Genomic DNA, 127280 nt, shown 5'->3' with positions numbered 1-127280 from the left:
CCCAGTGCTGAAACCACACGTGCAGTTTGGCTTGTGCAGCCACTGCCCTCCTGGGCGTCGCGTTCTCGTCCGTGCCAGGTAGAGGTCCATGCGAGTAGCTCGTGGGGAGAACCCCTGGCGCCTGTCTGATGAGCTGCTCTGGCTGCAACACGCCACACTTGTCACCGCTAGGTGCTGGAACTAAGTGCGTCCCGTGTCCGTGGGGGACGGCTCCAAAGCCAGGCCTGTGCCCCGGCTCCAGCTCTGGCACCTTTTCCCTGTGCTGCCTGTCGGTGTGTTCTTGTGCTGTAGTGACTCCCAGCCATGGGTAAGACAGTGTGATGGCCCCTTGAGTCCCAGCGAGTCCCAGAACCTGGGGAGGTCTTGGGCAGTCACACATTTAGTTCTATTTATGTTTCAAACCTACAGTACATGGTAATCACTTTTGCTTTATACCCACCGTGTTCCATGTGGCCGGTGCTATTCACTTGCTTCTGTTTAAGTTGAAATAATTATAAAAATTTTAAATTCAGTTTCTCAGTCACATTACCCAAATTTCCAGTGCTTAACAGCCAAATGTGGCCAGTGTCTAGCATATTGGGCTGCACAGATGGAGAATATTTCTGTTGCTCCAGGAAGTTCTGGTGGACAGCAGTGTTTTAGAATCCTGTGGCTTCTAAAGAGATTAAAATTGAGAAAAACATTTGTGTTTTCCCACACATTACCATTTCCAGTCCTGTTCAAGCCTTTGTGTAGATCCAAATTTGTGTGTAGTACATACCATTTTTCTTCTGAACTTTAACCCTCTTTGTGCTGCAGGCCACCTGGTCATGATCCCCTCAGGGTTTTTTCCCCCCTAAAAGTATTTCATCTTGACTTTAAAAACCCTTTTGAGATTATTGTGCATTAACACATGGTTGTTAGAATAATACCAAGAAGTCCCGTATTTCTTCACCCAGTACAATGTTACAGCCAGGAAACTAACAGGTAGGAGCTACGTCCTTGTGCACTCACTGGTGTGTGACTCCGGTTCTGTGCTGTGTTTTCACGTGTATGGATTTGTGTGACCACCATGGTCAAGGTACAGGACAGATGTTCCCACCATAGGGTTCCTTCATGCTGCCCCCCTGCAGCCACAGTGTCCCCTTGGCCTCTCTCCTCCCCCCAACCCCTGGCACCACCATATCCTCTGTCTCTGTCATTTTCTCATTTCAGAAAGTGACCTACGTGGGACCAGACAGTATGTAAGCTTTTGAAGCTGGCTTTTTTTACCAGCACAGTCCTCTGATCTGTGCAAGTTGTTATCGAGAGTTTGTCCTTTTCAGGGCAGACTAGTGTTCCACCCCCACGGCCGCTCTGCAGTTTGTTTCCCTGGCGCCTGTGGTGTGTGCATCTGAGTTGTTTCCAGGTTTTGGCTGTAATCTGTAAAGCTGCAGTAAATATCTGGGTATAGGTTTCTTTTAAACATAAATTTTCATTTCACAGGGATAAAGCCCCAAAAGTGCAACTGAGGGCTTGTAGAAAGCACATGTGTACTTTTATTTTATTTTTATGTAAGTTCCAGAATTTATTTAATTGATCTATTGTTGGACATATGGGTTGTTTTCAACTTCTTTTGCATTATAAATAGCACTTGGAAAGGTGAGTCTTGGGACTAAGTCTCATCATATATCCCAAATTATTTCTTTAGACTTCCTTTTTTTATTTTATTTTATTTTATTTATTTTTTATTTTGGTATCATTAATCTACAATTACAGAAAGAACATTATGTTTACTAGGTTCCCCCCTTCATCAAGTCCCCCCCACATACCTCTTCACAGTCACTGTCCATCTGCATAGTAAGATGCTGTAAAGTCACTACTTGTCTTCTCTGTGTTGCACAGCCCTCCCTGTGCCCCCCACGCACTATACATGCTAATCATAACGCCCTCTTTGTTTTACCCCGCCCTTATCCCTCCCTTCCCACCCGTCCTCCCCAGTCCCTTTCCCTTTGGTAACTATTAGTCTATTCTTGGGTTCTGTGTTTCTGCTGCTGTTTTGTTCCTTCAGTTTTCCTTTGTTCTTATACTCCACATATGAGTGAAATCATTTGATACTTGTCCTTTTCCGCCTGGCTTATTTCACTGAGCATAATACCCTCTAGCTCCATCCATGTTGTTGCGAATGGTAGGATCTGTTTTTTTTCTTATGGCTGTGTAATATTCCATTGTGTATATGTACCACATCTTCTTTATCCATTCATCTACTGATGGACATTTAGGTTGCTTCCATATCTTGGCTAATGTAAATAGTGCAGCAATAAACATAGGGGTGCATCTGTCTTTTTCAAACTGGGCTGCTGCATTCTTAGGGTAAATTCCTAGAAGTGGAATTCCTGGGTCAAATGGTATTTCTATTTTGAGCATTCTGAGGAACCTCCATACTGCTTTCCACAATGGTTGAACTAGTTTACATTCCCACCAGCAGTGTAGGAGGGTTCCCCTTTCTCCACAACCTCGCCAACATTTGTTGTTTGTCTTTTTGATGATGGCGATCCTTACTGGTGTGAGGTGATATCTCATTGTGGTTTTAAGTTGCATTTCTCTGATGATTAGCGATGTGGAGCATCTTTTCATGTGCCTGTTCGCCATCTGAATTTCTTCTTTAGAGAACTGTCTATTCAGCTCCTCTGCCCATTTTCTAATTGGATTATTTGCTTTTTGTTTGTTGAGGTGTGTGAGCTCAGCACATGTGTAGTTTTCTAAGAAAGGGCCACATTTTCACCAAGTGGCCGCACTGCTTGTGTTCCCTCTAGCAATATATGGTTGACCCACATTCTCGGCATCCTCACCAGCATTTGGTGTTGTCACTGTTGATTAATTTCAGCTGTCTGCTGGGTGTGTGGTGTTACCTCGTTGTGGTTTTGACTTTCACTTCCCTGGTGGCTGGTGATGTTGAGCATCTTGCCGTGTGCTCGTTGGTCACCTGTACGTACGTCCCCTCCACTCAAGTGTCTGTTCGCATCTTTGGTCGTTTCTAATTGGACTGTTTTTCCTGTTGAATTTTGAGAGTTCTTTATCTGGGTTCTTTGCCATGTGCATGGACTGCAGAATTTCTGCCCATATGTGATTCGTCTCTCACCCTCTAATACAGGGTCTTCTGCAAAGCAAATGTTTTTAATGGCAGCAGGATCCATTTGTCAGCTTTTCCTTTGAATGGCACTTTTGGTGTCACGTCTAAGAGCTCTTCGCTTAGCTTTAGATCCTAAAGATTTTCTTCTCTGATTTTTCTAAACGTCTCACAGTGTAACATGGAAGTCCATGATCCATTATGAGCTAGTCTTTTATAAGGTGTGAGGATCTGTCCTTTTTGTCTGTGGACACCCACCTGGCCTAGCCCCACTCATTGGAAAGGCTTTTTCTCCTCCATTGAACTGCTTTTGTGGCCTTTATTGTTGAAAGATATTTTCACTAGATATGGTTCTTGGGTGACAGAAAAATTTCATTTCTTTAGAGGCGTTCTTGCTTTGTCTCCTGGCCTGTGTAGCTTTGCCAACAGTCTGTCCTCTGTGCTGGCTCCCAACGTGTCTCTGTGTCAATCTTTGTCGGGCTTCACGACCCTGAAGTAGGACCCTCCATACATCTCTCCTTTGCCGACTGACACGGTGTCAAGCTTGGTTAGCAGAAAGAGCCAGGGAGCCAGCAGGGGGGTGGGGCTGCTGTTCTGGGTCCCAGAGTGTTCTCTGTCCAGGCTCCTGTGGTGCGTGGCTGCCACAGAGCCCCCGCCAGTGGGTGGGATGCTGAGCACAGGTGAAGCAGAGGACGGGGGCAGCCAGCAGGTGGCTGCCAGGAATCCTGTGGTCCGCGGCAGGAGGCTCTCTGCTCGCCAGCCCAGGCCCCCCGGGAGCCCGGTGAGCATCACAGCGTGCATGTCACAGGTGCACACCTTTAAACGAGGTCCAGGCCCCAGCCCCGCTGGGATCTGTGGTTCTCGCCGAGGCCCAGAGAGCCAGCGCCCCTCCAGGTCTGCTGCTCTGGGACCCTCTGCCCCGGTCCTGGAGAGGGCGGCTGCCCCTGACCTCACCTTTCCTCTGCTCTGGAGTCTTTTTACACCTTGGTGACAGTCCTCTGTTGCTCTTTAATAATTCTTTGTGTTAGACATTTTTCTCTTCAGACTGTCTGTGTGGTTTCTATCTCTTGACTGATACACATTCTTTTATTTCTGCTGAAAAAGAAAATGCGTTTTATTTTCCTGGCTGCTTTTTTTCCCCTTCATCATTGGTTTTCTGTAATTTGATTATGATATTCTTTGAGGGTGTGTGTATGTATCCCCCTTAGGGCTTGTTGGCCCTCTTAGATCAAGTTTGGAAATTTCCAGCTATTACTTCTTCAAACAGTTTTTCTTTCCCCCTCCCTCCCTGCCTTTGGCTGCGCCACGTTCTTCTGCTCGAGGCCGTTTGATGTGGACGCTCTGCTCCTCTTCTTGAGGCTTTTTTCTGTTTGTGCTTCATTTTAGATAGATTCTGTTTCTGTATCTTCGAGTCCCTCATCTTTGCTTCTGTGGTGTCTAAGCTGCTGCTGATGCAACGCTGGGTACTTCCCACATCAGATACTGAAATTTTCACCTATATCAGTTCAGTTTTGCTTTGAGAAAGTGTCTTCCCATTCTCTTCTAATCATACTCATTAAAAAATATCTTTGAACAAATGGAACATATTTGAAAAAGTTGTTTCCTTTTTGCTAATTCCATCATCTTTGTCACTTCTGGGTCTGTTTCTGTGGACTAATTTATCATCTGTGTAGCCACACGCCCAAGGTGCAGCCCTCCTTACGGGCGTCCTGGGCAGCAGCCATGTATTCAGCCAAGTCTCTGTGCTGGCTGGAGGGGGCGTGAGTGGTTCCTGGTCTGGAGGTGCCGCGGTCTGGCGTGGGGTTTCACCCACACGTGGAGGTTGATGCTCCGCCTGAGACTCCGGGACCCTCCCGTCTCCCGGTCCTTGCCTGAAGCTCGCTCAGTCTTCTCTCAGCTCAGGAGCTGGCCACGCCCACCTGTGCTGCAGTCGGGGTCACGGCTAGGCAAGTCCTTGAGGATGTGTGTCCCTTTTCGGGGATGCTGACCTGTGCTGCCAGCTTTCCCTTGTGGTGGGAGGGCTGCTCCAGGCTGAGCCGCCCTCTGTGTCGGAGGCAGAGGTCTTTGCTGAGCTGGCATTCACACAGCCTGGGAGCGGGGAGGAAGGGCATCTGAACTGACTGTGAGTAATCTTTGCCCGGTCACCCATCTGTTTCGGGGGGAAGCAGAGGCTGATCTTTCTAGCCTGTCATCTGTTATGAATTGCAGATTTTTTTTCCAGTTTTACTTTGGGCTTTTTGAATGTTGCTTTCTTTTCAGTATGGATTTTTTTGTAGTCAGATCTATCCATCTTTTTGTTTATGATCTCTGGGCATCAGAAAGGTCTTCTCCACTCTGTGTACCTTTAACTCGTCTGTTTGGGTGGGGCTGAGGACGCACAGGCACCCCTGCCTCGGTGTGGTGACGGGAGGTGGAAGCTAAGTGCACACAGGGAAAGCCCAAGATCCGTGTCAGCAGCTCCCAGTGGCCTTCCCTCCTGGACCCCGGCCTTTAGCCTGTGGACTGGAAACACAGTGGTGCTGCGGGATTGACTGTGGGATTTGCCAGTTTGTGAAGCAGAAAATCGCAGGCCCTACATCTGGTATTGTTTGCTGTTTCCAATTCCGTGACAAAGAATCGAAAGAACTGAAGTAATAAAGCTGTTTTCATGGCTCTTTGGTTTTTTTTGCTGGCTTGATGGCAGAGGGAAGGTGCCTGGAGGCAGAAGAGCCTGTGAGTGGCCCCTGTGCGTGAGGGTGGGCAGGAGCGTCATCCACGTGTCCTTGCGTGGCCAGCAAGAGTAGGGATGACGACGGGATGAGAGCCCGTGAGCCAGCGGCGCCAGGGGCCTGGCACCGAGTCAGTGTTTTTGAGGTTGTGGTGCACAGACCACCAGCTGGAGATGTCAGAGGGATGTGACACGTCTGTCGTGAACAGCCAGCTCAGAGCACCTGTTCTTTTACAAAATAGTCTAATGAAAGGAAATGAAGTGGTTTTAGGACCATTGCAAATGTGCTGCGTCATACTTTTTGGCACAAGCGGCTTTTTTAGAAAACAAAGCAGGCACTGTTCTTGATGTACGATCAAGTGGTTTTTTGCCTCAGTTCCCCAGCTTTCTGAACCCAACACCGGGAGCAGAGATCCCAGGGTCCCTGCGTGCTGGCCCTGTGCCCAGTTAGACTTGCCGGGCCTGGTCTGGCTCCAAGGCCCTGTGCGGCCACGGTCCCTGTGATTATGCAGGGAGCCCTGGCTGTGAAACTAGCTTTGAACCTTAACAAAATTAAGTATTCAAAAGATTCATAAAGCCACTACCACAGAGGAGAGGAAGCAAGAGACTGTTCGTCAGGCGCCGGCTGAAAGCTGTTCACTGTGTGTGGTAAACGGAGATAACCAGGTGTTAAGAGTAGGGACACATACCCGATAGGGAATGTTCCTAAGGAACCACCCCAGAAAAATCCCACACCCAGAAGTGCACAGGGGTTTTCTACCAAACTTCAAAGGCCAGGAGGTCCTAGTGCATGTAAGGAAAGGGTGCTTGCTGATTCCTTCTGTGAGGTGAGTACACAGGTGGATAATTGAGCCAGAACAAGGCAGCATAAAGGAAAAAACTGTACTCCAATATCACTCATGAGTATCAGTGCAAAATTACTGTTACAGCAGCTGGAATCCAGCGCCACATTGTGAAAACAATATACCATGACTGGATGGGACTTATTCTAAGGATGTAAGGTGGGTTCAGTATTACAAAATCTCTTAGCATAATAGCACATCTGAGGAGAAATTCATAGTTATCTACATAGATACCTATCTTTTACAGAATTCAATATCCATGATAAAAACACTCAAAGAAGTAGGAGTTGAGGGATATTTTTAAAAATCTGTGGTAAAGTACACATACAACCTGCCATTTGAGCCATTGTAAGTGTACAGTTCAGTGGGGTTTACATTCACATTGTTGTGCCACACCTGAGGGATCTAGTCTTACACGAACGCATGCTGCAGACCTAAAGCCGGGCTCACGTTCTGAGATGCTAGAGGGATTTCTGCTAAGATCCAAACCAAGGCAAGACTGGCCACTGCCGCCTCTGCTCTCTCACCCCACGCTGGAGGTTTCAGCGGCAGCAGCTGCTCAGGAGGACCAGGAGGTGTGTCAGTGGTGAACTCTTGTTAGACAACTTCTTGGTGGAGTGTTTGGAAAACCCAAGGAGCATCAGAGATCACATGCTGTACATGAAAGTAGCCGGATGCAAAGTTAACATTAAATAAGTCAGCAGCCTTCGTACATAAACAATAAAAGAAAGAAGAATTCCCTTTACGATAACAACAAAGAAGCTTGCTTGGGAATAAAATTAAGGGATGTGCAGACCTTTATAATGAAAATTTTAGAACAGTCTTGAATGACACAAAGGCAAACTTGAACAAGTGGCAACCCACCTCTGCTCTTGGGTGGGTGACTCAACTTTATAAATATGTCAGTTCTCCCTGACTACATAAATCTAAAGTAATCCCGATAAAAATACTAGCTACTTTATGGAGTTAGGCAAGTTGACACTAAAGTTCATATGGAAAATCAAACATACAAAAATAGCCAGGACAACAGAAACACTACAAGGGGGGCTAACCCTACTAGTGTCAACACACGGTGCTGAGCCCCTAGAACCGACACTATGGCAGAGGCCCGTAGCGTACAGGCCAGGGGAACTGAAGAGGCAGTCCAGGGTCCCCACCAGTACAGGCGGAAGCCTCGTGTATGACTAGGTGGAGTCTCAAAGCCCTGGGTAGAGAGAGGAATTAAAAAAAAAAAAAAAGGTGTGGAGACAACTAGGTTGCCATTTGGAAAGAAATAAAATTAGATCCACATTTCACTCTACATAAGAATGAAATCCAAATAGATTAGAAGGTAAAAAGTAAAACCACACAAGTACCAGAAGAATGTGCCTGTGGGTTCCTTGCTGACTTGTTAGGGAAAGTCTTCCTGACTATGACTCAAATCCAGAGGCAATAAAAGGATTGATAAATTTGACTACATACAAACAAAAATTGTTTGCATGACAGAAAGGCCATAAACAGTAAAAACTGACAAACTGGAAGAAAATATTAGCATCTCCCACAAAGAGCTGTCTCTTCATCAGTCGCTTTGTGATAGCCAGGACTTAAAATGCTCTTAAGGAAATGAGAGACAGAGAACCAAAATTCGGGTGGAAAAGCAGGGAAAAGATGTGAACAAATAATTCACACAAAAAAACAAAAGAGACTTTCAAGCATGAAAAAATGTTCAAACCAGAGAAACGCAAATTAAAATGTCAAATGCTATTTCTCACTTACCAGCTTGACAAAAACTTAAACTCCGCTGTTGAGCGTCAGGGGAAACGCCCTCTCATCTGTTGCTGGTGGGAATGTACATGGACAGCTTTTCTGGAGGGAAATTTGGCAATACCTAACAAACTGTTGCATCCCACCCTTCCTGCCTCTTGGGATCTACCCTGAAGATGTGTGTCTGTCATTAGGAAAACACACAGCCATGAAGTTATTTATGAGCATGGTTTGTCATTGCAAATGGTGGGAAGCAATGCGAGTGCCCACCTGTGGGAGAGTGGTGGGTAGACTGGTGGGCCCACACCACGGAGCGCTGTGCCGCTGTAACGGTGAGTGGAGAACTCTGTGACCCGATACGGAGTGCTTGCCAGGGCGCGCTGCTAAGCGTAAGGGTGGCACCCACAAGCACGTCTATAGGAGGTTTGTGTCACGTAACAAGATGGAGGCAGAAGATAACACACAGCGTCTGCTAACTTGTGCCAAAGAGAGGAAGGTTAAAGCAGAAAGTAGCGGGGAGCTGCTAGCAGGGGTGGGTGGGAATGGGGTGGGGTAGAAATGGAGTAGTGAGATGAGAGGGAGCAACATTATTCCAGGTTTACTTTCCTGTTGGAATCATACTAATGTACCCCCCAAAATAAAACCAGGATGTGGGGGAAAAGGACTGCCAGCCGTAACCAACTAACTTAACTCCTTTGCAGAGAGTAACTGAGCCCCTCTGGGGTAAGGGGAGGAAAGAATCAACTTCAGTTGCCTTGAAACACAGTATTTTGAGTGGGCACTAAGTCTAGGGACAAAAAGAACTGGACAAAGTACTGTACTTTAGATAGTAGGTTTGTTTCACACAGGAGTGTGGGCTAGCAATACTGAAATCAATGTGCACATGAGGATTGAATAAACAAACAGTGGTAAGGACACCGGGTTTCTCTCTACAAGGAGTCAGTGGTACAGGATCTGAAGCTGAGGGATCAGTGTGGGTTTAGTGTGCTTGCAGGCAGATAGATACAGAAATAAATACAGAAATAATACAGACGCGTGCATATGCTTGGTTAGTCTATTTACTACATCTTTGTGCTAGTTCTTGTTGCTCAAAGACAACATCCCAGTCACAATGAGCTCACCTCGCACCCAAATTGTGGTGTTTACACAGCATTCTCCAATACAAGGAACCAGGGATCCTTGGAGAACTGGTTGGTTCCAGGACAGCGGCAGAGAAAACAAGCTGAGCCTGGAGCATCTTGTGGGAACAGGGAATAAGTGCTTGGACAAGATGGGGGGCCTGCTGAAAGCTACGGGAGCCACTGCAGGGGCACCCCACATTGCCGTCCCACCCACATGGGGACCCCAGGAAATGATGCCAGACAAACCTGTAGGAGACACGTGTCACCACCACCAAGCAAGGGCAGGCTCAGTGTGGAGGAGACAGGGCACCTGGTGTCTTGGGGCAGTGGGGGTGTCTAGCACAGGTCCTGGGGCAAAGAGAGGATGTCAGTGGGAGCACTTTCAGTGCGGGAGATAGTGGCCCCTTTGTGTGTTTGCGGGAATGAACGGGCAGTGGAGGGGTGCGGCTGACAGGCTAGGAGAGGGCAGAGCAGGAGGGGACCCACGGCTGCTTGTCTGCCCTCGTGTGGGCATTCTGGGGGGATGGGTTTGTGCACAGGTGCTGTTGTGCACAGGGCACTGACGGACCATCATCCAGCACCAGAGAGGGGTGCTTGGGTGCTCGCCCCGGCTCCCACGGGCTCTCTGTGCTCAGTGCCACGCACCACGCTGAACTGGGCTGCAGGATCTCATGCCTTCCAGGTGGACCAGTTTAGGGAGTACACCCTCTGCGGGGGCCGGCTGCACACTTTGAATGCCTTCCTCAGAATTTCCTAAGTCCCACTGGTGCCTGGGAATGGCTGCCCCATCTTTCCCTTCCAGGGCACTCTCTGATCCTCTGTACCTCTCTCTCGTAGTGTCTCTTTCATAACGTGTGTGCACCTAGCTTCTGCTCGCCCTTCCATGCTTTAACTGCTGTTCCATTCCTCAAGGAAAGCACCCAGAGGACGTGGGGTGACGGCAGGCGTCCTTTGTCCTGAGTGCCCATGGCTGTCCCCAAGATGGTCACCCCTCCCCTTGCAGGGTCCGCGCTGCTTGTCAGGGGCCGGGGAGGGGCTGCATGGATCTCTACTAAGGGCTTTGAGACCCTTGATACACACCAAGGACCTCTGCGGTTTCTCGCCTCTGATCAAGGTGGTGTGGTCTGCTCCCACTGTGGGAATGGGCCCCTCCCAGGCCCCTCCCGCCCCTCCCTCCCTGCCCCTGGCCGGGCTGCACAGAGCTCTGGGAAGGCAGGGGTCGCAGTGAGGAGCCCAAGAGGGGACAGGGCTAGAAGACGACTCCAGGACATTCTCAGCAGTAAGTCTGCAGGACCAACAAATGGGTTGTTGCTCACATTAACATTTCCAGGCCCCATCAACCAGGGGTCGGTTGCCTGGAAGCCAGCATTCACAGCATCCTGATGGGTGCATAGCACCTGAGTGGTGATGGGGCAACATGTAGTAAGGGGCCTTGTGGACCCAGAGGTGCAAAGATCTAGATTGTTCCCATGCAAATGGGAACCACCACACCGTGAGCCATCACAGCACTGCCAGCTGTCTTGAGGTGGGAGGAGGGAAATCAGCAGGGTCAGCACATTTGACAGCGAGGAGGAGAGAGGACGAGAGGTCTTCACCTCCAGGAACCACTATGCCCATGAATTTTGTAATATATTTTCAAACCAAATTGTATTTATATGACAAGGGGACACTACATAAAAAAATTTGCCTGCCCTCCGTCCTGGGGCCCCTGGCGGCAACCCTTAGGTTTCTATTACTGTGGGGTAGTTCGTGTCTTCTGGAACTTCGTGTGGGCTGAATCAGGCGTTGGCTGTCTCCTGTGTCTGGCTTCTTTGGCTCTGCACGTGACACCGCGTTCGAGGTGCATCCACACTTAGCCGTGCACAGCTCCTGGGGCATGTTCATTGCTGTGTGTGACTATGCCAGTATTTTTCATGGACATTTGGTTCGTCTTCAGTTTTTGGCTATTATGAAAAACTGCTGTGGGCATTTCTGTACAGGACTTTTTGTGGATACACGCTTTCGTGTGTTTTGGGTAAGTGCCGAGGGGTAGGATTGCTGGGCCATCAGTGTATCTGCAATTTTATTAGAAACTGCCTGTTTCCCAGCGGGGTGCCACTACAATGCATGACGGTCCCATTCACTGCACATCCTTGCTAACAGGGTGTTCTCTCTGCACTCTTTAAATGGCTATTTTGAAGTGAGACTTGATTAGAAATGCATATTCATTGTGGGAAAATGAGAAAATATAGAGGTGTGGGAAGGTGTCTCAGTCTGTTTCGACAGCAGACTGGGGGCTTATAAACACCATTCATTTCTCTCAGTTCTGGAGACAGCCAACGCCTGATTCAGCCCACACGAAGATCCAGGTGCCAGCAGATTCCAGGCTCCCTTCGCTGGGGCACAGATGGTGCCTCCTGCTGTGGGTCCTCATGTGGGGCGGGAGGAGGGGGTCTCTGAGGTCTGGTTCATAAGGTCCCAGTGTGAGACTCCCCACTCACAACATAACCTCGTCCCCTCCCAAAGGCCCTGTCTCCTAACACCGTCACCTCAGGGTTAGGCCTCAGCATGGGACTTTGGGGGAGCCACCTTCATTCCAGAACAAAGGCTAGATGACTTAGTGTGACCATGAGCAAGTCCACAGCTCGCCTCTGCCCCGTCTCATCTGTATGTGAGGACATTAGCAGGCCACTTCCTAGCACTGTGAAAATGACACAGAATCGACACGTATTCATCTGTGTCTTGCTTAGAGCTGTGCTTGGCACATACTAAGCCCTTAATAAATGCTTGCTTATTAGTTACAGAATAAATACATACACTGTGGTTCTTGCTCTATGTAGGATTATTACATAGACCACTATATTACATCACTGAGGAAATAATACCGGGCTCTGAGGATATGGGCTGATCAGGAAAACAAACTTTATGGTCACTACATTTCTTCTAAGCCAGCTCTTAATCTCCTATGAGAGAATGGAAGGACGATGATAGCAAATGGTCAGAGGTGCCCTGGACACCAGTGGCTGACCCCTTTTGGACACCATCCTCCATCCACCCCCTGCCTTGTCCTCTGACCTTTTGCTGAGCATGCAGGCTGGGGAGCAGGGTGGGCGGGGGTGCCCAGGTGACCCCTGGTAACCTTCACAGCGGTAAGGGAGGGCAGTGATCCAGAGCTCAGAGTGCCATTTACTTTAGCTCAGCAGCTGCCTGAAATGGGGGAGTGTGTTCCTCGAAGCCCGGCTGGCACCTGCTGCCTGTGTGACTTGCAGCCCGAGCCTTTGGTACTTCCTGCACAGGCATGGGCTGACTGCAGGCCCCCTCCAGCTGCAGAGCCAGCTGGCACCTTCAGACGCCCCAGGCCCTGCTGAGGCTGTGGGCACCGGGCTTGCTCTCGACGCCTCAGCAGGTGTCTGTCGGGAAGTGCTGAGCTCAGGCGCTGTTGCCCAGCAGAGCTCCTGGCTTCTCATTCAGAACAGCCTGTGTCGGTCAGATCCTGCTCATCTGCTCTTCCTGTTTTGATTCTTTAACCTGAAATGTAAGTTTCCCAGTCTGTTGGGGAGACCTATCCGTGTGCACAGGTTGCAAGCGTGCAGCACATGCCGTTTGTGTGGGTGCCCCACAGTGCCCTGACTGCTGCCGTGGTGTGCTCCCAAACCGGCAGTGGAACCCCAGCGGTGCATAGAAGCCCCTCTCCCAGGAGGCTTCTGGTGCTTGCTCTCCCCTCTCCTGGGAACCATAACCCTGATTTCTGACACCATATATTGTTTTTGCCTGCTTTTGAACCCAATCTACATGGAATCACGTAGAATATTCTTTTTTGGGTCTGGCTTTTCCTCTTGCATCATGGCGAGGCTCAGCCACAGTCTTGCAAACAGGCCTTGCCTCGCAGTCTACGTGGTTTCCAGTTTTGGGTCACCGCCTGCGTCCTGCTGCGACTCTTCTTGTGCGGCACGCTCGAAGGTGCTATGCATGTCTCTCTGAGTGTAAGTGTTCTGGCTTAATGTGAGGGAATGAGTGAATGAATGAATGAGAGATCTGGAGTTAGAGTTTCAGGTTTTGGAACTCCTGTTTAGCTCATCAGGCTTGCTTCATGCCAGGCAGATTGGCTTGTCCCTCTGCCAGGTGCGGGGCACCCCTGTTCTTCCACAGCCTGGTTCTCACCACGGGAACCTCCCAGTTGTGAGCGTAACTCTTTGGATTTAGAAATGGCTTTCCCTCTAAGGTTGTCAGATTTGGGAGAGGACTTTGAAGGCTGTTTCCATGGAGATGGAAAGAAAAGTGCTATTTCCTGAGCGTTGCTGGCCTGCTGGTTGTGGCAGGTGTTTTCAGGCCATCTTGCTGACTTCCCACAAGAGCCCTTGTCACCACACCACCTGGGCAGGGCCCTGAGGCTCAGTGGCCTGCCCATGGTGACAGCAGGTACAGAGATGGGGCTTGGACTGCTGTGCCCGCCTCCAAAGTTCTGCCTTTCCTGTGTGCCAGATTGCTGCCGCCTTGAGATAAGATCCTGTTTTCTTTGTCTGATGTCTGACCACTGTGCAGTCGCCCTCATGTGAGAGATGCTCAGGATTATGTGGGAGGCTTCTGGGGGGACGGTACGGGAGGAAGTGCTGGGACTGTGTCTCCCCGCTGGGACACCACGGGCACTGGCCGGCTCTCCCTGGAATCACCATGCGGGAGCTCTGGAGCCTACCGGAGGCTTGCAACTTCCCAGGGAGGCCAGGAGGGTGAGCTGTGGTTAATTCTGGTCACTTCCTGCTTTTTGCACAGCAGCACTTATCCGACCCCCACCCCAGCCACCTGGCGGGCTGCTGGGCGCCTGTTCCTGGGGCAGCTTGAGCCAGGGTGGGCACAATGAACTGTGTCCTCCAAATACTGGGAACCTGTTCTCTGAATGCTGACCAGTTTTATCAGGTGTGGAGGGGAGACGGCAGCCTTTGTTGCCCCCCCACCTTTGCTGCAGCCCCTCCTCCAGTTGCAGTGGCTCCAGGGGATTTAAAGGGCCTGAACCCTTGCTTCTCCCCTCTATCTTTTCTGATTTTTTTCCCATTTCAGGAGCCAGACATTCAAGACTAGGACATTCAGAAACAGCTACATATATGGGGAAAAGTAGTAAGTGACCTTGTATGTTCAAGGAAAGGCTAGAAAAGACATAAGATATTAAGTTTGTGCCTTAGGCTGATCCTCAGCGCATAGACAGCCCACGGTGATCAAAAGCTCAAGACCAGTAAAGAAATCAACAAACCCAGCAAAGCCCGGGAAAGGTGGGAGAATCTGATTTTCAGTTATGACATTGTTAGATTCAAACGTCCGGTATTCATCCAAAAGACCATGAGGCATACAAAGAAACAGAAACTGTGGCCCAAAGGAAAAAATGAATCAACAGAAACCATTCCTGAAAAGAGATCTGATGGCAGATCTATTAGACAAAGACTTTAAAACAACCATATTAAAGATGCTCAAAGAAATACAGGGAGATGTGGAGAAAATACAAAAAAGTGATGTGTGAACAACATGGAAATATCAATAAAGAGACAGAGATACAAACCCAAAAGAAATTCTGGAGCTTAAAATTGCAACTGAAACGGCAAATTCACTAGATGGATACAAAAGCAGGTATGAGTCAGAAGAAGAAAGAATCGGCATGCTCACAATGTATAAGAAGTGACTATGACATCAATGATAGTGACAGCTGAAGATGAGCAGAGTTGTGGTATGTTCTTGAAGTTAAGCTGGTATAAATTCAAATTAGAGTGTTATGACTTTAAGCTGTTAAATGTAATCCCCATGGCAACCCCAAAGAAAATAGCTTAGAATATACACAAAAGAAAATGAGAAGGGCATTTAAACATTTCATGACAAAAAATCAGCCAAACACAAAAATACAATTATAAGCATTTACACACTTAATGACACACCATTAAAATATGTGAAGCAAAAACTGACAGAACTGAAAGGGAGAAAGAGATACCTCTACAATACCTGGAGACTTTAGTACCCGCCTTTGCATCATGGATAGAACAACCAGACAGTGGATAAGTAAGGAAAGATGTCAACAACACAACAATCCAACAAACTAGAGCCAATTGACGGATACAGTGCTTCCACCCGAGATACACAGCACACACCTTCTCAAGTGCACACAGGACCTTTTTCCCTGATAGACCATATCTTAGGCCACAGATTAAATCTTGATAGATATAAAAATGTAGATATCCTCCAAGGAGTCTTCTCTGACTACAATGGGATAAAATTAGAACTTAACAACACAAGGAAAACTGGAAAATTCATAAAACTGTAAATATTCAACAATACACTCTTAAAGAATCAATGGCTCAAGGAGGAATACAAGGAAAATTAGAAAATAACTAGAGATGAATGAAAACAAAAACAGGATGAAGTGAAAGCAGTGCTAGGGGGGAATTTATAGCTATAAATGCTTACATTGAAAAACAAGAAAGATCTCAAATCAACAATCTAACTCTCCAACTTAGGAACTAGAAAAAGGAGAATGAGCTAAACACAAAGCTACACGAGGAAGAAAATAATAAAGATGAGAGCAGATGTAAATGAAATAGAGACTAGGAAAAAAACAGTGGAGAAAATTAACACCACAAGTTGATTCTTAAAAAAAGATCAGCAAAATTGGTAAACATTTAGCTGGGTGGACCAAGAAGAAGAGAGAAGACTCAAATTACTAAAATCAGAAATGAAAGTGGGGACTTTACTACTGACTCTGTAGAAGTAAACAGGATTTATAAGATACTACTGTGGACAATTATACACCAACAAATTGGATAGCTTAGATGAAATGGTCAAATTCCAGAAACACAAAACCTACTAAGACTAAATCATAGAGATGTAGAAAATCTGAATAGACCTATAACTAGTAAGGAGACTGAATAAGTAACTAAAAGTCTCCCAACAAAGAAAAGCCCTGGATCTGACGGCTTTCCTGGTCAAGTTTACCAAACATTTAAAAAGTACTAATATCGTTCATAAAGAAGAACTAATGTTAATCCTTCTCAAGCTTTTCCAAACAATTGAAGAGGAAGGAACACTTCCTAACTAATAATGTGAGGTCAGCATTACCCTCATACAAAAGCCAGACAGAGACAGTACAAGAAAACTACAGACCAATATCCCTTATGGAAACAGATGTAAAAATTCTCAACTGAATACTAGCACACTGAATTCAGCAGCATATACTAAACTAAAAGGACTATACAATGTGACCAAGTAGGATTTATTTCTGGAATGGGAGATGGTTCAAAGTATGAAAATTGATCACTGTAATCTATCATATTAACAGAATGAAGGAAAAAACTCTGTATGATTAGCTCAATTAATGAAGAAAAAGCATTTGACAAAATTCAACATACTTTCATGTTCAAACACTCAATGAGCTTGTTATAGAAGGAAACTATTTCAACCTAATAAAAAATACATATGAAAACCCCACTGTGACTCATTCTATGAAGCCGGCATCACTCTAATACCAAAACCAGGCAAAGACACCACAAAAAAAGAAAACTTCAGACCAATATCCCTGATGAACATAGATGAAAAAATACTCAACAAAATATTAGCAAACCATCCGTGGATGTTTTGTTGCCCTTGTCTAGCTTGGATTAACACTTAGTCTACAGGCACACACCTGATCATCTACATTTGCTCTCTTACAACACTAAACTATGTTTTCTACCTTTATCTTGCATCTACCTACCACTTCAGCATTTTATTTAAAAAAAAAAAAATAATAATAATAATAAGGGAGAAATGTGGGATTCACATATAAATCAAGTATAAAAATCAAACAAATATTCATATTTGACCTGATGGTTTATAGTTCATAATGTGTGATCAAAACTGAAAGTTTCTGTGATGACTGCCCTTGTACTGTTCACCATGTAAGAACTTATTCACTATGTAAGAACTTGTTCACCATGTAAGAACTTGTTCGTCATGCTTCAGAAGATTGGAGACTGACGAGAATTAGGCTTGGGGTGGATTAATGAGTGCATTGAGCATTGAGTCCCCTATATAGAATTTTATTGTTGTTAACAACCATTTGATCAATAAATATGAGAGATGCCCTCTCAAAAAAAAAAATATTAGCAAACCAAATTCAAAAACACATCAAGAGGATCATACACCATGATCAAGTGGGATTCATCTCAGGGATGCAAGGATGGTACAACATTTGAAAATCCATCAACATCATCCACCACATCAACAAAATAAGGACAAAAACCACATGATCATCTCCATAGATGCTGAAAAAGCATTTGACAAAATTCAGTATACATTCATGATTAAAAACCCTCAACAAAATGGGTACACAGGGCAAGTACCTCAACGTAATAAAGGCCATATATGACAAACCCACAGCCAACATCATACTTAACAGCGAGAAGCTGAAAGCTTTTCCTCTAAGATCAGGAACAAGACAAGGATGCCCACTCTACCTGCTTTTATTCAACACAGTACTGGAGGTCCTAGCCACGGCAATTAGACAAAACAAAGAAATAAAAGACATCCAGATTGGTAAGGAAGAAGTCAAACTGTCACTATTTGCAGATGACATGATATTGTACATAAAAAAACCCTAAAGACTCCACTCCAAAACTACTAGAACTAATACCAGAATTCAGCAAAGTTGCAGGATACAAAATTAACACACAGAAATCTGTTGCATTCCTATACACTAATGATGAACTAGCAGAAAGAGATCAGGAAAACAATTCCATTCACAATTGCATCAAAAAGAATAAAATACCTAGGAATAAACCTAACCAAGGAAGTGAAAGACCTGTACCCTGAAAATTACAAGACACTCTTAAGAGAAATTAAAGAGGACACTAATAAATGGAAATTCATCCCATGCTCTTGGGTAGGAAGAATTAATATTGTCAAAATGGCCATCCTGCCTAAAGCAATCCAAAGATTCAATGCAATCCCTATCAAAATACTGATAGCATTCTTCAACGAACTAGAACAAATAGTTCAAAAATTCATATGGAAACACAGAAGACCCTGAATAGCCAAAGAAATCCTGAGAAGGAAGAATAAAGCAGGGGGAATTATGCTCCCTGACTTCAAGCTCTACTACAAAGTCGCAGTAAACAAGACAATTTGGTACTGGCACAAGAACAGACCCACAGACCAGTGGGACAGATTAGAGACTCCAGATATTAACCCAAGCATATATGGTCAATTAATATACAATAAAGGAGCCATGGACATACAATGGGGAAAGGACAGCCTCTTCAACAGCTGGTGTTGGCAAAACTGGACAGCTACATGTAAGAGAATGAAACTGGATCACTGTCTAACCCCATACACAAAAGTAAATTCAAAATGGATCAAAGACCTGAATGTAAGTCATGAAACCATAAAACTCTTAGAAGAAAATATAGGCAAAACTCTCTTGAATATAAACATGAACAACTTCTTCATGGCTATATCTCCACAGGCAAGGGAAACAAAAGCAAACATGAACAAGTGGGACTATATCAAGCTGAAAAGCTTCTGTACAGCAAAGGACACCACCAATAGAACAAAAAGGCATCCTACAGTATGGGAGAATATATTCATAAATGACATATCCAATAGAGGGTTGACATCCAAAATATACAAAGAGTTCACACAACTCAACAAACAAAAAGCTAATAATCCAATTAAAAAATGGGCAGAGGATCTGAACAGACACTTCTCCAAAGAAGAAATTCAGATGGCCAACAGGCACATGAAAAGATGCTCCACATCGCTAATCATTAGAGAAATGCAAATTAAAACCACATTGAGATATCACCTCACACCAGTTAGGATGGCCACCATCCAAAAGCCAAACAGCAACAAATGTTGACGAGGATGTGGAGAAAGGTGAACCCTCCTACACTGCTGGTGGGAATGTAAACTAGTTCAACCATTGTGGAAAACAGTATGGAGGGTCCTCAAAAAGCTCAAAATAGAAATACCATTTGACCCAGGAATTCCACTTCTAGGAATTTACCCTAAGAATGCAGGAGCCCAGTTAGAAAAAGACACATGCACCCCTATGTTTATAGCAGCACTATTTACAATAGCCGAGATATGGAAACAACCTAAGTGTCCATCAGTAGATGAATGGATAAAGGATGTGGTACATATATACAATGGAATATTATTCAGCCATAAGAAGAAAATAAATCCTACCATTTGCAAGCACATGGATGGAGCTAGAGGGTATTATGCTCAGTGAAATGAGCCAGGCGGAGAAAGACAAGTACCAAATGATTTCACTCATCTGTGGAGTATAAGAACAAAGCAAAAACTGAAGGAACAAAACAGCAGCAGAATCACAGAACCCAAGAATGGACTAACAGCTACCAAAGGGAAAGGGTCTGGGGAGGATGTGTGGGAAGGGAGGGATATAGGTGAAAAAGGGGCATTACGATTAGCACACATAATATAGTGGGAGGTGACATGGGAAAGGCAGTACAACACAGAGAAGACAAGTAGTGACTCTATAGCATCTTACTATGCTGATGGACAGTGACTGTAATGGGGCATATGGGGGGGACTTGACAATGGGGGGAATCTAGTAACCTAAATGTTGCTCATGTAATTGTACATTTATGACACCAAAATAAATGAATGAATGAATGAATAAGTAAATAAATAAACAAACAAACAAATAAATAAAAGGAAACCCTACTGTGAACATCATACTCAGTGGTGAAAGACTGAAAGGTTTTCCTCTAAGACCAGGACAGCAAGTATGCCAGCTTTTGCCACGTTTACTCATCCAGTACTAGAAGTTCTTGACAGCAATCAGGCAAGAAAAAGAAATGAAACATATTCAAATTGGAAAGGAAGAAATAAAATTATCTGTTTGCAGATGTATGGTCTTATATGTAGATAACTCTAGAGTGTCCACACAGAAGACCAAAAATAAAGAACTACTTGAACTAATAAATGAACTTGGCAAAGTAACATGATACAAAGTCAGCACACATAAATCAGTTGTATTTCTTCACACTAACAAATGAACTATCTGAAGAGGAAATTACAAGGCCACTCTACGATAACATCAAAAATAATAGAACACCTGAAAATTAACCTAACACAGAAGGTGAGAGACTTACATAACAAAAACTACAAAACATTTCTGAAAGAAATTTAAAAAGACATAAATAAATGGAGACACATCGCATGCTCAAGGGTTGGAACACTTAATATTGTTAAAATGTCCATACTACCCAAAGTGATCTATAGAGTCAATGCATTAACTTAAAATTCCAGTGTTTTTTTTTTCAAAAATAGAAAAACTCATTGTAAAATTCATATGGAATCTCAGGGGACCTGAATAGCCAAAACAGTTTTGAAAAGAGAGAGCCAGAGGATTTATACTCCCTGGATTCAGAGCTTATTGTAAACCTACAGTAATCAAGATATCATGGTCCTGTCATAGAGATGGATACATAGACCAATGGAACATAATAATGAGCTCAAAATAAACCCTTGAATATATGATTGAATGTTTTTTTGGCAAGGGTGCCAAGACCGTTTAATGGAGAAAGGACGGTCTTTTCAGCAAATGGTCCTGGGGAAAACAATGCCCATGTGCCAAAGAATGAATCTGCATCCTCACCTGACACCACATACAAACCTTAACTCAATGAAGATCAAAGACCTAGATATAAGGCCTGAAACAATAAAGTCTTAGGAGAACACACAGGACAAAACCTTCATCCCCTGGATCTCTGGCTCATCCTCTTCTCTGCGGCTTTCCCACTTCTCCCATTTACTAACTGGGAGACAAGAATAAGATCTTAAAAGCATGCAGAGAGAAAAGCTAAATGTCCTACATGGCAATTATGGACTGACAGCTGACATCTCAATAGCAATTTAGGCAGCTGGAACGTAGTGGAATAATCATAGTGCTGAGGGAAACCGCCCCCCTTCACCCCAGGATTGGTGAATTTGACTAAATCATCTTACATAAACTAGGATGAAATAAAGGCATTCGAACAAGCAAAACCCAAGGGAGTTTACCAGAGGGGGGTCCACACCGTCAGAAGAAGGAAGCTGAGGCGGAAAGGAGGGTGAGCAAAGGTGGAAAATATAGGTAAATATAAATGAGTGTTGGCTGTGCCAAATGAAAATCATGGTAAGAACGTCTAATCTGGGCTGTTTAAACCCTAAGGCAGACCCCAAAACACTAGGCAACAATAACACAGACCGAAGGAAACAACTGGGGCGAAAGACCTAAGACGCCTGCATCTGGCCGGGGGTGGAGTTGGTGACCTCTGGCTTCGTTAACCTGAGTGTACACTTAGAAATGTAAGTGGAGTGAGGATCACAGCGCTGGCCATCGCTGCTAACACGCCTGATCTCACAGTGAGCTGGGTGTGTTTCCAGCTCTCCTGTAAAGCAGGGCAGCTGAGGCCCGAAGGCAGCAAGGAGTAGAGCCTGGGATTAGACCCAGCTGTTTGGCTTCAGAGGCCCAGCCTGGGGCCCCTGCTTGTCTAGGGGAAATCACTGCCTGGGGCTGGCCCAGGACATGGGGAAAGCCTATGGCTGGGCGGTGGGAGCCCATCTTCCCTGCCTCCCACCCCACTGCCCCCGCCAGTAGCCCTGCAAGGCTCCTTCTCCCGAGTCAGCAGTTTCCTGATGAAATCACTTCAAAGGCATTGAAGAAATGCATTTCCCAGCCCTTCCCAGCATGCTCGATTGGATCACTGCCTCCTGAATCGAGGCCCTTTCTTGTCAGCTGCAGTTGGACGTGATCAGAGGACTAATTCCCATTAAATTGTCAATGATGCATCAACTCATCATTTCTTTTTTTAGCCATTACAGAGTTCCCGAACCAATGATTTCCTATTCTTCCTTCTAAACTATTCCTGCCTCCAGTGTGCACTGAAAGCAGGCCTCTCCGTCCCCAGGGGATCAGACCTGCCCCCGAGTTTAATTTGTAGATTGGCAGCCACCACTCCAGGTGTCTTCCTTCCTCCCATTTTGCATTTTAATAATTGACACTTTCTCAAGGGAAGGCAAGGAATTTCTGATAGACGAATTAAAAAAAAAATTTTCTTCAAGGATCGTGGTGGCAGGAGGACTGTGCGTGTGCTCCTCAGGGCAGGTGGGGAGCAGCTCCGCACCTGGCGCGGGCGGCAGGGTAGGCTGTGTAGTTGGGGCTGTGGGGCAAAAGCGAGTGCTGAGCAAATCCTACAGAACAGAGGTGGAAAAGCACCTTGTAATCTTAGCAGCAGAGAAAATGGAAAACCCCAGGGAGGGGAAGGCAGTGGAGTGTGTGTGTGTGTGTGTGTGTGTGTGTGGCACCCTTCCTCCCTTGCAGAGTGTGTGTGTGTGTGTGTGTGTGTGTGTGTGTGGCACCCTTCCCCCCCTTGCAGAGCCCCCGGCCCCCAGAGAGCTGCTGGAAAGGCTTTGCAGCCCCTGCTGGTGCCTCTTTCCTCTGTTTGCTCAGCCAAGCTCCTCCTGCTTCCCAGGCTGCCTAGGAGTCCCGTCCTGAAAGCACCCTTGGGCTCACATGTGCAAAGGACCCATTTCTTTGAATTTTTTCAGAACTTAGTCTCTCTCCCGAACTCTGATCTTTCAGCATGTGTTTCATATCTGAGTTTCCGGAGGTAGTAAACGATACACTTCAAAGGGAGTGCACTCTGTGCCGTGGGGTCAGCGCCCCAGCCCTCCGGACCTCCTCTGAGCATGGGGGGGCACCGGCAGCCCTGCGCGGAGGCCCCTCAGGCCCTGAGCAGACGCCCCCACCCCAGCCCGCTTTTGCCTGAATTCGCCCCTTGCTCTCCGGTCATTGCTGAAAGCCGGTTCTCTGAAGAGCCAATTTGCCAAGTGACCAATTCCTTGAATTTATTGTTTCTTTAAACTAATTTGTTTTAGCTGAGCAGTTTCCAATTTGCGTTCATATCAGTATATTCACATTACTTTTGTCTCTGCCTCAGCGCCCTGGCGATGGAGGGGCGTAGAGAGGGGGCGTTGGAAAGGCGCTGGAGGGCACATTTTATACATATAACCTTGACTAAGATGAATTCTGATCAACCAGTTCTTTCTTAAAATAATTGTCATAAGACAAGTATTTTACATTGCACAAATTCAAGATGTTAGTCAGTGATATATTTCCAGAAACATGTTTTTAAAAATAGATTTATTCTTCCATCTTTTCAATCTGAAGGTGTGGAAGAGACTGCTGGTTGCCTGTCCAGTATTCATTCTCTCTTTCCCTTTTAACAGAAGGCCTCCTTTGTGGGGGGAGGGAGGCATCATTGTGCCCAGTAAGCAAATCACATTTCCCTGCCTTCCTGAAGGTGGGGAGGGCTGGAGAGATATAAGCAAATACATGTGGGTGGAGCCTCATTTAAAAAGTCCTATAAAGGGACTCACCCTCCAGCCATGCTCTTTATCCTTCTGTAGCTCTTCTTTTTGCCTGGAATGTGGTCACAATGGCTGGATCTGCACGGGCCATGTTGAGACCATGAGGTGACCTTGTTGATGAATGCTGAGAGACTGAATTTATAAACAGACAATTGCCAGAACATATATAAAAAAATAGAGCTCTGACCCATATGCTGCAGCAACCAGAAAGCCAACCCATTATTTAGAGTAGCCGGCCCAGGAAGCTAACTTGGTATGAGTCAGACGTATAGAAATTCAGACTGCAATGTCTAGTAAGCAGCCCAGGAAGCCAAATGATAAAGCTTGTAACAGTTGGCTCAAAATGTCCAGGCCTTGATTAAAAAAAAAAATTTATTAAAGTATCGTTGACATACAATCTTATGATAGTTTCATATAAACAACACAGTGATTTCAGCATTTACCCATATTATCAAGTCTTCACCGCCCCCCCCCCATTGCAGTCATTATCAGTGTAATAAGATGCTGTGGGGCCATTACTTGTCTTCTCCATGAAGTACTCTATTGTGGGCATTAATTATAATGCCCCTCAATTCTCTTCTCCCTCCCTCCTCACCCACTCTCCCCAACCCTTCCCCTTCGGTAACCACTAGTCCCTTCTTAGAGTCTGTGAGTCTGCTACTGTTTTGTTCCTTCAGTTTTGCTTTTATTTTTATACTCCAAAAATAAGTGAAATCATTTGGTACTTGTCTTTCTCTGCCTGGCTTATTTCACTGAGCATAATACCCTCCAGCTCCATCCATGTGGTTGCAAATGGGAGGATTTATTTTCTTCTTTTGGCTGAATAATATTCTGTTGTATATGTGTACCACTTCTTCTTTATCCATTTATCTACTGATGGACACTTAGGTTGCTTCCATATTTTGGCTATTTTAAATAATTCAGTGATAAACATAAGGGTGCATCTGTCTTTTCAAATCATGGATCTTGTTTTCTTTGGGTAAATTCCTAGGAGTGGAATTCCTGGGTCAAATGGTATTCCTATTTTTCGTTTTTTGAGGAATCTCCATATTGCTTTCCACAGAGGTTGTACCAATTTAAATTCCCACCAACAGTATAGGAGGGTTCCCCTTTCTCCACATCCTCACCAGCATTTGTTGTTTCTTGTCTTTTGGATGTTGGACATCCTAACTGGTGTGAGGTGATATCTCATTGTGGTTTTAATTTGCATTTCCCTGATAATTACTGATGTGGAGCATCTTTTCATGTGCCTCTTGGCCATCCATATTTCTTCTTTGGAGAAGTGTCTGTTCAGATCCTCTGCCCATTTTTTAATTGGGTTATTTGTTTTTTGGGTGTTGAGGCATGTGAGTTCTTTATGTATTTTGGATGTTAGCCACTTATTGGATAAATCATTTACGAATATATATTCTCCTGTACTGTAGGGTGCCTTTTTGTTCTGCTGCAGGCCTTGATTAGTAATGACAGTTTCTCTAATTTTTGTCCCTGCTTCCAACTTAGGACCAGAGAAAGCCAAATATGCACCCCTAAAGAATCACATAGGATGCCCTGCCATCTGTGTGACATCTTTATTAGCTGGCTTCGGCTTCCCCAGGCCAACAGCCTCCAATCAGCATATGCCTGGAGCCTTCCTTTGTTTACACCCTAAAGCTTCCCCACTCCTCTCCCAGCCTATTAGTCTCCCCCAAAGGCAAGTGGTGGTGGATGATCCCCTTGCTACAGGGGGTGATTAACTTTGTTTTTCTCATTTGGGTGGGTTTCACTTATTTCCATGTTGCCATGTGTTAAGGATGGTGAAGCAGAAACACAAAAGGACCTGGAACTCTGATAGAAGGGAGAGCTGCCCTGCTAGCAGGACTGTGGTGGGGAACTAGAATTAACAACAAAATCTCCTCCCATCAGAAAACTCTCCCACAGAGGTAGAAGAGAAAGCAAGCAAATTCACCACTGAACAAGCATTTAGCTAGAATGTGATGTGTATCACAGGCAATCTGCTAACGAGACTGCAACGATGGAAAGGGGTCGTACTCTTGTATATAGCTAGGTAGATACACCCTTTGTAGTCATGGGTCCCAGAGGAAACTGCTGAGTTTCTCGCATCTTTTTGACTGGACTTAGGGTCTGCATTTGGAGTCAGGTGGCAGCTGAAGTCAGGTCATCTCCCTCCTCCCCTCAGGAAACTGGGAGATGGGGTGTCATCTTCTTCAACAATTAAATTTCATAAAGAATGCACCCTGGGCCTTGAGGAGCTGTGAGCTTGGCAGGAGGCTTACTTAGCATTTAACCTGTAACTGCCTTTCGCCAGTCATCTTAACATAAAAGAAAATAAGCTTCCAACATGTTTAAGCTACTCTTATTTTGACTTTTTAAAAAAAAATGTTTATTAAGGTATGATTGATATACACTCTAATGAAGGTTTCACATGAAAAAACAATGTGGTTACTACATTTACCCATATTATCAAGTCCCCCCCATACCCCAATGCAGTCACTGTCCATCTATCTTGACTTTTTATAACTCGCAGCCAAATGCAATATCCAACAAAAGCAGTTTGGTGGGGTCCTTTTCCCCCAAGTCTGGAAACTTCTTTTTCTTTCAGTGTTGCCTCTTCCTTACTCTAGTCTCTCTTTCTAGAAAACTCAGGTTTGAGCTTCTCATTCTACTTTGTCTAAAGTTTTCTTAATAATTTCAACCTTATCTGCCAGTGCTACAGACCCGTCTTCCAGTTCTCTTGATTGATTCTCTCTTCAGCTGTATCTGGTCTACTGTCTGATCCTTATGTTATACTTTTTATTTCAATGAATCATAATGGATATGTCTAAAACTTTTGTTTGCTTTTTTTCTTTAATTTTATTTTGGTATCATTCTTTTGTTTGCTATTTATTTATTTATTTATTTTTGATGTTAGTATTTTAATTTTAAGTATATATGGGGGAGAAAACAAGGAAGCAGATAAGCCTGAGAGCTTATATGCCATTTTTTTTTTTTGAGAGGGCATCTCTCATATTTATTGATCAAATGGTTGTTAACAACAATAAAATTCTGTATAGGGGACTCAATGCACAATCATTAATCAACCCCAAGCCTAATTCTCAACAGTCTCCAATCTTCTGAAGCATAATGAACAAGTTCTTACATGGTGAACAAGTTCTTACATAGTGAATAAGTTCTTACATGGTGAACAGTGCAAGGGCAGTCATCACAGAAACTTCCGGTTTTGATCACGCATTATGAACTATAAACAATCAGGTCAAATGTGAATATTCATTTGATTTTTATACTTGATTTATATGTGAATCCCACATTTCTCCCTTATTATTATTATTATTATTTTTTAAATAAAATGCTGAAGTGGTAGGTAGATGCAAGATAAAGGTAGAAAACATAGTTTAGTGCTGTAAGAGGGGAAATGTAGATGATCAGATGTGTGCCTGTAGACTAGGTATTAATCCAAGCTAGACAAGGGCATTTTGTTTGCTTTTTAAAAAATGATATCCTGTTTCATGTGTTATGAATGCTATTCTTTATATGCTGTTTAAAAGAAACCACTTCAAATATAAAGACATAGATAAATCAAAGATAAAAGAATGGAAAAAGATACACTGTGCAGACACAAATGAAAAGAACATCTGGAGTGATGATATTAGTAATCAGATGAAGCTGATTTCAGTACAAGGATAAAGGGGGCTTTGCATAAAGATGCAGGGGTCAAGCCGTCAAGAAGACATCACAGCTGTAGATATGCATGTAAAATACATGAACACAAAGTACATGAAGAAAAACCTGAAAGAACTGGACACTGAAATAAACAAATCCACAGTTGCAGCTGTGCTTTCTCAGTGATTGCTGAAACAAGTAGACAGAGCTCCCTGGGCCTGGAAATCAGCGTCCCTCATCTCCTGAAGGCCACAGGATGGGGGATTGGACCATCAGTCAGGGGCCTGGCTGGCTTGGGTCTGTGTTGACGTGGACATCTCGGCTCCGCAGACTTCGGTGCCTCCAGCCACGGGCTTGTGGTTAGTGTGGGGGCTGCAGTGCTGGAGGTTCCTGGGGTCCCTGGGCCCCCTCATCTTTTAGCTGTCCCTGTAGTTCTGCCCCACAGAGGGGTCCCTCTCTAAGCTCTTATACTTCCCAAGAACCACAGGATCTTTGCTTATGTCCTGGGACATGAGGGTTATACCTCTCCCTCTGCAGCTGACGTTTTTGCTTGTAAAAGTCCAGGAAGCACATGGGCCTTGTCCCTGCCCCAGGAGCCACCGACCACTGCATGCACACCTGTGTCACCCAGAGGGCTGTCCTTGGTCTCTGCCCTGTCCCCAGTCTCCCTCTGCAGCTGCTGGCTGGTGGCCCACGGCAGGGAACTTGCAAATGAGTGCAAACTCCTCTTACGTATGGGACCCAAGCTCTTGTCAACTGTTGCACTAATCAGCCTTTAGGAATTTATTAAAACTTAGCTGGGTCTTTCTTGTCCATCTATATTGCACTATGTCTTTCTACTGTGTCACATTAAAGACGAAACACTTGTGCACTTTCACTCTCTGTCCTTGAAGGTTTACTTTGTTCCCTTGTGACTCATCTCTTTCATGGTTTTGAGGATTATTCTGACTTTTATCATGGTTCCTGTGGGCGTGAAGTTCTTTGCAGCTTCCTGCATTCTAAGTGGAAATGGAAGTCTCTGCTATGCATTTTATTGCACCCAAGCCTAGCTAATTTACTCTGTGAGTTCATTTTGGTGGGAATTTCTACTGTAGGAGTCCTGGGTAATAGCAGGAGCCCTCTAGGTTGTATATTATATGATGAGGCCACAGCAGGAAACGGATGGCACAGAAAACTGGGTTGCTGAGGAAAGTCACCCTGCTGGGGGCAAGTTTGCAGAACCCCGTATTCCAGGACTCAACAAGTCAGAACTTGGTGGCATCCCCTAGGCCCAGAAGGGCAAGGGGTCCAGAGAGGGTGGCCATGTGGAGAGCACTGGCGGGCACTGTGGCCCTCAGGGAAAGATCTCAGCCAATTTGTGGCTATAGGTAAAACTTGCAAGGATATAGAAGAACTCAGTACCACCACCAAATGCTTATGTTGGAAGAGAGTAAAAATCTCAGTAATCTGGGTTCCAGCTTCAACAAAAAGAAGGGAAAATAAGTCCAAAATAAACAAGAGGAAAAAAATAATAAAGAGAAGAGATCAATGAAATTGGAAGCAGAAAGTAAAGAAGATTAATGAAAAAGAGTTGTGTCTTTGAGAAGATCAACAAACGTCTAACAAGACTGACAAGGACACAGACAGAGAAGACAAATCACCCAGATTCGGAGTGAGTGGGGGATTGTGACTCCAGACCCTGCAGACATCAAAAGGATAAAGAAGGAACACTTCAAACAACTCTACACACATACATTGTACAACTTAGTTGAAATGGACCAATTCCTTGAAAAGCACGAATTAGCAAACTTATACATTATGAAATACATAATTTGAATAGCTCTAACTATTAGGGAAATGGAATCAGTAATCAAAATACTCCCCTAAAAGAAAAATTCCTAGACTCAGATGTTTTCACTGGAGAATTCGTGCAGGCTTTTAAAGAATTAACACCAATTCTACACAATCTGTTATAGAAAATAGAAGAGAAGGGAGCATTTCCCAATTCATTTTATTAAGTTAGTATTACCCTGATAACCCAAACCGGACAAAGGCAGTACAAAAAACATAAAACCACAGACTGTTATTCCTTCTGAATATAGATGCAAACATCTTTTACAAAGTGGTAGTAAATCGAATTCACTGATACATGAGAGGAAGTAAGCACTATGACCAAGTGGAGTTTATTTTAAAGGATGCAAGGCTGGTTCATTATTCAAAAATGAATCAGTGTAATCTACCACTTTAACAGGCTAACAAAGGAAAAGTTGTATCTTGTCAATTGATGCACAAAAAGCATTTGACAATATGTTACAGCCACTCAGGATAAAAGCACTCAGAAATAGGAATACAGCAGGACTTCCTCAAGCTGATAAGGAGCACCTGCAAGAACCATACTTAGTGTTGAGAGACTGAGTGCCGTCCCAAAGAGCAGGAAGGCAAGGTGTCTGCTCCCACCACTCTTCGTCAGAACAGTTCTGGGCATTCTAGACAGTGCAATAAGGCAAGAAAAGGAAATAAAATACCCTTGCCTCTGATTGGCACATTGTGGGCTCCCAGGGTGGTGTCACTGTTACTGAGAGTGACAGCTGCAGTGCCAGCCTCTCCCAGGACACAGACGGGACAGAATAGCATGGTGTCCTCTGACAGTGCCTCTTCCTCCTGCGAGGAGCTGGCCATGGCCACAGCACACCAAGCTTGAGAGCATATAGAGCGTCCCCTCTGACAGCTCTGACCAGGTGACCATGGCATGGTGTCTGCAAGCACACCCCTGGGCCTGGGCCTGCTCTCTCCTACTCCCCCAACCCCTTCCCTCACTGGGCCAAGAGTGACTACTGCCACCTGCTCCCATGGGCCAGGTTGGAGGCCTTTTGAAAGGCAAATGTGTGTGAGCCTTGTCCCTGAGTCCCTCCCGAGAGGACTCCATCTGGGACCTGGCTTGAAACTACCACACCCAGCTCACCTGGGCCCTGCCTGGGCCCGGCCACCAAGCCCTTGGGCCTCCTGAACCCAGAGGCCCTGCTGCTGCCTCCACAGCCACCCTACCTCAGAGGACTCTGGCCACGCCAGCCCCCCACCTCTGGTCCCACTCCTGCTGAGGCCCCTGTGGCCTGTGCTTCCCTCCTGGCCCCCAGCACTGAAATTCCAAGGGCTGGTGGCCCACACATCAAAATGGGGGGCTCCCGGGACTCACTTCCTGAGATGAGCATGTTGGGGTTAGGGAGTTCTTGGAAGTAGGGGACCAGGGCCTACACGAAATCCTACCCCACGGTGCAGGGGAGGAGCAGCGCCATGCTTGACGGGTCCGCACCTCCACCCCTCACACACCATGTCGGCTCTTTTCCTGTGTCAGGACTTATGATGGTTCAACTTACAGTTTTTCGACTTCATGATGATGCAAAAGTAATATGAGTTCAGTAGAAACTGTACTTGGAATTTTGAATCTGGATCTTGACCCAGGCTAGTGATGTACAGTGCGACCCTGTCTCATGGGGCAGGGCAAGGGCAGCGGGTCACGGCTCTCACTCAGCCACATGGCCACAAGTCAGCAGTGATACACCGACAACCCCCCCAGGCTCATATGGTCAGTGTTTCATTTCAGCGCAGTATTCAACAAAGTACGTGAGATAAATCAACACTTTATTATCAAATAGGCCTTGGGTCAGATCACTTTGCCTAGCTGTAGGCTAATGTCAGTGTTTAAACTTCCAATATCTTCAACTTATGATGGGTTTATTGGGATGTAACCCCATCATGTACTGAGAAGATCTCTATTTGTATTAAACTCACAGGCAAAAGCCAACCAGCAATGAAAAGAAAACCCCCCAATGCATGAACTTTTGTGCAAATGAAACTGTTTTCTTCTCCATGAAGCCAGAGCACAAAAGTTTGACAATGCAAGTGTGGATAAAATGAGAGTTCCTGTGGCCAGAATTTTCACCTGGCCCTGGGTGACTAGCTCACTGCACACCTGTGGGCAATTTGACTCTATATAAAGAGCTCCGCCCAGTGCTCTGGGCAACACGGTGGCACAGCTGCAAGGCTGCAGGAGAGCAGAGCAGAGGCTGAAGTGGTGGCAGCGCTGAGGACAGAGGCCCAGAGGATGGCTGTGCGGGACGGCTGTGTGGACAGAGGGGCCTGGAGGCAGAGACCAGCTTGTTGCATGCAGACTCGCTCTGAGTGAACGGGATTTTAGTGACTGACCTGCCACCTGGAAATAAAGTTGGGTATAACCCTTTCACCTCAAGAACGTTTTGCTGTCAATTTCTTTGGTCACAATTTCCTCAGCTGCTGGCTTGTCTGAGGAGGCCTGACCAGGAGAGAGCGCAGAGCAGGTGGGGAGCACCGGTGGTGGCCCAGTGCCATGACGCTTCAGCCCACAGAGATGGAGATGGAGGCAGGCTCCTCGGGGGACCTGCTGGTGAGGGCCAGGCATGGTGCAGAACACCGGCACACACTATTTTATTTAATCCTCACAGCAACCTGGAGAGGCAGAAACTGATGGCTGGGGAAGCCAAGGCCCCTGAGGATGGAGCAGGTGGCTTGTGTCTCCCCGAAGAGACCGTAGTGACCGGGCCTTCTTTGGAAATAAGTTCTTTGCAGATATAATAAGTTAAGATGAGGTCCTGGGTTAGGCTGGTAACTGGTGTCCTCATGAGGAGGAAGTCTGGACACAGACACACAGGGAGACACCACATGACAGTGGAGGTAGAGACCAGGATGAACCACCCAGCAGCCGGGGAGCAAAACGGATCACCAGTAACACTGGAATCGGGCTGTATGAGGAAGGACTCACCCCAGCGCCCTCAGAGGAGCAGGGCCACACCTGGATCCTGGACCCTCCACCTCCCAAAATGTGAGGGAGTAAGTTCCTGTTGTTTTAAGCCACTGAGCTTGTGGTACTTTGTTATTGTGGCCCCAGGACACTTGTACTGAAGATGGGTGGTCCACATACTCGGTGAGTAGAGAAATCCAGAAAGGTCCAAACCCAGTCCTGCCAGACTCTTGCAGAATGGGTGGCCTCTGGATGGCCCTCCGTCCTGGTGGCAGGAGGGAAGGAGCAGCCTGTCCGCATGCCCTTGGAGAGGCTGCCGCTGGCGGAGGCCAGCATGTCCTCTGGAAGTCTCCCAGGGTTTCTGTTCAGGACAGATGGGCCTGTCTGAGGTGGGCAGACAGCATATAAACAGAGGGAACATTTCTGTAGGTTCCTTTCCAGTTGGTAAACTGTGGTTGGCACACTGCATACATCAAGCTGGAGGCAGCTCCGGCCCATGGACGTTTCCGCAGCACTGGGAGCTGTGCCCACACTGCCAGCAGCTTCCTCAGCGTCACTTAGCACCCGAGGAACACCCATCATCTATTTAACAGGCGTCTCTGGGCTTCTGGCAGGTGGATCGGTCAGCCAGCCACAACTGCTTAGCATTTCCTTCTGTCACATTCCAGCGGGTACGTCCAACGCATTTTGAGTTTTTGGTAAAATTATTTTCAGGACAATGGCAGAAATTAGCCCTGAATGCTCACTGCCATGAATGACGGCTGCTGCGGGGGCTCTGACGCCATGTCTCCCGGCTTTGAGAGGGGCCTGCCATCTGCGTCTGCTGCCTCTCCCTCACGCCTGTCCCCGTGCTGCTCAGTGAAGCCCAAGTGTACCTGGTTTCACCCTGTTCCCTGCCAATTGTGGAAACCTGGCCGGGCCGAATGCTTGCCACTAAGCTTGCTTTCTCCCAGCTGGGAGTGAGGCTAGGCACCCATGAGGGGCAGTACACGCATAAATGTGCACACTAACACACTCACTGTCACAGTACATACACGCTTACAATACACTCACATCCTCTCACTCAAATACACATTCACACACCCACACGCACCTGCTCAAACACATGCAAACACATTCCACACACACGCACACCCCCCCACACACTCTAACACCCCCCCACACACCAGCTGGACACCCCTGCCCCAGCCCCACCCCACTCGGCAGTGACACTTGTCTCTTACGTGGTTCTTTGTCACCAGCCACAAACTCGAATTCATCCATCCATTCAGTACATGTCTGAGCTCCGATCCACATACCCATCACCAGGGCTGTTCCCGAGGTGCATGCGGTCCTGGGACATCAGCCTCTGGGCTGCTGGACCTTCCCTGGAGCAGTGGGGCTGCAGGGCAGGCCCAGGAACCAGGCCCCCTCCCGTGGGCTTGGCCGCGGAGGCTGCGGCCAGCAGGGCCTGGTTCCCCTGTGAGGTGCTTGGTGAGTGCAGACGACATCTCTCCCTGGTTCTTGCAACCTGCCGCCAAGTCCGGCCAGACCTATGGCCTCAGTGGTCCCCAGACCCCACCTCCACCTCTCCCTGGATGAGCTGGATGTCCCCTCCCTGGCCTCAGTCCTCCACAAGGGCTGGGGCCCGGCCATCGTGCACAGCCGAGCTCCAGAGCACCTGCAGCCCTGCGTTTTCAAAGGAAAGAGCAGGTACATCACCTGGGAAAGGATTTTTTCCTTCTTACGAGAAAGGGTCCCTCAGCTCTGGAAACTGACAGAGGTGGCCGGGCCAGGATCAGGGTTGCTGAAGGTCATGGGGATGCTGGGCACTGGGCTTTGGTGCGGAAATGCCCTGCGGAGGGCATGGCCTTGGCTGCCTGGCGCTTCCGAAGGGCCGCCTTCCTCCCCTTGTGTCTGCTCGCGAGGAATGGAGCCTTCCCCTGAGGCCTTGAACCTTGAGGAATCCTCCAGAACCTCCACCTCTCCTCGGGCTTCTCTCCAGGCTGGCAGGGCCCAGCAGCCCTGGAGAGGACCCGGGACAGACTGTGTATGTTGTGCAGGCGGTGCTCCGCCCAGGGAGCACCGGGATGGGGGAGGGCTGCAGGGTCTGGAGGGGCCCGTCTTCCCCAGACACGCGGTGTCCCAGAGCAGGGAGGGCAGCTGCTGGCTTGCAGGGCCATCCAGCGCCGGCCAGGCGGCCCAGCTTCAAGCCCAGTCTGTCTTGGGCACTCTGCATACTGGAGCCATGTCAGCAGCCAGGGACAGAGATGAGGGTGGCGCCGGTGTCCTGGGGTGACTGTAGCAAAGCGCCACAGACTGGGTGTCTCACATAACAGACATCATTTCCCTCAGTCCTGGAGGCCCATTGGGGGTGCAGGTGAGGGCAGGGCTGGTCCCCTCGGCACCGCCCCTCCCTGCTGAGGCCTCTCCTGAGTGTAGATGCTATCTTCCCATGTCCTCCTGGGGCCGTCCCTCTGTGTGTATGTGTCCTCTCTGGTAAGGACACAGTCAGGTTGGATCAGGGCCCCCAGTGACCTCCTTTCAACCTAACCACCTCTGTGAAGACCCGTCTCCAAATGCAGTCCCATCCTGAGGTGCTGCGGGGAGGCCTTCAACCTTCGGGGCCAGCATTCAGCCCCCAGCAAGGGGACCGAGTGTGCACAGGGCTGGCGCTCCCTGCAGCGAATCCCTGCGGGCTTCTTGGCAAGCTGCTCTGTGAGCCGTAAGGCGGACTCCACCATGCACAGCTCCCGGGGTCCCGAGGCAGGTTGGAAGCCCTGCGGTGAGGCCAGGAGCTCACTTGAGGACACAGGGTGACACTGGATCCCAAGCCTCTCTCAGCTACTGATAGGGAACAGCCCCTCCAAATTCCGAACAGTGGTTTTATCTGCCTCTTAGGTAACAGTTAAATTCTTTTGATTTAAAATTTTCAAGCTCTCCTGGCAATGCTGGAAGAGCAGACGACAGAGTGAGGCCTTCTCCTCTCGCGCATCTGCCCAACCCACCGGCGCCAGCTGTTTCCTGGGTGCGGGTGTGGCCCCTGCGCCTAGCTGCCTGTGAAGCGAGAATGGAGTGTGGCATTTCCTGCCGGGACAGACGCGGGGGCACCTGGCCACTCGGAGCAGAAGTGTTCTGCACCACAGGCGACCAGAGCCAGCAGCTCCCACTGATGGGGTTTTACCTGGGAATAAGTATTTTGTGTGTTCAGCATTCATTCACCCTCATGGTGAATCGATTTTCCTCTGGAATTTGGTTAAAGATGCCAACAAAGACTGTCCTGCTGGCTTCTGATGTGCAAATAAAGGAAGCAGTGGAGGGTGTCTGTGGTCTGAGATAGAACAGGGGTCTACGAGGGGCGGGGTGGGGGCGATGGTCAGGGGACATCATCCTGGTGGGAGTAACAGACGTTTCTTTCTTTTGCCCTTACCACGAGGCCAGGCAGCGTCGCAGAGCTTTCTGCCTTTCTGTTGGCAGGGGGAGACGGGTGGGCTGAGCTCCCAGAGTGATATTTAGGAGGGAGATTGGAGATCCAGTTGTGACACAAGCATCATTCCTTGAGTGGCTAGATATCTGGGGAGAAAAACCATGGGAAACAGCGTTCTCTTGTTCCCTGTGTGAACACACCGTGAGGGAGGTGTGTGCAGCGGCTGTCCCTGGCGTGTGGCCCTGCTCTCGATGGTTCACCCTTCCTGCTGCCTTAACTCCAATGCCTGTGCAGTGGCTGCATCCTCTTCCCCAGCCTCGTCGCCTGCGAGGTTGCTGGCTCAGCCGACGTGTGTGGTGTGTCCAGGGGCAGCAGAGACCCAGGCTCTGGGCGAGCAGGCTGCCAACGGTGCGCGGGGCCACAGTCCTTGGGCTCGGGGTTGGTCTGTGGCAGGAGGCTGACTGGTGGCAAAGGGGGGGGCGTGCCCTGTATGGAGCTCAGGCTGGGGCTGCACCACCCCCACGGGCTCAGCTAGTGGGGAGGAACCACCCACACCATGTGGACATATGTGGAACAGACGGAGGGAGAATTTGTGGGGAGCCTGATGCTCTGGCACTATTTCTAAGGCCCCCACCAATGGCAGCCAGGGTGGCTACAAGGACAGGACTGTCACAGGCTGCCTGGTGTCCTTTCCCTACAGATACCTCTTCTTAGCTGACTCCTCTGTCACAGGACTTGGTATGACCCAAACCCAGTGAGGGACACAGTGTTAGCATGTAGGAGTGTGTGTATGTGTGTGATTGCATATATGTAAGCACGTACATGTTTGTAACACCTGTGCACTCGTGATTGTGCCTATATGCATGCATATGCACGTACATGGACACACATGTATATGTGATTATGCAGTACACACTTAAGTATGTATGTGGACACGTCTATCACATGGCATGTACGTGGGCATGTGTATGTGATGTGTACACATGCATATGTGTGGCTGTGTATGTGTATGTATGCCTGCGCAGACATGTGTGGCCCTATGTATGGCCATGTATATGTGTATGTAAGTGTGCATGTATCTGCATGAGTATAAAATTCAGTAATTGTATGAAGTTTGATAAGGGAGGCAGAGTTTGGTGAAGTAGGCATTCGGCATACGCTAGAAAGTATTGTTCTGGGAATCTTTCCCCAGTGGGGAGAGCAGGTAACAATCTTTTGTGTGGGTGACGTGTAGGCTGAACTGCACTGATAGCTGAACTCCTGCTAAGGTTTGATCGTGTTTTAGTCAAAGCCACCCTGTGTATTGTCTTTAGCAGGATTAAAATGGAAAACAAAGACAAAAACAAAAGAACCTAAGAGGTAGAGAAGCCTGGGCCCTGTTCACAGTGCACTGGATTCAAGAAGAGATGGAAAATTTTACAGGTCGAAAATGAATTATTCAAAGGCCAGGAGGAATGTTCTGGAATTCACCAATGGGGTATAAAGGCTCAGACTGAAGAAATGCAATGTCACCGAGCTCAGATTGCAGACGGCCTTTAAAGGTCAGTTCTTTAGTGTGGAGCCTCTTTTATCCCTAGAGGGGGGCAGAGAGGGAGCCCACGGTCCTGGGGAGCAGTGAGGGGTCTAAGCACATGTGGGGGGCTGAGAGCTCAGGCAAGGGCCACCTGTCCAAGCTTGACCACCAAGCTGGGGGTTGGCCCTCCCTTTGTGGGCACAGTGCCGCCCAGAACTTCCCCAGTGCTTGTACCTAAAACCTAGGCAGGAAGACAGGATGGCTCTCCCTGCACCCGAGGCAGACCCCCTCCAGGGCACACATACACTAGCTCCTTTTCTTATCTGCCAATTTAATGTTAAATTCCCACCCGCCTGTAAGAGGACGCCAGCCCTGTGGCATGTTCATGCCCATGGACTTCCCCAGCGCTGCCTCAGTCTGAGTGTGTGGCCTTGGCACCGCGACCCCCCGCCCACAAACAGAATACGTGCACATCCTTGCACTCTGGGCACCGGGCTGACATTTAATTTTGAATGTATACAGGGTGCGCACACGGCACCGCACCGGGCAATCATTCTGATCCATCTGATCAAAGCTCGGGGTCCTTCATCTCCACACGAGGACAGGGGAGGTGTCCGTGGTTTGCAGCAGCCCCGGCACAGATGCCCCTACCAAAGAAAAGTGCAGTACCCATTTCTGTATAAGAATATATTATTTAAAAGATAGTTTAAAAATAAAAATTCTGTACAGCATCAAGAAATTCCCTTTTCCTTTTTTTTTTTTTTTTTTAATATCCATGAACAAAACAGTTCTTAGAAAGTGTGGTCTGGCGGTGCAGCTGCTGAAAACGCGCTCGCCTCTGAGTGGCGGAGTCCCATGGAGCTCAGCCGCCTGATCCAGGCCGCAGCCCATCTGCTGCTGTCTGCAGGCTCGGTCTGCTGGGAGGAGAAGGACTACTGGGCTCGTTTCTGTTGGGATGAAAAATGCTCAGGAGACATCACACACACGTCACAGGATCACACACAGACAACGCCTAAAAAACAAAGGCATTGGACATACTCTTGACCATGTTTAGGCAAAATCAAACAATTTTGATCCCTCTGCCTAGCCATTAAAAGATATGATCTGACTGGAAAAGGAAAAGCCACCAATTACTAAGCACTTTGGACATGCCAGCGTCCTGCCCGTTTCACTGCTAACACACCGGCAGAAATGCTGTTGCTCCGTCCAGCTGGAGCCTGGGCACTGAGGCTCAGACATGTGAGACACTCGTGCCCGCCCCTCAGCTTGTAACTGGCAGAGCGCGGTGTGTTGAGGGCTGGAACCTGCCATCGCTCCTCTTGCAAAACCGAATCCAGTTCTCTTGCCCTGAGCCTGAGCGCTCTACACCTGGGAATCTCGGATGATCCTTTAGACACCAGAGGGCTGTGACCTTACCACGCGGGGGCCAGATGGGCTGGTTTGCCTTTTGCAAAGGCTGAACGAACGGCTGGTAGTAACAGGTGCACGGGAGCACGCTTACAAAAGCAAATACTTGCTTTTTATTTTTGAAAAGCTTTTAAAGAGTGTTTTCCCTTATAAGAGGTGCCAATGGCTAATTATCGACCTTTTCTATTAGCTAATGCATGTCTCCCTTTCAGGGCCTAATTGTAGTAATTATATGCAAGAAATGCAAGTTTCACATCCTTAAAAATATGAAGACTTTCTCTGCCCCCTCTTCTCCCTCTTCCCACAGATTTTCAGTACGATCCCCGCTTGAGTCTGAATTATCGTACCCACTGAGATGCCGACTCAGACAACATTATCTTCGCTGTTTTTCACATCCCTGCTTTTCTCTCTTGACCTGTCGGCGCCTCCAGATGTCAGGCTCTCAGTCCTCTGTAACCAGGACAGAGCACACACAAGGCACAGATCAGGCTCCAGGAGGCAGCAAGCACGCGTCTGCATGTCTGCCTAAGAGCTTCCTATCGGTGCAAGATGCCTGAACCATGTAACGGGGTCGGACGTCTACAACCTTGGTGTGCCAGAGCACACAGGGCATGAGCTGTTTACACGCATCTGTGTGCACGAGCTGCCCGCCCTGCTGTTGGGGCCTCACCGCTCATGGCCACTGTCTGGTGCTTGGACAAGGAGCTCGCCACTGGCCACAGCATTCAGCCCCAGAGGCCTGGTGGCAGGAAGTGAGGACCCAAGGCCCTTCTGCCTTTTCTGGGGTCTGTTCTTTCTGGGGGTGGGAAGGCACCTTGGAGGGTCCTAGGGGCCCCCACTGGGCAGCCAGGCCTGGGCTGTCTAGACCCAAGGCCTTCATGGAGATGCTCGTGGATGCCCTGGGGACCAGCCAGGGGGAGACCTGCTCTGGCATCTATTCTCTGAATCACTTGCTCTTAGGTGTTCGGAGTCTCAGGACTTCTCTGTGACCTGGTAGAAGACTTCATCTAGAGAAACCGGTTGCCAGTGGACTCGTAAGCATTTATTGAGCACCAACAGTATGCCCAGTATTGTGTATCACAAAGCAGTTTGAGGGAGAGAGAGCTACAACTCAGCTTTCAGTGGGGGCCTGGGGGGCATTCCTGATGGCGAGGAAGGGGTGTGTGGGCACAGTAACTGGGGGCACCCTGCCTGAAGAGAGTGTGCAGTACGGGTTGGGGGAGTGATGCTGGCCAAGGCCGGATGGGGACAAATCACGAGGCGGGGACACTGTTCTACCTATACTGGGACCCCTGGGTAGGGGGCTGGGAGGGTGGTCCAAGGGGAGGCCTGGATGGCTGGAGGTCAGGTGGGGATGTCCATGGGGTCCCAAGAGGCAGGGGGCCCTGAAGCAGAGGTCTGCACACACTGGGGTCGGGACTTGGCCAGAGCAGTGCAGGGGCTTTGCGGAAACCCTCTGAACTGGCTCTGAGCTGGGGACCTGGACCTTCCCTGAACGGTACCAATCCCAGCAGTGATGCAAAGCCAGACTGTCTCCCTGACCCCTGGGAGGGGCCAGGTTGCCATGCCGAGAGCGCCGTGGCCCAGCACCAGGCCACGGATGGTGGCTTTCCCAGTGCCGCCCCCCTCGCTAAACGAGGCCAGCTCTGGGGACGGGAGGACAGGGCCCCACCAGGGGCCAGACGCTGCTCTGAGGGGTCCACGGTGTGTGAGCTGCTGACACACTCGGCTGCCTTTTGTGGGGGCACAGCCTTGTGTCGTGTGCCTCCCTCAAAGGAGCAGAGGACCGGGTGTCCTCGGCCTGTGTGGCCGGGTTTGCTGAGGGTACAGGCCCCCTCATTCCACCGGCCGGCTTTCTGGTGGGGCGGCCGTGAGCTCCTATCGGAGGGCCCTGCTCCCAGGCCAGGTGTGTGGAGTGTGGCTTGCCTGTGACCTGCCCGCCACAAGGAAGACCATGTTTCTAAATGGCGCATTTTACCTCCCTCGCGTCGTCGTCCATTTGCTTCAGCTCTGCATAATGATCTCTGGATTCCCAGAGGGGCTGCAGCACGAATTCCTTCACCCCTGGGAAGAGCTGCAGAGAGACAACGGTTCACTCAGTCCATCATCCCCGTGGCGATGGAACACGTTTGAGAGAAACGGGTGTCAGGCCCTCTGCATTTCAGGGCGTCACACAGAGGGTCCGCGCCATGCAGGCAGAGGCATCCAGACCGAGGTTCTCAGGCCGCGTGAAGCCCCCCAACAGGCCACCACCCACCACCCACCGTTTCCAGGGTCCCCTCTCTTTCCTGCTTTCACATATCACAGGGACCTGGCAAAAACCACTCATTCCCCTACCTCCTGTGTCCCGCTGTCGGTGCCGCAGTTTCCCACCTTCCAAACGCCAACCTTGCCCATTAGCCCCGAGGGCCCACAGGCCAGAGGAATGAGGCCGTTCCCACTGTGTGGCCTAGGGCCTCCGCTGCCACTCACACCCTCTGCCCTGGCGCCACGGCTCTGTGCTCCCGCCCGCCGCTCACACCCCACATGTCCCCTGGTGAACGTTCCTTTGTCTGGGTCTCAGCTCAGGGGGGCTACCTCCACTTGGAGCCCTCCGTAGCCCCTGATGCCAGCCCCTTCTGCCCTGATCCCCAGCACAGCCCGGTTCCTGCAGGAGGTGGCAGGGGCCAGGGCCCTCCTTGTAGGATTGCACAGCCGCTAGCACTTGCTGCACTGGACAGCTCTGAGGTTTGGGGAAGGGAAGCTATGGATAGGAGGGCAAGTTCCCAGGGAAGTAAAAGTCTATGGGGTGTGAGGAAGGAGGCTCTGAGGTAGATCTGTAGATTGGCGGGGTGACGCGGGGCCGAGCTGGGGAGCCCTAGATGAAGCAATGGGCTCAGAGGTGGAGGTTTGAAGAAAGGTGAGGGCCAGGGACTGTGGGCTGTCCTGCAACACAGGAGTGCCAGGGAGGGTGGGGCTGAGTGCCCTGTGCTGGGGGCATGGGGAGCCATAGAAGGTTCAGGAGAGAGAGAGAGAGAGAGAGAGAGAGAGAGAGAGAGAGAGAGAGTCTGCTGAACAGCAAGCTGGTGACAGCTGTGTGCTGGGTGCAGTATGGGCAGGTTAGGAGTTTCTTCTGAGGGTGAAGATGAGAAGGGCTGGCAGGGGCTCCCAGCTGGTGCATGGAGGGAGTGGGGGCACTGTGGGGAGGGTCTCTGTGGGAGTGAGCAGGGTGGGGAAACCCGGTGATGATCTGGACATGTTGGAGGGGGAACTGCCATTAGGCAGGGGCTGGGCAGGCAGTCACAGCACACAGGCATGTGTGAGCGCCTGTGTGTAAGCGTGTGAGTACACACACGAGTGTGATCTGTCATGCATCATCCAGCACGTGGTGGTGGCCGCTCACCTCGGTCACTGTTTCAAACATTGGGATCAGGACGAACTTGATGAACCCAATCTGGGCCGTGGCTTTGGTCACTTTGTCCCGGTCCATGAAAGGGGCCACAGGAAGGCCTTCTGCTTTCTCGCGGTCGCTCTGTGGGGATGCAGGAGATGGCAACGTTAAGGGAGGCACACCACGAAATCTGGAGAACTCTGAGGGTCACTGCTCTTGGAGAAATACAGGTGGACATGCCACCAGCAGCCCAAGCCACCAGCCCACCCGAGGTACACTAGCGGCGACAGGGACGGATGGGCAGCCACAACTTGGGGGCCAGCTGGAGCGCTTACGGGGCCGAGGGCAGGGCACAGCAGGGGTCAGCGAAGTGGAGCCAGGGCTGCTGGGAGGCAGGAGAGGCCACAGATCCGCCGTGTCCTGGGCCCACTGAGTGGCCGTAGGGAGCAGCTGACTGTCCCCCCAGCCACTCCAGTCAGGCTGGCGTGGCTCTCTGCCTGGGGGCTTCCCCACGGCCATGGCAGGCTGACCCGCCTGCTCTCTCCCACCCTGGGGCTCCCTCCTGCCTCTGCAGCTCTAGCTTCCTGGCTTCCGGGCCATCTGCCCTACGCGTCCATCCCTACCAGCCGCTCAGTGAGCGGTCACAGAGGGCAGTTTTACATTAGCTTCTCCAGGCTGTCACTGCCCCTTGTGTCTCGAATTATAACCCATTCCATTTCTGACATCTGCCTGCAGGGACGGCTTTCTGGGGCCTGCAGAAACTGTCCACCCTGGCGCGCCCACCTTGTTTCAAATGGAGTCTGTCAAAGGGGCTGAGGAGAGTGACAGGTCTGGCTGCTCCGCGACGCTCTTACCTGCATAAAATATTCTTCTAATAAACAGTCTACCCAGGGTTCTGCAATTTCCATCGGGCGGACCTCATTAGAGATATCACAGCATTTTATCAAAATCATCTTCAGCTGAAAAAGAGGTCTGGCATGAGGCACGGACACAGGACACAGCGTATCCCGCTGCCGCCCCACGTGTGGGCCTGGGCTCCCGTCACGGGAGGGGTCGGGGAGGTGGTGCCGGTCAAGCCAGCTGCTGCCTCCCTCCAACGGTGCCGCTGGTGTGCCCACACGTGCGCACACACACAGAATGCGTCACTGGGAGGCAGAGGTTAAAGGGAAAAAAGGGACCCCTGGAGGTGGACGGTGCTGGGACCCCTGAGCCACCGCGTGGCCTCGCTGTCCCTGCCACCGACAGCAGAGTATATGCCCTTCAGGTCCTGCTCCAGCCCCTCCTTGCAGCCCTCCCAGCTGCCCCCTGCCTCTGATGGTGTCCCCCGCCCCCGCCTGGGGGGCCTTATCTCTTCGCCGCTGTTCCCCAGGTGGGGTCATGTTTCACCCTCCCAGAAGACTCCCCCCCTCCGAGCCTGGTGAGGTTCAGCACATGTAGGCCCCTCCAAAGGACATATGTCAGGCTCAAGGGCTCAGCCAGAGCATTTCCACCTGAACCAGTCAGGTGGGTGCCTTCAGGGGTGGCTGCAGAGGCCTGGCACCATGTGGCCTTGCCTGGCTCCGGGGGCAAATGACCATCATGGGGAAGGGCTGTTCTGCCCGTCGGGGTCTGCGGCTGACTGGGCGCAGGTGCACCGGCACGTGAACTCTGGCTGTGGGCCGGGTCTGCGTGGGCTGCCTGCCCCCAGCTCTTCCTGGAGGGAGGGCTGGGGAAGGTGATCTGCAAAGCTCATCGGCTTAACCTCAGGTGAACCCTGAGGTGATGTGGCTGCCCTTTGCCTGGGAACTGAGCCCGGCCTTTCTTGTCTCCCTGTGAGCAGTCAGCCTCCAGACTACAGGTGATTGCAGGGTTCTGCCCACAGGCCTTTGGGGAAGCTGGCTGCAGGCCCTGCTGTCCAGGGGGCTGCACAGAGCCCTCAGGCCTCCTATGGGGTCTTGGCTGCAGCCCCGTTCTCCACTTTGGCCCAGAACCTTGTCATTCCTGGCCTCCACTCTCAAACCCCAAGTCCATAAAGAGGCAGGGGCTTTTGTTCAGGCCCTGTCTGTGTGCGTGCCCCTGACCCTTGCCTGGTCCCGGGGTGTATGGAACACTGGGGAACACTGGGCACCTGGCCTCTTTCTCCCCTTCACTGGCACAGCTGCCGGGAGGGAGCAGAGGCGCACTTCCTGTTCCAAGTGACCAATGGACACTGGGCAGGAGACACTCTGGCCTCCCGCCCACCTCCCGTCTCTTAGGCTGGCCTTCCCTTACATTTCAGGTGGGAAACGGGCATCCGAAGGGCCTGGGCACGCTTCCCTCCCCACCCCCAGGGGCATCTGCACCTTCATCCTTCCTGACATCTGGGGGCAGCAGTGCCCACACTCCATGGGCATTGGGAGCCGGGCGTTGCACCCCAGGACTGTGGCCCTCTTCCACCTCTGGGAGGGGAGCTTCGGGAGGCGTGCTTCGGGAGGCCCTGCCTCTGGGGACACATTCTCCTGTGTTCAGTCATTGAAAATATGAGGGCCTCGCTTGTAGACTTTGTGTATTATCTACAATTCAGTTTTGTGGGGTGGATGGTCCCCTGAGGGCTTGGCCTACCAGGGACTGGATGGTCAGGAGGTCGGCTTGATCTGTCCTTGTTCATGACCTTCGAGTAAAGGAAAGTGATGGCATGGCACTGGCTTTAAAAGTGCCAGGATGCCAGAGGAGACTGAACGCTGAGACAAGGCTCACAACCCTGTCTCCGAAGATGGGAGGGATTTTCATGCCTTCTTTACTCCAAGGGCAGGCCCGGGTGCACCCTCCCACTGGGGGTGCTCCCTCCCCTTCTCTGATCTCCCTGGCTATGGGGGTGCCCAGAAGTGGGGGCCAGGTGGGGTGCTGCATCCTAAGGCATGGGGGTCCTGCCATCCCTGAGCTGCCCCACAAAGGCTGAGACTTGGTGTGTTTTCTGGGGCCTTGTCTTCGGGGAGAGCCCACCTTATTCTTAGGAAACCAGAGCGAGATGGCCTGCCTCACCGCTTAGCACTTTGAAACCAGAATTGGAAAACGCAGCCTCTAACCAGGACGGGGGCCGTGCCAGGGGGCATCCCTGGTAAGAAGTGTGACTTTGAAACCAGCTTTGACACTCACTCCAAGGCAAGGTTAACGACTGGTTTCTTGGTTTCCAGTCTGAGCTGAGGGGAGGCCCCTTCGGCAGCTGTCCCAGAGACGCTTACACCTACTTACAAGGGTCACGTGCTCCTCGTTGCTGTAGTCAAAATTCTTCATTGTTTCTTTAAAAGAATCCATAATTTCTGCGTGGCGTGCCATGTCAGTGGCCAAGATCAATGTGATCATCCCCTGAATAGTGAAAGAGCAAAGGGTTAACACCTGCACAACCCCAACAATCACTCAGTGAGCACTGTGTGTACCGAGCCCTTGGTACACAGCACTAGGTCCTCATGCCAGTGCTACGTGTGTGGCTAAGTCACTGTCCTAAGTCTTAAGATAAACAGACTGAGACTTAACCTGGACTTCAAGCCCCAGTGGGTGTTAGTGACCCCCACATGCTGTGTCCTTGCTGAGCGCAGCCCCATCCGGGCCTGCCAGGACAGCCCACTTGCACATGGCAAGCCTAACATTGTGCTTCCTCATGACGTGTAGCAGGTTTCAGCCAAGGACACATGCCTCCCCTTGATCTAGTAACCTAGATACATGGTTTGTTCCTTCCAGATCTTCTTGGACGTCAGTAACTGGTTTTTCAGGAATATTTTTTCCTATTGTCTAATCTGTATGCAATTATATGTGTGTACATTGCTTGGGAACGATCAAAGTCAGATTATATTTAACAGCATTCTTCCATTAACAATCTGCACATGAGAATGCAATGATTTTTAAAATATAAATATTTTATTACCTTGTTAACCAAAAATTGCCTTAGGAGAAGTAGTATAATTTGAAATCATGAGCATCCACGATCCAATCATGCATCCACTTACCCACCTATCAATTCATCCATCTACCTATCCATCCGCCTGTGCACTCATCCGACCATCCATCCATCATCTGTCCGTGCATCCATGCATCCCACATTTACAGAACACATATCTGTGTTGGGTAGGATATTGTACTTTTCCAAAAAAACAAACCCAGAAGCATCACGTACAAGCTCAAATGGGTCAGCGCAGATCCTCTCAAATATATCTGGGGAGGGGAGACATCACTGGCATTTGAATAGTGCAATTTCTCTGTAAAAATCTAATTGTGTTATTAGTGAAGGATCTATTCCCACGAGGAGTTATCCCTCAAAATACTCAAGGACAAAATATTATTAAAAATTGGGACAAGTGATTTTGCCCACATAAATAGCCTCATTTTAATGTAAGTAAAGTGTCTGAGGCAGGACGATGCTGGTGTGTCCCCATGGCAGGCAGCGTGAAGGTCCAGTCTGTGGGGCACTGCTCTGCAGCCAGGCGCCCTCCCTCCCTCTGGGGTGCTGCTCTGATCCCCGAGCAGTGGGAAGGCTGGCCCCCTCTTCACGGCTTGGCCCTTCGCCTACTGCAGAGGATGATTTGCTGTGTAACCACAGCACCATGGGGCACCTGCGTGCTGGGTGGTTCTGTAAACACAGTACAGAGGCCAGAAAGGCCATCGATGAAAGGGAAGTTAATTGTCCCGGGAACTGGTGATTCAGTGGTGACTGTAATTAGGCACCGCATTTAGTTCTGAACTTCCTGGAAGTGTGAATAAATGGGGAAACAAGGGTTTATGAGGCTGCTGCTGTGATAAAGGGAAGCACATCAGTTCTCCAGGAGGGAGGTGAGAGTTTTCCCAGCACCGGATTCCAGTCTTCATCGGGTGCGTCTTGAAGCAAAGCCACCCACATGGAAACGAGGCAGGGCAGCTCACGGGGCTCCCATGAAGACGGCTCTGAGCACGGCACCCTGCGGCTGCCATACAAAGTACCACGTTCTGCATGATTCAGAGCAGAAAGGGAACTCTCTCACGGTCTGGAGCCGGAAGTCTGAAATCCAGGTGTGGGCAGGGCTGTGCCCCCCTGGAAGGCTCTAGGCGGGTAAAGCTCCTGGTCTCTTCCAGCTTCCACGGCCCAGGCAGTCCTCGGCCTGTGTCCACGTCACTCCCATCTCTGCCTCCGTGTTCATGCGGCCTTCCTCCGTGAATCTTCTCTTGCCTTTGTGGGTCTCACGAGGACGACTGTTGTTGGGTTTAGGGCCCAGCTGGATAATCCAAGCTCATCTTAACTGGACATCCTAACTAATCACAGCTGCAAAGACCCCATTCAAATAAGGCCACATTCACAGGCCTGGGGGTCAGGGGGCACACATGCCTTCTTTTGGTGGGGAGGGAGGTGCTATCACTCAACCGACTACCCCCCAGGAGATCACGCTGATATCGTCCCCCTGCTGAGAATGCCAGGCAGAGTGCAGGGTGGTTGGTGCTCAGGGGGACCGGAGTGTGGGTGGGTGCTATTTTCAGGGAGTTGCAAGTTCTCGAGGACAGGCGGCTACTCTCGTCCTCCTCACAAGGGTCTCTTGTCTGAAGGGGGTCGCGGGCCTGCCTGGTCCTGGGGGGGCCGGAGACAGCTGCCAGGGCCTGCTAGGTTGGTGCGGGCTGTCGTCGGGGCCTGGCTGTACTCCCCAGCTCTTCGGTGAGTTACCTGACCTCCACGAGCTGCCCTCCCTGGGCTGCCAAGGAGGAAGGACGTGTCTCAGAGGGTTAAGTTAAATGGGGAGTACGAGGTGCAGGTCAATGGACTCCCACATATGCATGCCACGGACACACTTCTTGGGAGCCGCTGGGCCTTGCAGGAGACGGGGCAGGAGGGCCAGTTCCCCAGGGCCCCTGGTGGGCACTGTTGTGACAGGGAGCTTCTGGGAGCCACTGGAGAGGGGGTTTCTACTCTGTGGTGGTGGTCACTGTGTCCCCAGAAGTCCCCCCACTCTGCAGTCGGAGGCCCCCCACACACCTGTCTGATCTGCTTGAACCCATCTGCCTGCACATTGGAGAAGATGTTGCACTCAGGTTGGGCAAGGATCTGGAAGGCCACGGCACAGTGGTGGTTCTCCAGGGGCGAGATGTCATTGTAGCGGACGGCCAGCTCTGTGCGGGCGTTGATCTGGTACCTGGAATCGGGGAGAGGGCCAAGGGGGCCTCAGGCGCCCACACTCGGAAGCACCTCACAGCACCAAGGTGTGTGGGTGGCGGCCGCAGAGGCAGGAGGCAAGCCCGATGCGCTTGGCCCGCTCCAGCACTTGCTCCTGGCCCTGCTGGCTCTGTGTGGACCCTGGAACTAGATCCCCCAGGTCTCTGCAGTCCCGCGGGAAGGCACCGCCCCTAAGCCTCAGCTTTTCCCTCTTACTAGCCCTATGGGGGTCAGGTCTTCTGTCACGGCACCTTGCAAAACCTTTCAGTACATGCAAAGGCAGACATTTGGGAGAAGAATTAGATGTGTTTTCCCATCAGATGCTCTCTTCCAGGCCCCTCTGCTGGCTTGTGCTTTGCACATCACTGTGAGGGTGAAATGAGGGACTGGTGGCCACCGCGACAGCCTCCTTTGCGGAGCACAGACTTCCACACCCCGGAATCTGCTCTGGTCCTGACAAGTGACAGTAAGGCTCTAGGCGCGTCTGATGTCATTGCACATACAAGTTTGACGGAAGGAACGGCTGCGTCGCTAGGACACACACCTGTGCCTCACGGCTGGCTTGGCAGTTACGTGGGGCGGAGCTCTGTGCCCTTGGCCCCCAGAGGCGGGAGTGGGCCAGTGCTCCAGAAAGCCTGTCCCGTACTGGCCCCCGCGGCCCCCCTCCTGCCCGTCCCCTCGCTCAGCCCTAGCTGCCCGCCCGCCTGTCCCGTGCAGGCCTCACTCCCTGCTTCAGGGTGCGGGGGTGGTGTGAGGGGGGCTCTGGTACTGCCAGGGCTCTGCCTGTGCAGATGCGGAGCCTGGGTCCAGGACCGAGAAGGGGTACGGCAGCCCTTGGGGTTTGATAACCTCCCAGAGTGGGAGCTGTGTCCTGGGGCTGGTGAAGCTGCCGCTCACAGCCCCACCTTGGAGTGGGTCCAAGCGCTGAGCTGAGAAGCTCTCCTCTGATACCCAGGGTGCCCTTTAAAAGGAAAAGAGAGAGGAAACCTCACGTACGTGTTGTTGTATCCTGGGTGATCCAAATCATGGCAGATGGCCGCTGTCATCAGGGTCAAGATATCCATTTGGGAAAATTTCTCCTGGATTAGAGAGAGGGTGGGATGGGGTGGTGAGGGGCTGGGCTGTGGTGGGAAGGGATATGGGGAGGAGGAAGCCCCGTCCAGCGCTGGCCTGGTGGGGGGCACCTGCCCATCTCCCGGCAGGCTGAGGAGGGCCGGTGTGCACCTGCTCACAGAACCTGGGAGCAGCCTTGCCCATGGGGAGGGAGGAGCTGCTGAGGAGACCTGAGGCTTCCCTGCTGTGTGTAGGGCTGTGTCCTGGGCACCCCCGCATCCCACCTGGAGCCCGCAGAGCCCGATCATGCTGTACATCATCTGGGTCACACAGAAGCAGTGCCGGAAGTTGTGGAAAGGGTTGTTCCTGTAGTTGTCGTGCACACAGAGCTGCAAGAGAGACAGAGAGTCCCACCTTGCCCTGCTGCCGGTGGCAGAGGGTCCCGGCCTTGCCCCACCACCCGGTGCACCTGTGCGCCTGCACTGCCAGCTGCATTCCTGTGTTTGCTGAAGGGGAGCACCAGGTGGCCCAGGGGCCTGAGAGGTTCCAACAGGCGCCCCTCCGGCCCCAAGGAAAGGTGTGGGGCCAGGCTTTCACCCAGAGATGGGCTGAGGAGCCTCATGGGGATGTGGAGCTAGGGAGGGGCTCTGGGCCCCCCGTAGTCACCATCACACCTTTTAATATTTAAGCTTTTAGTAGTTGGTTCTGAGCAGTACTTTAAGAAAAGATCGCTAAACACACTCACACACATTCTCATACACACACCCCTTGACATACTTGCTCACACTCACACACACACTCACATGCAGCCACCACCCCCACAAATATGCCCACACCTGCACACTCACAGGTGCACACCCCTGTACACTCACTGGTGTGCTTACCTGTACACTCACCAGTATGCACACCTGTACACCTCACCGCCTATACACACATCAGTGTGGACATGCCTGTACACTCACTGGTGTGCATACCTGTACACTTACAGGTGTGTATGCTTGTACACCTCACTGGTGTGCATGCCTATACACTCACTGGTGTGCATGCCTATACACTCACTGGTGTGTATGCCTGTCCACTCACCGGTGTGCACACACACATGCACACTGCTGCTTTAGGAGCTACTGCTTCCTTAGGTTTTTAATAATTTCCTCACTCACTGGAGCAGGTGCTTAGCAGTAAGGAGCGCTCTGGGGACACACAGACTGGCTGGATGTCCCCACAGAACTCTCACCTCTTGCCTCCCTTGGTAGGCAGCCCAGTGCCACTGGGAAGGCACCAGACTGTCCGTTCTCCTGTAACCGAGGACCCTGTCCAGGAGGGACAGGAGGGGGCCTGCCACCTACCAGCCACCTCTTGAGCGTGACGGGGTTGATGCTGAAGTCCCTGACCAGGCCAAGGTCATGGTACATGTGCTCCAAGCAGCTCAGCATCTGCGGGCACACGAGCACAGGGTGTCAGTGTGGGCGGCCGCTGGCCCTGGGTTCCACCGCCCTCCACAGTCATGGAGATGCTGCAGGGCAGCCGGGCAGCTTCTGCAGGCCTGCCCCCAGAAGGGGAGCCCTGCCTTCTGGAGCCCGCTAGAGCGAAGCTGTTAACTGGGGGCTTCAGGACCCCACAGAGGGGAAGTGGGGGTTTGAAAAAGCAGCCGGGGTTCAGAAGTCAACAGAATTCTATGCAAGAGGGACAGTGATTGGAGGCGGCACTCTCCTCCCAAGGACCACATCAGGGACGATTTTACTGATTTCCACACCGGAGACACAACCTCAGGGTGTCAGCACGCACTCTGAGGCCCTGGGATGCAGCTCCATCTAAGCACGGGCTCTCCCTGCTTGAGCCTGGGTACGAAGAGGCTTTAATGACTTGCCTCCCAAACAAGCTTCGCTATGCCCATCTGGCTCGTGGGCACTAGGCAAGCTTTTGACTGTGTCACTTGCAGCGTCTGGGAGGTAAGCCTCCCGGTGCGAGCTTCTCCCCCCAGTCGTATCCCATGGAGCTGTCTTCTGTGGAAACCCTGTTCGAGCTGAAACAGATTTGTTTTCAGTCCCAAAGAGGATTTATTGTCACTGTTTAAATATAGCTCAGAGCTTTGGAGCTAATTAAGCTAAAGAAGAAAGATTAAATGATTTTTATAAAGTGAGAGTTTGACAAAGTGGGCTTTGCTTTCTGGGGAGGCAGGTCTCAGATGGAGAGCCCAGGGAGAAGGAGGATGAGCAGAACAGGGACAACTTCCATCCCCGGGGGCGCAGGGCTCCCCGGCCCAGGGCCGCACACCTGGGCCCTGCCCCCTGCCTCACCAGCGCTCTCCTGCTGTGGAGGTAGGCAGGCCCTGCCGGCTCCAGGGACAGCTCCCCGGTGGCCTGTTTACTGTTTGACCTCTTCCCCAAAGGGTGTGTTATGGACTGCACGGTCTCCCTGAGTCAGTGTGCTGAGGTCCTAACCTCCCTGTGTGACTGTTTGGAAAGAGGGTTTTTCAAGAGGTCACATGTATGGAAGGTCACATGAGGTCATGGAGGTGGGTCCTGGGCCACTAGGACTGGTGTCCTCAGAAGAAGAGGAGACTGGGACACAGACACGTGCAGAGGGACGACCACGTGAGGACACGGGGAGCAGAGGGCCCTTTACATGCCCGGAAGAGAGGCCTCAGGAGCCACCCCTGCCCGCACGTGGATCCCGGACTCGCAGGTTCCAAGATGTGAGACAGTAAGTCGCTGCTGTTTAAGTGGCGTGTCTGCGGCCCGTCCCAGCAGCCCTGGGGAACTATGCAGGATGCCCTACCACACGTCCAGCTTTCCCTGTTACACAGTCTGTGAGAATGGGAAACACTGCGGCATCCACGGGAGCTTTGGAAGGAACCCCCATGGGAGCAGAGACCACTGTGGCATTGCACAAACTGGAGTCCCACAGGCCCCACGTGGGGGCTGGGATGTCCCAGGTGGGATGAGCCTGCAGCTAACTGCACACTCTCTTCTTCGAGGGGACGGAACCGATGTGCACCGGGCAGACTCCCCCTCCCCCGCCCCACCAGTCCATACGCCGTTCTGGCAATCCCGGGAAGCTGAGATGTTTGCTGTGAAATCAGAGGCAAGACTTGGAGATGATCGGCAGACAAAACCATCTGGTGCCACTTATGTGGCGGCTCTGGAGCAAAAGCAACTCCTCTGTGCGTCTGTTCCTGCGCTGGCAGCCCGGGACGCCGTGGCAGGCTGGGCTGGGTGTGGGGGTGGGCATGGAGGACTCATGGGGGGCCAGGAGTCCCATAGCCCCAGGCCGGTGCTCGCGCTGCCACGCGGGAGAGCTGACACGGCAGCGAAGGGGCACAAGCGCACCGTGAGGTCATTTCCTCATCTGGTGTGTGACCCAGAGGACGCCGGGCTGGGCCCAGCAAAGCCTCCACTCGAGGGGAGAGGGTGAGCGCCACCATGGGGTCCTGATCCTGTTCTCGGGGGGCGCGGCTGTGGGTGGCCAGATGTGGTTTGGAGGACGGGTGGGCTGTTGAAGTTTTCCAATGTCCCTTTAGTCATCCTCTTTGCCGCCCACGGTCCAAAACTCATGGCATCCTCAGATTCGCCAGCAGCAGGGCACCTGTATGGTGGCATCTCTGGATTGTCACCGCAGGCAGTTCGACACTTTATGGGAACACTGGAACCTCATGCCAGGCTCCCTGTGCTGTTGATTTGCTGCGGGTGGGCATGTGAGGAAGGACAGACAGGCAGCTTTCCCGTCAGGCATGTGCGAATCCTGCCTCTCAACCTGGAGGCTGTGATCTCTCTGGCTAAAAGCGGTGCTGTGCTTAGACAGAGACAGTGACAGTGAGCTGGCAGCAATGCCTACTTCCACATCTGTGCTGGGCTGTCAGGGCCTGGCTTTGCCCTTACTCCCTGAGGGCCGGAGCCTGAGCCGGCTCAGGGGTGTGGCCCTTCCAGATGCACCCCAGTGGCGGTGCCTGTCCACCTGCTGGAGGCTGGCATCTGCACGCCATTGTGCCCACCTGCCTATGGGCAGGCATTGGTCCAGCCTGGGCCCCCTGTTCAGTGGGAGCCTGTGAGGCACGAGGTCCCTTTGAAGATATAACTTGTGGTCTTGGCCCGGCTGCCTCCCACACTCTGTCACTTCCAGTCACTCATTGATGTGGCAGGTGGTGGCTGCACACTTAACATGCCTCCTGCTCCATTAACACCCATGCTGCCGTCCTCCTGCTAGCTGGTGGCACACACTGGACACCCGGCTCAATGCTGCTGCAGGATGAGCCCTCAGAAGGAGGCAGGCGACTCCTCTCGCGGGGCCCAGGTTGGGTGGATGGGATCAGGCTCTCCAGCCGGTGGTGCTGAGGTGTCCTCCGTGTGGGGTCCCACGTGAATGAAGGCATGCACGCAGTAGTTAGAGATGCCGGTGCCCAGGCCCTCGCACTGCACGGATGCCCAGGGCACCAAGGCCCTCTCCCGCAGATGCCACAGCTGCCAAGGGCGTCACCTCTGCTTCCTGAGTCCTGCAGTCCTCTGGTCTGGTTGCGGCATGGCTCTCGGCAGAGCTCTCTGGCTGAGGTCTGTCTGGAGGGAACACTTCTCCAAAGTGTGGCCGTTAGCCCCGCATGCTCTTGCCAGCCAGGAGGGCATTCCCGTGCCCGGCACAAGGCCCTGGGGGACTTGGTGGTGCTCACGAGGGTGTTTCCGGGGCTCATGGCCTCAGGTCCCTGGGACCCTTGCGGCTCCTGCACATTCCCACCTGCTCTCTACTCCGCAGCCCCCTTCCTGAGGTGACCGACAGTCAGTTTGAGCTAAAACCCGGAGAATCAAACTCAAAACAAGAAAAGGAAGAGAGGACAAAGAATGGAAGGGGATGAGAGAGCAAGCTGGGCTGGGAGGCCCCTCACTCACCTCGTTGGGCTCCCAAAGCCAGACGTCGAAGGTGGGCTTCCGCAGGGCCTCCACGGTCTCTGGGGAGAGCAGGTACTGGGGGGAACAGGAGGCAGGCATCAGCCGGGCTCCCACGCCCCGTGCTGACACAGGCCCTGACCTCAGGCAGGGGCTGCATGTTTCCTCCACCTTTGGCCCCCCATCAAAGACACTGGTGTCCAGACTCAAAGACTACATCCTGCAAGAAGTCTGGCAGGGGCAAAACCCTAAGACAGAGGCCCATCAGCGGCTGCGGGGTGGAGGCTCCAGGAAGGGGCGCCTTGGGTGCCAGCAGAGTTTGGGGTGATGGGAGCATCGTCCATCTTGACGTGTGGAGGCACCTCCCTCCTGTATAAGCTCACGAGCCCCCAGGGCCCTGTGCCTACAGAACATGACACCCCCCTCAAACCTGCCTCTGAGGAAAGACAATAAGGTGAAGTCAAGGGAAGAAAATCTACGTGGCCTAAATTCAAATTATGGCTAAGGAGCTGTTCTGAGTCTCTATTTTGGGGAACCTGTCACTAGTTTAGCTGCAGGCTGAGACAGCACGCTGGCAGTGGGGTGCCGGCTCCATGGAACACCAGAGTTTAGGTTAAAACTCAGCGGAAACAGGATTCTGTGATTGTAGACATCAGATGGTCCCTGAGAGCTAATCCTGAAACACTCGATATACAATTGGCCCTCGAACCAACCTGGATTTGAGCTGTGCAGGCCCACTTATACGCAGATTTGTTCAATAAATAAATGTGGTGGAAAATTTTTTAGAGATTTTTGAGAATTTGAAAAAAATTCTTTTCTTTAGCTTACTGTGTTGTAAGAATACAGTATGTACCATGTAAATCTGTTAATCGACTGCTTATGTCATCAGTAAGGCTTCTGGTCAACAGGAGGCTATTAGTAGTTAAGTTCTGGGGGAACCGAAAGTTGTTTCTGCATTTCTGACCATGCGGGGGTCGGTGCCCCTCACCACTGGGTTCTTTAAGGGTCAGCTGTAGTCTTGTGCTTTTTTTTTAAAGGAATTGCAATGGGGGACTGACACCTTTTGTTATGGACTCAGGCTGGGCCCCATGACTCAGGGCCAGGTCATGAGAGATTTCGGTCACATCCTCCTGCAGGAAAAAGCACTAGGTGTCCCTGAAAACGATACTTCACATTTGGGCCCAAGTAAAGAACCCCAGAAGAGGCAGCTCTGGAAGGCTCCCTGGCAGGCGGGATGGTGGGTGGAGGGGCTTCACTCCCTCCCAAGCTGACGGCATTGCTGAGCTGGGAGAGCAACATCCCAAGACCCTTCTGCCGTAGTAGTCCAATGACTCCCCACTCAGTTCCCAGGCACCACTGCTTTAACAAGGACCTGGGATCTCTCGCAACCGAGGAATCTCCTGGGACAAAAAATGCAAAACCTCTCATAACTATGTTCGGGGACAGAACATCCAATGAAGCAGATTTAAAATAATTTAGTTCCAACTTAAAGTTCTTTAATATAGCATTTGAGTGCAAAAATCATTCACCAAGTCAGCAACGGGGGGCCTGATGGACACCGAGAGCTATTCCCTTCCTGCAAGTGAGGTTCCATCTGGGACCACTTCTGCTGAACAAACGTCAGAGAGAAAAAGCATTCTGCCTTGGAAAAGCAGGAGTTCCACTGCTCAGGGCCAGGGTGGGAGCTGTTTTTGCAAATGTGCAGAGAGCAGGGGCCAGCCAGGAATTCAGGGTGGCTGAGGGTGGGGACCGTGTGCCCTGGGACTGTGGACCCAGATTTCGCGTTACCTTGGGATATGTGGGGACATCACGTGGAGGCATCAGCTTCTTGGTGTTATCCAGAAAACTATGCTTACAGGGACAGCTGGTCCTAAGGGGAAAAAGAGATTAGTCCTGGCATGGCCAGAAGCTGTTGGTGGTGAGGACGCGTCAGAGCAAAAACAAACACCTCTCCAAACGAAACCAAACCAACCCAAACTCACAAAACCCTTCAGTCTTAGTTATGGGACAGCAAGTCACAAAACCAGGGATGGCACATTGCTACACCTTCAGGGACCCCACCTGGACCTCCCGAGATAATACTGGGCTCTAGGAAAACATGCCATCTTCACTTCAGACAAGCTTTAAAAAATCCTTTTTTAATGATGCCAGCAAAATACTTGTACTCTAAAACATTCAAACAACACAGAAGTAGACGGGTAGGAAAAAAAATTTTTTCCCTACTTAACCCATTGTTTTCCTCTAAATCTCACTGGAAATACCTTGCTAAGTTTGGGGTATCCTTCCAGAATTTTCCTAGGCATGCACACACAGACAGTCTTTAAACAAAGATGGAATTATGCCAAATTTACTCTTTTGTAACTTGTTTTTTTCACTTAGCCCATCACAAACTCATTTGTGTTGCTCCACAGACCCAATTTAATTAGGAAGCAGTCCTCCTCTGGAACTGTGGGGTGCAGCCCTGCCCTGTGCGAGCAGTCTGGATTCCAATCTTGGGCCTTTCGGAGGTCCCCAATTTTCCCCACGACATCCATGTTGAGAGAAGACTTTGCTATCTGACTGTTTTTCTTCATTACTTAATATCGAGGTATCCCACATAAGAACAGAACAACATGAGCCAGGTATGTTTTGGTGGGAAAGGCCCCTTCTGCCAACAGGGGACAGTGGCCGACCTGGCTGTCCCGGGGGACTGGATGTGGGTTGGGGAGCCACCCCAGGAGATCTGGCCACTCCATGTCCCACTTCCCCACCTGGGGACCTTAAGTCTCTTGGGCATGGACATGCTCTCTACCTTCCCAGGGGAGCATGGTGGGGGGCCACCCCCAGCCCCCTGAGACTCCTAGGCTGGTGTGCAGGGAGCCGACCATTGGTGTGCACCAGTGCAAGATCCTGTGATTTGTAAATAAGGTTCCAGCTTCTGGAAGAGCAATTTAATACCTTAGAGTTTGAGCCTGAAGGAGCGTAATTAGGCCTCCCCAAGATACACTCATCAGCATGTGGACTATTCTGAGCTGAGGGCAATCAAGACCCCGTGGGCTCAAGAGAAAGTCCTACCCCTCCCTAACTACTTAGGAAAAACTAAGTTGGGGCTTTCCCTAAATAGGGCTTATTACCAGAAATAAATTGTAGCTCGGTGACCCATCCATATGGAGGGCAGACATCTCATTACCAAACACCTGCTCTTCGTACTGCCCCGCGCCTCGCCCCCTCCCCCTGCAGCCCCCATCTATCCATTCCTGAGCTCAGGGTGGTGTAGATACCTCATTGTCTCTTTCTGTCTTTAAATCTCTCATGTATGTGGGGTTCCTCTACGTACAAAATTAAATAATTTGACTTTCTCCTGTTAATCTGTCTCAGTTTGATTCTTAGACCAGTGAGAAGAACCTTGAAGAGTAGAGGAAAATGTTTCCTTCCCATCAAGCCATAGAAAAATTCATATCCTTTAAGCCTGTTCATCTACTCTGGGGAATTTAAGAAAAGAATCACACATACTGTTCTGCACAGAGGTATTCATCACTGCATTACCTGTTTTTACAAAAATACAAAACCAAGCGAGAAGCTACCTAAATGTCTCCAAATGGGAAGAAATTTAGACCATTACGGTACATCAACAAGATGGACTATCTTGTGACCCTTAAGATAATTATGAGTGTTGAGTGGAGTGACAGAACTTTATGTTAAAAGGGGAAAAGAAATGATTGCCTACAGGCTGTACTGAAAGGTGATGCAAAACTCACCAAGGTCTGAGGGAAAAGGACCAGTCGGTGGGTGAAAAATGAGAGCTGCCCTGTGTCCTTCTGGGAAAACACACAAGCTGCATGCTAGCTACACTGGATTGGCTTATTGCTCATAGTGTCGTAAGGGAAAAACGATTATGACACAGTGTTCCTTGGTTATTTTTCAAAACCAGCTACTATATATAGAAAACATCTGGGAAGCGCAGAGCCCAGCCTTCCCTCGGGGGCACCGCTCCCTCTGTCATTACTGGAGGCTCGTCCCCACCTCCATAGGGTCTGGAGGTTTCACAAGGACCGTGCAACTTGCGAACTCACAATAAGAAGTCTATTTTTCCATTTTGAAGAGCCCTCGGTTTTTTTTTCTCGACATGCTGCTGTTTCTCCCCTCAACCCAATGCCAAAGTCACCTGGCTTGCTCCTGGCAGCTCACGTGTGGAGGGGGAGTTAAAGCGACTTTGTAAGAGTCACGAATGAGCCAGTAACAGGTGCCAACCAAGCGACTGCCACGGTCACCCTGTAAACGAGAAGTCCCACCAAGATATTTCTGAGCAGTGACAAACTTGGTGTATGCACGTGAGAAGACAGATACATCATCTCTGTTTTTCCGCTTCTGACTTCTTCCCGATAAACACCCGCGCGTGTGCTGTCTGAGTAGGTTGCGGGCATTTCCCAGCAGGGCGGTGGAAGCTTTCACCAAACAAGACGGCTTAACTGCTGGATTCCAGGTGCTTCCTTGAAAATCCCAGCATTGGGAGCATCTGCTGGGTATCTGGCGACTCCTGCCAGGGCCTCCCCACCTCAGCCAGGCTCCCCCACCTGCTGCTTCCGCATCCCATTGCCACGGGAACCAGCATCCTCCAGCCAACAAGAGCACCTGGCACAGTGCCTCTTCTTTCCATTGTCTTTGGGGCTTATTTCTGCTTTCACTTCCTGGGCTCCCAGCCTGCCCTCCCCTGGGGCTCAGGCTGGTGGTCATTTGTCCCCTGCAAGCTCCACTCTGGGCGGGTGTGGCGCTCAGCAGGGCCTGGCCCTGTCCTGATGTGAGCAGGGAACCAGGCCTCTTTGCTCTTGGCGGTAAATGCTTTTCTCTTGGAGGCTGTCTCAGAGGAGCGCAGAGAGACCTGCTGTGGGTGCTTGTGAGCTTCTGCTCGACAGACTGCTACCTGTTACTGCTGGGGAGCAAAGGCAGCCCTGGTTCGGGCAGACCCCGGCTCTGAAGCCCTGCTGGGGTGCCCGTATGAGGGTGGAGGTGGTTGGGTGCTTCAGGCTCATTAGCCATTCCCGCCAGCACAGGGCTGGGCTCAACCCGGCCTGGTGCCTCTGTGCTCCTCTCTGCCCTCCAAAGAGGCAGCATCGCCACCTGGCTGGGCTGACATCGCTGGAAAGGGCTGCTCGGGGGAGGGGGTTGATTTCTCCTGCGGGTGCAGGCAGAGGCCTGCGTTAACCAGTGTGCTCCCCTGCCGGCAACGAGACACAAGGGGCAATGAGGATGGCTTGTTCTGTCTGAGTTCAGTTCCCTCCAAGACTTCAGAAGGCTGGTTTGTGGGCACACAGGGGGCTGTGGCCAGGGCCCAGGGTCCAAGGCAGGCAATGCAGCTGTGGGGCAGACCTGGATTTCCCTGAGGCGCTGGCGCACTCTGGTTTTGAGTGCAGACTCGCCCTGCCCGTCTCGCAGGCAGGGTGCAGCTGTAACTGTGCTGAGCGTGCTGCCTCTGGCCGCGGCGAGAGCCCAGGAACCTTCTCTTTAGACTGTGGTGCTGTGAGCATGAACGGTGCTCCTCCTGGGGGCGAGGAGGGGTGCCTCATTACCCCCAGGAGCCTGTGCCTGCTGCACCCTGCCCCCACCCACTAGTCTGGGGCCTACAGTGGGCCCCTGCTCTCGGCTCCCGGGGCGGCTTCCTCCCATGTGTTCTGAAATCAGGTGCATCTCCCCCACATAGTGTGTTGTGGGATGAATTGTGTCCCCCCAGTCATATGGTGAAGCCCTAAGGCCAGTGCCTATGACTGTGACCTGCTTTGACAATGAGGGTTGTTACAGTTCAGATGTGGCCGTACAGGAGTAGGGTGGGCCCTCATCTGATATGACTGGTGACCTTTAAAAAGGGCACATTTGGACATAGAAACACACACAAGATCGTCATGTGAAGGAGGCAGAGACCAGAGTGATGCCTCTGCAAGCCGGGGACCCCGAGATCTGCTAGCACCCCCCAGAAACCAGGAGAGAGGCCCGGGCAGCTCATGCCCCTGGGCTACAGAGGAGCATGGCCTTACTGACACCTTGAGCCCAGACCCATGGCCTTCAGACTGTGAGGACATATTTCTGCTGTTCAAAGTCTCCTGGGCTGTGACGCTCATTACAGCAGCCTGGGAAACTCAGACAACCTGGACAAATTTAGCGTTTTCCGTTGCAACCTGTCCCGCAGGCAGAGCCAGCAGCCACGCCAGGAGTGGTACAGCCTCCCTGTTCCGGCCGTGCTTCCATGCATGGAAGGGGAGGACGGAAGAGGGGCCGAGGGTGACCGGGACACGGCAGGGGCGGGACAGCAAGGCTGTGGCTCACGACTCACCCTGGCTGCTCCGGGCAGGCGGCAGGATTAAGCCGGAGAAGGGACGAGAGGCTGTCTTCTAAAACCACCCCCCACAGGGGCTCTGTGGGCGCAGCATGTTCACAGGCGGGGCAGTGCCCACAGGGGCGGGCAGACCAAGGCAGCCCCATTCCAGCCTGAGTGCCACACCGTCTGGCGGTGGGCTGGGCTGAGAGGCCACGTTCAGGGAGCCTTAGCTTTAGGCTGAGGACGAGCTCAGGTTTTGATTTTCTTCCCCTGATGCTGCTGGATGAGGCTGGCAGAGCTGGGCTCACAGTCAGGGGGCAGCTGCCCCAGGCGGCTCCTTGGGTACGTGGCCTGTGGGCACTAGAATGGGCCACCACCCTCTCTTCTCAGTGGACGTGGCACTTGGCCACAGGCAGCCAGTCTGAGGCCAGTGGAGAGGGGCTTGGGCTAAGCATGGGCAAGGGGCCTAGGTAACTGGCTTTTCTCACTTGGACTTTAGGACAACTGGCCATAGATGGAGGCCCAGCACGTGGCAGCCAGGGCACAGGGAAGCCAGAGGGCTGAGCCGAGCCGTGCAGATCCTGAGCCCAAGGGTGATGCCATGACCAGGGCACAGTCATCCTGTCGCTGCTGGGCCAGGTCCAGCCCCAGGCGCCCAGGAGTGTGGCTGCCCAGGCAACAGTAGGGCTCTCTCCAGGTCGTATGCGGACGCTGTCTCCTGTCCCCTAAAAGCCTCCCACTACCAGGACGGAGAAGATGAATTTCCACTCACGGTTTCCTGTGGTCACAAACGCCTTTGCCCTGACTTCCCCCAAATCATATAGGATGAGACATCCCCAAATCCAAATCAACTGCCATGTAAGTGTGACATGCCTACAGCATGGTCCCAGTAAGACACACGCTAATGTGTGACTGGCTGCATCCCCTCACCTCCTGTTCTTGAAGCCCCTTCACACAGCCACACTCTGCACTATGCAGGCTGCCCTCAATTTTTTAAAATCAGGGAACCATCTTCAAAATGTTAGGGACCGTCCCTTGGACTACTCGTTGTGTTTCTTGGGTATACGGTCCCCGTTAGATCCCCCTGAGGTCCAGTGGTGACAAGCCACCCTATTACCACTCGGTCCCTTGCGTGGGTTGCTATGGGCATGAAGGGAAGCAGGGGTGAGCCAGGCCTGTGAGCAGAGAGCCCAACCTTCCCCCCACGCCCCCGTGTCTGCAGTCTGCAGTGACCACGATTCTGGAAGCGGGTCTCACTGCGCAACCCCCACATCTGAAGGGGTCTAATGAAGCCTGGGCATTTTTTCACCAGTTCGCCTCCCCAGCAGGACAGGTGATGTTTGTGTCCGGCACAGCACCTGCCCCCACCTGCTGCTCTGTACCGTGGGGACGCCAGCATGGAAGTGGGGCCTCTGGGGCACCAGGATGCTGGTCCCCTGTAAGCCAAATGCCTTTTTCCTCCCTTTCTTTACTGTTCCTTTTCTTTAAAATCAGCGTCAGCGTGTCTGCAGCTGGGTAAGTCGGCGCTCCCCAGGAGCTGCGGGAGGACCCCCCTCTCAGGGGAAGTCACTCTCCAGCCCACCTGCCCCAAGCCGCCCTTTATGATAATAAGAAAGCTGTGTGGTTGAGAAGCAAATCCCCAGTGGAGCCGGGCTGCCCCCAGCTGCATTCGACCCAGCGAGAGCCGGATGGGACAGCTCTGGTCTGCTTTCTGGAAACCAGGCCCCCTCCCCGTGCGCCCCTGTGCCCACAGGCTCACGGCCCAGACCTCACCTGTTGCTCCTGGCCGCCAGCTCCTCCTTCATCTCTTTAATGTCTCTCTTGCATTTCTCAATCTCCACCACTTTCAGGCCTTCCACTGGCGACAAAGAGAAACAAGAGGGTTACCATGGATACACCAAGGGGAGCCTGCCAGGCTGGTAGGTGCCCACAGCTCTGGGCCCAGGCTCTCTGTCCCTGAGAGGGCAGCTGGCTCGGGGCAGCGGTTCCCGTCCCCACCCCTGTGCTGATATTGGGCTCGCACCACACTTGGCTCAGCCATGACCAAGTGGTGTCGCAGGCCCGCTCCGAGGCCCCAGGGGCACCACTGTGTTCAGATGTGTGGTTTCTCAGGCAGAAGCCCCCCCACCCCCTCCTCACTCCCCACTCGCCTTGCACCCACTTCTCTCTGTACTTCTGAGCACCAGCCGAGGATGGGGGACAAAGAAGTGTCTTTTCTCAAAAAGAAAAGACACGGGGGAACTGTGGTCCTGGTGCACTGAAATGCAGACAGCCTGAGGTCTGCACAGGCCGCAGGATGAAAGCTTTGCATCTTCAGGCCCTCCGTGGAGCAGTAGCTAGGAGGAAGTGCGGGCTTACAACGGAGGAGAAGCAAACAGGCTGGGTGAGGGACTAGCAGAACCCGGGCCTGACGACATTCCGCAGTCCTGCTGCGGCGGTGCCTTAACAGGCAGGATGTGCTCATCCTCAGAGCACACTGGGGCTCAGGCCATCAGGCCGCTGCTCAGCTTCAACACTCTCTCTCTGGCAGCTGCACATGCAGCCCAGGAACGCCGCTGTGGAGCGAGAGTGCGGGAAAGGCCTTCAGATTGAGCCCGTTCATAAGAAACAAAAGATGAGCTTTGCTATTTTGTAATCACACCTCAATGTTTATGCAAAAAGATGACACCCACAATGCTACTTTCTTCCCTCTTTCCTCCAGCATGGTTTGAATATGGCTAAAAATAAAATGCAAGTGATTTTTAAAGGAAAATTAGAGCATCCCAGTGATTTCTGCTGGTTTCTAACAGTGCCTCCCACCCCCCAGGGACGCGGAGGCCCCAGAACACATGTCGGGAGAAGCGCCTTGAGGGCAGCATGCTGGCAGCCCAGCTGGGACCAGAACCTTCCGAAGCTGACTTTCTAAACATTCCTGGGGACAGGGTGTCACACTCGGGACATGGTCGGGATGCTCCAGAGCCCTCTTCGCCCTTGTCCACCAGGACACAGTGGGCAGGGGGCAGTGAGGGGGGAAGTGCGGAGTCCTGCACCTCACTGAACACCCACACCCGCCTTCAGGAGCTGCTGTCCTTAGCGCTTTTTTGCACCCACAGACCCTGTTCAGAAGTAGATGAAAGCCACGGGTCCTCTGCTGAGAGAAGCATGGCAGCTCACACCTGTGAGGTCTGCACGTGGGTCAGGTGCCACACTGCAGGATGCTCACCCCGCAGGAGTCAGGGCCATGGCGGGGCTGTGCCTGCGGGTCTGCCACAAAGACACTGATGTCAACAGATGGGGGATTCAACATCTGAGGCAAGAAGGTGCTCAGTCTTGTTGACACGTGAAGGGCAGACCATTCCAGAAATGAGACCGATCTGGAGAAGAGCCCTGGCACGTGGCATCGACTTGGCTCCAGAAAGGGGAAGAGACGGAGCGTGCAGTGCGGCCCGGGCAGGGCAGCTGCGCCCTGCCATTCAGGGTCCATGGTTACATTGTTATGTTTTAAACATCATTGAAAAATACAAACAGATTGAATACAAAATAATCTGTGATCATTGTTGAAAGTGGAGGAGACACAGAGAACCTCAAAGAATAGTTTTTAAATGTACCTATGATCCCATTGGCCCAGGAAACAACTCATTTAATATTACATATACTGGTGTGTATCCTTCTAGGCATTTCTCTTCCACCCCCATGTGTTCTAAATATCTTTTCTTCGTTTTAAAAAGACAAAATTGGGATGTGCTATTTGTTCTATTTTCTCACTGGCTTTTTCTACTACCAGTAAGTCAAGGACACTCTCCGCGCAGCCGCCGCCTCCAGGCTCTTGGTTTTTGGTGGGTGCACAGCATCCCAGGAATGTTTAGAAAGTCAGCCTTGGAAGGTTCTGGTCCCAGCTGGGCTGCCAGCACGCTGCCCGCTTGTATTGATAGTGGCGTCCATGCGGATCAGATTCCCTGGCCATTTAGTGGGGGTGATGTTAAAATTAAGCCTTTTGGGAGTCGAAGTACAGTATCACTGATTTGAATCCCAGAGATTGAGAATCTATGGCATTTACATTCGTGAAGAGCCTGGTTGCCAGAGAAATTGATAGTGAGCAGCAAGACGGCAGAAGCTATGCATTGATCAATGGATGAGAAAAACAACAAGTCATGGGGTTGAAGAGCTGGACAGTGGAGGAGGAAGCCCAGGGATGGTGACAGTTCATGGCAGACTCGGACACCCACAGGCCACTCCCCAGTCCTTCCTGGGCCTCTGCTGCCTGCTGGAAGCTTGCAGCTCCGCCCCACCCTGCCCCCTTCCCAGGGAGGAGGCCGGTCCCAGAACCCGGGGCCTCACCCCTGCAAGTCCCTCATGGACACCAGGAGGTCTCAGAGTCGGGCTGGCCATCAGTTTCTTACATCACTACTCTACCCATCCACCCTCAAACCTGAAACACAGGTGGGTACAGACCGCCTCTAACTAAAGCAGGGGCTCCCTGGCCCCACCCAGCACCAGAGCCCTGGGCATCCTGCCCATGAAGGGCAGTTTCTTACCCCCACCAGGCACACCCGACAGGCTGACAACTGCTAGCATCACCTGGAAACCGGGCTGTCCTTTCTCAGACTTTAGAAGTGGTCCTGTGGGCCTCTGCCAGTCACAGGCCACCCTGAAGAGGAACCTTTAAGAATGACCTTCTACGAGGGAAGCTGGCTTCAGGGAAGGGGCCTCAGGGGCAGGGGCAGGAGAGCAGGCGATGCAGGGAGCTCTGCTCTGTGCTCCTGCCTCCCCACTGGCCTCCCCCTCTTTGGCTGCCGCAGAGCTCGTGAAGTTGTACAATGGCATGAGTGAACAGCTGGCCCAACACTTCCTCTGAGGGTTTTGGAAAAGAATTCGCATAAAGCACATTTCTCAAGGGACAAAGAGAAAAAAAAGGTTGGTTTCAGCTTCATCTTCTGCATTGTTCACGTGGCTGGGCATTAACCTTTGCCCACAGGCCAGCTCTCCCTGTGTTTAGGTTCTGATCCAGGCCCAGGGAGGCCCTGTGCCTGACCTTGCGCTCCCTGCCACAGCGGTCAGTGCCCAGCAAACAAGAAGGGAGTGACTGAAGCCACCCGTGATGTCCTGCCTACACCCAGCAGCGAGGTGAGGATCTGCATGTCCTGTGTTTGTGAAGTAACCTTTAACCTGAGTGAGACCCTAGACTTCTTGAAGAAGGAAAATATGTCATAAAAAAGGAAGAAAAACTGTTAAAGTGACTGAAGAGAAATGGAGAAATTTACATTGGATTCAGAAGAATTACATGTTCGAACAAATTTAAAAAGCAGGAAATTCCATTTAGAACAAGTCAAACCAGTGTGGTGTGGCTCACAGAGGGCCGGTTCTAGCTGGACGCCTCCTTGAACTTGAGAAGGAAGCACTGGGACCAAGGGAGTGCAGAGCGGGGAGGGAGCGCCTGGTGGCAGTCAGGTGGAAACCAGGGCCAGGCAGCTTGCCCAGTGTCGACCCCACCCCCTCCTGGCTGCCCACTTGCGGCCCATATAGACCAGATAAAGTATGTGTGCACACCTGAGCACGGGGTAGGCATGTGTCTGTGTCTGTGTGGGCCTATATGTGTGCATATGGGTGTGTGTGTGTGTGTGTGTGAATGTGTGCTCCCTTGTCTGTGTGTCTATGTGTGAACGGACATGTGGGTGTGATGTGAGTGTGTACACCCGGCCCGGCCAGCAGAGCAGCCTGGCAGTTGTGGTCCTGGCAACCTTCCCAGGCCAGTGGTCTAGGCCAGCTCGCTTCTGGCAGCTGTGCAGGGTCAGGACTGACCCAAGCTGCTGGATGACATCCCCCGAGTGATCTGTGTGAGCGGTCTGGCTGCAGGACCCCTCACCTCGAAAAGGACCCCTCAACCCATCCCAAGGTACCTGCTGCATCCCAGCACTCCTGTCTTTGGGTTACGGCGTTGTGGTCTCTGGGTGGCTCTTTGGAACTCAGGCCCCCTGGGCTCAGCACGGGGGAGGCCGACCCCAAGCCCTCCATGCCCGGGTGGAGGCTGCTGGAGGCTGGGAAGTGCCCAGCCAGGAGTGCCGGGAGAGGATGCGCCCAAACCAGGAGGAGCAGTTCAAGGAGGACAGGAGCCTGTCAGGATTGTGGCCACCTCCCGGGGTGTGTGACCCTGTAGGCCATGTTCCTGGGGGAAGGCGGGCAGCCGAGAGGAGGTGGCAAAGCTGGGGGCTGGCGTGGGGAGAGGCACCAAGGCAAGGCTGTGGGGGGAAACTGCTGCCCACGGTTCTGGCCTGACCACCATCAGGCCGCTCTCGGCCTGCAGCTCCCAGTATGCTGCTTCCCCGCGCCGTACGCCCTCGATCCCAGGCCTGGGTGCCTATGTCTCAGGTGCTAGAAATCAGAGCAACCTAACAACAGTAGCGGTTCCAACCACGCTGTGGGCCTGCGGTGGGTGGGTGGGTGGGGCCGACGGCACCTGCCGGGTCTCTGTGATGCACACCAGCCCAGGGGGCGGCCGCCTCCCCCACTGGAGCAGCCACCCAGTTCTGGAGAATTCTAGGCAAGGACAGGCATGGGAGGAGGTCCTGTGGGCTTCATCCTTAATGGTTCTTGACTCACATGATGCTTGAAGGCAAAATTAAAACACGTCTTGGCCTGATTGTGTCTCCAGAGCCAGATAAGGACACCTCAAAAGTCAGGGTCAGCACAGCACTCCGGGCTTCTGGAAAACTCGGTCATGGCCCCTTCCCCGTGCCCACTGGCTGGCATGGGGCCCGGAGCTGGCTTTGGAGCGGGGTCGGCTGAGCGGGAGTGGGCAGCACAGGGCAGGAGGCACCCTGCTGGGCATCTGCACCCCAGGGCCTCTGGGCTGTTTGGCTTCCGTAAATGCCGCTGACTTGGCAGCAGTCGCTTTCCTGTTCTTTGGCTGAACCCCCTCCTGCATGTGGAGGGCCCCCTACTCTGTGGGTGTGGTGGGAAGCCAGGTTTGCCTCCTGCTGCGGAAGAGGGACATACCAAAGGCTCTCTAGAGTGGGTGGACTTGTGTCCCCCAAAATATGCTCACATCCTGACTCCAGGACTCCTGAATGTGACCTTAGTTAGAAAAAGGTTCTTGCCAGATATAATCAATTAAGGCTCGCAAAGATGGTTGTCCTTTAGGACACAGGCAGTGGAGACTTGAGACATGGAGATGCAGGGCAGGAGCTGTGTGATGACGGGGCAGCTTGGAGGGATGTGGCCATGAGCCGAGGACAGCTGGCAGCCACCAGACACTGGCAGAAGCCTGGGACAGACTCTCCCTGGGAGCCTCGGAGGAACTGACCTTGCCAACAACTTGACCTCGGACCTCTGACCTCCAGACTGTAAAGGACACACCACTATTGTTTTAAGACCCCAGTCTGTGGTCCTTTGTGACAACAGCCACAGGAAGCTGGCGCGGTCTGTTTCTCCAGCCTCCCTAGCAGCCAGGGTGTCCAGGGTGCAGGCATGTGGTCCAGCTCTGTCCAGACTTTGGATCTGTGGCCAGTATATGGAGAAGCAGCCGATGTCTGCAGCAGGGGCCGAGGGAACCAGAGGGGAACCCAAGCAGAGCGCTGGTGCTGGGCAGTACCCCCACCTGAGGCTCAAATGCAGCAGACGGGCGTCAGCTCTGCCTGGGGTCTGGGGCATCGCTCCTGCTGCCTAGCCATCGAGCTCCTGGTGACCCAGGGGGTCCCCCAAAGCCTTTAGGAAAAAGCCCCTTTTCTGCTCAGTGCAGCCTCAACCAGGCTGCCACACCTGCTCGGCGACCTGCCTTCTCTGGGCTCCTCATGGGAGCCCAGCTCCCCCAGCTGAGCAGGTGTGGGGCAGGTGGGACAGCTGGGGAGCCCACCAGGATCCCACGGCTAGACCCAGTTTTATTCCCTTTACCACTTTGCTGAATGAACTTGAGCGGACCACTTACCCTCTCTGCATCTTCTTCGTCAGCAATGGGGAAAATAAAACTGTTTTGAAGATCAATGACCATATGGATTTTAGAAATGTCAACAGACTTTGAAAAGTAGGACTGTGTAAATCATGTTTCTGGATATTAAGGTGAAATGGTTCTTGCAGGATCCTGCATTTTTTTCCTTGAAAAAAATACAAGCAATTTATATAAGATGTGAAAAGTGCCACTCAATGAATCCTGAGGGTGTGAATGAGCCAGAGAGTAGCGATGCCCCAGTGGCCTCCTGCAGGGCTTTTGTTTACTCATCATATAAAAACGGTGCCCGTTAGTCGTTAACCCTTGCCTTGGCACGGACGAGGAGCCTTCTGCAGGTGACAGGACCGCAAGGCACACCGGAGTTGAGCCTTGCTCCTGGTTTTGTGGATGAGGACATAAAGGATGAGTGACTTGAAGAGGTTTTCCTCCCAGAATTCAGCTGCGTGGTCATTGAATCAAGCCCTTTGCTCAACTCTCCTTTGCTTCCTAGCAGTTTTCCTTTGTGGGGATTGGGAACCAAGAGGTAATGAATTCGTAGACAAATTCCAAAAAACTCTCAGTCGTAGAGAGGTCGGTGTGTTCTCACTTATGGAAATAGAGACGCACATAGGATGCTTGGCAGGATTCCATCCCAAGTGGGCGGAGTCCGGGGGCTGGGGTTTCATTCTGCGCTCCTCGGCCTCACTCTGTGCTTCACTGTGCGACGTGGGGCAAGCACCCTGTGCCTGTAGCTGGCCCATGTCACAGAAATAAAATCCTTAGGGTAGTCGCTGTTCCAGCCTTTGTGAACGTCAAAGGCCACTGGCGAGCATTTCACAGAGAGAAGAGGTGCCCGCCTTCAGCCTCCCTTACTGCTCACCGCGGTTTCTGTGGCCGATTTAAACGGAGGTTAAGAGACAGGAGCGGAAAGGAAACAAAACGCCACTCACATTCGACGCGTTTCTCTAGCACGGCCAAGTGGTTGGCGACCTCAGCTTTCAGTTCGTTGATCTTAAATGCTCTAGGAATAAAAAAAGGTAAAGCGTTAACTCAGGAAAGTCTCGAAGTTAAAATGGGTTCGGCACCCATCTGTTGGGTCCCTGAGGGGCCAGGTGCCCAGGCTGGTGAGGGGTGGGCACCAAGATGCTGGGAGGGTTTTGGGCCCACGTGGTGTCCAGGCGGGGGCGGAGGACAGGGACACGGCCTCCGATTCTCTCTCCGGAGGCGTGCGCCCAGCTGGGGACACAGTGAGGCAGGGGCAGGAAGCATGCACTCCTCTCCTGCTCTCCGGGGAGGGCCAGGGGTCTTCTGCTCACAGCTGGGACAGCCCAGCCCCCACAGCCTGCCCTGTGGGTGCAGACCACTGTCTGGGGCCCACTGTGCCCTCTCCAGACTCTAGCTCATTCAACTCAACAAGCGGGGACTTTGAGAAAGTGCCCCCCACATGCCTTTCCCCATTTTGAATACCCAGGAGGAGCAAGATGCCACAGGGAAATAACAGGAATGGAAAGTATTCGCTTCGGAACTGGCAGGATAACTCTGTGGAAAGGAAGCCCCCATCTACTCAAGGTCTCTGTGAGAAAGCTTATGTTGAAGCTTATTTTAAAAATGGTGTCAGTTCTTGCAAGTTGAACTCTGTGCCCCAGGAGAGCCAGTTGAGGAAATTCTCAGCAATATGAGCTCTTGTTCTTGGGGCTCCTGCTGACATGGGTCTGTGGTAAGAGGCAGGTGCTTCCTGGACCCCATCGCAGCTGGCTGAGTCACAGAAGTCACACAAGGATTCTGTTTGGAAGTCAGCTTCTCCGGCCAGTGATGTGTCAGGGCCTGCCAGCCAACACAGCCTCGGAGCAAAGGGCCCACCGTTGGCATTAAAAATGAAAAAAGGCATACATGGCTGAAGATCATGCATCTAGAAGATTCTGTACCTTGAGAATTGCTCTGCCACCTGAGTCAGCATGCTCTGGATTAATTCTTCTTTCTCTACAGACCGAAAAAAAGAGAGAGATGAAAAAGGGACAGGCCTGCGCATCATCCTGGGCCTGATTCTGTGGCACCAGTGTGGCGGTCCAGAGCTGCCTGGTTGCCTGGAGGGGTGCTCTGGCCCACTGCCTGCACCCCAAGGCCTCCCAGGGTCTGGAGTTCTCCTTTCCTCCTCCCAATGCTCTTTCCCTCCTGGACTGCACCGGCCACCGACCTATGTTTCAGTGGCCTCTCAGCAGAGTGGCCAGGGCTGTGCTCCTCCCGTGATTGGCACCGGCCATGAAATGCAGGCAGGACTGGGTCTCTATATGTGGGATGTCTTTGCTTTGTGCCCCAGTCCATTTTATGGTGTAATTACTATGACAAAGCGGGTTCAAGGCATATTTCACAGGTGAAACACAATGTTCTCACGGAGGTTCCTGGGGCCAGGACACAGGCCAGGGTGAGCGAGTCTGTCCCTTTGCTGCTTGGCACGTAAAACCAGGCTGGGTAGCTGGTTTTACAGGGTTCAGGTCCCAGGCTGACTATAACCTGCCGGTGTCCCTGTTTCCTGATTGGGCACAATGCCAGACACCTCACAGGGAGGGGTAGACGCTCCGAGAATAGCTCTTTCCAGCAGTCTATGGTCTTGGGAAGGGACACAAGTCTTCCTGGCTCCGGTGGCCATTTGTTCGTGCCTCAAATCACTGAGAACGCACACCAAGCTCACTCCTGACTTCACGCCACCTTCTGTGTCAACGCTGCCTAACCCTCCACTGAAATTCAAACAGACAACATCCAAACCACACCTGCCCAAACAAACCCCAAAAGTCTCAATAATCCAGCCTGGCAATGGTGCTCAGAAGCTAAAAATGTTCACATGCTCTGATCTAGGGTCTCCATTTCCAGGAAATAATCATATATGGACACAAAAGATGTTCTTCACAATGTTATTTAACACAGTGAAAACTCTATAATGGCCTCTGTGTCCATCAAATGGACAGTAAGTATGTGATATATATCTGTACTGTGGAAACACAGTCTTCTATTAGAAATAATATTTTGGAAAATGTTCATGTCTATTGTTAAAGCTAAAGAAAAGATAGACTGTAAAGCAGTAATACAGTGTGGGCCCATTTTTGAACACTTTGGGATGATACATTCTGTAATAATAATAATCGTTATTGTTGGGTTGTAAGACTATGTATAAACCTTTTTTCTTATTTTTGTTTCTCTGTGTCTAATGCATTTCTTTTTTTTTTATACCTAATGCATTTCTATAATGAACACAGTTAATTTCATTAAAAATATTTTTAAAATTATCAATCTAAATTAACGTCGAGATCTCATCCCTTCCCCTGCCAAGTGAAAGGGTAGAGCAGATGACCCCTGGTTCCCTCTGGCTTTAGCATTCAGTGACTTGATGAGAAGAAAAATGGTGTTTTGTTATATGGTTTGAAATGATATGAGTACCAACGTCGGCCAGGGAACTCTCACAGGGCCCGATGCTGAGCTGCTGGATGATGCTAGGCCCCATCCTTCAGGGCTCGCACCTGCCAGGGAAGAGAGCTGGAGACTCCAGCGACAAGGACCATCAGCGGGGTTTCACAGGCCTCCTAGGGGAGCTCAGCAGGATTTCAGGTCATTTATTCTGAAATCTGAGGCAAATGTAATGTATCACAAAGTCTTCAAAAGTTAATGACCTCAAAATCTTGAGATAAATTTAGAAGCCTGTCAATCAACACAGACCATTCCACCGAACAAGAGCAGAGCACGCACTCTTCTCAGGCACCTACACAGTGTGAATTGAGACAGACCCCATCCGGGACCACAGAGAAAACCTCCACAAATTTGTATGGAAACCATGTAGAATATGGTCTCTGGCCATAAGAGAATCAAACTAGAAATCGGTTAGAGAAAGATAGCAGGAAATCCAAACACTTGGAAACTAAGAGATGCACTCTAAATAACTCATGGGTCAAAGAGGAAGTCTCAAGAAAAAATAAAAATAGACATTGAACTGAATGAAAGTGAAAATGCAACATATCAAAGTTTGGCTGTGGGACACGATGAAAGCAGTGGGCAGGGGGACATTTATAGCACTAAAAGTTTACATTAGAAGAGAAGAAAAATCTCAACTCAACAGTTGAAGAACCTAGAGAAAGAAGAGCAAAACAAACCACAACAGTAGCAGAAGGAAGGAGGGAAATAATAGAGTGGAAATCAATGAAATAGAAAAAAAAAAAAGCAATGCAGAAAATCAGTGAAACAAAGAGCTGATTATTTAACAAAGTTAATTGACAAATCTCTAGCAAGGCTGACAAAAAGCACAGACAGATGACGTAGATTACCAGTATTAATTAGGAAGGAAGGGGCACATCACTATAGACTCTGCAGACATCAAAAGGATAGCGAGGGAACACTACATACGACTCTGCACACATATGTTTGCCGTCTTGGATGAAAATGGACCGATTCCTGGAAAAGCATGATCTACCACACTCATCCACTAGGAACCAGGAAATATAAACAGCCTATAACTATTGAGGGAAATGAATTTCTAATTTTAAAACTCCCTTCAGAGAAATTTAGAGGTACAGATGGTTTCACTGGAGAATTCTACCAAAAACTAAAAGAATAATTAATACAATTCTAAACAATTTCTTCCAGAAAACAGAAGAGGAGGAAACACTTCCTGATGCAGAAGATCCAGAAACAGAAGAGGAGGAAACATTAACCTGACACCAAATCCAGACAAAGACAACAAAAAAGGAAAACTGCAGACCAATATTCCTCACAAGCAGATGCAGAAATCCTTAAGATATTAGCAGTTAGAATTCAGCAAAATATAAAAATAATTATACATCAAGATCAGGTGGGTTTTATTCCAGGAAATGCAAGTCTGGTTCAATATTTGAAAATCAGTGAATGTAATCTACCATGTTAACAGCTAAAGAAGAAAAAAAATCACATATCATATCAATGACTTCATAAAAAGCATCTCTAAACTTTTAATACCTGTTCATGATAAAACTCTCAGAAAAATAGGAGGAGATGGGAACTTCTTTGACTTGATAAAGAACATCTACAATTAGAAGAAAGGCTGAATGCTTCTTGCCTAAGGATGTCTGTTCTCACTGTTCTCATTAAATGTAGTGCTGGAGTTCTGTTCCATGTAACATGGGAAGAGAAAGAAATAAAGGACATGCAGATCAGAAAGGAAGAAATAAAACTGTCCTTGTTTTCTGAGGACATGATTATCTACATGGAAAATCCCAAGAAATCTACAAAAACCCCTCCTAGAACTAATAAGTGGGTTCAGCAAGGTCACAGGATACAAGATACATACATAAAATTGACCATATTTATATATACTAGCAAAGACCACAGAGACACTGAAACTAAAATCACAATACCATTTACAAACACTAAACAAACAAAAATAACACAATATATGCAGCAGTTGTATGCTGAAAGCTTCAGAACACCAGTGAAAGAAATAAAAGAAGAAATAAATAAACGATGAGACCTACCATCTTCATAGTTTGGAAGACTCAACATAGTAAAGATGTCGAATCTCCCCAAATTAATATACAGGTTTAACACAAGTCCTACCAAAACCCCAGAAGATTTTTTGTAAAAATAAACAAGATTATTCTAATGCTTATATGGAAAATCAAATTGAATAGCTTGAAAAGGAGAACAAGATGGAACAAACCCGTCTATCTGATTGTAGAACCTATTATATAGCTACAGTAATCAAAACTGTGTGGTGTTGGAGGAGGCAGAGATGCGGAGATCAATGGACCAGAGCAGAGAAGCCAGAATTACATCCATGCAAGTATGCCCAATGGATTTCTGAACACAAGCAGTTCAGAGGAGGAAGGGTAGTCTTTCAAACAAGTGGTGCTGAAGTACCTGAACATTCACAGGCAGAAAAATGAGCCTCAACCTAACCCTCATAGTTTATAAAAAAATTAATGCAAAATGGACTGTGGATGTAAAATATAAAATAATAAAGCTTTAGAAAAAAATAAACAATCTTTGGGTTCTTGGGCAAGGCAGAGAGTTTTTAGACTTGACACCACAACAGAATCCATAAAAGGAAAAACTGATAAACTGAACTTCATCCAAGTAAAATGTTTGCTCTGAGAAAGATCTTGTGAGGAAAATGAAAAGACAAGCTATACTCTGGGAGAAAATGTTTGCAAACTGCAGATCTGACAAAGACTGGAGCATAGACTATGAAAAAAACTGTCCAAACAGTAAAAAGCAAAACAAAAAGAAAGAAAGCAGACATTTTACTGAAGAGCATGTACAGGTGGAGCACATGAAAAGATGCTGTGCGTCATCAGCCATGAGGAAATGCAAATTAACACCACAGTGAAATATCACTACACACTTAGCAAAAAGGCTAAAATAAAAAATTGATGACAAACCCAAATGCTGGTAAAGATGTGGAGAAAATGGATTACTCACACAATTGCTGGTGGGAATGGACAAGGGTACAGCTTCTCTTGGAAAATGGTTTGGCAGCTTCTTAAAAAACTTAATATGCACCCACCATATGACTTAGGAAATGTACTCTGTGGCTGAGAACCGAAAATTTATATTCACACAAAAACTTGTACATGATGTTCAGGGCAGCTTTCTTTGTAATAGCCTCAAACTTGAAACAACCCAATTGCCCTTCAGTAGGTGAACAAGCAAACAAACTGTGGTCCATCCCAACAGAACATTATTCAGCAACAAAAAAGGACGGAGCTGGTCATACACTCAACAATCTGGATGGATCGCCTGAGAATTATGCTGAGTGCAAAAAGTCAAGCCCAAAGGTTACCTACTGTATGACTGACTGCATTTGTAGAACATTCTTGAAATGACATAATTACAGAATTGGAGAACAGTTTAGTGACTGCCAAGGTTGGTGGGGGTGGCGGGGGGGCAGGATGGGAGGGATTTGGGTATAGCTATAAACAGGCAGCACCAGGGAATCGGACTGCATCACTGTCACCAGCCTGGGTGGGATAGCTCACCATGTTTTGGAAGGTGTTACCATTGTGAGAAAATGGGTAAAGGACGACTGGATCCCTCTGTATTTTTTCTTACAACTGTGTGTGACTCTATAATCATTTTAAAATAAAAAGTTTAATAAAAAATGTTATAGGTAGAATGGAATAAAAAGGCCAAGGGAGAATTTTCCATTGGACTAGTGGTGGGATCCTTGGAGCATTACAGGATGTTAATGCCTACATTTAATGACGCTTTTTGTCACTATATTTGATGTCTTGCCTCCTCCCTGCTCAGCCTAAGGCATCTGAATCCTTGTCCATGAATAGCTGCACTGCATCCCGCGTGCCACCCGAGCCACTGAGCCCGTTCTCAGGAAGGGCACAGGGGCAAGGCTGGGCTCCCAGAGGACAGCTCAGGGTGCCGTGGCTCAGGCCTTGGCATGCACGCTGGGCCCCCACAACCTGCCTTCTTTTGCAAGGGGAAAGAATAAAAAATGCCTGTGTGCACAAAGGCCAGCCACACCCACACATGCACGCACAGAGGCCTGATGGGAAAATGGGTGCCCCCCCTCCAAGAATTCCTGCCCCAGGCTACTGTTTCCACCCGGTGGATTTCAGCACTTAAACACTGTGATCTAAAGAGTGTAAAGGACCCAACCTGGCCCAAGGGAAGTGCTGCCTGTGTTAGCTTCTGTTACTTCATCACTAAGGGTCACAACAGCCACAGGTTCTCAAACTTCTCACTGGCAGGGCCTTCCCCTGGGCTGCTACATGCACTGTCCCCAGTGTGCTCTTCATTCCTGTGCCTCTGCAACCCTCAGATGGCCCAAAACCCAAGGATTTTGGAGGCAGCAAGCAATTTTCAGTCATACATGTTAGTAATTGCCAACCTTCCTGGTAAAATCCACATCTTACAGAAAAATCGGATATTATGCAGGAAATTGTTCTCCCAAATGCTGCATGGAATATACTGAATTTTAAATAATAAGGCATATTCACAGAATTTTGCTTTGAGAATTTCTGAATAGCTTTAGGAATAGCCAGCAATGGGCAGGGATTCTGGCCATTCAGGGTTGTACATGATTGGGCCTTTGGGGTTTCTCTGGACCTTGAAGTTTTTGGAAAATGGATTAAGCGGAAATGGGAAGTGGGTATGAGCCACTGCTGATCCATATGGATGGATGCCAGGGAAAGCCAGCTCTCCTCAGTCCCAGGCAGCTCGCATGCCTCCAGAGAAAGTTCTGCTCCATGTGGACAGCTGGCGTCTCACCGACATGTGTTCCCGAATCTGGGGCACAATAGTGTACTTCCAGGGTGCCGCTCCCAGCTCCCTTCTGCTTATTCCTAGGCCCGAGGGCTTTCACGAAGGCAGATCTGGCCACCCAAATAATCAGTCATAAGAACAGAGGTTTCAGTAGGCTTGTCGTCAGCCTTTTCAAGTCTGGGCTGCTTTTTACCTGCTTCCATCTGGCCTGGCTTGGGTCAGATCATCTTGGGGTGCTTGTCCAGCTGGCCTCTCAGGTGACAGGCACCGACAGGTAAATGCTGAGCCAGCAGAGTCTCCAGAGCAATCTTGGAGTCTGGCAGAGGCTGGGTCCAATTTTTAGGGTGCTGCCCAATCAGTTTAGCTTTGGGCCACGAGATCTGCATGAGAACAGCTCTAGAACCTGGCCCCTGACCGGAACAGAACCAAGGGGAATGGAACAGCCTTGCCCCTGGACATGACTGCAAAGGGGTTCAAGGGCAGGACTGAACCCACAAGGGCAGGCTGGACACCCTCCCCTGCAGTGCTTACAGCTGCTCCCTCGAGTGACCTGGGCAGAGGCACCCTGCAAGTCCTGCTTCACTGATGCCCAGAGGCTGTCACCGACTCTGACTGGAACTGCTGCAGATGGTTCAAGGAACCTGCTTCCACCTCTTCCGGCCCTTCCAGGAATTGTTTACTTGTTTCAGACAAATCCTGAGTCTCCCCAGCACAGAATGACACAAGAATCTGGTTTAGCTGATTGACAGGACAGCCAACCTATAATTCTTACTCTAAAGGTCAGTTTAACACAATGCACTAATTGGATTGGCCAGCCGGCTGACTGGCATCTCTCTTCATCTTGTGCTGACCAGAACAGCAGCCACGGCCATTCTTTGGTCCTCTGCACACCTGAGTTGGTTGGATACACACCTTTCCTTCCCCTGGGCAATGAAGACAAACACAGCCCTAATCATATGTGGCCCCCAAGCTTGTGCATTGAGAGTGGGTGCATAGGGACATCAGCAGGGCATTTGGACACATGGGGCATGAATAATACCCCATGGGCACGTGTGGGTTGCCCTGGAGTTCACGATCTGTCCTGATGTCTCCTGATAAGGGCCAATGATTCACAACACCACGTTGTGTTCCACGCTGTTAACGTGAGCTGTAGTTCACCTTATCAGACTCACTGGGAAGCGGCAGAGTGACGGTGAGCATCTTCCAAGAAATACATACTTAACAGATGCTCTCGCAAAGCATCTAAAACAAAGAAGCATGCAGTCCCTTCATGAAGGGGCATCTTACTTTGCATTCGGGAAATAACCCACATTACTTGGCCGCAGTGACACCCCTCAGGCCCTGAAGGTTGGGGCTGCATTTATTCCTGCTCCTGTCCAGGGCTCTGCCTAGCCAGGGCAGAGGGGCTCCTGTCTGCCTCCCTCCATGACTCCTCTTTGGGGTGCCACCACCCCTTTCCAGGGAAGTAAGAGGGGCGAACTCACCTCTGCACCCCGGCTCAGGATGTTCTAGCTCAGGGCAGAGTCACCGGCAATTCCCCATTTATGGATGCCATAAAATAGATGTGCAGAATGAGGATGTTTCCTTTATAACTCAGGAGCACAATAAAGTTATATGATTAACAGTGACCTCGCCTTGCTTCTTAAAGGCACAGGAGCCCTTTCCAGGGTCTGTCCTGAGAAATCACTCGCATTTATCCGTGGCCAAAGGAACGTCCCCGATGGCCTGTGTGACTTTAACTAGATGCTCACCTCCCGTTAGCCTCCAGAGGGAACTGAGAAAACAGAGCGGACTGAGGGGCCCTGGTGGCCACACTGGAAACTTGGGGAGCATCTCACAGCTGCTGTGGCTGGGCTACGTGGAGGGTCACTGAAGCCCCGTGGCACCTGGGGCAGGGATGGGATAGGGATTCCCTCTTTTGGTTTTGGAGAGGGGGATTTCATGGTCTGCACAGTTTCATTTGATCTCAGATGTCTGGATGCAATTTTTCCTATGCTGTTCTCTGCTCCTTAGGTTTGATTTGAAAGAAAAAATGCCTGTAAGGGAGTGGTCTGTGGGAGGCTAGCTATGTGATGCTTCTTTACTGTTTGACAGGTTGCAACCACCCTAACAGTCCTCTTTGAGCTCCTACTAACTTCCAGAGACTGTTGGCAATTTGCATATTGTCGCTCACTGAATGACTCAGGGAGCAGGCTGAGTCACGGCACGGCCACTGGCCCACCCCTACTCCAGTCGTGTTCCCATGCAGGGCAGCACCGATGGGGCTGAAAGATATCTTGCACACACTCCTCCCCAGAACCCCTCCCACGGTGGATGAGGTGCAGTGTACTTTTGAGGGAGAAGGACATGGGTATGATATTCTGATGAGGATATGCACATAGGAATTTGAATTCAGCAACTAGCAGCTGATTGTGCAGGCTGGTGGGACTCTGCCTACTACATGATAAGCTGTGTATGTTGCTGAGACCAGCCCTGCTTTGAGAAAGTTTATGGTGAAGCCAAAGTCAACCCTGGTTCACTGTGTCTAGGCTTTGATGGTGTGTCCGATGACCCCACAAGACTAGTTTCAGGAAGAATTCTGCCAGTATAAACTCTGGTCCAATAAACTGATAGATTACGGTACAAAGGACGGGACTTCTGCAAAAGTCTGTTAAAGGCTGAGTCTTTTTTGTAAACCAAAGGTTTTACTTCTGTGGACTTTAGCATGTTGCACACAGTCATGGAGGCTGTGGAAGGAGAAATGGAAGGTAATCAAATGATCTTGAAATAACCAAAGACTGGAGCAACACAAATATCCATTGATGGGGGACCTATTGAATAAATGGTGGTGCCTCCACAAAATGAAGCCCTGTGCTGCTGTAACAGAAGGGAAGATTCCTATATCCCGCCATGGAGCGCTCTCACAGTGTGGGGATGCCAGGGCTTACGCAGAATGCTGCCGGCTCGTGGGGTAGAGCGGAATCAGAGGCCCAGGGTTTGGTTTGTCATAGAGGATAGTAATGAAAGCAGGGATTCCCAAACTGGGGAACTGGTGTGGGGGGGCCAGCTCTGTATAAAGTCCCGTATTCCATGGTGGTTGAACTCACACATGCATGGAGGCCCAGGAGGCTGGGAGGGTAGCAGATATTTCAGCTGCTGCCAACTGCATGAGAGACAAAGTTTAAAGTCTGAGTCCTGTCAAGTAAGAGGACCTTAACAAATGACTCAGCCTTCCTGCTGAAACCCCCAGTCTAGAGATTTACCCTAACAAGGCATAAAACCAAGCCTCTACAAGTTCAAGGTCATCAGCCAGTAATTTAACTGCCAGCTAGACCAAAAATCTATACTCTTCAGAGGAAGATAACAAAATCCAGATGGTTTCTTTACAATATATTATAATGTAAAAATACAATAAAAAATAGACGTGTGGTGAGAGGTCATTTCCTGGTTCACTGATGGCTGCCTTTTCACTGTCTTCATATAGCAAAGGAGGCATGGGAGCTCCTTGTACAAGGGCGCTAATCCCATTCACGGGGGCTCTGCCCTCATGACCTCATGACCTCTCAAAGGCCCCACCTCCAGTACCATCACATTGGGGCTAGGAGTCAGCATACGGATTTTGGAGGGTCAGAAACATTTAGTCTCTAGCATAGATGTGAAATCTATAGCAGCAATAGCTCAGGTTGTGAGGGAGGAATTCTACTGCAACAAACTCCTTAGTTTTTACGTGCAGTGGTACAGAATCAACTCTAAATAGATTAAAAAATTAAGGATGATTTGAAAATGGACAAAAGGTCTGAAACACACTTCAAGCAAAGAAGATATACTGATAGCAAATAATCTAAAAAGATGCTTCATGTCCCAGGTCATCAGAGAAAGACAAAGTGAAACAACAATGAGACAGTACTACACACCCAACAGAATGGTGAAAATCCAAAACACTGACAACACCAAGTGCTGATAAGGACGTGGAGCAGCAGGAACTGCCACTCATCACTGGTGGGAATGGTGCATTGACTTGGAAGATGGTTTGGCAATGGTTGGGCAATTTCTCACAAAATTAGATATACTCTTGCCATTTGATCCAGCAATCGCACTCTTGGTATCTACCCATAGGAGTTGAAAATTTACTTCCACACAAAACGTAACATAAAAGTTTATAGCAGCCTTGTTCATAACTGCTAAAACTCTGAAGCAACCAAGATGTCATCCAGCCAATGGAATATTATTCAGCCCTGAAAAGAAGTTATCTATGAAGCCATGAAAATGCATGGAGGAACCTTAAATGCCTATGACTAAGTGAAAGAAGCCAATCTGAAAAGGCTGTACACTGTGTGCGTCCAGCTAGGGACATTCTGGAAAAGGCAGAACTATGGAGACAAAAAGATCAGTGGTTGCCAGGAGCTTGTGGGGAGGGATGGATGAATAGGTGGAGCACAGAGGATTTTTAGGGCAGAGAAACTACTCTAGGTTATGGGGTGGTGGACACACATCATTATGCATTTGTCCAAACCCACAGAATGGATAGCAGAGTGACCTCAACGTAAACTGTGGACTTTGGTTGGTAATGACATGTTGTTTTGGCTGGCTGACTAACAGCGAATGTACAGCTCTGGGGCAGGGAACAGAGGGGAGAGGCTGGGCGAGTGCGCTGGGGGAGGTTATGGGGACTCTCTGTACTCTTCACGCAGCTCTGCTGTGAACCTAAAACTGTTCTAAAAAACAAAGTCTATAATTAAAAAAAAGGGAAGGGTGTGTGGTGCAACATCTGGACCAACCAACTAAAGGCAATGCTAAAAAGTGCAGCAAAAGAACCAAAAGGAGGAATAAAATGGACCACAAACATTTATCCAATTAACGCACAGAAGGCAGAAGAGGAGGAGTAGGAAGAAAAACTGAGACTGATAATACTCAAACAGCAAAATGGTACAGACCTGACCACAACTGCATCAATACATACGTTACATGTAACGGGCAGAGGAAGAAATAATATCAAAACTGCATAAAATCTTGTGGAAAATAGAGGAAAAAAAGCAAACCTCTCAACATGTTTTACAAGGCCAACATGATCCCAATATTAAAACATGAAAAAGACATTACAAGAAAAAAGTTATAAACCAGTGTCCCACTTGAGCATAGGCACAAAAATCTTTAACACATTATTAGGAAATTGAGTCTAGTAATATATAAAGAGAGAATACATCTCACCTCAGGGCCAAGGTCCTACACACCCTTTGTTAATTTATTCCTAAGCATTTCCCCAGGAATACTTCCCAGGAATACAAGTGGGATTATCCCAGGGAAGCAAAGTTGTTTTTAACATTTGAAGATGAGTCATAATATTCATTATCTTAACAGAATAAAGGAGAAACCTCACAAGGTCATCTCAGTAGATGCAGAAAGAATGTGGCAAAACCCCACACCTGTTTATGATAAAACCCATTAGAAAACTAGGAATATAAGGAAGCTCTCTCAACCCATGTCAACACACACAGAAAGAACATCTGACACAATTTAACAGAGAATTTTGCAAACCAGGAGAAGACTTCCTGAACCTGACGGAGGGTGTGTACAACCAAATCTGTGGCTCCCGCCGTGCTCAGTGTACGTTCCCCCTGAGGTTGGGGCGAGATGGGGAGGTCTGTACTCACTTGCACTGAATTGCCCTGGGGGTTTGACCAGGGCAATAAGATTGAGGAAAGAAATAAAACCAAGAAAGATTGGAATTCGAGAAGTAAAACTGTCTTTGCTATCAGAAGATATGAATGTCTCTATGGAAATCCCAGCAACCTATAAAATAATGACCAGAAGTGACTAATGAATTAAGCAATGTCAGAAGATACCACATCAGTATGCAAAAGTCTGTTGTACTTTTATAAACTAGCAGCAAACAAATGGAAAATCAAATTGAGATTACATTTATAGTAACACCAGAAAACAGAAAACGCTGAGGAATAAATTTAACCAAAGGTGTAGGTCCTTGACCCTGAAAGCTGCAAACTTTGCTGGGAGAAGTTAAAGAAAACTAGTAAGAGGAGGGGTGTACCATGTTCGGGAACCAGAAGACTCAATATTGCTAAGAAGTTATTGTTCCCAAGTTAATCTACATATTGAACGCAATCCCAGTCAAAGTCATAGAGGGCTTTTAAGAAAGAAGTTGACATGTTGATTCCAAAATTAGTCGGGAAAAGAAAAGGACTGGTACAACCAAAACAACTGAAAAAGATGTGCAAATGTGGAGGAAGAACTAACTTCATGCTCTGACAAGTAAGCCAGTGTGGTATTGGTGTCAGGACAGACCAACAGATCCATGAAGCAGAAGATTCTGGAAAGAGACCTACACACTTGGAGACAAAAAAATTTCAAACAAAAATGGCACCCAACTGATTTAATGGGTAAGGGAAACTCTTTTTAACAAGTGTTGCTATAACAACTGGTCATATGATAGGAAAAAAAAAAGACTACTGACCCCTACCTCACACCACTCACAAAATTAATTTGAAATTGATCATAGATAAAACATAACAGCAGCAAGTCTAATATCCTAAAAATTTACCTCTGTGACCTTGCAGTAGAAAAAGGGTTCTTAAAGAAGACAGAAATTACAACACACACACAGGCGCGCACGCCTAATTAGATTTCATCAAATTAAAAACTGCTCATCACATGACCTCAAGAAAATGAAAAGAGTAAGTCACAGACTTGGAAAAAATATTTGCCATACATATATCTGACAAATACATTATATCTAGAATATATAAAGTTTCCTAAAAAGCAGTGATAAAAAGTCACTCCTACATTGCTGGTGGGAATGCAAAATGGTACAGCCACTTGGGAGGCAGCTGAGCGGTTCTTATAAAGTTCAGCACACAGTATATGTGACCCAGTACCATCCCTTACAGGTATTATATATACATACACATATATAATATATACACACAGCTAATAGACAAAAATGGCCACAACAGGACTTGTACAAATGTCCATCGACTGTAAGCAGTGAACCAACTGAGGACCCAGGCAATGGAAAAGCAAATAAACTACATGCATGAATCTTGAAATCATGGTGCTGAGAGAAATTGTCTAGACACAAAAGAGTGCATACCGCATGATTCCATTCTCGTGAGATTCCAGAACAAGAAAAAGCAACCTGTGGCCAGAACAGCGGTTTCACAGTGTGTGGGGACTGATTTGCCAAGAGGCCAGTGGAGCTGCTCTGGGGTCACCGGAATGCTCCTTATCTTGTCTTTTATTAGAACCCATCAAACTGTGCGCTTCCTGTGCGCCCTTACTCCACAACTGGCCAGGACCCGGTTGCGTGTGTAGGTTTTGCCTGGTTCTCACCAATGCCTGGAGGCAGAGAGAACTCTTTGAACACCTGCTTCCCTGAGGTACTGCAGTCATGATCAGATGTCACCATTGTACTAAGTTCTGTAGTCATGACACCTGGCTTTCAAGGGCCTTGGTAGCAGTGTTTTCCACCCACACACGTCAGTGATGTGCACGGTGCTGCTGTGTTAGCTGGCTAGACCACCCCGAAGGGAGCATGCGCAATTCCAGAAAGCTAGAGACAACCGCAGTGCAGTCAGCCCCTCGGAAGCGTGGCAGGAGAATGGTTAGTTTTCACTTGATACTCTGCACCCTTTGTGTTTTAAAAATAATGCAAAGCAGGATGACTAAGGCTATGGTTATACAGCTCTTTGGAATGAAATTGCACTAAAAATAGAAAATATTATTAAGAAGCTTTATTATTTCTCATAAGCAACATCTGCACTCAAGTTTCAAGTATTAACTCGACTTGCCAGTGAAAAGAGAGCCGGCAGTGCATGTACAGTTTCAGACCTTGGGAAGTGTTCCAGTTCAGATAAAATCCAGCAATTTCAGAAAGATGTAACTTTAGCCATTCAAAAAGGTGCTCTAGGCCATTTAAAATGGTAGCTACCATTTACTGTGTACTTACCAAGTTGCAGGCACTGTGTTAGGCACTTTGCACGAACTACTTCATGTACTCTCGTAAGAACCAGGCGAGGTGTGCGCTCTGATTCCTATCTTTCAGGGGGAATCGAAGCGCAGTGGCTGGGAGCTCTCGTGAGGCCAGGCCACCCCACAGACAAAGCTGGATGGCCCTTTACCCTTATCTTCCCATTTCCCAGGTCTGTGGCTCTTGGGTCGGGCTGCTCCAAGACAGACCCAGAGACAAGGAGCTGGGTGCAGGTAGTATATTTGGAGGGCATCCTGGGAAACCCTGGCAGGGCATGGGGAGCAGCCATAAGGGAGAGAGGGAAGCCCTTGGAGGGTGGGTCAGAGCAGGTGAGCCTTGAGACAGCTGCGGCTCTTCACTCTGGGGTACCTTTGGGCCCCTGTGCAGGTGCCCTCAGGGACCTGGCCCACCCAGGGGTAAGGCACTGCGTACTTGTCCGCCAGCTCCCTCTCCTGTTGGGAGGCCTGCTCCTGGGGCGGTGAGCCCTCTGCACGCCTGGTCTGCCTGCACCCAGGAAGTCTCTGGACAGGGGCACGCGGGCCTTGGGGAGGGCGTCAGCGTGCGTGTGACACCAACAGTCTCTGGTCTGCTGGGCTGAGCATACACACTTCTCTGAGGCCCTTCCTGCCAAGGTGACTAGACTTGAAAACAATTTTAATATTTAACCCAGTATATCTCAAACACCCCATTTCAGCATGTATCGCTGACATGAAAGTCTGCACACACATGTTCACAGGAGCATCCATCCCAAAGGCCCACGTGGCCGATAGCTGGTGAACGACGGGCAAATAATGTGTCCAGCACCCCTGCGCTGGAATGGGGTTCAGAAATGAAAAGGAAGGAAGCACCGACACCAGTGCCATACAGAGGAGAGAAATACTTGAAAATACCGCACTGAGTAAGAGCCGCCTGACACACAAGGCCACATTTCCCATCATCTGAACCTCTAGGGCGAGCACACCCACGGAGACAGTGCCAGGGGCGGGGGGCAGCAGGCAGCGGCAGGGGGAGTAACTGCTGAGAGGTGTGGGGCTTCTTTCTGGGCCATGGAAATGCTCTGGGGTGAGACCGCAGTGAGAGTTGTGTGACAAAGTGAGCTTCCTAAGGACTGCTTGGTCTGCACACTTCGAACTGGTGGGTTTTATGTTGTGTGAATTACATCTCGGTAAGAAAACATGAAATCAATATAAAATGATTAATCGACATAGTTTACATTTCTTTTTTCCATATTAAGTCTTCAAAATTTGGTGTGTATTTTACATTTAAGGTGTGCCTGTGTTTGGACAGTGGGTGACCTTTTGATCCATTTGGTCCTTGCCTGGTGGAGTCCTCCTCCTGGGGGCAGCTGTGGGCTCCTGTCTCCATCCTTGGGGGCCTTGTGGCTGCAGTGTCCCATGGCCTCCGTGGGTCTTGAGGTGGAAAGACCACTGCCAACCCAGAAAAACACCTGTGAGGAGCAGCTGGCGCCCTCCTTGAGAGGTAAAAGGGCAGGTGTGCACCTCAGGCAGGACTGCTTGTCCCTGCTGGAACCCTGGCTCTGTCCAGTGCACAGCCCCAACACCTGTCACTCCTGTCACTACTGGTCACCTTTGACTTACAGAAGCACAAGCGTGCTGTGGGTGCTCCTGATGGGTCTCCGTGGTTCACGTTCATTGTCCATATTTGGGAACAAGGACAATGAAGCTGATGGAGGCAGGGAGGCTTTGAGTCACCCATGACCTCTGCCCAGGGGACAGAGATGAAGCTGGGTGGCTTGGGCTTCAGGGCTGGGATGCCACAGGGTCCCCTTCTGGCCAGTGGATGAGGCACCCCGTCCTGGCCCTAGAGGCAGGGAATGGAGGGGACCTACATCCCCACAGCAAGGCCTGTTTTCAGTCCTAAAGTTGAAGATGCTTCATGAGACCGACTGACTCAGTCGCTTAGCCGCTGCGGCCCAGACAAAACCGAGAGAGCCCGGGCTCCCCCTGGACCTCTCAGCTGCTGCAGGTTCTCCAGGTCGGGCAGGTGGGTAAGGACATGGCAGCCTCTGGTCACAGAGAGACATGATGCCCTTCGCAGAGCACTGCACGCAGGCCGCGCCTCTCCCTCCCTGCCCGCTCAGGGAGCCTCCCCCAGGGGCGGCCCGTCTCCTCTCCTGGGTCCCGGGACATGCCTTTCCCCAGGAGCTGGACCCTGTGCCTAGCAGAGGTGTGGCCCTCCCCCTTGTGGGGACCTCCCCCAGCTCCTGGGGAGCAGGCACACAGTATCTGGCTGGGGACTGAAATAATGCATGTGATGATTTGGAAAACTCCACTGGTTTGAGCCGCTCGAATCAAATAAAAATGATAGACAGTTCAAGGGCACCCAAGGCAATCAGCACTATTGCCATAAAAAGATGCATAGAATCTGTCCCACGGTCCTGTAGTTACTATTAACTTTATGTCACTCACAAAGGGGAAAACCAGCTCATCCACATGACTGCCTCCCAGGATCGGGCAAAGAGAATGTTTTTCTAGAAATGTGTCTGCTAACACAGAACTTCCTTGTTTACGGGTCATTATGTTTCCTCTGTTCTGGATGTCGAGTTCGGTCCCTGCCCTTCCCTCCTGGGGGCTGTTCTTTGCTCTCAAGAAAGCCTCTGTAGTTTTCAGGGCTGTGTGGGTCTGGGACAGGACGGGACCACCCTTTTCTCCTTTGAAAATTCATGTTTCTCACAATATTCTTCCCTAATATTTAAATAGCAAAATAGTCAGACTCAGGGCGTTTCTGCATGGTGTGGCTCCACCACGACCCGTCTGGAGCATTTATTGCAATGTGTGACTTTGTGGATCAGCCAGGAGGAAGGGAACCCCAGGAAAGGCCAGCAGAGGGGCCTCAGCAGCTGGTGAAGTCTGGACAGGCCTCCCGTTTCCTGACCTGAGGCTCTTTTCCTGCCATTGTGAGTGTGGCCTGTTGATTCAAGGGCACCAGGGGCTACTTAAGGCCCTAACTCAGGGCTGCACGACAGCTCTGGTTACTGGACTTGGACAAAGGCTTCAAGGCTCTGGGAAGCAGGCCGGGTTGGTCACAGACGGCAGATGGAAGGTATTTCCCGGAGAGAGCTAAGAGTCAAAAATTCCTAAGAACAAGTTCCAGAGGGAAGCATCAGGGCTCCATTTCTTACAGCCCGCAAGAAAGCTCAGGCTGTGGGGGGGTCTACCTGATACCAACTTTGTCCCAAAGGAAAAGCCTGGAACACTGGTGCATCTGAAGAGATGGGGTCTTCCTAGACCACAGCCAGGAAAGGTGGCGTCAGCCTGACCAGTAACGCACACAGAGCGAGCCAGGCCGGGCCGCTCAGGTGTCGATGTGCTGGGGAAAGGCAGGGCCTCTGCAGGAAGCCCACTCCTGTCCCCGCAGAGAACACAGCTCTCCCAGGCTGCTCCAAGCAGAGCCAGGCCCGGCGGGGCCCCCGCATGGCTGCTTGTTGTCCCTGAGAAGCCAGGCCGCCCAGTCCAGCAAAATGCACCAGCTCTCCTGCCCTTTCCAGATGCACAAGGTGCTGCCCGACAAATACAGTAAGTGCCTACTATGCGCAGGCCCTGTTGGGGTGAGGTCTGTGGGTGCTGGGCCAGCTGAGGTCCTCAGGGAGGTCACGCCCCAGGGCTGCTTCCCTGGGAGGGATTTTGGAAGGAGGTGCAGAGCTCCCCCCACCCCTGCGCCCCCAAGAGGATGCGGCCACCCAGCTCCCTACCCTCCCCACCCGCCAGGTGCACTCACTCAGCCTGTAAGGAGCCCCGCTCCTCTCCCGTGGGTCCTGCTAGGCCCAGGCACACACAGCCCCTCAGTCCTCCTCCGGCATGGCTGCCACACTCCCCATCCCTTCCTGTGCTGGGCCTGATGTGTCCCTGTCCCTTGTGGACTCACTCCTGTGCCTCTTTCCTGGATGGTGTCAAGTCACCAATGTCCTTCCTCCAAACCCCTGTCCCAAAGTATGGCCTCTGGGCTCTGTCCAGGTACTGACAGCTGGCTCCCGTCCTCCTGGTGAGCGACCCAGCCCTGGGCCTGCCACTCACGCTGATGTCCCCCAGCCCTGGAAGCTCAGGCCATGGAAGCCGAGCTGCCCCCTCCGCCCTCCGCCCAGCCCCTTGAGGGACTGTGGGATCCTGGAGGCTTCTGGTACCTTCCTTCACACCCCACTTCCACTCAGTCAGGAAATATGCTTGGCTTTTCCAGAGAACATGACGCCCCTTCTGCTGCCCCTACCGTCCCCTCCCCTCCCACTAGGGGAGCTACTTCAGTAGCCTCTTCACGGACCCTTGAGCCCCTACTTGATCTGCCTCTGGTCCTCCAACCTCATTACCAAACGTTTGAGCTCCCAACAGTCAGAGTGGAGATGTTGGTGGTCCCCCGGGAGTTTAGAGCAGATCCCAGAGCAATCACTCCCTAGCAGCAGGACTGAACACCCCTGGAGGGTAGGGGCGCTACAACTGTCCCAGCAAGGCTTAAAAACAGGCCTCAGGCACCACACTGATTTGCAAGTAACTTAACTGCCTGTCAGGACAGATCCCACACGCTTTATGGGAGAAAACAAATTCCAGGTGATCAACAATATAACAAACACTGCAAACATGGGTCTATATAGAGAAATGGGTAAAAAAGAACATTGCTGAGAGCAAAAAATGATAACAGTGTCTTGTGGGGCTTAAAGCATATATGGACAATGGGTGATACACAGCATAAAGGAGGAGCTGGGAGAAATGTAACACACTGTTCTCAGAGTCTGACATTATTGAGAAGTGATATAATGTAATTTAAAGGTAGATCACAGCAAGTGGATGACACACTGTAAAGCCAAGAGCAGTCACAAAGAAATTAAACAAAGAAATATAGCTCATAAACCAAGAGTGAAGAAAAAAATGGAATTAAAAAATGCTCAGTATGCAAAAGATAGGAAAAGAGGAAGAAAAATGAAAAAGAATGAGATAAATAGAAAATGAGTAGCAAGGTAGATTTAAACCCAACCGTATCTATAATTACATTTAAATGGAAATGGTTTAACAACTCCAGTGAAAAGGCTGAAATCACCAGAACTGATAAACAGGCCTACAAGAAATCCACTTCAAATGTAAAGACGCAGATGTTAAAAGTGGGAGGATGGATGGGATATAGCAAATGAGCATGAAGCCTGGAAGGCTGCAGTGGCTATTCTGACATGAGATAAAGAAGATGCTGAAACGAGAAGCAGTACCAAGGATAAAGGCAAATTTCTATTATGATAAAGGGTTGATTCATCAAGAAGACACAACAATCCTAAATAAATATGCACCCAACAATAGGAACTGGAACGTGAAGCAAAACCTGATGCATCCACAATAGACTTGGATATTTCAGTGTTCATCTTTTGGTAATAGAAAAAGGGAGGCAAAAATAAGTAAAGATAGAAAAAACTTGAGCTAGAGTATCAACTACCTTGACCTACTTGATATTTATGGAATATTCCACCCCAAAACTGAAGAATATGTACTCTGTTCCAGTAGACATGGAATAGTCACCAAGATACACCATGTATCTCAACAAATTAAAAAAGGCTGAAGTCATACAGCATCTACTTTTGATCACAGTGGAATTCACTTAGATATCAAAAAGAGAAAGGTAACTGGAAATATCCACAAATTTGGAAATGAAATAATAATAATGCACTTCTAAACAATAAATAGTTCAGAGCAGGAACCACAGGTAAGTTAGAAAGTATTTCAAGGTGAATAAAAATGAAAACACAACACATCAGAATTCATGAGATAGAGTGAAATTACACTTAGAAGGAAATCTTTAGCTTTAAATTATTCTATAAAAAAGGGAAAGATCTAAAATTAGTTATCTAAGTTTATACCTTTAGAAGCTAGAAAGATAAGAGCAAATATGACCTGGTGTGAGTAGAAGGAAGGAAATAAGATAAGGGGAGAAATCAATGAACTAGAAGCAGACAGACGACAGAGGAAACCAATGAAATCTAAAGCTTGCTCTCCAAAAAAAGCAATAAAAAAATGTATAAATCACTTAGGCTGATTGACTTTAAAGGGGGAAGATTCAAGTTGCCCACACCTTGAATGAAAGGGGAGATTTCATGACAGTCCTTTGGACATAAAAAGGATAATAAGGACATACTTCAAACTACATCATGCCAATAAATTCTGAGATGAAACTTTGTGAAATGGACACTACTTCCTAAAATTAATCCTCAAATAAATAGAAAACTTGAGTATATTTATGTTAAAGAAACTGAATTCATAATTTAAACTCTTCCCACAAAGAAACTCCAAGCACAGAGGCATTCACTTGTGAATTCTATTGGACATTTAAGGCAGAAATAATGCCAACTTTATACAAACTCTTCCAGAAGACAGAGGCAGGCAACACTCCCCAACAAATTTCATGAGGCCAGAATTGCCCTAATACCAAAAGCAGATGAACATATTATAAGAAAGTATAACTATGAACTAATATCCCTTGTTAATATAGATGCAAAAGCCCTTCACAAAATATTTGCAAATTGAATCCAAAACAAAAAGATACTATGCCACAGCCAAATGGAATTCCTACTAGGGATGCAAGATTAGTTAAAAAATTTAAAATAAATCAGAATTCAGTAGTAACAGAATAGAGGGAAAAAAACATGATCATCTTAACAGAAATAGAAAAAATATTTAACAAAATTCAACATCAGTTTATGATTAAAACTCTCAACAAATTAGGAATAACATCAAAATTGAAGGCAAAAAACATACATTCCAAGATTGAGAACAAAGCATGAATCTCTACTCTTACACCTTCTCTTCTTCTATTGTGCTAGGTATCCTAGCTAGTGCAATAAGGAAGAAGAAGAAATAAAAGCATCTAGGTGTACAAGGAAGATGCAATTCTCTATTTGCAGATGTGGAAAATCATAGGAAATCTACAAAAAGCACCAGACTTAGAGAGTTTAGCCAGGTCAATACACAAAGCCAATTTTATTTCTATAAACTACAAACTTTTGGAAATTGAAAAATTTTTTAAATTCATTAGCAGTAGCACTAAAAATATGAAATACTTAGTGATAAACTTATCAACATATACTTAAGAGCTTTTTATACCGACAACTATAATACATTAATGAGATAGTAAAGGAGACCCAAATTTGTCAAAAGATATACCAGATTCATGCATCAGAGCATGCAACTTAATATTCTTAGACAATTCTTCCCAAGTTGTCCATATATTTAATATAACTTCAATCAAAATCCCAGCAGATTTTTTTCTGATAGCAATTTACAGACTGATTCTAAAGTTTCTTTGGAAATAAGAGGAACCTGGAATAAGCAAAACATTTCTGAAAATGAAAAAATAAATTGAAGGACTTGACCTGATTTCACGACTTACTATAAATCTATAGCAGCCAAGACCGTGTGGCACTGGTCTGAGCACAGAAATGTCTGTTAATGGTTCACGACTGCAAGTCTAAAGACAGAGCCACACATCCACGGTCAACTGGCTTTTGACAAAGGTGTCATGATGATTCAATGGGGGAAAGGACTGTCTTTCAAAAAGTATTCTGGTGCAAAAGGGTGTCTGTATAGAGAAAATGAATCTCCATTCTTTTCTCCCCCTCTTGGAGGTGGGCCCCAAAGAATCCCATTCAATCCCATTCCATCCAAGAGAAATGAAAATATATGTTGCAACAAATGCTTGTAACTTGAATGCTCATAGCAGCCTTACTCATAAAAGCCCCCAACCTGGAGAAAGCCTAGATGTCCCTCAATAGGTGACTAGGCAATCAAACTGTGGCCCAGCCATACTCTGAAACAGTACTCAGCCAAAGAACGGTGGACACTGATACACACAGCACATAGACATGTCTCAAAAGCATTAGGCTGAGTCAAAGAAAAGTACATGTACCACATAATTTCTTTTAGAAATTCTTAAAAAGACAAACCTAATCTGTAGTATCAGAAGCAGGTCAGTTGCTGACAGGCACCAGGAGTCAAGGGAGGAGGTGAGCATGATGGAGTACCAGAAAACTTTTCCAGGTGATGTAAATGTTTGGTGCCTTGTTTTGGTGATGGTTACAAGGGTGAATAAATTTTTTAAAGCTCATCAGAATATATACTTGAACGAGAGCATTTTATTATGCATAAATCATGCATAAATAAAAGTGATAAAAAGTCCAAAACAACACTGCTGCCTGCATGAAGCATCCTGCATGCTGGGGGCTGCAAGTGGTCCACGTTTTTGGCTCACAGTCTGAGCGGGGAGGACAGACGCTGGGCCGGAAAGACAAGCGTGGACTGTCACCCGGTGTCTGGGGACAGGGTGGGAGGGGGTCACTGAGGGACTGAAAGGGCAATGTATAAGACTGTCTCTGGATTGGTATCTGGCTTTTGAATCTGTAATAATTATAGGGCTTTAGAGTCAATGGTTAACTATATATCTGCAACCACAGGGGAAGCCTGGAGCTGCCTTCTTTTTCTTTTGACTCGGGAAATGAGAGCAGGACCTTACCGGAGAGTTGCTTGACGGCCACGGGCCTCACTTTGTAGGGAGTGCTGAAAGAGAGAGGGGACAGCTCAGAGACAGTCCTGGCGTGTCTGGCAGGGGAGATAAGGGTTCGGGATGAATTAAAATTCAGTGGATTCACTTGTTTTGAAATTAGTTTCTTTGGCCATTCTGAGCTTCCTCATTCAGAAGCATTCTAAATATGCATATCATTTAAAGAGGAACTTCCTCTATTAATATTCATTATTTGGGCAATAAAAAAATTTTGTGATCAGCACCACTCCTGCTCAGAATCCTCTGGGAATGGCCAGGACTCTGCCTGAGTTGCCAAGTCTGTCCCAACACCCGGCTGATGCACAGAGGGTCCCTCCCTCGCTTGTCTGGGCTCACGGCCACCACACCTCCCAGGTGCACGAGAGAGGATGACGTCAGTACCTTAGTCGAAAATGCACTGGCATCTTGGTGATGCCACCCCAGTAATCATAGATCTGGGGAGGTGGCGAGACAATACTGGTAATATGTATCAGACGAATAGTTAGTCCCTGAATAGGAGGGAAAGATGATTGAGCCAATGGAAAATAGGCCAAAAAGAAAAGGAACAGGCAATAGCCAAAATAGTTTAAAAAAAGTCACCTCAAGGGAAATGTTATATTTTTACCCAGAAGTTTAGCAAAACTTCAACCTGGTAGCAGGAGATGGGGAGAGATGGAGTGGCATGTCCCAGCAATGTCCCTGTGCCAGAAGTGCTGAAGACAGGCACCCCTGGACCAGACTCAGGGTCGGGCTTATGAAGAGAACCCTCCATGGCCACACCAACCTTGGGATATCTTGTCGACCCGAGCGGGGCCTGACTCTCCCCACAAAGCCCATTTCAGCCTGCAAAGCACACTGGGGGGTAACGCCTCACAGGGCCCGGTGAGCTGAGGGGCGGAGGCAGCCGTGAGCGTGGGGCTGGGCACAGAGATGAGGCCACGAGCACCTGCAGGAGCTCCCAGGCTCTGTGCCCAAGAGCCCTGGGCTGAGTCTCTCGGGCCCCCGACATTAGTCTTGGCTTCTGGGTCCTTAATCTTCGTGACTTTTAGGATCCTGAGGCCATGTTCTCAGAACAAGTTGTGCTGCTTCCATGGTCCATGAGCTCCCGACTCACTCCGAGTTGATCTCCTTCCCTTCTTCCTCAACAACCAAATTGACACAAAACCACTGTCTCTTTAAAATGAATATACTTGCCTTTTACTGTATTTGTCCTTTCCCAAAATGCAACAACTGCCTGGGTGCCGAGACCTCTCTTCAAGCACATGTACGGGAGGTGGCGGCTTGGAGCCCCGCTGGGATCTGGGAGGCCTCTCTCCGGGGCTGCGGGGAGGGCGCAGATGCCATCCTTGCAAGCCCACAACCGCTTCAGTTGGTGGAGAGCTACTTGTATTATAACTTGGCTAAAAGCAGCAAGCAAGGTGCATCTGTGTTCTGTCACACCTGTGTTGTGTCACTCTGGCCATCTCCTCTCTCCATGTGCCCGGTCATACGCCCCACCCCTTTTCACACTGTTGAAGCAACTGTACTCCCCTTTGATGAGGATCTTGAAGCAGCAGTGACAGAAACAGAAGGGGCAGAGGCGTCCAGAAGCAACACCTTTGTCAGCTGGGCACCCTGGGATTCAGAGCATTCTCCTACCCAGGAAGGAGCACCTGGACTGGATGGCTCCCGGGGGCTCCCAGCAGCATCTGAACAAGGCCGGGCTGTGTCTATTCTATTTGCTGGTCATTTGGACTCAGGGTTGATTATACCAGCCACAGAAGAGCGGAAGCTGTTCGGCCCAGTGTTAGATTAGAGTCCCTCTGACTTCCGTAAATGTGTTTAAGGTTATTTAAAAGGTTGGCCTGAATGTTCCCTGATTGGCCAGAGGAGACTCAGGAGGCCTAGAATGGTTAACAAACTCCACGGGGTTGGCAGAAGGGCCAGGAATCCAGAGGGTGCACAGAGGTGGGACACGCTCTCGCAGAGGAGTCTGGACAATGTCCTACAGCTAACAGAGAGCGCCATGCTGGCGAGCGACGGGATGAAAGGCTGATTTTTCTAGAAGGTGGACAAAGCTTGACTGAAGGGCACTCGGAGCACAAGCCAGGCATCTGGGCATTGGGAGGCCCAGACCAGCAGTATTCTGAAGGAGTCGGAGGTCATGATACCTGGCTTGACATGAGCCCTTGGGATTTGGCAAAGGGCTCATGGAAAGCCTGTCCTGTGAGTGGGACCTGGGAGGAATCCGGGCGTGGTGGACAACACCGGGGCCTGCAGCACGGTGACTCCTGAGTCTGAGGCGAGGGAGACAGCAGGTGACCAGGCCCAGGCAGGTGGCTGCCGGCGTCTTCAGAAGAGGCAGAAACAACAGAGACATGACCTGACTGGCTGCAGGGCTCACCTGGCCGATATTTGCTAGGAAGAAACAAAATTGATCCAGTACTTCCCAAGGAGAGGAAACCCCGTGTCTGGTGGACGTGAAACCTGGAGTGGAGAGGAGTTTTCTGGGTTTTCCACACTTCATATCTGTGATGCTCACTCACCCCAGGCTGAATAGTAGAACCAGCTGGTGAGCTTTAAAAAAGTCTCATTTAAATCCCACTTAATTGGTCCAGGAGGGGTCTGGGGGCTGGGGCCTGTTAGAAGGTGCCAGCGGTTTTACTGCGGCAGCGTCAAAGAACTGGCTCAGATGGATTAGTTTCCGCTGGTGTGTTTAACACGGATGGGACCCCAGTGGTGGCTGAGGATGTGGACCTGCAGTGAGATGGGTGGACCAGATGGCCCCTGGGGGGGCTGCTGCCCAGCTGCTGGGCTAGGGGGCTGGTGATGTCTGAGAGGACAACCAAGCTCTGTAGAGAGAAGACGTCGGAGCCTCGGAGCCACGGAGCCAGGGGTTCTCAGCCTCGGCACCACGACGTTTGGGGGCGGTGAGTCTGTGGGGGGCCATGCTGTGGGAGGCCGAGCAGCACCCTGCTCTCTGCCCACTGGATGCCAGCAGCACGGCTGCCCCTCTGTGACAGCCAACATGCCTCCAGACCGCTCCACCTCCCCTGGGGACAGAGCTGCTCCTCGAGAGCCGCTGGCACAGAACAGGGGACCAGGCCGGGGCGATGAAGGGGCAGAGTGAATCGGCTGCCTCTCAGACACTATTTGAACGGGATTCAGGGGGAAGGCAGCTTTGCTTGTCAGAGGCCAGCCTGCACTGTCAGGCACCAGCTTGCATGAGCTCTCTGCCAAGATCACTGTAGTCTTGTGACGTCAGGGGTGACAGGTCACTTGGACTCCTTGTGGAGTGAGATCTGGGTCAGGCCAGAGACTAAGGCGCAGTTTACAAGAATCTCGCTGCAGGCTTTGGGGAGCCAGTTAGCCCTGCTCCTCTTGGAGTCCTCAGCTGATAATCTGAGTGGGAGGGTTCGGGGGCAGGAGCTCCTGATGGTGACATCAGGGGGACTCGTGTGCACCCAGCGGAGCCGAAGTCCACCGAGCATGAGTGACAGTCGTGGCTAGGACTCCCTAGGACTCTGTGCCTCCCACAGGGTTGGCTGTTTGACCAGCTCCCTCTCCAAAGCCTCAGCTGACCTGAAGAAGGCTTGTGCCTTCGCCTATGGTCAGGGGATCCTGCCTGCAACCTGGGTGGGCGGCTGATAGGCCGCTTCTGGTGACAGGAGGAAGAGCAGGTGCTCCACCCCTGGGCACTCGGGTTTGGGCACACCTTGAGGGGAGTGAACTCAGAGTGGAGGCCCCAGGCACCCCATCTCTGGCAGCTCAAACATTTCCAAGCTGTCTTTAAGGAGCGGCAGATGCTCCAGTCTCTGGGACATGAGAGGGTCTGCCTGGTGCCTGACTTCTCCTGGGGGCCCCAAACTGCTGGTGGCTCATTCAGGGAAACCTGATGACCCCACTAACACACATCCCTCAGAGCAGGTACTCAGTGAGGGACAGGAGCAGCAGACATAAGTCCCCAGGGACACCCCCACACCAGGCCCCTGCTCCCTGGCCGAGCAGGAATGCAGCGCAAATTCTGCCTCTCCCAGAATTTACTCGCAAGAGTAAAGTGGAGACCCAGGGACTGTGCAGGCCACTGGGCAAGGGGGCCCCTACTCAGAGACCTCCGCCTTGGGCCACACAGTGCTGGGCTTTGATGATTTTACACATTCTCTGATAGGTTCACGGTCGACCCGTTTGCTTTCCAGGCCCCTCCGGTTCCCTCCTGGGCCTCCCTGTCCTGTGCAGAGCCATCTGGGGACAGCACTTCACCAGCACCAGGACTTGCCCAGAGCGCAGACCTCCGGCATCCCGCAGGGGCTCTGGCCAGGGGGTCCCCCACAACCTCCCCCGAGGTGGACAGAGGGCCGGTTAATGCAGGGTCCCAGGCCCAACCCTGCAACTTGTGGCTCGGCTCTCAGGTTCCCCATAGAGCCTCCTGGGGGCGCCATCATTGGGACCTGGAGGCAGCGCCCTTGGAAGGCTTCTGGTCGTGCTTATCAATGGTCCTACCCTGGGAAGTGGCTCATGCTGTGAAGGAACAAGCCGAAGCCTTCACAGCCCTGTCCCTCCCGCCTCCCATCTTTAGTTTGAACTCAGATTTTCCTACAGCAGAAAATTAAAAAATCAACCACAGAGACCCTCACATGCATGTGGAGACATGTCAGAGACCCTGCGAGAGCGAGCAACGCAGCGGGCGGCCACTTACCGTTCTGAATTTGCCGGCATGGTGGGGTCAATGGAGACCATGGCATCGTCTGTGGTCAGGAGGGAGATGGTCGTGTTCCTGGAAGAGCCAAGCCAGTGTTTTCACCCATGACGTCCTTCCCCTGGGCGCACCCTCTGGGCCCCTGTGAGCTGGGAGTTGGAAAGGGCAGGAGCACGAGCCCCAGGGCCGGGCCCGGCCAGAGCACCGAGGCGTCAGCCTCAATACACGGCGCCCGTTGCTAAGTAAGGCTACGTGGCCGGGTGTCATTCTAAGTGCTTTGTAGGTTTGTAAGTAATTTAAAATGGGAATTGGAGAAAGTCTACTTTACTGAGTTTGGAGATTAAATAAAGCCATGGTAAAACAGAAATGAACGTTCCCGTCAGCCAGTGATGGGTTCGGCTCGCCTGCCTACTGCCCCTGCTTTGGGAGTCCCTCCAAGTGGGCATAAAGCTCTCCCGCAAAACAGATGCGAGTGGGGAAGCTGAGTCCTCCCCAGCCTCGGCTCCCTGGGGGCCGCTCAGGAGCGGTGTTGCCGTGACCACATCACCTAAGCTTCTCTGGTCTTCAGTTGTGTTTTTAAAAATCAGTGCAATGGGGGTGACACCTCAACCTCAGTGTCTAAGGACGTTGTCTGTAAATACGTAAATTTTATATATCCATTAATATATGATATGTATAAATCATACACATTATGTATGTTACAAATATGCATAAGTTTATATACACACATATATAAAATAAAAGAAAAAAAACACATTTCTCATCTCAAAGTAAAAGATGCCCTAAGCTGTGCCATTTGCTGTCACTTCGGGCAGGTAATGCCAGGTCTTGACTCGTTTCCTCTCCTGCTGTCTTTCCCTGACACCTGCCTTGGCTGGCCCATAACTTTAAAGTTCACCGCCAGGCCACAGCTACCCCGGACCACTCTATAACTGGAAAGTCAGAATGGAAAATCCACTTGCTCACATAAAGTATGGATTTGGGAGAAGAACTTTTCTGGGATGCTGTAGGGCAGATTCCTGGCCTTCCCAGCTGATTTCTGCAGTCGGTCTTTCCTGGCATGTGGATCTGTGACCAGCCCCTCGACAGCAAAGGCCCCCGGTGGGTGGTGTGGGGCTGGGGGCCCACCCCAAAGCGCAGCTGCCCTCCTTGCTCCAAAAAGGAACAAATGAAAGAAAATAAAAATTACTAAGACTGCCTGGGTTTCTGCCTAAATCTGCCCAGTGACCTCCTCCATGTAGCCACAGTGGTGCCTGTGGGCAGGGGGCAGGCAGGTGGCAGGCAGGTGGTGGGCAAAACCTCCAGAGTCTCAGTCACCATCTGAGAGGGCTCGCCTGTGCAAGGTGACCCCTGGGCCCCTCTGCTCCTCTCACACCTGGGGCCCGGGACTCGCCCTTCGCAGGCACCTTCCTGTCAAGGTGCAATGAAGAGGTGTGCAGGTGCCAAGGTGACCGTCAGCTGGGCGGCCTGGCCCACTCACCGAGGCAGGCCAGTGGCGATGCAGAACAGGTCCATGATGTCGCTGGAGTTGCAGTACTTGCTGAAGACCACCTGCAAAACAGAAGCAGGGAGGCTGTGAGGGGCCAGCAGCAGAGGGGCCGGATTCTACAGCGGTGTCACATTCCACAAGCTTTCTGGTCCCGACTTTCAGGGTTATTTTAAAAAGAGAAAAGGTAACTGGGCTGTGGAATGGCGCACGTGTATCTTCATTTGGCTGATGTATACAGGCTGTGGAAAATGTCATTCTTTTGTTCACTGCAAAGGGTTGTGAAAAATAAAGCTAATGCCATGTAGACACACCTGTAGGTCACACGGCTGCCACATGCCTGGCATCCGTGACACTGACTTACTGGCTGGCTTAGTGACACTGTGCTGCAGGGAGTCTCTAGTGACCTCATGGGGGCCATTAGGTAAAGAATGTGTATATAAATATATATATGTTTCAAAGGTCATTAGCTTAAAAAAAAAGGTTGTATAACTAAGTTAAAGGGAATCACAGAGTGAATGGGCCTGACATGAACTGTGGGCCTCACAGGGAAACGAAGTGCAAAGGGCCTGGCATCCAGCCTGCCAGGCAGGGGGAAACATGGTGGCCTCAACATCTCTGGTCCAGAGGGTCCTGACTGTGGCAGGGGCTGCCCATGAACCTTCAAGGCTGGATGGTGGGTGGGCAGCCCCTGCCACAGCCCCGTTTCCTTCCCCAGGTGCCTTCCCCACTGTCCCTGGGATGGCCGCCAGGGTCCTGCTGCTCCTGGGCGCGTGAGCAGGCCAGGAAGCGGTTCCTGCTCAGGGCCCCCTGCACACCCCGTTTCAGCCGAGGTCAGTTTGCACCTCCCTTCACTGGGAATGGTGGAACAGAGCAAGCGGATATTCCCCATGACCTGAGCCTTCTGGGACCAACATGGCTTCCCGTGGGCTGCCGGCCTGGCACCACTGAGACAAAGCCAGTGTGTCTGGCTGGGGGCTGCTGCCTGCTCTCTGAGCACCCTGCACTGTGATATGGTAGTCATGGCTGGGCCCTGGGGACCCCCAGGCTGGCAGCAGCCTCTGTGTGTCCCCAGCCTGGTCTCGCCCCAGTTCCAGCCTCCTTGCTTTCTAGAACCCAGACTTGTTCGTGCCACTTTTCTGTGCAGAAACCTTTGCTGGGTCCTGCGTGCCCACAAAAGAAGGCCTATCACCTGGGCTGGGCTCCCACGGTTCTAGGGCTTGTCCTTTGGGTCCGAGTCCTCACCAACACCCCTCCCCTGCTCGCCTCCTGACCCCGTCCTCTGTGGCGCCCCTTCCTCCCTTGTTCTGGCCGTCAGGATGCAGTGGTTCCCTGAGAAGCGAGACCCCACAGCCAGAGGGAGCCTTGCCTTTATCTGACTGTGTCTTTTCTCCATGGCATGTCCCTGTGGTTCCCAGCACAGGCCTGGGTCCTGCAGTTCAGGCCAAGGCGCTTCTGGCTGTGCCAAGAGGGATGTGGCCAGGAGCTGGGTCTGGGGTGACACTCACCCACTGACACAGCTCCTTTCGACTTTCCCATCTCTACCTCTGTGAATTTCCTTCCCACCTGGTGTGGTCGGCTGTGTGGTCATTCCAGGCCCCAGTAAAGGTAGGGGCAGGCTCTGTCTGTGAACACTCTTGATTTGCCCGAGACTCCAGAGAAGGGCGAGGGGCTTGGCCAGGGAAGTGGAGCTGTCCTCCTGGGGTCTGCTCAGGAGATGCTCCCCACCGTGTGCATCCAGTTGACAGAATGCTGACATCCGGGCCCCAGCTCAGGGATTCTGAGGCAGTGGGTCTGGGCTGGGCCCTGGGGGTCTGCATTTCATTGGATTAGGAGCCACTGCTCCAAGCTGAGCCCTGTGGGGTCTTGCCCAGCAGAGAGGTGGCCGCTGAGGGCGCCATGCTCCCCCTCACTCGGGGTCCCTGCTGCTGTGCCATGCACATGGGGCCTGGCGAGGGGGTGGGGGGCACCACCAGCCTGGGAGCAGGGGCAGCTTTTGCCAGGCTTCAAGCAGACCTGGTACCTTTACGGAGTCCCTGCCCTGGATTGGGGGTCCCGTGGGCACACCGGCATTCCTTGGCCAGTAGGGACTCCATCCAGCCCCTCAGGTCACAGGGCAGGGGCCATCTCAGAGGTCACATCTGGCAAGACCACTTCAAACCACAGGCTTTTGGTGCTAGACCCAAGGAGACACAAGGGGAGCATCTGAGAAGGGCAGGTGTATGGCCGTGGGGTGGCGGCCTCTCCAGAATGGCCTTTCCCGGGGCCACTGCAGTCATCGGGGAGGTGGAAGTTGCTCGCCTCAGTCCTGACAAGCCATGGCTTCTCCGCACTTCAGTGTTAGCCTCTGTAAGATGGGCACAGGACTTTGGCTGTCACCTGCAGGTGGCCTTGCTTTGCTGTGACACCTCCCGAGTGCTCTGAGTTTGTGCCGGCACTGAAGGAGGACCACCTCAGAGCCCCGGAGGGAAGGACAATGTTCAGCCTGTTCCGGTGGGTCGACAGGGATTTCTAGAGCTCTTTTTCATTAAAAACCAGTTTCATGAGATTGCTAACCCAGAACTTACTGGAAGAACAAAGTACAAAGGACTGAATGAGCAACGGGGAACTTCACTGAGCTCTGCAGTGATGTCATCCAAATCCATAAATAGTGCAGGGACGTCTGGATGGGAGTCTGTGCTTGCCTGCCTGGCCTCGGGGCAGCAAATAACAGAAGCTCTAAAAAGTGCAGCTGTGCGGTCTAGTGGGGCAAACTCAAGAGGGCTCATATGGCACACGGGTGCTTGGCTGTCCCCAGGCACACCATCCAGCCAACTCTTAGGTCCAGTGAGCCAACAGTGAGGCCAGCCTTACTCTGTGGTCCAGAAGGACCTCTCTCCACGGTTGTTTCTGACAATGGGCTGGGAGGCAGAGAGGAAATCTGGAGTAAGCAGGGAAGGTTACGCAGGGCATCTCCCATGGAAAGTCATGGTGCATTCATCTGTAAATCTGTCTCAGTGCGCCTGCCCTGCAGCGTGTCACCATGGTTCTTTGCCTTTGAAACTGGCTGTGACATCTTACTGGTCCTGTGTTCACCTAATGAGTTAGGTGAGAATCTGTGATGTGTGGTCCCTGTGCATCTGTGCGAGCGTCATGCTTTTACCTTCCTTATCCAGTTAACAGGCATTTAGCAGGGTCAATGCAGGGGAGAGGCTGGGAGGGGCCGCACCTCAACCCCAACCGTGGCTGGGACAGAAGCATTCTTCGCCAGGTGTCTGGACCAGCTCCCAGCCTAGATGGGCAGTTCCTGGCTGTGGGCAACCAGCCCAGCCCCGCAGAAATGCTTGGTTGGCCTGGGAAGACCCCCCAGGCAGCCAGGAGGGCACAAGGCTTTTTGTTCACTGTTGCAGCATTTTGCAAATCCTTTATTATGTATTCAGAAACAAAGAACTTTTGTTCAGAAAAAAAAAGTGTTGATAAAATTAAATTTAAAAGTGAGATGTGGCAGCATAAACATTAATGGAAAAATAAAGACTTCTGCCCAACTTGCGGCAGATTAGGCCTGGAGCCCGTAAGTACAGGTGGACACCCCAAACTTCCTCGTGGTTCGACTGGCAGTGCTGTGACATAAACCAACACAAGAGAACACATGAGAGCTTGGGGGCCGCATGCCCTTGCACACTGATCTTCCTTCTCGCTCAGCCAGGGCCTGTGAATGTCAGGGGGAACTAACTGTGGAGTCTGGGCCTTCCTGCGGCCTGCAAGGCTGAGTGCCTGAGACTCACTGAGAGGACCACAAAAGACCCATCCTAAGGGATCCCCACAAGGAAACTGAGGCACACAGAGCTAAAGGGGCTAGTCAGCATTGTGTCCCAGGCCACTCTGTCTGGTGCACACCCCTGACAACATCTATGACTCTAGGCTGTTCACACGTCTTTGGCGTCTACATTCAAACCAGCCTCCTGCTGGCGATGTTGTGGCAAGAGTTATGAGTTCAGCGCTCACTCCTGCCAATTACCCCTCTGTCCACTGGCTTCTCTTTCACACACTCCTCACGGGCAAGACCGAGGAGCACATGCAGCCTCTGTGTGCCATTCTGTACTGGGGTCGGTCACATCAGCTCCACCTGCCTCTCAGGGCTGTGATGAGCAGCATGTGACGGAGCATGTTTGGAAGGAATCACTCAGGCCACCACCCCTTTAACACAAAATTTAATGTCGCGCCGCAGCTGCCCAGGAACCCCGCAGTCCCCGCTGGCTCCAAGGTCCCTGGCTCTGGGTGCACGCCTCCAGGGCTTTCTGAGCCGCCAAATGCACATGGACGACATTTTGCCACACCTTGTCTGGCACCTATGTTACTGCAGCACGACTTCAAATTACAATCCAGAATTTCCAGAACTTGAAGGAAGAGCATCTAACCCAGCTCCTCTGCTTCCATTGTTTCTTGGGTAGGGAACTACCCTTCGAGTCCAGAAAGGCAGGAATGGAGGTGTGCGGGCAGGTGTGTTGGGTGTGGGAGGAGGTGTGCAGGCAGGTGTGTTGGGTGTGGGAGGAGGTGTGCAGGCAGGTGTGTTGGGTGTGGGAGGAGGTGTGCAGGCAGGTGTGTTCAGGGGGTGATTCTGCTGCTTTGTTGGGACTGATCAACAGTAAACAAGACAAGGAAGAGAGATGGTGTCGCTGGAGCACACACAGGCAGACTGCACTTGTGGCTTGGCAGGACCGGCCCTGACCCATCCCTATTGGGGGCCCAGGAAGCGGGAACAGCGTCCTGGTCAGGGCTGCACCTTTCAGCCGGGTTGGCCAAGTGGGGCACCTTTCTGATGGACGTCCTCTAGTTCATAGCAGAACCCAGGGACTGCAGTGAGCAGCCCCCACCCATCACAGTATGGGGTGCCTCCACCAACTGGCCATCCTGGAAAGGCAGCCCTGGCTCCTGGTGACCCCGCCCTGTCCCCAGCACCTGACCTGACTGGACAGGACCCATCACCTTTCCTCACAGGAACTTTACCAAGTACTTCAGAGCTGGTGGCAATTGAGCGCAGAGCCGCGGGGAATCTGTCCTGGGCTGACCACACTGGCTCACTCATGATGGAGGGACAAGAGGGAGGTGCTGACCACAGGGGCCAGAGGAGGCCTGGGAGGGAGCAGAGCAGAGCAGGAGGCGCTGGCCTGCCTGGGCTTCCTGGCACTCCGGGTCCTGGGGACCGTGACAGCCTAATCACAGACTCTTGGTGAGACCCCCTCACACCCATCAACCCCAAGCAGAACCAGAGCTTCCTGAATTGGCACAGGACCGTTTCTGTTTTTAGGTATCGAAAGCATCGCGACCAATATGCTTAGGACAGGCTGGGAGTTGTGGGGCAGGTGGCGGAAGGGCTGCCAAACCCGAGTCCAGGTGGCTCTGGGCTAAAGAGACAGGACGGGGCAGTTTCCAAAGGACTGGGGGGATCTCTCTTTGACTTTGAGTGCAGAGGCCTCTTCCTGGGACGTGGTTCCATTGAGGAAGCGCCTGGTGGCTCTGTGTTCTCTGCTGTGTCCCTGGACACCCCATTCAGAGGCTCACTGGGGGCAGGAGGCAGGCAGGGGCCCTTCAAGCTCCCGTCCACAGCCACACATTGTGCTGTTTTGGTCCCAAAAGGCAGGAGGACCCAGGGGGTCTCCAGATAATGGAGTTTCCTGCTGTGAGGTCAGGCGGGTGAGGACCGATCGTTGCTGGATGGGAGCTCCCAGAGGGCACTCTGGGGTCTTCCTGTGAGTCGAAGCACGGCCTAAAGGGGTTCTCAGTTCCCTGGAAGAGCGTTCAGCCAGGACTTTCCTGTGGGAATGCAGCTGTGCACTGAGGTCTGAGCGCATAGCGTGGGTCAGGAGGGGCTTCGGGTGGGACTTCCCGGTGAGTGGCGAGGGCCAGCGCTCTGTGGCAGGAGCAGGTGCGCACTGCCTGGAGAGCAGGACACAGGCCCAGCAAGGCCATGGGGTGGGAGTTCCAGGCTCCAGCAAAGCCAGCAGGCCAGGAGGTACTCACCCACAGACTGGGGCAGCCCCAGCTGTGCCAGACCTTTCCGGAAGGTTCTTCCACCCACTTGCAGGGCTTTGTGTCTGCTTCCCAGTTCAGACTGTGGTCTCTACCCCAGCTCTCCGGGCTCACTGCAGTGAGTCTTCCTGAGCCTGTGCGGTGTGTCTTCCTGAGCCTGAAAGGTGTGATATGAAGCTGGATGGGCCCCATTCTCCAGCAAGAGGCCTGTGGAGACCAATCCTTCAATTCTGCAGCAGGTTCCGTCCGGAGGGAAACTGCCAGAACTGTGACGCCCCCGGGTTTTATGCAGCTCGGCTCCAGCTGTGGCCCTGGAGAGGGAGGGGCTGGTGTGCAGGCCGCCCTGGAGCCTCGACCCCACTCCCAGCCCTCCGCGCCCTTGGCCATGGTGCGCGGCTGGCCCAGCACCTGCACAGATGGCTGGGGCTGCCGTGATTGTTGGTGTTCAGGCCTAGAGGCTTGCGGAGCCGGGCCTGCAGCCCGGGTGGGCCCGGCATGGGGTGGAGGCGTAACCCCATCTGTTCTCTTTTTATTTCTTGCCTTTCCCTTTTTTAAGGCAACGACTGACCCAGTAGGCGTGTGGGGTGAACCGCCTGGAGCTGGGCCTCTGAGTCCCCAGGCGGGCAGATGGGCCTGGCTGCCTGGGGAGAGGGCGGCCCTGGGGAGGCGGGGTGCCCGGGGTCCTGAGGGGCCTGGCAGGGATGCGTGAGAAAACGCGGTTGCAGGGTTCATGTGGGCTCCACATGTCACAGGGATGTCACTGTCCCGGCCATTTCGGTAACTATTTAATACAAATGCACTTGGCAATAGCTACTGAGGAAATTAGGATCTCTTCTGGGAATTAGAAACCCAGGCAGGAGGCGTAACAACAGAGCAGAGCTCCACAGAAAGCAGGGCACAGCCAGCCCCCCATGCCCCTGAGCGCCTCCCAGGTGGGGTGCGGAGTGTCCCTCACGTCCTCCACACTAGACCGGAGAGCAGACCCTGAGCTCAGGTTCCTATTTCTATTTGAGGCACTTTCTGCAGCTGCTGAGAACATTTCTTGCTGGGTCTGTCAAATTCAAGTTTGGCTTGGCATGAAGTCGATTACCACGAGAAATAGTGGGTTTTCACATGGCTATTTGTGGTGCCACATTAGGCAAAGCTCCAAACCCTGCCTTAAGGAGACAACAAACTGGAGGTTTAGGCTGGGGTTGGGGATGGCTGGAGGCGACCCCCCGGAGAGCAGGTGTCTCTGGGAATTTGCTCTGTGAGGCAGAGAATCAATCTTCTTCACCAAGGAGATGATCTCACGAAGCTGGGAAATCAGGGTGGCATTAATTTCCTTTCCAAATCACTAAGGAATTGTCGGCCCTTCTAAGTCATGCTTCCAGGGTGGCTGCTGTACAACGTGTGATGGCATCGCTGTCCTGTCGTCCTGCTGACATTGACTGGGAGATTTTTATGCACCTGCCTTAGCAACGATTTTCACAGAGCTTCTCTGAACTTAGAGTAATGAATCTCCAGCAAAGTTTTCCCCATTATAATTCTTCTACAGTCTTTGCTCCCAGGTGGTTTTAAATGATAAGCACCTGGCCCTGCGGGCATGCCACTGTCCTCAGGGGTGAAAGGAGGGAAGGCGCCTTCTCCCCACCAAGGTGCCCCTCCCAGGGGAGGGGGCGAGCCCTGCTCCTCCGCGCTGCCCGCTGTGGCCTGCCCCGCTGTGCCTCTTCTGGTTCCTTAGAGCTGGACGCCTTCTCCAGCCTCGTCCACGTCTGGCCGTCTCACTATATTCATGTTGGCTATGCCCTCAGCCCCCAGGCAGCTTAAATCTCAGCATTAACACTTTGTCAAACTCTTATTTAGTTTTGTAACTTGATGATGATATTTATTAATTAAAAATGTCAAATTACAGAAATCTACCCAACCAAACTAAGGGTCCTGACTTCTAAAAATGGCCACACTGGCCTCCAAGAAAATGAAGGCGAATACGCAAACTAGCAATAATGAAAGAGTGATGGATTGCTCAAATCTGGAAGCCACCAAGATGCCCTTCAGCCAGCGAATGCCAAACGCCCTGTGGTCCGTCCACATCGTGAGACACTACTAAGCAATAAAAAGTAATGAATCATTGATCTACACAACACCCGGGATCTGGGATGGGCCTCAAGGGATTAATGCTGAATGCGTAAGAGCCAGGCCCAGAAGGCTGCATGCTGCGTGATTCCATTTACAAGACATTCCTGACGTGACAAAATAATGGTGATGGAGAACAGATCAGCGCTAGCCAGGAGACAGGGACGGGGTAGGGGAAGGAAGTGGGGGTGGGGGAAAGGGGCCCTGCTCTGCTCCATGACTGGTGAAGGACATGTGTGACACAACTGTGCAGAACTCAACACGCACTCAGCTGGGCAGAGTCAAACGGGGGAATCCCGATGAAGTGGACGATGGGCTCCCCATCAATATTGCTGGTTGAGATTAGGTCCAAGCAGTTTTGCAAGATGTCACCATTGGGGGAATTTGAGCAAAGGGTGCAGAGATGTCTCTGCATTAGTTCTTAACCTATAATTATCCCCAGGAGCTTATTTCAAATAAGGTGATGACACCACCTCTGGCTGCCAGGAATGTGTGTCCACATAGCCTTGGTGAAAAGCAATTTGGCAATACGTGTGCTCTTTGACCCAGAATCCCATTTCCAGGAATTGCACTTTAGGAAATAATAACAGCAAACCTAATAATACGAGCATTTATTAAGTTACAGGCACCGTTCTGTTTTCCATGAGTCAGCTTATCTTTGCAGGGAGCCAGTCACCTTCCAGAATTTATGCCCAAACCGCTGCCCAACGCTGCCGCTCTGCAAAGAGGCACACCCAGGGGTGTTCCTCTTGCGTGGTTATCGCAGAGAAATGGGAATGGGATTCAGCTGAACGTCTCATACACAATGATTATTTTAGTAAGTCTCCATGATGTAACGTTGTATAATGCTCTTGAAGACTATTAAATTTCTCCTATACAATGACTACATTTTAGTAAGTCTGATGTAATGTTACATAAGCATTAAAATCATACTTCTGAAGGCTATTTAATGCTACATTGAAAATATTATTCATGTAATGCTGAGTTAAAGTGATCAGGATAAAAATTATGTTAAAAAAGCTACACACACATATGCACCCACGCTCACAGGTACAAACACCAGCAGGACAGGTCCTGAAATGTGAGTAGCAGTTCCACTGTCTGGTGGGATAATGGGTTATTTTATCTTCTTTTTTATACTGCTCTGCATTTTTCAAATATTCTACAATGAATATGCAGGGTTTTATAACCAAGAAAGTTATCCAGATCTTGATGCTGAGATTCGTAATTGCTAACAGAACTAGCTCATGAACATTTAGCAGGCTGTGCTACATTTACATAAAATTCTTATGGGAGAAAAAGGTCTTTACCATTTTTGTTTGGAATGAATACTCTTTGGCATTAAGTCAAGCGGATGAGAAAATTAAACGACAGTTAGCCAGAGGGCAAAAATCAGAATGTAAATAGCATTTAGGTAGGAGTGGGAGGAACGGGCTCCTGAGGGGGAGGTACCACCAGGGCATCGCAGCGTGGGGGGGTGGAATGGCAGAGACAGAGCAGGGGCAGAGGGGCAGGAGTTGGGGGCACCGAGTGAGGCCAGGTGATGCCTGGGATGGAATGAAGAAGGTTCCGAGGTTCTGTGCTGGCCGTGGGTACACGGGCCAGGCGACCGCACGGAGACCAGAAGGCTGGAGGGTCCCACCTGACCCCGTGACCCCAGGCCCCCAGGCCACGCAGGCGGGAAGCTGCTCCCACCCCTACAGCCAGGCCAGGCTCCCTACGGGCCAGGACTTCTTACTAAAGAATTTCTAAAACTCCAGACCCCATCTGAATGGCCCACAGATTCACATCTTCCAGCCCTGCTGAAGTGCGGTTTTGAGTGACCAGGAAGGGTGTGGAGTCCTCCCCTCCTCCCCAGGCGGCTGCAGCGGGTCTGAGCCTGGACTGGGTGCGATGGGGAGCCTCACCCAGTGCTGCCGGGGGCGCGGGGTGGGGGGTGCTGGGCAGTCCCAGCAGCCCGGAATTCAGAGGGCCTTCCTCTAGGGAGGTCTGCTTCAGACCCTGTCCCAAAGCAAGCACTCAGTATATCTGAGGAGCGACACGTTCTTTGGGGTCAGGTTCCCCACGAGGCCACCCACGACTGCTGCCCTAAGATGGAGTGTCCTGTAGGTGCCCGATGGCGGGCAGGGTATAGGGCCACACATGGTCCTGGCCAGGGCTCTCCTTCCGCAGTGTTTTGGGAGCCAACGAACCCGACTGAAGCTAACCGAGGCCGAGACAATGCGAGCCTGAGGCTGCCATCCCATACCCCCAGCTCCAAACGTGGTGCTCACACCTGGATCGTCTTGCTTCCATCTGATTCTCTGCTGGGTGCTATAGATTTGAATTTACAAGATAAATGGGCTCTGATCTGTGTCCCCTGTTGATATACACCTCATATATTAGGACTGCATTTAAATTTTGTGAAAAAAAAAACCACTTCAGGTGCTGTAATTCTGCAAATCACTGCCCCAACTCTTTGGCCATCAGGGCAGGGAGGACCCCGGCAAGGAGGACGGCCAGCAGAGCGACCCTGGTGAGCGACTGCTCTCGGCAGGCCCCGGGGCAGGCCAGAGCTGTGCTGCCCCAGCTGCCCCACACCCCTAGGATCACCCCTGGCCGGGCCCTAGGGTTGCCCTCTGCTTCAGGCACATGCAGGGTAGAGGGGTGGGTAGCGAGGAGCCAGAGACAAGTTCACATCCAGCCTCTTACCCGCTTGACCCAGCGCAGATGTCTCAACCTTCAGAGGCTCTGATTCTTCACCTGCAAAGTGAGGATGAACACACCTTGCTTAAGACGTGTCAGGCAGACCCATCAGGACAGAGAGAGGGCCTGGCACACACTAAGTGCTGAGTCAAATGGCAGCTGGGATTACGGGAAGGGCCCCTTGGAACTCTTCCTCCGGATGTGGGGAAGTTCCTCCTCGACCCCTCAAAGGCCATTTTCCCAAGCAAGAGACTTTGAGGACACGGTGCCTAAACTCAGCAAGTCGGCATTGCCGGGTGTTTTGGGGGAGTATGGCACAAAAGGGGGCCTTGACTGGGGCGTGCCGTCGCAAGGCGGGCCAACTGCTCTGGCCAGCCACCCCGCACTGAGTGCCCACCACACCCAGCAGCATCTGAAGTGCAATGAAGGCTAGGGTTCCGTCAGCACAAATGTCTGTCATATTAGGGTCACCAGGTAGAATTAACAAAAACTTCGATAGGTTAATTATCAATTTGAGCTCGCCCCGGTTAGTGTTAGCTTTCCCCCTGTCAGACAAAACAAAGGAAGTCTTTGGAAGATAAGGTCTTCGAGGGCAGGACCTGGGGCAGTTCCTTTAGATCCCAATAGTGGGCACGGGATCCGTCCATCAGATGGGGGAACGCCTGTGCCCGAGCACCCCCTTGTGTGAATGGGCTGGGACCAAAATTTGCATCTGCTGGTTCTATGTTGTGCCACTACTAATGCCAATGCCTCCACCCACACGCCCACCATCGCCACCATCACCACCACCTCCATCATCTCCACCCTCACTGTCACACCACCATCATTGTCACCACTACCATAAATGTCACCACTACCGGCATCTCTACCACCACCACCACCAATACCATTACCACTACCACCAGCTAACAGACTGAGCCCATGCTTGGGCCAGAAGCTGAGCCAAGTGCCTTACAAGACCTGTGACCCTGGGTTCTCATAAGCTTGGGGTCGCCATAATCCTCTTCACAGATGAGGACTCCGAGCCACAGAAAGAGGAGGGGCCGGCCTAGCCCGGCCAGAGTGGTCCCGGGTGCAGACCTGGGCCCACCTGGCTCCAGGCCCAGAGATAGATGCATGCTGGGCCCGAAATCGGCCTTGTAACCATGGTCTGGGCGGGAAGCCGACTGGACTTCCTTGCCACGCTCACTGCTTCCTATGCATTCTGTTCACCCTGTTCTCAAACTGCGGGTACTTCTGATTGTATACTTAGAGTGAATACTGGTTTAGGCACCCCTCCCAATGGAAAATAAACCAATTCAAATCCTTTTCTTCTGCCTACCAGACCATGATTCTTTTTTTTAATAGCTTTTATAAACTATTAAGCTTTTATATAAGCTTCTATAAGCTTTCATGAGGTTTTTCCTGTCCTCAAAGCAACTTAGAATATTTCAGTCTGGTTCCTGGGTCTCACTCTCCAGCTGTAGGAGTTAGACCCCAATCAGCCGGCCCATAGGACAGCCAAACTCTAACCCAATGGTGAAGTCACGACTTTACTATCTTTGGGGTAGTTAAAAGGTGACTTTTCATTGCCTTTTCAGTGCCTGAGAATTACAAGTGTTTAATGCATCAAATGAACAAGCTAAAAAGTGACCAACACCAAAATCCTACATTTTATTGTTTATCACTCAAGAAATAAATACGTGCTCACCAAAGAAAAAATGGTAGGCTATCTACCGATCTATCTATCTATTTATCTATCTATCTATCTATCTATCATCTACCTATACATATACCTATGTATACTTGTAATTCATCTGCAACTCACCCCTAGTTATACATTTTACATACATATACATTTGAGCACATTGTTCATTCTGTTTTTCTCCTTGTTCTTAGGATACTTAACATTAATGTCACATTCAGAATGGATTACCCACCAGGCAGGATAACATTGCTGTTTTGTTTGCTAAAATAAAATCTGTAATAGGCCTCATTTCCTTTTCTAACTTAGGAGGTATTTTTCTGGTCACTGCATTTGAAAAGAATATAAAATAATAACAGAAACTACTACTTATTACTATGAGCCAGGCACATTACATACATATTCTTGAAAAAAATGTTTTGTATAATGGAAATGCTCAAACGTGCAAAGCGGAAGGCGTGTGCAACGAAGCCTCGCTTTCCACCGCCCAGCACCAACAATTATCTCACGAGACCCATCCTGCTCATTTGCACCCCAACTTCTCCCCTGACTGGGATTATTTTAAACTCATTGTAGACATCATAATTGCTTCATCTGTATGTATTTCAGCGTGTATCTCGAAAATATGAGATCGCTGTCTTAGGGGTTAAGATAGCCCCGCTGTGATTATCACATGGAAAGATAATTAACAACAGTCCTCTCATTATTTCTCAGGTTGTCTGTGTTGCTGTGTCTCTAGCCCTAAGGCATATTTTAAGGATCAAAAGTAACATGTGTTTTTCAATGAATAAATGGCAGGAACATAAAGGGGATGAAGCATGGATACAAAGAGATTTAAGAAGGTAGCAAGCAAATGCAGTGTGCGGGCATCGTGTGGATCTTGACTTGAAGTTTGTGTGTGTGTGTGTGTGTGTGTGTGTGTGTGTGTGTGTGTGAGAGAGACAGTCTCCTTTCCTTGCCTTGCCATTTATTGCTTGAACGCACATTATCTTTTATCCTCAAAGCATGCCTTGAAGGTGGTATTGTTATTCCTGTTTTGCAGATATTCAGGCTCAGAGAGTTAAGTGAGTGGAAGTGAAAAGGGAGAGCAAGCGCCAAGCGTACAGTGACAAGCAAAGGCAGCGCAAGGAGACGCAAAGAGGTCGTGGCTCGGTGCAGGACTCCACTGCCGGGTGACGAAGGGCACGTGTGGGCGAATGCAAAGTTCAGGGGTGGCACACGTACGAAGCTCCATGCAGTCATGGGAGAGCTGGTTTGGGGCATGCATGAAGAGAGGCCCCTGCAGAGCAACTTCACTGCCCTGGCAGAGCCTGTAAGGCCACAAAGAGATAGAAAAGCAACCCAGGGAGCCCCTGACTGGCAGGTGGAAAGGCTGTGAGCTGAGGTTTTGAGACCTAACCCAGGTTCTTTCTCCAGCAAATCATGTAGTCCTGGGAGAGTCTCTCAGTATCTCTGAATCAGTCTTCTCATCCTCAAAGTGGGAAGAATGCCAACTCTGCTCCATCTGCTTCGAGGTGCTGTGAGGCCCCTGTGGTGCAGTTCTGCCCCCAGCCCCAGATGCCCGAAGAACCAGCTCATCCCACGGGTGCACTTCTCCCTGGAAGCCTGTGCTGCGTGGCATGAAGCCCGAAGCCAGCCTTCCAAGTTCAACTCCCATCTCTGTCTCCCATGAACTCTGGGATTGTGGGCAGATTCCTTACCCACTTCATTGCATACTTTCCTCATGTGCAACACGGGGAAGATAAGAGTAGGCTCTATAATAAAATACTCACGAAGATATCTGGTATGCTGCAGGCACTATATAAATGTCTGCTAGGTGGGTACCATCCCCTTTTTACAGGTGCAGAAACTGAGGCCCAGGATCCTACAACCAGCACGTTGCAGGGTTGGATGCAAACCCCAGTCTGCAGATTCCAGGGCCACTGGGTGAGTAAGCGGGGTGGTGGCAGCTGGTGGGAGAGGGGGTTTGAGGCTGCTGCTCTGAAGCCACCGTGGCCTCCCAGGGCCCATCCCATTACCATGCACCTCCTTTCGGGTCTAGCACACAGGAGGCCCTCGGCATATGTCCATTAGCAAAAGGATTTGAGGGGCACCTTTGCCTAGAATGGCATTACTTAATTCAATGAAAATGGACAGCAGAATTTGGCGGAAGAGTACAAGGATAGCTGAGGCTCCACTGTAGCGTGCAGCTGGCCGGCAGGGCAGGCAGTGAGCACAACAAGGCGCACGGAAGTAAAGTAGGCGTGACGCACCTGTGAGAGAGGGCTGGCCCCAAGGGATGTGGAGGCCACCAGAGCAGGGGGACATCAGGCTGGAGGTGAGCAAAGGGCAGCTGCCTTGCTTTGCCCTCCCCCACCAACCATGCTCCAGACCTGTGACCCCACTGGGGTTAGGGAACAGAGATCACGTGAGGAGAGCCTGTGCAGTCAAGGAAATGTGGTGCGACTTGGGCTAGAAACGTATTTACAGTTAAGGGTCTAAGAGCCCTGCAGTCCCCAAATAATGTGCCACCCTCAGATACCCATGCCCTGACCAAGGGGCTGGGCATTCCACTTTAGGTGACAGGCTTTGTGGATGGGATTAGATGGAAGATTTTGAGAAGAGATTTCCCCGCAGATTATCCAGGTGGTCCTAAATGAAATCACAGAATCACAAGGCCGGTGGAGGGAGAGCTGGCCCGCACAGAGAGAAGGCCATGCGAGCATGGGGCAGACAGAGCTCTGCAGATGTTGGCCTTGAAGGCTGGAGGGTCAGGGCCACAGCCCCAATCTGCTGGCAGCCACCAGAAGCTGGAAGAGGCAGGAACGGACTCTCCTGGGAGCCTCTGGAGGGAGTAGAGCTCTGCTCACACCTCAATGCTGGCCCAGTGATGCCGGGTTTGGGCTTCTGGCTTCCAGAACTGTGAGAGAACGAATTTCCGCTGTTTTCAGTCAGGCTGTTGGTGGCAATTTGTGACAGCCACCCTGGGGAACTCATGTCCCCTCGGCCCCTGTTCCAAGAAGCCTGGGCCTTTGTTGCAGGTGGCGGGAGGCACTGAGTGCACACTGGAGCGGGGCCACACTTGGGGGTGGGGGCAGGAGGGTGGAGCAGAGAGAGGAGGCAGCAAAGGCTCAGGTGCTGGGCCAAGGCTGCCAGTCACTCCGTTCCCTGGGGCTGGTGTGGGCCTGGGAGGGTGCAGGGAGGCGGGGAGGCCGAAGGGAAGAGGCTGGCGATCTGTGGGGTGTTCCTGCCCTTCTTGACAATGTGCGGTAGCAGGAGGCAGTTAGCAGCCCAGACTGTCCAAACAGCCCCTGCAGCTCGGCTCTGGCTGCCTTGCAGCTCAGCAGGATTCCAGGGCCCGTTTGCCCGTCCTGCGTCTGCGGAGGTCTCGGCCTCCCCGGCACTGAACCCACTCCTCAGGGCTGATCCACTGCCGCTCTTGTCATCCTGCGTCATTTGTTTTTTTTTTTTCTCACTCCTGGAGTTTGAGACCAATTTCCACTCTTAAAAATAGTGGATCACAGGGGACTGAATATGCAAAAAGCAGGGAGCTGAAAGAATGAGAAATGGGCTGAGAGGGAGCTCTCTTCCTGGGACTGTTTCATGTGAGGACGTTTATGAAGTTGTCTCTCTGATCTAAATTGGCTGTACTTCTTGAGATCTGATTCACGCAAGAGGCAGTGTGGAGGCTGACCCTGGTGTTTGCCCCCGTGGGCCCCGCCTGGCCCTTCTGCGTAACCTCTGCCCCCTTCTCCCTGGGCCTGTGTGCCGGCTGTGCTGCATCAGGACCCTGAGTGTGACCCCGTCTCTGGGTCAGGGCTCCTTGGTGCCCCAGGGGAATGGGAGAAGGCAGAGAGGAGGTGCTGGGGACCACCCTGGTGTTGCACCTCCTCCCAACATGCGGCCCCTCAAGTCCTTTCACGTGCATGAGAACGGCAGTGTCTAGGCAAGGGCCAAGACCTCAGACTGGGGGGCAGGCAGCCCCTCCCCAGCTTAGGTGCAGAGAGCTCTGACACCGAGGTTAGCAAGCGGCGCCTATGCCTCCACCATCTCCCAGCAGGGGTACCATGGGGCACCGGCTATTCACCCGGAGAGCGTCTGTCCTTCAGCCCCCCTTGGGAGGAGCCCCTGGGGGGCCGCAGGAGGCCTTAGTGGAATGGCATGTGGTCAGCCCTGCGGCTGGGGATTAGGAGGAGGGAGCAGACCCTATGGCCTCTGGGGAATTTGTGCAATTGAGCCCTTTCCAGAGAGCCCATGTGGAGGCTCTCAGAGGATGGCTGGTGCGCCTCCCTGCTGGAGCCGCCTTGCTGGGATTACACAGGGACCTGATTTACCTCGGTGTAGCCCCCACACTGCTGCTGTCCCCTCATCCAAGCATTTTCAAGTGATGCTGGAAATCGTTCACCACCCCTGACCTCTGTGTCCCACCTGCTGGGAGAATAAGTTTGAAGTTGAGGGGGGTCTAACAATTCTGTCCAAATCAGTGCCCTCCTTACTGGCTGTATTTGCTGGAAGCCACATTATTTATCCTCTTGAAAATCGGCCCAGTATCTCCCTGTTTTCTAGTGATTTCCTGTCCAAATGGATACATTCATGGGCTGCTGGGAATTTGGGGGAACCCCCCCAGTACAATGTCCTCATTGTTCAAAACGCAGAAGCCAGGTGGTCCCAGCCTGCAGGCACGCTGGGGTTGTCTGCGGCTTCCCCATGCCTTGCCCTGCACCTCTGCTGGGGGATGAAGCAGGGCCATCTGTGCAGGAGGACAGGGCAGCCACGTGGACCTGGAGCTCCCCGGGGGGTGGCAGGGGTGGGCCCTTCTGAGGCTCGGGGGAGAATCCTTCCTTGCCTCTCTGCCAGCTTCTGGAGGTTGCCTGCAACGCCTGGCGTACTTTGGTTTCCAGAAGCGTCCTGCCAGTCTCTGCTCCCATTTTCATGGCCTCCTTCACTGTGCTGGTGTCTTCTTTCCTCTGTATGACCAAGCTTCCCTCTTCTGATGGACAGTCACATGGGATTGAGTATGTTATATGGCCCTCATCCCATATGGCCGCGTCAGTCACCTTGATCCTATCTGCAAAGACCCACCCTATTTCCAAATACAGTCTCATTCACAGGTACCAGGGGGAGGGCAGGACTTGTCGGGGGCACAGCTCAACCCACAACAGCAATGAGCTGGGGACCCACAGGAGCGATGGCAGGACAAGGTGACAATGTGGGCGGGTGAGAGTCAAGATGCAGGGTGCCCTGGCCCACAGTGGCCGGGTGCATGGAAACTGGAGGCGCCAGAGTCTCGGCTGGCAGCAGGCAGGGAGGAGCCGGGGAAGCCCTTCCTCCCTCCCTCCTGCCTTTACTTTCTCTCTTTTCTTTTTTTTATTTGCCTTTGAAATTTCATTAGAAAAATTGAGCATAGTTTTCCTGCCAGAAAAGAAATGTCTCTGAGTGTGGGCAACAGGGGTCTCGAGCTGGTCCAAGTCAGCTCCCTGCCTGCCACCGCGGGGAGGGCCTTCCCACCGTGCTGCTCTCACCCTGCATGGGCTGTGCCAAAGACCGGGGTTCTGCTCGGGGCTGCTGGCCTTTGGGGGTGGTGTGTCGCTGTGATGTGACGTCAGCTGGGGCAGTGTCTCCCGGGCCCCGCGATCCCCCTGCCCAGTGTGCAGCACATGAGTCTCACTGTGTGTCACGTGCCCATGTGGCCTTCTGCATGGAACCAAAGAATTCCCATTGGGCTCACAGCACTGGCTGAAAGCACCAGCTCCTGGTTCCTTTTTCCAGAAGCCAAGCCCCTTAAGAGGGCAGGTCGGGGCTAGAGGCACTGCCTTAATACTGCAGACCCCTGGGAAGGCAGGCCTCGCCCCACTGCCTGTCACTTCTCAACTCCTTCAGCCTTCAGGGGCCCCCTGCTCCTCTGACATCCACATGTGACATGCACATGGGTCACTTAACATGTGTCCACTCAGTGCCACCTAGCACTGCTTCAAGAAATACTTTCAGAAGAAATTCATGGTGCCTACCCTTCCCCCATTTACTCCTTTGCCACTGGAAGCTTGTCGCCAGACCCCCGCTCCTTGGAATACTCCAGGCCCCCTGCCATCTCACCCTTCACAGACCCGCTGGCAAATAGGGCTCAAGTACATGTCAGAACCACAGCTGTGTGCCCAGGTGGAAGTGTTCTGTCTTACGGATCCCAGTGGCACATGGTTATGGGCATGTTCCCAGGATTGTTCTAAGCTCTGATTTTCTGTTATTAGTAGTGCTGGTAAGACATTTCAGGCTTAGATAAGAGGCCTCATTAAAAGATTTCGGAGTATGTATGACCATTCATTTTTAAACGCTGCTTACATCTTAACTTTTCCCCATGTGAAACTTATATAACACAACCCTGAGCAAACACATTTGGGGGGCTGTTCCCCAAAGCACTTTGGAAATGGCAGGAGCTACCAACGGCTCACCAGCCCAGCCATGGCTTCTGCTGGTCGCCAGCCTTCCCACTGCCTCGCTCTGGCTTAGCTGCTCTTGCAAATGTGAAATTCTGGGCGGAGATGTTGTTGTAGATCTCCAGACAGCAATGTCAAATGCACTGTGCTTCTTTTTCTGTTATTTGTAAGACTATCAAAGCTTTTTAGAAAAATTCCCCAAAGGCAGAAGCTGTGAGGATAAAGATAGCCTGAATCACAGGGCTCTGTTAACTGTTCTGCTTACAAATAAATCAGCTGGTCCCGAGGCTGGCCGGACCCATCTGGACACCACCATGGCTGCCCAAAACCTCCTCATGGCAGTGCTCTGGGCTACACTGAGATGAGTGCCACTGACTCTTGCCATTCCCCAGGTGGGCTCTGACTTTGTTTCCCCGAAGTGCCCCTCCGGGGTTGAGCAGCCCTCCCAGGCTGCACATGGGGGTCTGAGAGCCTGTGGGGAAGGTGTGGCCAGTGGCCAAATGACAAAAATACCAGGGTGCTCCGCGGACAGCGACAGCGTGTTTCCACGGGAGGCTCAACTCGTCTGTGAAATTGCCGTGCTTGTGGGTGTCATTCCCATGCCCTCCGGCAAAATAAATGGGCCCTAAACCCAGAGACCCTAATGCACCTGTGCGCGCTGGCATGCAAGCTGCCCCACGGTTAAGGCTGGTGTCCTTGCTGCCCGCCTGCCTGGGCCCAGAGCCCCTCCCGCCCTCCCCTCTCACTGCAGTCCCCACGGAGCTCCACCTCCAAAATAGGTGGAGGAGAAGCGAGAGGTGTTTGTGGTCCTTTGTGGGGAAGAATGCGGGAAGGCAGGCAGTGGGGGCTGAGGCGGTTGTGCAGCGTCATTGAGCCAGAAGCCCCCTAGGGGCTGGCTGTCCCCCCCATGCCACAGAGCATGCTGTACACGTGGCCCCATGCAGGGGACAACGGTGGGCTGCCCAGGGCCACTGGCCAACTCAGGAGCACAAGGCTAGGGTTCTCAGTAAGGCGCCCTAACCAGTCACAAAGATTCAGCGGTCTCAAACCCGTAAAGAAATAATAAGTGAAAATAATGATGAGTTTATGTAGCACTTGCCACATGTGGCACCATTTCAACACTTGGTACATATTTACGCTTTTGATCACAGCCACCCTGGGAGGCGGGTGCCGCCTTCACCCCTATCACCGGCATCACAGGTGGAGACGCTGAGGCAGGGAAGCAACCTGGCCGCACAGGTCCAAGCACAGACGGACTTGCCCCAGAATCTGTGCTCCCCACCACGGCATCGTGCTGCTGGTAAACGGACTCCGTGTAACTGGATCTGAAAAGTATCTGTCTTTCCTCAACACTTCACTCCTCTCCCTGCCTGTAATGCCTCATGTTTCACAGACCACACCACATACATTTCCCTAAATTACCACAACTGTGACCAAGAAATGGGGGAAGGCTTTAGGCAACACAAAGTTTTTCAGAACACACATAATATACACATCATATACCCATTGCAACAGGCCTACGATTGCAAACTGAGGAAGTACAAATGGGAATGATTGAAGTTTAAGAATACCAGGCAGCTTCATGGACAGATGAGGGGATAAACAGAATGTGGTATTTACACACAACGGAATATAATCAGCCTTAAAAAGGAAGGACGTTCTGACAGATGAAAAATTTACAGTGGATGGTGCACAACAACATGAATGTACCTAACGCCACCGACCGGTACACTTAGAAATGGTTAAGACGGTAAAATTTTGTTAGATGTATTTTTACTACAATTTTTAAAAATAAAAAACGTTAGGCAGAGAATATAAAACCAACAGAATAAAACATTCTGGCTCTTCAATTGTGCCTAGACCAAGCTTCCTGGGGTGTCGTGGGCTTCTGCTCAGGGCAAGTGACTGATCAGCTCTGTGATTCCGGGAGTTCATGTGGCACCATGGTCAGGGTTGGGGAGACAGGCAGATGGGGGGAGGCCAAGGCCCATAAGCAGTGCTGTCAACCTCAGAGATGTGTTTTGGGGTTGAAACTGTTTGGAGCTGTCTCCCAGGCCACTGAGTGCATTTGTACGGCACCCCACATATGACTATTGACCAAACATGCGCAGAGAGAGGTGCGCCTACTTTATGCTCCTGCATAAAGGATCTTTAGGTGGGCACTAGCTTAGAGTACTTTTTTTCCTCAAAAAGATTCAGAACCCTGGAAATGCTGACACTCAACCACAAAAGCAGGAGGAAACATCTGGGTGGGCTGAGCACCAAGTTCCATCTCAGCCCTCCCAAGCTGGGCCACTAGCCCGCAAACTGCACTGGCTGGGAGCCGCCTTCAGAGCTGCAGCTCCTGCTGCTGTGGACAGGGAGTCCTGGGTGCCCAGCTGTGGGCAGCCTGTCTGGCCAAGGGGGGGAAGGTTGGGAAGCATGGGAAGCCCTTTGCCAGGGTAAGGCCGGGTGGCTGCTGTCATGTCCAGGTGTGCACTTGGGTCCTTCTGTGCCTTCTCAGGACTCTCTTGCCCTTCTTCCAGAGACCTGCCCTGGCCCCCAAGACTGTGGCCCACTGGGTCCCCTGCAGCCGGGGAAGAGGGACTGGATGGAGACGGCTCAGCCTGTGCCCCTGTGGTGGGAGGGGCCATGCGGGCATTCCTGTCACCACCTGCACAGCAAAGCCAGGGAAGGGTCTGAGGACCGGCCTCCAGTGATCCGAGGCTACCTGGCCACGCGGTCCCTGCTGCCCCACTGCCGGGCCTGTGTCCTGGGCTCCCTGCGGCTGGCACTGGGGTCAGCTGCATCCCCGAGTCACATCTCATTTGCACGGCGGACAATCCACACAAGCTGTCTGGCGGGACGCCATGCCCTTCGTCTGCTCTTGCCTTTCCTCTCTGACAACCAGAGCTATACTCTGCATGGCTCAGAGGCAGCAGCCCCCAGCCCCCAGCAGCTCTGCGGAGGCCCCCGGCGCTCTCAGCTCAGTGCAGGGATGAAGGGGCTATGGGCAGTGGACCTGGGGTCTTGGGGCTCTTGGCACTGCCCCCCCCTTGCCAGTTGCTTTGGTTCAGATTCGCAGCAGGCTCACAGAGATACGAAACAAATGACAAGGAAGTGATGCCCGGCTTCTTCCAGAGTCTCTGAGTTGACAAGTCCAGGGGCCAGGGAGGGAGCCCAGGAGTGGCCAGGGGCCACGCCATGCCAGCCAGAGGACAGGACTTTCACGGAGACTCCCTGGTGGCCAGCTCCGCCCTGGGCACTTTCCATACACTTAGTACCATCTGTAGTCACCCCATGGGGGCACCACCACTGGCCCCACTTGGGCACTGTGGCTCCACCCCCCGTGGGCCACGCCCAGAGGAGGTGAGGTGTATTTCGTCTGCGAGGCCTGCAGTCATCACCTGAGCCTGATGGCATTGGCGGGGTGCAAGCTCCCAGCCACCGCCCCCCTGGGGCCTCTGGGTGTTGGAGAGGTAGGGTCTAGGAGGCCTGCAGACCACAGCCCAGGGGCAGGAGGAGGGTGGCCAGCAGCCTCCCGACTCCAGGGCGCCTGGGCTGGGATTGGACAGCCTGTCCCCAAGCCCCCCTCCCTGGACAATATCTTAGGCAGCCAGGCTACTGAGCTTTAATGGCTCATCTGCTTGTTGAAAGAGGCTGAAAAGCGAGATGAACTCTAACTAATTTTCACAGCCCAGCTGTGACCTGGCTGGAGACAGAGGGGTCACTGCAAGCTGGAACCAGGCCGGAAATCAACATGACCCCTTCCTGCCTCCCCGTCACTACCAGACCACCTCCATTTTCACACTGGAAACCCCAAAAGGGGGGTGACGCCCTTCTCCAACTCCCCTTGGTAGCTCTTAGCTGTGCTACCATTTCAGGATCCTTTCAAAGATCTTCAGTCATGAACATCTGAAGGACGCGGCTGGGGCTGCTGAGGACGGCAGAGGGGAGCCCGCCTGCCGGGCAGCGATGGGGGCAGCAGAACAGGCTATGGCCCAGAGAGTCTGTGATAGGTCTGCCAGCCAGGGGACGCGTCCCTGTACTCGTGAGCCTGAGGAACAGATGCCTGAGTGTGGATGAGGCAGGTGCACATGTCTGAGAGCAAGAGCACATTTCACTGGGTTCTGCTAGGCAGCAGGGCAGACATATTCCAGGAGAGGCCAAGGGTGCCCGGGACGCAGGGAGGGACTCAAGGCCCCTTGCTCGCCACACTGGGCAAGCTAGGGGCAGGCACGCTCTTGGAACAGCAGACAGCAGGCTGCCCTGACAAAGGGCAGCCAGCTGGAAATGCCAGTCTTTGTGCCAAAGGCCAGAAGCAAAAGCAGAGGAGCCTGGAGTCCCTTGGGAGGCACGGGCCAGAGCAGGGCAGGGGCAGGGAGAGACAGGTAGCATGGAGGGGGAGTCCCTTGCACTAGAGGAGAGGCTGGCTGGGTGTGCCGAGGCCTGGGCCCCAAGTGTGGGGAGGAGGGCCTGAGCCACAGAGGAAAGCTTCTGGGCAGGGGGAAGCGGGTCAGGGCCTCGCAGGCCCACAGCGGCTGAATGCCAGCTTCAGAGGAACCCTTGGGGCACCACCCGGGGTCCCAAGTCACAACAGAACCAAGCTGGAAGTGTGTGAGAAGGCCCAGCAGGCCTCTGCCCCCTGAGTGGCCACCGGCAGAGCCCAGCCACGAAGGGCCAGCCATTGAGAGCTGGGCACAGTCCTTTGCAGATGGTTAAACAACTTCCCAGCGCTGCTCTTCCCTTTGGGTTTTTATTTGTTCCCTCGTTTTAGAGCAGAAACAACTTAGTGAATTCAAGAGGCTGTTTGCTTACAGACCTGGTTTTGGTGGCAGGGCAAGGCTGGGGCAAGAATGTGGCAGTTCAGAGGGGCTGAGGGGGTTCTGGGAGAATGCTGTGACGAGAGGACTGTTCCTGAGGGTGCCACGAGACCAGGGCAGTGCGCCAATGGAGTGGTCCCTTCCTGCGGGCCCGTGGAGCTCCAGGACTGTCATTCTTGCCCAGACGAGGCTTCTCAGCAAACCCAAGGCCCAGGCCAGGCCCAAGGGTTCCAGAAAGGTGTCACTTGGACTCATTTGGAAGGTTGGCAAACACACATCTGAACGTGCCACCAAGCAGGAGCCCCTCAAGCTTCCCAGTGCAGAGTGCCCTGTCCTGCTACCCCTGGGCATTGCAGCTCTGCCACCCTCCCTCTGTTCATGAGCAGGAGCAGGTAGAAGCCAGGGTGGCTGAGGGAAGGAAAAGCAGGTGCTTCAGGTCAGCTTTTAGAGAGGAGTTCCTGGATGTCCAGGCTTTACGACCCTGGCTCCCGTTTCCTCCTTCGACAGGAGCAGCGGATGGCTTCACCTGGTGCCAGGGAGGCACAGCTGACAGAGACAGGTGTGCGCAGGTAACTGCTGGCTGCGCCAGGCTGTCCCGTGGCTGCCCAGAAGTTCCTAGCCTGGGTCATCCTATGGCTCTGGAGTTGGCAAAGAGGGCTCCTTCCCACAAAGCCAGGCTCGGTGGAGGAAGGAAACCTAGTCATCAGGTCCCACACGTGGCTGGCAACACAGCCCCCTGCCACCCGCCAGGCCTTGCCGTGTCCTTCTGTCATCACAGGGTGCCCTGTAAAACCTGCTGTTTGCTATTTGTCAGGCCGTTGCTCAGTGGGACTGACCAGGTGTAAATGCCACATTCTCTCTGGACCTCAGCTCAGCGCACAGTAGCTGCTCAATAAACACGTTTGGATCATGACTGTGATTTGCCTTGTCTGTCTGAGTCTTACAAGCCTTGCAGTCAGCATCCCCAGGCTACAACCAAGATGACAGTGGCATAGAGAGCATGAGTAATAAGCGGCGGCCACAGAAATGCAAGCAGGGCCTGAGAACGGGGCCACAGTCTGTCTGGCTTCAGGCACATGCTCTCAGCCACCTTGGAACTCTGCCTTTCATGCAGGGCCCAGAGTGGGAGGGTAAGCCACCTCTGTCCTCCAAGCTGCTTCTGCACAAACTCTGAAGGAAGAGCCTGCAGATGGAAGGCTGATCCCACAAGGTGGCTGAAGAGCCCCCAGATTCCCATTGCGGGTCTCCTGCTGTGCAGCCCTGCGCAGGTCACATGACCTGGGTGTCTGGCATTTTCCTCAGGTCAGAAAGCCCTGACCTAGCCGTCCCATGGCTGCGATGGTTTCTCTAGGTCCCCGAACTGCCTGCAGTATCACCACACAGCTGCGTCCTAGGCAGGGAACGTGGTGCTGACCATCCGTCTGTCTGGGGCCTTCCTTTGGACACCACTGGCTCTTCACCCTACGCTCCAGTGGATATCAGAAGTCACCATTTTGGAGGTCTTCTTCTTCCTCCCCATTTGGGCACTCTCTGGGGACAACATGGCATGCCCAGGAGCTGGGTAACTAGAGGGACAGGGTGCAGACCAATGTGGGACCTGCAGGGCTGGTGACCAGGTGGTGCAAAGCAGCTCCTGCCCAGTACTGCTCCAGACCCATTGCCTGCGCTCTCTCCTTGGGAGCAACACAGGCTGCTCCACAGGCTTTCATGGAGAGGAGACGGTGGGCAAAGGAGGGCCTGGCACTTTCAGAAAGGAAACCACCACCACTGAACGCAAGGCGGAAAGAGCTCCTGGCTGAGACACTGAGTCGCCACAACACCGCTGGACGGGGAGCGTGAGCAGACGTTCTCCAGCACACGCTTGGAACCCCAAACGCCTGGGCTCTCAACCAGAAGTCCAGCTCTGGGCCTCCAACAGTGTCCAGAGCAGAAAGAGAGGACACAGAGCAAGGTCAAGAATCCTGCAAAGCTGGCAGAGGTTTGAGGACATGGTCTCACTCCCCGTACTGTACCAGATAAAGGACATGCAAGCAACAGAGAGAGGAGCATGAAATGCCCATCGTCCCCAGCAGGGTTGCTCTGTCAACATGCTCTGTTACCTTCTGGTGACACCACCCCAGCTTGGGGGGGCCCAGGGACTTGCTCAGGATCACAGAAGGCAGTGAACTAGCCCCCAGTGCCGGATCTGCACCTCCAAAGGCCATGGTCTCCCTCCCGGATGCGGTGTCCATGCTTTTCCAGGGTGATCTCCAGGTGTCCACTGTGAAAAACCACCCTGCCCACAGTGCCAGCTGAGCCAGCCCAGCTCAGGGCTCACCCCCCATGTCCTGGAACCTACTCTACTTTTCTCTCTCTTCTGCTCAAGCTTCTGGGGCTGGGGAGGCCCCTAGAAGGTTCAGGGGAAGGAGCTGCCACTTCTGACCTGTGACAGCATCTTGTTTCACTTCTTTCAAAAGATAAAAAAGACCTGTCTTTGGTAATTCTCATCTGGGGGAGTAGAAAAAGTGTGTGCCTACTTGTATGTGTGTGTGTGTGTACACACGTGGTGTCATGGGCATGCCACACGCAGACATGTGTGTGTGCTGTAGGTGGATGCATGAGTGTGCATGCTGGAGCAGGGATGCGCTCAGCAGTGGGGAGGCCCCCCCCACTTTAGGGAGGCTGTTATGTTCTGGTGAGGTCACAGGTGCAGGGTCCTGGGAGTCAGGGAGCCTGGGTCTAGTGCTGTATCTGCCACTGACCAACTGCCGGGCACTGGTGAAGTGAGAGGGGCTGAGCACCTGCCCAACCATTAGGCAGCCAGGTGGGGAAGGGGTGCCTACTTCTCATTTCACCTGGTCTGGCCGGGGACCTGTGAGCCGGAGGGAGGCTCGGCAGCAGGTCTGTCAGGTGGAGGCACGTCCCAGAACCACAGGCCTCCTCCGCACCTACTCTGTGCCTGTCTGGGGCATCTCTCCCAAGCTCCCTTGAGAAGAGCAAGGTGAGACCTGGCAGCTGCAGGGCTTCCCCGTGGTGTCTGGCTGAGGTTTGGGAGTGATTTCCTCACCATGGCTTTGGGGTGCACTTTAGAGGGCTAAAGAGCGCCCCACTCCAAACCAGCTCTTCTATTGTCTCTCTACACCAATCAGAGGCATGGGTCAGGGCTGCTCTAGACCCATGCCAGGGACTTAGAAAAGGAGGGGTCAGGAACAAAGAGGGTCTGGTCTGATGCCTTTCCTATGAGACTCAAGGTGGTTAGGGACCCATGGCATTTGGAAGGTTTCACACGTGGGGGAGGGGCGCAGAGGTACCAGAGCTGGTCCAGCGGGTCACCCAGTCCCTCTGCGGGTTGGGAGGTGCAGCAGCCAGTCACCTCCCTACCCTCAGGGCTGACCACCTGCCGACTGGGGACACAGAAGGGCTGACAAGGTGAGCGCCGCCCCGCCCCCCGCACCTGCCCCTGGGCCAGGAAGCTCGGCGGGTTCCCCGAGGCCCCTCTGCACTCTCCGTGCGCGGGGACCTGTCCCGCGGGTCTGCCACCAGCTCCGGGGCGTCTGTTCTGGGGGTCGCTCGCGGGAAAGGAAAGACTTCACGCTCTAGCCTCCCAGCGGACAAACTCAGTCTGTTCGCGTTTGTCACAAAGAAAGCTCTGCCCATGAAACCGGAAAAATAGCCCCTCCCGAGTCGCCCCTTTGCACCGGGGCCCGGGGCGCGGGGCACCTGCCCGCAGAGCCTCGCCGCGGGGGCCGAAGTTGCTGGAGGCCGCAGCCCGGACCCCGACGCGCGGACGCGACTCTCGCCGGGGTCCCCGCGCCTGGCCCCGCACCCGCCGCCGCGGCGACCCCCGCGCCGTCCCGGGGAGGGACCAGGGCGCGCGCGCAGCGGGGAGCACGGCGGGGTCGGGGGGGAGGGGGTACCTTCTGAATGCGCCCATCGATGTCCAGGTAGATGGCCTTGGGCCGGTAGCTGGAGGAGCCGGATCCCATCTTGCGCTGAGCGGCGGCACTTGGACTTTTTACTGTACTTCCCGACGCCAGCAGCCGGGGGAGGGCGGGCCGCGGGAGGAGGGGGCGGCGGGGGCGGCGCGGGGACGGCGGGGCCCAGCCAACCGGAGCGGCCGGCGAGCCGAGCCCGCTCCGCACCGCCCCCGGCTCGCTCCGCCTCCTGCCACCGCCCCCCTGCGCGCCCCTCCCTCCCTGCTCCCTCCCCTCCCCTCCCCTGCTCCCTCCCCGCTCTCCACCCCCTTCTTCTCCCTTCCCACATTAAGGCACACCCCCACTTCTTCCGTTGCATCCCAGCAGCCCTGGGGAAGGGCCAAGTGAGCCAAGTGCCCTCTGGGCTGGTGCCCAGAGCGAGCGACCCCCTCTGGCTGCAGGGCTGGTCACCTCCCCATATGACTAGATACCCATAGCGACCCCCTCTGGCTGCAGGCTGGTCACCTCCCCAGGAGGACAGTTGCCTATAGCGACCCCTAGGTACCCAGGTGGCTAATGAATT

The 127280-nt window shown here is 51.4% G+C and overlaps 1 protein-coding gene across 4 annotated transcripts; it reads right to left on the bottom strand.

The window, feature by feature from the left end:
* Window positions 1–37682: 37682 nt before the first annotated feature.
* On the bottom strand, window positions 37683–126856 carry PDE9A (phosphodiesterase 9A). 4 transcript variants are annotated; one of them, XM_036876881.2, is made up of 20 exons: window positions 126701–126827; window positions 109915–109965; window positions 99094–99164; window positions 97614–97691; window positions 92912–92955; window positions 70146–70200; window positions 69171–69241; window positions 62094–62178; window positions 55820–55901; window positions 54035–54109; window positions 50504–50590; window positions 49442–49546; window positions 49101–49183; window positions 47928–48084; window positions 45188–45301; window positions 42832–42936; window positions 41990–42118; window positions 40586–40681; window positions 38955–39057; window positions 37683–38212 (listed from the first exon to the last, which is right to left on the bottom strand). In XM_036876881.2, exons 3-19 carry the CDS (start codon window positions 99126–99128, stop codon window positions 38971–38973), a joined length of 1488 nt encoding a protein of 495 aa, XP_036732776.2. In that variant the 5' UTR covers window positions 99129–99164; window positions 109915–109965; window positions 126701–126827; the 3' UTR covers window positions 37683–38212; window positions 38955–38970. The 4 variants fall into 4 exon arrangements, with proteins under 4 accessions (XP_036732776.2, XP_036732773.2, XP_036732774.2 ...); XM_036876878.2 differs by lacking the exon at window positions 109915–109965 and having other exon boundaries at window positions 126701–126856; XM_036876879.2 differs by lacking the exon at window positions 109915–109965 and having other exon boundaries at window positions 37683–38147; window positions 126701–126856.
* Window positions 126857–127280: the final 424 nt, after the last annotated feature.

This window comes from Manis pentadactyla, chromosome 1 (assembly GCF_030020395.1).
Source record: "Manis pentadactyla isolate mManPen7 chromosome 1, mManPen7.hap1, whole genome shotgun sequence".
Classification (NCBI taxonomy): Eukaryota; Metazoa; Chordata; class Mammalia; order Pholidota; family Manidae; genus Manis; species Manis pentadactyla.
The sequence above is the reverse complement of the archived record's forward strand: the minus strand, read 5'-3'. Positions and strand labels throughout refer to the sequence as shown.

Bases quoted from the DNA above. Each gene is read 5' to 3' on its own strand.
- PDE9A (XM_036876878.2), bottom strand. From the start codon at position 126,769: ATGGGATCCGGCTCCTCCAGCTACCGGCCCAAGGCCATCTACCTGGAC. The intron at 42,937-45,187 runs GTAAGTAGGTGT...CCTCTTTTTCAG, and splicing joins ACGAGGAGCACGTGACCCTT to CTGAAGATGATTTTGATAAA. The intron at 42,119-42,831 runs GTAAGAGCGTCG...GCATCCCCACAG, and splicing joins TAGAAGAATATTTTATGCAG to AGCGACCGCGAGAAAGCAGA.